General features: G+C 44.3%; 1 protein-coding gene across 1 annotated transcript; it reads left to right on the top strand.

Annotated features, from left to right (window-relative positions):
* Window positions 1-29,193: 29,193 nt before the first annotated feature.
* FASN (fatty acid synthase) lies at window positions 29,194-119,492 on the top strand. Its single transcript, XM_069752481.1, has 43 exons — window positions 29,194-29,365; window positions 47,226-47,359; window positions 47,643-47,795; window positions 51,974-52,147; window positions 52,269-52,469; window positions 56,246-56,368; window positions 57,767-57,882; window positions 60,329-60,463; window positions 61,368-61,827; window positions 63,178-63,365; window positions 63,724-63,913; window positions 64,214-64,308; window positions 64,413-64,547; window positions 65,455-65,658; window positions 65,973-66,088; window positions 66,403-66,578; window positions 66,711-66,902; window positions 71,669-71,749; window positions 74,168-74,353; window positions 74,488-74,667; window positions 75,961-76,164; window positions 76,499-76,812; window positions 78,323-78,712; window positions 78,870-79,034; window positions 79,118-79,236; window positions 84,420-84,556; window positions 84,959-85,162; window positions 85,556-85,706; window positions 85,798-85,976; window positions 87,267-87,386; window positions 88,094-88,216; window positions 88,308-88,531; window positions 90,153-90,342; window positions 90,436-90,587; window positions 99,449-99,540; window positions 104,057-104,208; window positions 104,427-104,672; window positions 105,703-105,891; window positions 108,132-108,356; window positions 109,195-109,415; window positions 115,666-115,764; window positions 115,849-116,100; window positions 118,007-119,492. Exons 2-43 carry the CDS (start codon window positions 47,233-47,235, stop codon window positions 118,142-118,144), a joined length of 7,518 nt encoding a protein of 2,505 aa, XP_069608582.1. The 5' UTR covers window positions 29,194-29,365; window positions 47,226-47,232; the 3' UTR covers window positions 118,145-119,492.
* The last annotated feature ends 24,687 nt before the right edge of the window (window positions 119,493-144,179 follow it).

Raw genomic sequence — 144,179 nt, 5'->3', positions numbered from 1 at the left:
TTCTCCAAGACCTATGAAGACCACTTGAAGCACCTGGCCGAGGTGTTTGAAGCTCTGTCCAATTTTGGCTTAAAGGTGAAACCGTCCAAATGCCATCTGCTAAAACCCAAAGTGCAGTACCTGGGCCATGTGGTGAGTGCCGAAGGAGTGGCCCCAGACCCTGACAAAGTCATGGTGATCAAGGACTGGCCGAAGCCCGGTAACCTCCATGAAGTCCGGCAATTCCTCGGGTTGGTGGGTTACTACCGGAGGTTTATTAAGGACTTCACCAAGAAGGCCGCGCCATTGCAAGACCTGTTGGTGGGCCAGTCCAAGAAACCCAAGGGCAAAAATGCCCCATTCGACTGGAACGAAGAACTGGAAGGATCGTTCACCTGCTTAAAGTCAGCGCTGACGGGAGAAGAGGTGCTGGCTTACCCTGAGTACGACCAGCCATTTGTATTGTATACGGATGCCAACACTGTGGGACTGGGAGCCGTGCTATCCCAAGTCCAGAAGGGTAAGGAGAGAGTAATCGCTTATGCCAGCAGGAAACTTCGCCCCACTGAAAGGAACCCTGACAACTACAGTTCCTTTAAGCTGGAGTTCCTCGACGTCGTTTGGGCCGTGACAGAGAGGTTCAAGCACTACCTGGCCTCCGCGAAATTCACTGTCTTCACGGATAATAACCCATTAACGCACTTGGACACAGCAAAACTCGGTGCCCTGGAGCAGCGGTGGATGGCCCGGTTGTCCAACTACGACTTCACCATCAAATACCGGGCAGGGCACAAGAATGCGAATGCCGATGCATTGTCATGCATGCCTCACTTGCCCAAAATGGAGGAAGACCCAGAAGCATTTGAAGAGGTGGAACTGCCCGCTTTCCATCGCTCCAAGGCATCTCAGTGTTCTCATCAGGTGGAGAATAGGCGCAAGAGTAAACAGAGCGCCCCGTTGAACCTCCTGCCCCATCATGGGTGGGCAGAGAACCAGGATGGTGACCCTGCGGTCCGTCGGGTGAAAGAGCTCCTGACGCAGGCAGGATTGCATCCCGGCCCGGATGATCCACCGGAGACATTACAGCTGTAGAAGGAGAGGAGCAAGCTGTTTATTCACGTTGGAAAGCTGTGCCGGAGAAACATCGACCCACGCACTCATGAATTGGTGTGGCAGATCGTGGTCCCAGGACAAGATGTGCCCATGGTCCTGGGGGCATACCACGATGGGACAGGACACTTCGGATGGAAGAAGCTGGAGAGGCTACTCCGTGGGAGGTTCTACTGGATTGGCATGAAGAAAGCCATTGAGAAGTGGTGTCGAGAGTGTGGCCCCTGTAGCCTACGCAGGAAGGATCGTGACAGCCAACGGGTGCCCTTGCAACCCATCGTCACCAAACGACCGCTCGAGTTGGTTGCGTTAGACCACGTGAAGTTAACGCCCAGCCGGTCAGGCTATACCTACGCTCTCACCATCGTGGACCACTACTCCAGATTCCTGGTAGTCGTGCCGGTCAAGGATCTAACGGCTAGGACAGCTGCCAAAACCTTCCAGCAGTACTTCTGTAGACCCCATGGGTACCCGGAGAAGGTACTAACCGATCAGGGGCCAGAATTTGAGGCGGAGGTGTTCCAGGAGTTCTGTGATCTGTACGGTGTAAGAAGATCAGAACCACGCTATACCATCCACAAACCAACGGGATGTGAGAAGATGAACCAGGTAGTGATCGACTTGCTGAAGACCTTACCTGTGGAGGAACGGAACTTGTGGCCCACAAAGTTGCCAGACCTGGTGGATATGTACAACCACATCCCAGTGAATTCCACCAAATTCACCCCAGCATATCTGATGCGAGGGAGGTCTAGTAAGTTACCTGTGGACCTGGACATGGGGGTCCTGACCCCCGAAGATATCTCGCCCGATGCGGATTGGGATATGGAGAGGCAGCAAAAGTACCGCAAAGTACAGGAATGTGTGGAAAGAAGCCTTGCCCAAGCCAGACAGAAACAAGAAAGGGACTACAACCAGCATGCCCCTGCGGCTCCCTTGTCCCCTGGAGAGCAAGTACTCAAACGGAAGAGGAGGCTACACAAGCTGGATGACCAATGGGAAGCGGAACCATATACCATTCTGCCATCTGATTTCGACAATACAAAGGTCTGTCTCATCAGCAAAGATGGAGGGGAAACCTCAACGGCAATATCCAGGGACCACCTTAAGATATGCCCTGATAAACTGAGAGATGAGGAAGCCGACCCTGGGACGACTCCGGCCGCGGAAGGAGAAAAGATGATACACACTGTTCTTGGTGACTTTCCCCAGTCTTGGACGCAAATAAATCAGGCCATCGTGGTACCTGTCCTGACGTTTCGCCAACTGACCCCGCCAGAACCAGATGTGGAGCCAGGTCATCCAGATCCGCCATCACAACAGACCTCACCAGAAGATGCCATGCCAACTGCTGAACCGGCAAGTCTTACCTCCGCTAATGGTGAATCTGCCATGCCCATCGGTAGTAGTAGCGGTTTTGAGAACGCCAACGTGCCAGTACTGCCCAGACTCACTAGGAGTGTAGCTAGAAGACAGTGCACTACACCAGCGATAGCAAACTTAGTGGGCCCTGTTAAGCCCATAACAGCCCCTGCACTGCGGAGGTCCACACGCAGCACCCAGAATCAGACTCCCCTTCGCTACAAAGCTTGGAGATACTAATGATAAGTGCTATTGTTTGTGTAAATATCTTTGTTACAAGTTTAAAAATGGACAACGGAGTAATGGACAGGGAATTGCTCCAAAAACTTCACAGGGGCCCCTTTGTTTACCCGGGGTCCCTGCTGCTTTAAAGTGGCACCCAACTGAACTGAGAGTCGTGAACTGTGTGTGACCAAACTTTTGTAACGTTCAAGCGTCTTCACCTCCCATAAAGGAAAGTACTGTTATGTTTATTTGTTCATAATGTTTCACAAATTTTATATGTTGTATGTCAACATGTATTGTTGTTCTTCTTCTTCCCAGTCCAAGAGTACTGGATTTAACCGGGGGGGAGTGCAGCGCCCCAGAGATCTGGTCGTTGCAGTATGACACTCTGCCGCTAAGGGGAGTGATGGTACGTCTGATGGCACTAAAGGAGTTCTGACCAGGTATCACAAACACACATGACACTTCACACTCGGCCACCAGGGGGAGTGGTTCTATCAAGTAGGCCACTCTTCACACTCTGGTAAAACTGGGGGTTGGACAGGAAGTTAGACAGAAAGAGCCCGGGAGAGTTCGGGAGAGGACCTGTCAGGGGTGGGATCCTGACAGCGGTCTAGAAAGAGAACAGATCGTTACGGAGCCGCGCCTGCACTACCTTGCGGTGGTATTCTAAGAAAGGACACAAAGCAAAGTTGATTGTGGAGAAGTGAGAAGCGGGATCACAGTGTAAAGGAGATAGAGCCAGTAGGAGTCGTGCCGTGAGACCGAGGCAACATCCTTCTGAGGAGCATAGCGGTGGCCGGAGCACCGAGAAAGTAAGAGACTTTACGCATTACTTCAACACGGCAGGACAGTTAATTATAGGTTGGCTGTCTCACCTAAATCACCTAAGCAGACAAAGGAGGCAACTGAGGGAGAGGGGCTTCTCTAGGGTCCCAGAATAACTCCAGGCCTACCCGTCATACGGGTGCGTCCTAACCATATCATCTGGGGGACGAAGAGAGAGAGAAAGAACAACGAACACAAACACAACAGTTGTGAGGACTATCCCGTGGTGCTCAGCAGGGAAGGACTACAACAGCCAGGCGCTAGTGGGTAGGCACTGATTTCCACCTGCAAAGGAAACTCTGGATGTGCCTTTGGACCGGCCGGTCTCAGCCAGCCCTGTTAGCAGTGCTCTGGATTGCGGATCCCAAAGCCTTCAGTAAAGAGGTAAAGAGACTGCAACCCTGTGTCCTTGTTATTCATCGCGCCTCGTACCACGCATCACACCATCACCTTTCATTGGGCGCCCCTTAGCAGGGTCACGGACCGGGTCTAGCCACCGTGACGACCCCAATACAGAGACTGAGGGGCCCGGTATCGAGAACTCGTGGCCCTGTGTCTGGGGGCGCTCCATAAGTAAGTCGTTAGTAATTTTGGTCAGGGCAGTCTCAGTGGAATGGTGGGGACGGAAGCCAGATTGTAGGTTGTCGAAGAGAGAGTTGGATGCAAAGTGATAGGAAAGTTCAGCATGGATGTGCTGCTCAATGAGTTTGGAAGCAAATGGGAGAAAAGATATGGGGCGATAGCTGAACATAGTGCTTGGGTCAAGGGATGGCTTTTTGAGGATAGGTGTGATTGTGGCATGTTTGAAGGCAGAGGGGAAGGTACCAGAAGTTAGTGAAAGGTTGAAGAGATGGGTTAGGGATGGGATTAGTGTGGTGGTGAGGTTGGGGAGGAGGTGGGATGGGATGGGGTCAAGTGCACATGTGGTGAGGTGTGATTTGGAGAGAAGATGAGCAAGCTCCCCTTCAGAGATTTTGGAGAGTGAAGTTATGGGGTTTGGGCATTGGTCTCTCATACAAAGGGGTTGTGGTGGTTGGACAACAAAGACTTGCCTTGTTTGGTCTATCTTATTTTTGAAGTGTGTGGCAAAGTCTTCAGCAACGATTAGGGAACTTGGAGGGGGCAGTGGTGGGCGGAGGAGGGAGTTAAAAGTGTTGAACAACTGTTTGGGGTTGTGGGATAAGGAAGATATGAGGGTTGTGAAGTAGGCCTGTTTAGCAGAGGTGAGAGCTGATTTGAATGCCAGTGTTGCTTGTTTGAGTGCAGTGAAATCATCTTGTGAATGCGTTTTCTTCCAACGCGGTTCTGCAATTCTGGATACTTGCCAAAGCTTTTTAGTGATGTTATTGTGCCAGGGTTGCCTATTGGTTCGTCGCACTCTGCTATGCATGACAGGGGCGACCGTGTCAATAGCTGATGCAAGAGTGGGATTGTAGAAAGCAGTGGCAGTGTCTGTGTCGTGGAGTGAGGATATAGAGGACAGTGGTAGGATAGAGTCAGAGAGTGTGTTGGTGTCTAGGTGTGCGAGGTTCCTGCGTGGGTGCGCATGGTGCTGGACATGGGTGACAGGTGAGGAGGACAGGGATGAGAAAGTGAGTAGATGGTGGTCAGATAGAGGGAGAGGGTTGTGAAGTTAGATAGGGAGCATAAACGGGTGAAGACCAGGTCTAAAGTATGTCCGTCTGTGTGGGTGGCTGAGGAGGACCACTGAGTAAGTCCAAAGGATGAAGTAAGGGACAGGAGTTTGGAGGCTGCTGACTGGTGGGTGTCAATGGGGATGTTAAAGTCACCCATGATGATGGTGGGAATGTCAGCAGACAGAAAGTGAAGGAGCCAGGTGGATAATTGGTCAATAAAGGCAGTGGTCGGGCCCGGAGGTCGGTATATGACGGCCACTTGGAGGTTGGAGGGAGAGTAGATACGGACAGAGATGTCTAGAAGGTGCACCTTCCTATTCTTATAGGTGCACCTATGGTACTTATATTGTAATAGGTGCAATATTACAGAATATAAGACAGAACATACTATGAACTAAACCCAGTTTCGTGAAAACATATAACAAAACTGGGTTTAGACTTAGCAGTACTGATACTGCAACTTTCAAAATATTCTTTATGTCAAAATCAGATCAATTCAAGATCTCCATTCCAAATGCGAGAAGGGAGATTGGAAAGTTATGCTCCATATTTTGAGTTGGAATGAAAACAATGAAATTAGCAAAGAAGTAAGAAGTATTGATGAGCGAGCGCGCTCTCCACTGCTCGATAGTCGATCAAGCATCAGGATGCTCGGGTACACTCATTTGTCGATTGAGTATTGTGGATGCTCGAGGGCCATGGTGGAGTTCCCACCCCGCATGTTTAACGCCTGTTGGACAGTCAATGAACATGCAGAGATTGCGCGCCATGCACGGTAACGCCGCAGCCATGTTGGATACTGACATTACTGTGATTGGCCAGCTGCATCCCGTCATGGGATCCTATATAAGACGCGGTGACGCGATGTTCGGGACACTGTCCTCAAGAAGCAGTTCAGGGAGAGTTGTTATAGGTGGGGAGAGCTTAGTTTATAGCAGGGATATAGTAATGGTTTAATAATATTGCTATAGGAGTACTTGTTTTTCTGCAGCATTAAAACAACAGTTGTTTTCAGGGCTAAATATTTTCTTTTCTGTAGTAAAACTGCTGATATCTGCATTCAGGGGAGAGAAAGTTTAGGATTAGAGGCATCTAGGCAGGGTTTAATATTGCTATTGCAGCACTTCAGTTCAGAGTGGCCTATCATGTTCACTAATCAAAGTCATGTTATGTTTGTGTGTGTGTAGCCCATTCACTATCTCCATCTATCCCCCACCCCCTGAAGATGGCTGGACCATCATTGTAAATACATCATTGTAAATACACACCTATACTTTGTATCTCCCCCCACGTCATTGTAGATTGTAAGCTCTCACGAGCAGGGTCGTCTTATTACGCTTTAATTATTGTATTGTTAACGTTGTTACTTATGACTTTTGTGTTTGAAACTGTTAAACTGTAAAGCGCTGCGGAATTTGTTGGCGCTATATAAATAAAGATTATTATTATTATTATTACTTGTGTACCACTGCGCCATTAAGACAACAACCCTTGTCACGGCTAAATATTTTTTTCCCTATTAATAACGGAAAGTTTGCAAGTATATATACCTAATTTAAAATGCGCAAGGCGTGCTGTGAGGGATGGAGAAGTGGATGTGCTGCTGATGACGCACGCAGAGGCCAAGGCTGTGGACAAGGTGAAACTGTACCTGCTGTGGAAACACAACAAACATGCTCATCCACAAGACCTAGCTGTCTGGCCCACTTTGCTGGGGGGTGCAGGGCACCACTCTTGCAGCCAGAACTGTGCAAACAGGTGGTTGGTGTAATGACAATTAATGCTTCCAGTATTTTTCTCAGCACCACCAGTCTTCCACATGGTCCAGTCTCACTAGCCAAGAGTCTAGACCACATAATCTTCACCCTGATCCTCCTTCCTCCCACTATAGTGATGCCCAGGAGACAAGTGATCCCACACTTGGACACTCTGAGGAGCTCTTCACATTTCCAATTATTGATTCTGGCCTCTCACCTTGCACGTTTCAAGAGGGACATATTTTTATGTTTTTTCACGCATAGTTTTATGTATATTTTTCAATAAAGAAAGATTAATTAATTTTTAAGGCAGAAAATATATCAGGTTTCCATTTAATATAGGAGGGGATAATAGGAAGCAATCTATATTTATATGTTCATAAATCTATATGAGTATGTATACATATTAAGAAAGTCTATTTATACAAGATTAACCATATGAATTACACCCATTTGATAATAGAGGATTTTAGGAATGTAACAGTGGGGCAGGAACATCAGATTAGATCTGTTCGGAGGACATCAGCACAATGTATCGATTGTAGCCAATTTGAGCAGCAAGGGAGGCGTGCATGGGTATAAATGGACAACGGCATTGTAGGAGCCATACCTTGTGGAAGAGGGACGGCTCCCTCGAAACGCGTTGGGCTTGGCCCCTACACACATCCGTCATACACGGACAGGTGACATCACTGCTTAGCCACGCCCCCCCGCTCACCACGCTATCCCACAGCGGCGCCATTGGCCGAGGCGAACCGCTGTGCCTGCCAGCGTTTTCATGGGGGTAGCTCTGCTTTGGGAGGACGCTCCCCAGCAGTTCAGTGAATTGGACATTGTGCAGCAAACGACTACACAAGTTGGATCATCCTCTACAGGACTACTTCATGCGCTTTTTTAATGTAAGTGTGCAGCGCCCCAGAGTCCTGGTCATTGCAGTAATGTCGTTCTTCCACCAGGGGGAGCGATGTTATGTCTGATGGCACCAAAGGAGTTCACCCTGCCAGGTATCACAGCCACACACACACTTCACACCCCGGCCACAAGGGGGAGCGAAAGGTTCTATCTATTAGGCCACTCCTCACACTTGGGTAAAACTGGGGGTTGGTTAGGAAGTGAGTCAGAAGCTGACTGGAGGGAGAAGGAGATAGTCAGACAGTTGGAGTCAGGAGGAGGAGAGGAGAGGAGCAGACTGGGCTCGGCCCAGGAAAGGGAAAGGAGGACACCCATGCGGCAGCCTCCTAAGAAAGGACAAGAAAAGAAGTGTGCCGTAGTGAGTGAGCACAGAAGTCATAGCAACAGGAGTAAAACACCAGTGGGAGACCAGCTAGAAGCAGGCTGCCTCCCTCTGAGCGCAGATCCGGTGGCCGGAACACCGAGGGAGTAATAGACTCTACGCTTTACTTCAGAGACCGGCAGGGCAGTCGATTCCAAGTTGGCTGTCTGACCTAAACACCTAAGCAGACAAGGTGGCAACGCGGAGGACGGGCGACACTAGGGTCCCCATAAAATAGCCTCAGGCCACCACTGTCATACGGGTTATGTCCTATCCATCTGGGGGACAGAGAGAGAGAAGTAACAAGAGTGAGGACCTTATGGTAGCTAATGCAAGTAGGGACCTACTACGTTACTGTGCGCAAGGGGAAGGCTACTGATTTCCACCTGGACAAGGGGACTCTGGAATTGCCATCAGACCGGCCAGACTCTGCCTACCCTGTCATCCGGCACCCTGGACTGTGGATGCTGAAGCCTTCAGAAAAGGTAAAGAGACTGCAACCATTGTGTCCTCGTTATTCACCGCGCCGTGCACCATCCACCATCACCATCTACACCTCTGGGAAGCCCTGGGGATATACTTCACCTGTGGGAAGGTATACCATCTAGCTGCCATTCCATCACCCCAGTGGACCCCTAAGCAGCGTCAGTCACCCTGACCGAATACCACAGGTGGCGTCACGAACATTACCATTATCTACGAACTCTGCCTTTTATTGGGCGCCCCTCATAGGGCCACGGTCTGGGTCGGGCCACCGTGACATCCCCGCTGAGGGAACAGAAGGACCCGGTACCCCATTGCCCTTACGTGGGGGCGATCCAAGTGCCTACACCAGAAATCACGCATAGCAGTCAGGCTGTTTTGGGCATCATCATTGTAGCTGTCATTGAGTGTGGCACCGGACTGGTTGGATGGATTGTCTGATAGGGCTCAAGATTCACCATCCCTATCCACAGCAGTCATGCTGCAATCTGCCTCTGAGCGCGGCAATCCTCTTTTATATTTGATTTATTCACTGCTTCTTAGGCAGACTCACACACTACATCTGCCAGATTGCCTGCCGCTGCAGTTCCAGGTTCATTGGGAGTAGCGTCATTTTGATTTGTTGATTCAGCAAATATTTTATTAATAATGTAAACTAAAAGCAATGTGTGTAGACCTAAAAATCAGGTAGACTATGCCTGAAGGAATATTAAAAGAGAATATGTTTTGTTAGTTAAAACAATTAAGGTGCATTAAAATAATAAGTAATAAAAAGCCCGTAAGGGACTTAATCAGGAAATTGAACTATATGCTTTTTAATATTTATACTTGGCAATGGAACTGTGCACAGTAAATATTACTGTAGTTATGTACGGTCTCCCTGTAAAGCGTGCCCACAAGCAGGTGCATACCATATATCCGCTTTTGAACACTCAAGATATGCATTGCATGCTATAACATGTGTTTCATACCCCTGTTCATTAAAGGCAGCTAAAAGAAATTTTTAGCATGAACGCAGGTCATTCCAATTAATTACAGGATCCGCTGCACATAGCACCCAATTAAGGAGCAGAGGCGACAGGTGGGCGATACTATATAAGGATGGGCTACAAAGGGGAGCCATAGCCCTGACGAAGACGGAACGTATCCTTCGAAACGCGTTGGACTAATCTGGCCCCTGCACGTGCCCGTCTATCAGCTGTGTGACGTCACAAATCTGTTTGACACGTCCCTCCGCACTCGGCGTTGCTTCTGAAGGCAGCGGTTCTCTGCGGCCTGCCAGGAGGACCCTTTTGGAGTGGAGGACTCTCCCGCATCACTCCCTGGTTTCTACGGCGCTCCATACCATCCTGAACCGGAAGGTCTGTTATCTACAACCCTGCAGTGCACCAACATTTCGTCCTAAAAAACGGACTCTGCACTTGTCATCATGAAAGCATTTCACCGCTACCAACAAACTAATTAAGTCTATAAGCTAATTAACAGCATTATTCCACTGTTCGTTCTGCTTTCATTATTAGAACAGTTAGGCACCCTCCAGCACAACTTCTGTACAATTGCAAATATTAGCTTGTAGCACCTGACACCACATACATCTACATGTAAGTAGGTCCTGGTTAGTCAGTTTCTCCATATTCCCAAGACTAAGGTTTATTCTTTAGCGCAGGTGATCCCTTCTTTATACTTCTTATTATTACATTTATAGGCAGGGTGGTACACAGACCCTATCACATCACCAGCAGCTCTTGCCACTTCTATGTATTCCCTTCTTCCTTCTTAGGTGAAGCGCCGGTGTCTATTTATTTGTATTCTGAATTACTAATTACCGATTGTTCACCTTTCTGGACCCACTCTACAAGGAAAACTTTTCGTGAAGCAGAGAGGGCTAGTAAAATGATGCAATACCAAAAGGCAGTAGTCGAACAATTAGGCCGGGGTCACACTTGCGAGTTCAATGTGAGAAACTCACGCGAGTCTCTTGCATCAATACCCAACACTGCCGCCGGCACTCGCGACAGGAGCGTTCAGCTGCATAGAAATACATGCAGCCACACACTCCGATCCCGAGTGCCAGCGCCAGTGGCGGGTATTGATGCAAGAGACTCGCGAGAGTTTCTCACATTGAACTCGCAAGTGTGACCCCGACCTTAGTAAAAAACTTCCCATCTGTCAAGGCTGGCGGCAGAGGTCATAGATCCTTGGGCAACCAAGGAGGAAAATGCTGACAGGCTGACTTATCAAAATGAACAAGGCCTGGATTGGCTCAGACTTCTCAACCCCACTGGATGAAAACAGCGGAACATAAAGCCAATTCAAATGTAGGTCATCATGCGGCCCTCACTCCAAATTTTTAGAGATTCATCATGTGTTATAGGCGACGGCAAAATATGGCGAGAAATGACCTTGTTACTCGAGTCGAGCCCGTCCGAGAGATCAACCTGCTCGATTCGAGTACTGATCACTCGAACATTTTAGTGCTAGATCATTACTAGTAAGAAGAAAGACAAGAGGTAGGTATATGACTATAGAACCAGGTGTACATTATTATAGAGGCATTGTGTGGCTCGTACATTATTACAGGGGCATTATATCTGTGGCAGGTACATTATTATAATGGCATCTGTGGCTGGCACTTTCATTTAAGGGTATCAGAGTCTGGTATTTTATTATAGTGGTATCTGTGCAAGTACAGTATTATAGAGGCATCTGTGACTGGTACTTTAATATAAGGGCTTCAGAGTCTGGTATTTTATTATAGTGGTATTTGTGATAAGTACAGTATTATAGAGGCATCTGTGACTGGTACTTTAATATTAGGGTTTCAGTGTCTGGTGCATTATTATAGTGGTATTTGTGATAGGTACATTATTATAGAGGGATCTGTGGCTGGCACTTTATTGTAGGGCAGATACATTTATATGGGGCATTCTTGTCCAGCAAAAAAAAGGGAAGAAGCCAGCACTGCTTATGGTCAGAACGCAATAACTGAAGTGCAATTGCACATAAATTCTAACTGTATTTCAAATATGAGACATTTAGCAAACAATTGATCAATTCTTTGAGCTACCCCGCCACTTCACGGCATTCTCATAATGGGGCAGTCCTAATCTACGTATTTTATTTACATTGTGCCATTATGGCCTCCTGAATGTATAAAGAGTATAAAAAAATAAAAAAAAGGACCACATTATATGCGAACTGTACCTGGAGCATTTTCAGAATCATTCCCTTGGTGCCAGGAAAGGAAAGCGCAGGAAAAGGCCGATCAGGTCCAGTGCGGACATTTCAGATCTGGCTTCCACAGTGCCAAACCCGCACCAAAGATGAAGGGTGAGACAGACTGAGACACAGGTGCACAATTAACTTAATTAATTAGCACAGTAGCCTATCAATCACAGTGAACACAGAAAGAATGGCGCACATAACCCAGCGTGCGCGGCAACAGTGGTGGTCAGCCACATACCAATGCAAAGCAAAAAAAAGGGAAGAAGCCAAAATGCTCCAGGTACAGTTCGCATGTAATGTGATCCTTTTTTTTTTTTTACTCTTTATACATTCAGGAGGCCATAATGGCACAACGTAAATAAAATACGTAGATTAGGACTGCCCCATTATGAGAATGCCGTGAAGTGGCGGGGTAGCTCAAAGAATTGATCAATTGTTTGCTAAATGTCTCATATTTGAAATACAGTTAGAATTTATGTGCAATTGCACTTCAGTTATTGCGTTCTGACCATAAGCAGTGCTGGCTTCTTCCCTTTTTATTCTTGTCCAGTACATTATTATAATGATATCTGTGTTGGCACTTTATCAGGGGTAGGAATACTTTATTATAATAGTATCTGTGGCTGGTTTTTAACATAGGGGTGTCAGTATCTGTTATATTATTATAGGGGCATCTGTGACTGGAATATTATTATAGGGGCATCTGTGGCTGGCACTATATTATAGGGGCATCTATGACTGGCACTTTATTATAGGGGCATTTGTGGCTGGCACTTTATTATAGGGGCATAAGTGGCTGGAACATTATTATAGGGGCATCTGTGGCTGGCACTTTATTATAGGGGCATCTGTGGCTGGCACTTTATTAGAGGGGCATCTGTGGCTGGCACTTTATTAGAGGGGCATCTGTGACTAGCACTTTATTATAGGGGCATCTGTGGCTGGTACTTTATTATAGGGGCATCTGTGGCTGGCACTTTATTAGAGGGGCATCTGTGACTAGCACTTTATTATAGGGGCATCTGTGGCTGGCACTTTATTATAGGGGCATCTGTGGCTGGCACTTTATTAGAAGGGCATCTGTGGCTGGCACTTTATTAGATGGGCATCTGTGGCTGGCACTTAATTATGGGGTAGGTACACATCACCATGGGGCATCTGTGTCAGCTCATGCAATGTGTACCGGGTGATTGGCCCTTAGGAGCAGACATTAGGGCCAGTTTCAGCTGGCACATGGAGCCATTCCAGGGTGTCATGGAGTGGCAGCTTTCGGGTCAGGGCTGCTGGCTCTGTCGCCATTGCTAGGAGGCTGTCTGTACATGTCCCTACTTAATTGTAAAGTGCTGTGGAAGATGTTGACGCTATATAAATAAAAATTATTATTATTATTATTATTGTTACTCGAGTCGAGCCCGTCCGAGAGTCCAACCTGCTTGATTCAAGTACTGATCACTCGAGCATTTTAGTGCTAAATCATCACTAGTAAGAAGAAAGGAAAGAGGTTGGTACAGTTAGGTCCATATATATTTGGACAGAGACAACATTTTTCTCATTTTGGTTATAGACATTACCACAATGAATTTTAAACAAAACAATTCAGATGCAGTTGAAGTTCAGACTTTCAGCTTTTATTTGAGGGAAAACACATTAAAATTGGATGAAGGGTTTAGGAGTTTCAGCTCCTTAACATATGCCACCCTGTTTTTAAAGGGATCAAAAGTATTTGGACAGATTCAATAATTGTAAATAAAATGTTAATTTTTAGTACTTGGTTGAAAACCCTTTGTTAGCAATGACTGCCTGAAGTCTTGAACTCATGGACATCACCAGACGCTGTGTTTCCTCCTTTTTGATACTCTGCCAGACCTTCACTGCGGTGGTTTTCAGTTGCTGTTTGTTTGTGGGCCTTTCTGTCTGAAGTTTAGTCTTTAACAAGTGAAATGCATGCTCAATTGGGTTGAGATCAGGTGACTGACTTGGCCATTCAATAATATTCCACTTCTTTGCTTTAATAAACTCCTGGGTTGCTTTGGCTTTATGTGTTGGGTCATTGTCCATCTGTAGTATAAAACGACGACCAATCATTTTTCCTGCATTTGGCTGGATCTGAGCGCTCAGTATGTCTCTGAATACCTCAGAATTCATTCGGCTGCTTCTGTCCTGTGTCACATCATCAATAAACACTAGTGACCCAGTGCCACTGGCAGCCATGCATGCCCAAGCCATCCCACTGCCTCCGCCGTGTTTTACAGATGATGTGGTATGCTTTGGATCATGAGCTGTACCACGCCTTTGCCATACTTTTCTCTTTCCATCATTCTGGTAGAGGTTGATCTTGGTTTCATCTGTCCAAAGAATGTTCTTCCAGAACTGTGCTGGCTTTTTCAGATGTTTTTTTAGCAAAGTCCAGTCTAGCCTCTTTATTCTTGATGCTTATGAGTGGCTGCACCGTGCAGTGAACCCTCTGTATTTATTTTCATGCAGTCTTCTCTTTATGGTAGATTTGGATATTGATACGCCGACCTCCTGGAAAGTGTTGTTCACTTGGTTGGCTGTTGTGAAGGGGTTTCTCTTCACCATGGAGATTATTCTGCGATCATCCACCACTGTTGTCTTCCGTGGGCGCCCAGGTCTTTTTGCATTGATGAGTTCACCAGTGCTTTCTTTCTTTCTCAGGATGTACCAAACTGTAGATTTTGCCACTCCTAATATTGTAGCAATTCCTCAGTTGGTTTTTTCTGCTTTCGCAGCTTAAGGAGGCTTGTTTCACCTGCATGGAGAGCTCCTTTGACCACATGTTTACTTCACAGCAAAACCTTCCAAATGCAAGCACCACACCTCAAATCAACTCCAGGCCTTTTATCTGCTTAATTGAGAATGACATAACGAAGTGATTAACCACACCTGTCCATGAAATAGCCTTGGAATCAATTGTCCAATTACTTTTGGTCCCTTTAAAAACAAGGTGGCACATGTTAAGGAGCTGAAACTCCTAAACCCTTCAACCAATTTTAATGTGGATACCCTCAAATGAAAGCTGAAAGTCTGAACTTCAACTGCATCTGAATTGTTTTGTTTAAAATGCATTGTGGTAATGTCTATAACCAAAATTAGAAAAATGTTGTCACTGTCCAAATATATATGGACCTAACTGTATATGACTATAGGACTAGGTGTACATTATTATAGAGGCATTGTGTGGCTCGTGCATTACATCAGTGGCAATTACATTATTATAATGGCATCTGTGGCTGGCACTTTCATTTAAGGGTATCAGAGTCTGGTATTTTATTATAATGGTATCTGTGGCAAGTACATTATTATAGAGGCATCTGTGACTGGTACTTTAATATAAGGGTTTCAGTGTCTGGTGCATTATTATAGTGGTATTTGTGATAGGTACATTATTATAGAGGGATCTGCTGCTGGCACTTTATTGTAGGGCAGATACATTTATACAGGGCATTCTTGTCCGGTACATTATTATAATGATATCTGTGGTTGGCACTTTATCAGGGGTAGGTATACTTTATTAAAATAGTATCTGTGGCTGGTTTTTAATATAGGGGTGTCAGTATCTGTTATATTTTTATAGGGGCATATGTGACTGGCACTTTATTATAGGGGCATCTGTGGCTGGAATATTATTATAGGGGCATCTGTGACTGGAATATTATTATAGGGGCATCTGTGACTGGCACTATATTATAGGGGCATCTATGCCTGGCACTTTATTATAGGGGCATTTGTGGCTGGAAGATTATTATAGCGACATCTGTGGCTGGCACTTTATTATAGGGGCATCTGTGGCTGCAAGATTATTATTATAGGGGCATCTGTAGCTGGCACTTTATTATAGGGGCATATGTGGCTGGAACATTATATTAGGGGAATATGTGGCTGACACTTTATTAGAGGGGCATCTGTGGCTGGCACTTCATTATAAGGGCATCTGTGGTTGGCACTTTATTAGAGGGGCATCTGTGGTTGGCACTTTATTATACGTCATCTGTGGCTGGCACTTTATTATAAGGGCATCTGTGGCTTGCACTTTATTTTAGGGGCATTTGTGGCTGGAACATTATTATTATAGGGGCATCTGTGCCTGGCACTTTATTATCGGGGCATCTGTGGCTGGAACATTATTATAGGGGCATCTGTTGCTGGCACTTTATTATAGGGGCATCTGTGGCTGGCACTTTATTATAGGGGCATCTGTGGCTTGCACTTTATTATAGGGGCATCTGTGGCTGGCACTTTATTAGAGGGGCATCTGTTGCTGGCTCTTTATTAGAGGGGCATCTGTGGTTGGCACTTTATTAGAGGGCCATCTGTGGCTGGCACTTTATTATAGGGGCATCTGTGGCTTGCACTTTGTTTTAGGGGCATCTGTGGCTGGAACATTATTATTATAGGGGCATCTGTGCCTTGCACTTTATTATAGGGGCATCTGTGGCAGGAACATTATTATAGGGGCATCTGTGCCTGGCACTTTATTATAAGGGCATCTGTGGCTGGAAGATTATTATTATAGGGGCATCTGGCACTTAATCATGGGGCAGATGTACATCATCATAGGGGCAACAGTAGCTGGCTCTTTATTATACGGGCATCTGTGGCTGGCACTTTATTAGAGGGGCATCTGTTGCTGGCACTTTATTAGAGGGGAATCTGGTTGGCACTTTATTATAGGGGCATCTGTGGCTGGCAGTTTATTATAGGGGCATCTGTGGCTGGCACTTTATTAGAGGGGCATCTGTGGCTGGCACTTTATTAGAGGGGCATCTGTGCCTCACACTTTATTTAGGGGCATCTGTGGCAGGAACATTATTATAGGGGTATCTGTGCCTGACACTTTATTTAGGGGCATCTGTGGCAGGAACATTATTATAGGGGTATCTGTGCCTGACACTTTATTTAGGGACATCTGTGGCTGGAACATTATTATAGCGGCATCTGTGGCTGGCACTTTATTATAGGGGCATTTGTGGCTGGAACATTATTATAGGGGCATCTGTGGCTGGCACTTTATTATAGGGGCATCTGTGGCTGCAAGATTATTATTATAGGGGCATCTGTGGCTGGCACTTTATTATAGGGGCATTTGTGGCTGGAACATTATTATAGGGGCATCTGTGGCTGGCACTTTATTATAGGGGCATCTGAGGCTGCAAGATTAATATTATAGGCGCATCTGTGGCTGGCACTTTATTATAGGGGCATTTGTGGCTGGAACATTATTATAGGGGCATCTGTGGCTGGCACTTTATTAGAGGGGCATCTGTGGCTGGCACTTTATTAGAGGGGCATCTGTTGCTGGCACTTTATTAGAGGGGAATCTGTGGTTGGCACTTTATTATAGGGGCATCTGTGGCTGGCACTTTATTAGAGGGGCATCTGTGGCTGGCACTTTATTAGAGGGGCATCTGTTGCTGGCACTTTATTAGAGGGGAATCTGTGGCTGGCACTTTATTATATGGGCATCTGTGGCTGGCACGTTATTAGAGGGGCATCTGTGGCTGGCACTTTATTAGAGGAGCATCTATGGTTGGCACTTTATTATAGGGGCATCTGTGGCTGGTGCTTTATTATAGGGGCATCTGTGGCTGGCACTTTATTAGAGGGGCATCTGTGGTTGGCACTTTATTATAGGAGCATCTGTGGCTGGCACTTTATTATAAGGGCATCTGTGGCTGGCACTTTATTAGAGGGGCATCTGTTGCTGGCACTTTGTTACAGGGGCATCTGTGGCTGGCACTTTATTATAGGGGCATCTGTGGCTTGCACTTTATTATAGGGGCATCTGTGGCTGGCGCTTTATTAGAGGGGTATCTGTTGCTGGCACTTTATTATAAGGGCATCTGTTGCTGGCACTTTATTAGAGGGGCATCTGTTGCTGGCACTTTATTATAGGGGCATCTGTGGCTGGCACTTTATTAGAGGGGTATCTGTTGCTGGCACTTTATTAGAGGGGCATCTGTGGCTGGCACTTTATTATAGGGGCATTTGTGGCTGGAACATTATTATAGAGGCATCTGTGGCTGGCACTTTATTAGAGGGGCATCTGTGGCTGGCACTTTATTAGAGGGGCATCTGTTGCTGGCACTTTATTAGAGGGGAATCTGTGGTTGGCACTTTATTATAGGGGCATCTGTGGCTGTCACTTTATTATAGGGGCATCTGTGCCTGGCACTTTATTGTAGGGGCATCTGTGGCTGGAAGATTATTATTATAGGGGCATCTGTGGCTGGCACTTTATTATAGGTGCATTTGTGGCTGGAACATTATTATAGGGGCATCTGTGGCTGGGACTTTATTGTAGGGGCATCTGTGGCTGCAAGATTATTATTATAGGGGCATCTGTGGCTGGGACTTTATTGTAGGGGCATCTGTGGCTGCAAGATTATTATTATAGGGGCATCTGTGGCTGGCACTTTATTATAGGGGCATTTGTGGCTGGAACATTATTATAGGGGCATCTGTGGATGGCACTTTATTATAGGGGCATCTGTGGCTGTCACTTTACTATAGGGGCATATGTGGCTTGCATTTTGTTTTAGGGGCATCTGTGGCTGGGACATTATTATAGGGGTATTTGTGCCTGACACTTTATTTAGGGGCATCTGTGGCAGGAACATTATTATAGGGGCATCTGTGCCTGGCACTTTATTGTAGGGGCATCTGTGGCTGGAAGATTATTATTATAGGGGCATCTGTGGCTGGCACATTATTATAGGTGCATTTGTGGCTGGAACATTATTATAGGGGCTGTTATGGCTGGCAATCAGGCAACACAGCGTGCAGTAATCAGCGCACATACAGAGATCTGGCAATAACCAAAAACAATAGGACAAGCTCTGAGACGTGGAATCTCTGTAGACTGCAGTACCTGATCTATCCTCGCACAACTATAAGCAGCAGTGGATTGCGCCTATAACTACCTATGCAACTCGGCACTGCCTGAGGAGCTGACTAGCCTGAAGATAGAAATACAAGCCTGACTTACCTCAGAGAAATACCCCAAAGGAATAGGCAGCCCCCCACATATAATGACTGTTAGCAAGATGAAAAGACAAACGTAGGAATGAAATAGATTCAGCAAAGTGAGGCCCGATATTCTAGACAGAGCGAGGATAGCAAAGAGAACTATGCAGTCTACAAAAAACCCTAAAACGAAAACCACGCAAAGGGGCAAAAAGACCCACCGTGCCGAACTAACAGCACGGCGGTGCACCCCTTTGCTTCTCAGAGCTTCCAGCAAAAGTTAATAGCAAGCTGGACAGAAAAAACAGAAAACAAACTAGAAGCACTTATCTAGCAGAGCAGCAGGCCCAAGGAAAGATGCAGTAGCTCAGATCCAACACTGGAACATTGACAAGGAGCAAGGAAGACAGACTCAGGTGGAGCTAAATAGCAAGGCAGCCAACGAGCTCACCAAAACACCTGAGGGAGGAAGCCCAGAGACTGCAATACCACTTGTGACCACAGAAGTGAACTCAGCCACAGAATTCACAACAGTACCCCCCCCTTGAGGAGGGGTCACCGAACCCTCACCAGAACCCCCAGGCCGACCAGGATGAGCCACATGAAAGGCACGAACAAGATCTGGGGCATGGACATCAGAGGCAAAAACCCAGGAATTATCTTCCTGAGCATAACCCTTCCATTTGACCAGATACTGGAGTTTCCGTCTAGAGACACGAGAATCCAAAATCTTCTCCACAATATACTCCAATTCCCCCTCCACCAAAACAGGGGCAGGAGGCTCCACAGATGGAACCATAGGTGCCACGTATCTCCTCAACAACGACCTATGGAATACATTATGTATGGAAAAGGAGTCTGGGAGGGTCAGACGAAAAGACACCGGATTGAGAATCTCAGAAATCCTATACGGACCAATAAAACGAGGTTTAAATTTAGGAGAGGAAACCTTCATAGGAATATGACGAGAAGATAACCAAACCAGATCCCCAACACGAAGTCGGGGTCCCACACGGCGTCTGCGATTAGCGAAAAGCTGAGCCTTCTCCTGGGACAAGGTCAAATTGTCCACTACCTGAGTCCAGATCTGCTGCAACCTGTCCACCACAGAATCCACACCAGGACAGTCCGAAGACTCAACCTGTCCTGAAGAGAAACGAGGATGGAACCCAGAATTGCAGAAAAATGGAGAGACCAAGGTAGCCGAGCTTGCCCGATTATTAAGGGCGAACTCAGCCAACGGCAAAAATGACACCCAATCATCCTGGTCAGCGGAAACAAAACATCTCAGATATGTTTCCAAGGTCTGATTGGTTCATTCGGTCTGGCCATTAGTCTGAGGATGGAAGGCCGAGGAGAAAGATAGGTCAATGCCCATCCTACCACAAAAGGCTCGCCAGAACCTCGAGACAAACTGGGAACCTCTGTCAGAAACAATATTCTCAGGAATGCCATGTAAACGAACCACATGCTGGAAGAACAAAGGCACCAAATCAGAGGAGGAAGGCAATTTAACCAAGGGCACCAGATGGACCATTTTAGAAAAGCGATCACAGACCACCCAAATGACCGACATGTTTTGAGAAACGGGAAGGTCAGAAATGAAATCCATCGAAATATGTGTCCAAGGCCTCTTCGGGACCGGCAAGGGCAAAAGCAACCCACTGGCACGTGAACAGCAGGGCTTAGCCCTAGCACAAATTCCACAGGACTGCACAAAAGCACGCACATCCCGTGACAGAGACGGCCACCAGAAGGATCTAGCAACCAACTCCCTGGTACCAAAGATTCCTGGATGACCGGCCAGCACCGAACAATGAAGTTCAGAGATAACTTTACTAGTCCACCTATCAGGGACGAACAGTTTCTCGGCCGGACAACGATCAGGTTTATTAGCCTGAAATTTCTGCAACACTCTCCGCAAATCAGGGGAGATGGCAGACACAATGACTCCTTCCTTGAGGATACTCGCCGGCTCAGATAACCCCGGAGAGTCGGGCACAAAACTCCTAGACAGAGCATCCGCCTTCACATTTTTAGAGCCCGGAAGGTATGAAATCACAAAATCAAAACGAGCAAAAAATAACGACCAACGGGCCTGTCTAGGATTCAAGCGCTTGGCAGACTCAAGATAAGTAAGGTTCTTATGATCAGTCAAAACCACCACGCGATGCTTAGCACCCTCAAGCCAATGACGCCACTCCTCGAATGCCCACTTCATGGCCAGCAACTCTCGGTTGCCCACATCATAATTACGCTCAGCAGCAGAAAATTTCCTGGAAAAGAAAGCACATGGTTTGAACACTGAGCAACCAGAACCTCTCTGTGACAAAACCGCCCCTGCACCAATCTCAGAAGCATCAACCTCGACCTGGAACGGAAGAGAAACATCAGGTTGACACAACACAGGGGCACAGCAAAAACGACGCTTCAACTCCTGAAAAGCTTCCACGGCAGCAGAAGACCAATTAACCAAATCAGCACCCTTCTTGGTCAAATCGGTCAATGGTCTGGCAATGCTAGAAAAATTACAGATGAAGCGACGATAAAAATTAGCAAAGCCCAGGAATTTCTGCAGACTTTTTAGAGATGTCGGCTGAGTCCAATCCTGGATGGCCTGAACCTTAACCGGATCCATCTCGATAGTAGAAGGGGAAAAGATGAACCCCAAAAATGAAACTTTCTGCACACCGAAGAGACACTTTGATCCCTTCACGAACAAGGAATTAGCACGCAGTACCTGGAAAACCATTCTGACTTGCTTCACATGAGACTCCCAATCATCTGAGAAGATCAAAATGTCATCCAAGTAAACAATCAAGAATTTATCCAGATACTCACGGAAAATGTCATGCATAAAAGACTGAAAAACAGATGGAGCATTGGCAAGTCCGAACGGCATCACCAGATACTCAAAATGACCCTCGGGCGTATTAAATGCCGTTTTCCATTCATCTCCCTGCCTGATTCTCACCAGATTATACGCACCACGAAGATCAATCTTAGTAAACCAACTAGCCCCCTTAATCCGAGCAAACAAGTCAGAAATCAATGGCAAGGGATACTGAAACTTAACAGTGATCTTATTAAGAAGGCGGTAATCAATACACGGTCTTAGCGAACCATCCTTCTTGGCTACAAAAAAGAACCCTGCTCCCAATGGTGACGACGATGGGCGAATATGTCCCTTCTCCAGGGACTCCTTCACATAACTGCGCATAGCGGTGTGTTCAGGTACGGACAAATTAAATAAACGACCCTTAGGGAATTTACTACCAGGAATCAAATCGATAGCACAATCACAATTCCTATGCGGAGGTAGGGCATCAGACTTGGACTCTTCAAATACATCCTGAAAGTCCGACAAGAACTCTGGGATGTCAGAAGGAATGGATGACGAAATAGACAAAAATGGAACATCACCATGTACTCCCTGACAACCCCAGCTGGTTACCGACATAGAGTTCCAATCCAATACTGGATTATGGGTTTGTAGCCATGGCAACCCCAACACGACCACATCATGCAAATTATGCAGTACCAGAAAGCGAATAACTTCCTGATGTGCAGGAGCCATGCACATGGTCAGCTGGGCCCAGTACTGAGGCTTATTCTTGGCCAAAGGTGTAGCATCAATTCCTCTCAACGGAATAGGACACCGCAAAGGCTCCAAGACAAATCCACAACGTTTAGCATAATCCAAATCCATCAGATTCAGGGCAGCGCCTGAATCCACAAACGCCATGACAGAATACGAAGACAAAGAGCACATTAAGGTAATGGACAAAAGGAATTTGGACTGTACAGTACCAATAACGGCAGAGCTATCGAACCGCCTAGTGCGTTTAGGACAATTAGAAATAGCATGAGTAGAATCACCACAATAGAAACACAGTCTGTTCAGACGTCTGTGTTCTTGCCGTTCTACTTTAGTCATAGTCCTGTCGCACTGCATAGGCCCAGGTTTACTCTCAGACAATACCGCCAGATGGTGCACAGATTTACGCTCGCGCAAGCGACGACCGATCTGAATGGCCAAGGACATAGACTCATTCAAACCAGCAGGCATAGGAAATCCCACCATTACATCCTTAAGAGCTTCAGAGAGACCCTTTCTGAACAAAGCTGCCAGCGCAGATTCATTCCACTGAGTGAGTACTGACCACTTTCTAAATTTCTGACAATATACTTCTACATCATCCTGACCCTGGAATAAAGCCAGCAGATTTTTCTCAGCCTGATCCACTGAATTAGGCTCATCGTAAAGCAATCCCAGCGCCTGGAAAAATGCATCAACATTACTCAATGCAGAATCTCCTGGTGCAAGAGAAAACGCCCAGTCCTGTGGGTCGCCGCGCAAAAAAGAAATAATAATCAAAACCTGTTGAATAGGATTACCAGAAGAATGAGGTTTCAAGGCCAAAAATAGCTTACAATTATTTCTGAAGCTCAGGAATTTAGTTCTGTCACCAAAAAACAAATCAGGAATCGGAATTCTTGGTTCTAGCATCGATTTCTGATCAATAGTATCTTGAATCTTTTGTACATTTACAAAGAGATTATCCATTGAGGAGCACAGAGCCTGAATATCCATGTCCACAGCTGTGTCCTGAAGCACTCTAATGTCTAGGGGAAAAAAAAGACTGAAGACAGAGCTAAGAAAAAAAAATGATGTCAGGATTTCTTTTTTCCCTCTATTGGGAATCATTGGTGAGGCTCCTTGTACTGTTATGGCTGGCAATCAGGCAACACAGCGTGCAGTAATCAGCGCACATACAGAGATCTGGCAATAACCAAAAACAATAGGACGAGCTCTGAGACGTGGAATCTCTGTAGACTGCAGTACCTGATCTATCCTCACACAACTATAAGCAGCAGTGGATTGCGCCTAACAACTACCTATGCAACTCGGCACTGCCTGAGGAGCTGACTAGCCTGAAGATAGAAATACAAGCCTGACTTACCTCAGAGAAATACCCCAAAGGAACAGGCAGCCCCCCACATATAATGACTGTTAGCAAGATGAAAAGACAAACGTAGGAATGAAATAGATTCAGCAAAGTGAGGCCCGATATTCTAGACAGAGCGAGGATAGCAAAGAGAACTATGCAGTCTACAAAAAACCCTAAAACGAAAACCACGCAAAGGGGCAAAAAGACCCACCGTGCCGAACTAACAGCACGGCGGTGCACCCCTTTGCTTCTCAGAGCTTCCAGCAAAAGTTAATAGCAAGCTGGACAGAAAAAAACAGAAAACAAACTAGAAGCACTTATCTAGCAGAGCAGCAGGCCCAAGGAAAGATGCAGTAGCTCAGATCCAACACTGGAACATTGACAAGGAGCAAGGAAGACAGACTCAGGTGGAGCTAAATAGCAAGGCAGCCAACGAGCTCACCAAAACACCTGAGGGAGGAAGCCCAGAGACTGCAATACCACTTGTGACCACAGAAGTGAACTCAGCCACAGAATTCACAACAAGGGGCATCTGTGCATGGCACTTTATTGTAGGGGCATCTGTGGCTGGAAGATTATTATTATAGGGGCATCTGTGGCTGGCACTTTATTATAGGTGCATTTGTGGCTGGAACATTATTATAGGGGCATCTGTGCATGGCACTTTATTGTAGGGGCATCTGTGGCTGGAAGATTATTATTATAGGGGCATCTGTGGCTGGCACTTTATTATAGGTGCATTTGTGGCTGGAACATTATTATAGGGGCATCTGTGGCTGGGACTTTATTGTAGGGGCATCTGTGGCTGCAAGATTATTATTATAGGGGCATCTGTGGCTGGGACTTTATTGTAGGGGCATCTGTGGCTGCAAGATTATTATTATAGGGGCATCTGTGGCTGGCACTTTATTATAGGGGCATTTGTGGCTGGAACATTATTATAGGGGCATCTGTGGATGGCACTTTATTATAGGGGCATCTGTGGCTGTCACTTTACTATAGGGTCATATGTGGCTTGCATTTTGTTTTAGGGGCATCTGTGGCTGGGACATTATTATAGGGGTATTTGTGCCTGACACTTTATTTAGGGGCATCTGTGGCAGGAACATTATTATAGGGGCATCTGTGCCTGGCACTTTATTGTAGGGGCATCTGTGGCTGGAAGATTATTATTATAGGGGCATCTGTGGCTGGCACTTTATTATAGGTGCATTTGTGGCTGGAACATTATTATAGGGGCATCTGTGGCTGGGACTTTATTGTAGGGGCATCTGTGGCTGCAAGATTATTATTATAGGGGCATCTGTGGCTGGCACTTTATTATAGGGGCATTTGTGGCTGGAACATTATTATAGAGGCATCTGTGGCTGGCACTTTATTAGAGGGGCATCTGTGGCTGGCACTTTATTAGAGGGGCATCTGTTGCTGGCACTTTATTAGAGGGGAATCTGTGGTTGGCACTTTATTATAGGGGCATCTGTGGCTGGCACTTTATTAGAGGGGCATCTGTGGCTGGCACTTTATTAGAGGGGCATCTGTTGCTGGCACTTTATTAGAGGGGAATCTGTGGCTGGCACTTTATTATATGGGCATCTGTGGCTGGCACGTTATTAGAGGGGCATCTGTGGCTGGCACTTTATTAGAGGAGCATCTATGGTTGGCACTTTATTATAGGGGCATCTGTGGCTGGTGCTTTATTATAGGGGCATCTGTGGCTGGCACTTTATTAGAGGGGCATCTGTGGTTGGCACTTTATTATAGGAGCATCTGTGGCTGGCACTTTATTATAAGGGCATCTGTGGCTGGCACTTTATTAGAGGGGCATCTGTTGCTGGCACTTTGTTACAGGGGCATCTGTGGCTGGCACTTTATTATAGGGGCATCTGTGGCTTGCACTTTATTATAGGGGCATCTGTGGCTGGCGCTTTATTAGAGGGGTATCTGTTGCTGGCACTTTATTATAAGGGCATCTGTTGCTGGCACTTTATTAGAGGGGCATCTGTTGCTGGCACTTTATTATAGGGGCATCTGTGGCTGGCACTTTATTAGAGGGGTATCTGTTGCTGGCACTTTATTAGAGGGGCATCTGTGGCTGGCACTTTATTATAGGGGTATTTGTGGCTGGAACATTATTATAGAGGCATCTGTGGCTGGCACTTTATTAGAGGGGCATCTGTGGCTGGCACTTTATTAGAGGGGCATCTGTTGCTGGCACTTTATTAGAGGGGAATCTGTGGTTGGCACTTTATTATAGGGGCATCTGTGGCTGTCACTTTATTATAGGGGCATCTGTGCCTGGCACTTTATTGTAGGGGCATCTGTGGCTGGAAGATTATTATTATAGGGGCATCTGTGGCTGGCACTTTATTATAGGTGCATTTGTGGCTGGAACATTATTATAGGGGCATCTGTGGCTGGGACTTTATTGTAGGGGCATCTGTGGCTGCAAGATTATTATTATAGGGGCATCTGTGGCTGGGACTTTATTGTAGGGGCATCTGTGGCTGCAAGATTATTATTATAGGGGCATCTGTGGCTGGCACTTTATTATAGGGGCATTTGTGGCTGGAACATTATTATAGGGGCATCTGTGGATGGCACTTTATTATAGGGGCATCTGTGGCTGTCACTTTACTATAGGGGCATATGTGGCTTGCATTTTGTTTTAGGGGCATCTGTGGCTGGGACATTATTATAGGGGTATTTGTGCCTGACACTTTATTTAGGGGCATCTGTGGCAGGAACATTATTATAGGGGCATCTGTGCCTGGCACTTTATTGTAGGGGCATCTGTGGCTGGAAGATTATTATTATAGGGGCATCTGTGGCTGGCACATTATTATAGGTGCATTTGTGGCTGGAACATTATTATAGGGGCATCTGTGCATGGCACTCTATTGTAGGGGCATCTGTGGCTGGAAGATTATTATTATAGGGGCATCTGTGGCTGGCACTTTATTATAGGTGCATTTGTGGCTGGAACATTATTATAGGGGCATCTGTGCATGGCACTTTATTGTAGGGGCATCTGTGGCTGGAAGATTATTATTATAGGGGCATTTGTGGCTGGCACTTTATTATAGGTGCATTTGTGGCTGGAACATTATTATAGGGGCATCTGTGGCTGGGACTTTATTGTAGGGGCATCTGTGGCTGCAAGATTATTATTATAGGGGCATCTGTGGCTGGGACTTTATTGTAGGGGCATCTGTAGCTGCAAGATTATTATTATAGGGGCATCTGTGGCTGGCACTTTATTATAGGGGCATTTGTGGCTGGAACATTATTATAGGGGCATCTGTGGATGGCACTTTATTATAGGGGCATCTGTGGCTGTCACTTTACTATAGGGGCATATGTGGCTTGCATTTTGTTTTAGGGGCATCTGTGGCTGGGACATTATTATAGGGGTATTTGTGCCTGACACTTTATTTAGGGGCATCTGTGGCAGGAACATTATTATAGGGGCATCTGTGCCTGGCACTTTATTGTAGGGGCATCTGTGGCTGGAAGATTATTATTATAGGGGCATCTGTGGCTGGCACATTATTATAGGTGCATTTGTGGCTGGAACATTATTATAGGGGCATCTGTGCATGGCACTTTATTGTAGGGGCATCTGTGGCTGGAAGATTATTATTATAGGGGCATCTGTGGCTGGCACTTTATTATAGGTGCATTTGTGGCTGGAACATTATTATAGGGGCATCTGTGCATGGCACTTTATTGTAGGGGCATCTGTGGCTGGAAGATTATTATTATAGGGGCATCTGTGGCTGGCACTTTATTATAGGTGCATTTGTGGCTGGAACATTATTATAGGGGCATCTGTAGCTGGGACTTTATTGTAGGGGCATCTGTGGCTGCAAGATTATTATTATAGGGGCATCTGTGGCTGGGACTTTATTGTAGGGGCATCTGTAGCTGCAAGATTATTATTATAGGGGCATCTGTGGCTGGCACTTTATTATAGGGGCATTTGTGGCTGGAACATTATTATAGGGGCATCTGGGGATGGCACTTTATTATAGGGGCATCTGTGGCTGTCACTTTACTATAGGGGCATATGTGGCTTGCATTTTGTTTTAGGGGCATCTGTGGCTGGGACATTATTATAGGGGTATTTGTGCCTGACACTTTATTTAGGGGCATCTGTGGCAGGAACATTATTATAGGGGCATCTGTGCCTGGCACTTTATTGTAGGGGCATCTGTGGCTGGAAGATTATTATTATAGGGGCATCTGTGGCTGGCACATTATTATAGGTGCATTTGTGGCTGGAACATTATTATAGGGGCATCTGTGCATGGCACTTTATTGTAGGGGCATCTGTGGCTGGAAGATTATTATTATAGGGGCATCTGTGGCTGGCACTTTATTATAGGTGCATTTGTGGCTGGAACATTATTATAGGGGCATCTGTGGCTGGGAGTTTATTGTAGGGGCATCTGTGGCTGCAAGATTATTATTATAGGGGCATCTGTGGCTGGCACTTTATTATAGGGGCATTTGTGGCTGGAACATTATTATAGAGGCATCTGTGGCTGGCACTTTATTAGAGGGGCATCTGTGGCTGGCACTTTATTAGAGGGGCATCTGTTGCTGGCACTTTATTAGAGGGGAATCTGTGGTTGGCACTTTATTATAGGGGCATCTGTGGCTGTCACTTTATTATAGGGGCATCTGTGCCTGGCACTTTATTGTAGGGGCATCTGTGGCTGGAAGATTATTATTATAGGGGCATCTGTGGCTGGCACTTTATTATAGGTGCATTTGTGGCTGGAACAGTATTGTAGGGGCATCTGTGGCTGCAAGATTATTATTATAGGGGCATCTGTGGCTGGCACTTTATTATAGGTGCATTTGTGGCTGGAACATTATTATAGGGGCATCTGTGCATGGCACTTTATTGTAGGGGCATCTGTGGCTGGAAGATTATTATTATAGGGGCATCTGTGGCTGGCACTCTATTATAGGTGCATTTGTGGCTGGAACATTATTATAGGTGCATTTGTGGCTGGAACATTATTATAGGGGCATCTGTGGCTGGCACTTAATCATGGGGTAGGTGCACATCGCCATGGGGCATCTGTGTCAGCTCATGCAATGTGATTGGCCCTTAGGAGCAGACGTTAGGGCCACTTTCAGCTGGCACATGGAGCCATTCCAGGGTGTCATGGAGTGGCAACGTTCGGGTCAGGGCTGCTGGCTCGGTCGGTATTGCACAGCACACAGGTCTCCCTCAGGTTCCTGCTCTCCCCCCTCTGCAGAGGTGGCACGTTTGGGGTGGGGATGGGGGGCTGAATCACCCCGGAGCCCGGCCTCCCCTCATTGGACGGCGGCGAGGAGAAGCTGTCAGCCCATGTGGCGTGGCCGGCGGAGGATGTCTGTCATTTAAATAGACGGTGCTGCTCGGAGAGAGACATCCCAGAGACTGCACCAGCAGGGAGGGGCACCGGGGAGACATCACCAGGGAGGAGACATCTGCTGCTGCATCACCTGCCCATTACCAGGGAGAGCTCAGCACAGACACAGCCGAGGAGGCAGCAGGTTAGTGCCCACAGTGCCAGATCTCGGACCCCAGAAGATGGAGCAGGGGGAGGGACAGCAGCTCTGGACGAGGCATAAATGTGCCATAATATCCTGGGAGGGATGGCATTGCCAGGATGCTGCTCTGCCATGCATGATACCCCCAGCATGGCATCCCTGGTAGGGCTGGTGAGTGGTGGTGGGGTCTTCACCTTCCAACACTAGATGACAAATGTGTTTTATACTAGACCAGGGGTGTAGATTATTTATTATTCTCCATATTATTATTTCTGTAAGATAATAATGAAATATTGTGTAGGAGGGTACACAGAAGGATGACAAGCCACATGTAGCTGCCATGGAGGCCCTAAGAGAAGAAGGCCCACGCTATGCCCACTATGGTGGGAATATCATCAGTGTCTATGGGATGTAAGATGTGCTCCTCGGGCGCGCACTGGTGTGTACTGGTATGGATCTATACGCATGGCACATAAGTCCTCATCCCCTTGGTAATGTAGGGCAGCCAGGATGGTGCGCCATGACTGATGCCCGCCGTGCTGTTTAATAATGGAGGAGTAGTAGCTGGATAATATGTAGTCAGTAGAAGCCACGTTGCTATAGTGGCCGGCTCTACGCTTTGTGGACACTTGCAGTGCCGTATGATTCTCCACTTTTATGTTCTAATTTGTCCTTAAAGTGGGACAGTCACCAGGTCTAAAGTGTCCAGACTTTGCTCTCATTTTATTCCCGCTACTCCCCTGGTTATACAATATTTTTTCTTTTATAAATCCGCCATATGGTTCCTGAGATGTGGGTCTGTTTATGTACTACTGATTTTTATACAAGGGGGTGTGGCTCACAGGATTCTCTGGGGGCGTGTCTCTAGGGTGCATTATTATCCTTTGGCAAAGACCATAAAAATCAACACTATCAACACTATATAAAAAGGCCAATTTTTCTCGAAGTATGAAAAAAATGGAGAACACTAAGGGGAGCAACAGTAATAAAATAAGGGCAAACAGGTGACGTTTAAAGCCCCTATATACACCAGTCGTCCGAAACCACCAACCTCAGCCCGATAGGCCAGCCATCTAATGTGGCAGATAGTTCACGTACCGTAGATCGTGGGGAATTAATATGAATGGAGGCAAATTCTGCAAATAGCGTTACCTGTTAAGTTTGAAGGCAAGACGAACACATTACTGTAGACTTTAGGAACCTGATTATTTTGACGCCAGATAATGAGAACTACATAAATATCAATAGGAAACACGAAAAGTTAGATGCCACCACCACCATCGAGGAACATTGTCATCTGGGCCTAGGATTTGCCTACCCTTGACTGAATCTATTTCTTCTTTAATATATTAGGCCGGATTCACACATTGACCTGTGGCTTTTTTTTAGGACAATAGCAAATTTCCCCTTAATAAGTTGCATCTTACAGGACATGGCCACAGATGAATTCACATATTCTGCTGGCTTCATAGTCAGTGAATGGTCCGCGATTGCCTAATCGTCCAAAAATCTCCTAGTCCCATCTCAGGCGCTTTATATATATATAGGCCGGTCTGAAAATTGTGGTCTGTAGGTGGACCCTGAAATGTGGACGTGTGAAGCTGGCGTCAGATGTGTTCATTCATACTTGTAATGGACAACTCATTTTCTCCAGGTGGTTCCCATTTAAGGGGTTCTCCTACAATAACTTTCAAACATGTCAAACATATATGTCCTAAGGAGAACCTCACTGATTTCCACAATGAAAGGTCTTGACATAGGAATATTGAGGCTATATTCACACTTAGCGGTTTTTACCGCGGAACCGCCGCGATTTTGATGCTGCGGGTCCGCAGCAGTTTCCATAGCGTTTACAGTAACATGTAAACCCTATGGAAACCGCAAACCGCTGTGCACATGCTGCGGGAAAAACCGTGCGGGAACGCAGCGGTTTACAACCCGCAGCATGTCACTTCTTTGTGCAGAATCACTGCGATTCTGCACCCATAGGAATGCATTGAACCGCTTACTTCCCGCATGGGGCTGTGCCCACGTTGCGGGAAGTAAGCGGATAATGTGCGGGTGGTACCCGGGGTGGAGGAGAGGAGACTCTCCTCCAGGCCCTGGGAACCATATTTGGGGTTAAAAAATAAAAAATCTGGTTATACTCACCCTCTGATGTCCGGAGCTCCTGGGCGCTGCACACGGCCGTCCGGTCAGAGTTGCTGTGCGACCAGGACCTGCGGTGACGTCGCGGTCACATGACCGTGACGTCACGAAGGGTCCTTCTCCCACAGCATCTTTGGAACCGGACCGCCGGGTGCAGCGCCCAGGAGATCCGGACATCAGAGGGTGAGTATAACCAATTTTTATTATTTTTAACATTACTATTGATGCTGCATATTGCTGCATATGCAGCATCAATAGTATAGGCGGAAACCCGCAGCGGAAAACGCGGAACAAACCGCGATAAATCTGCAGGGAGAACCGCAGTTGTTTTGCCCTGCAGATTTATCAAATCCGCTGCGGGAGAACCCGCAGGGACCCGACGCAAGGTGTGAACATAGCCTTAAGGTTGGCCATACCATTGGTGCAACCTGAGGTCCAAGATGTAAAGGTGCCCACTCCCACCTCCAACGCAACATGCAGCTTCTACCACAGTACCAATGTTCTTGCACAGGGGCCCTCATCAATCTGTGTCTGCCACTTGGTAGATTAATATTGGAATACCCTTTAAAATATTGAAACTGGTATGGGGTTAACCCTATCATGGACCACAGCAAACTGAATGAACGAATTCATACGATGCAATAAGGGAATCTCTTCATCTCCTTGATCAATCCGGGCTTCCACATAACAGGTCATCGTAGGGCACGATTAATCCCCTCGGAATCCTTCGTGGCATCAATGCTGGGCGCTTCACAGAGGAGGCATTTTCCGAGCGGACACGGAGAAGCATGCATGTGTTAAGATGGAGCTCAGCTTGGTAGACACAAAATGCCTTCCCCTTACAGTAGCTGCTCGAATGTAGCACGCTCCTGCATCCTGTAGAGTGGCATTCTGGTTCACAGCTAGGGGCGAACTAGGCCCCATGGCTGCCGGAGGAGGAAGGACCCCTCTGCTAATTTCACACAGCTTTGTGTTCATTTCGGAGGGGAGCAGCCCCTCCTGTCCCATATTACCCGTATTGGCGAACCTTCTCTGTAACACTATGACATAAAATATTGTAGGGTATAATATATAAATGACAAAGTCAGATAATATACAGTATAGATATATAGAGGTGCATAACTATAAAAGCTAATAAAGGCTAACAAATTGGATATTATTTTTTATACAAATCTTAATGTTATTCAATATTATCTCCATTTCTTTGGAAAGCTGCTTCATGATATATACAGCCGCCCTGGCCTAGATGTGAGGCTGTACATTAATCCTCCTTACCATAAATCCTCCTTACCATGCCGCTGTGAAGACAGCTATACATGTCATTAGGACAGTTCGGGGGGCTGTAATGGTTATCCTATTCTTCCTCACCAAGCTATCCCCCAGACCAGGGAGCATGGCAGTCTATAATTGATTTATTACCTATCGCTTATATATTCACACATTGAATGGAAATTTGCACTGAAGCTCCGTTCATTGTTTACAAATGGTCGTCACCGGTGGGTGGGAGTATCAGGTGTCTGACCCCCAACCATCTGATATTGATTATCCTCAGGATAGGTCATCAATATTATATGACTGGACAACCCCTTTAACTATAATTATTATTCCTATAATTAAAAAACAATGGCTTCCCACTGCACGGATAAGACCTCATAAATGTATTATGGTAGACATATTGCTCACTGATTCCTGTCAGTATGTGCCCCTCTACTGACCCTTGTCCTATATCAACCTACTGTAAGGACTGGGGCAAATCTTTTTGTATGTAGCTCCCATGGGGTGTTTGTGGGTGGTTGGGTACGCTAGTCCCGATTGTGTGAGAATTTTGTAGACTGAGGACCAGGCCTCAGATATCTCCCAGTCTATTTTTTGGAGACGTTTGACTGAATGTCTTACGAGCTTGGACTGTAGAGTAGGGACATGATCCAAATGTGTAGAATAAAGTGTATTATGGGGTCTCATTGTTTTCTGGGCTGTTGTCAGAGTTTGATACAAGGTCTGAGTAGATTGTTATGGTGCCCATACACGTTATATGGCTGTCGGGTGATGGCTATTTCCACTGTATCCCTCATACACATAAAAGCTCACCTCAGATGAGCGTTCATTATGGCTTTTAGTACAGCCTCATATCCATGTAATGGCTCACAACTTCTATGAGATGGGTATCGCTTCTATAAATTAAGAAGCACAAGGAGGCCTTCTACGTCCATTGATAACACCAGACAGTGGGTTACTTTATTTTTGAACTTTGTAGATAAAGACACTTTATCCCATTAGACTTCAGCTGACGAAATGGATGTAGCAATGCAGTTGTGTAACACATGTACTTATCATAACATGCACAGCTAGTAATGTTCCCTGAGGTATAGCTAGGGGCTTGGTTAAGGGGGGACGAAACTTCTCAGTGGGCCCCTGACCAGGTAACCCTGATTACAACTATGGTGGCGCACCCTAATAGTGGATGTAGGAGAACCTCATCAGATGACCGCACTGTTACTGAAAAAAAATCTTTATACAAAGATCAACTCTGATATTACCGCCATATAATGACCATATAGTAGTAGATACCAGTGCTGCAGAACATATAAGAGATTACAGTACAGTTATTGATGGAGACTTACAGCCGATGTTCTTTCCGATGGAGTCGTTCACTTTTCCTGTCTTTTCCATCTGGCCCAGACCAACATGACGACTTCTTCTAGCCAGAACTCGGCTGCCGAGATTACAACAAAGACACATCTGACCTCACACTTCAGGCACTATCCCCATCTATCCCATCCTGCTCAACCTCCTCATCCTGCTTATACCCCAATTCTGAGCCACTGCTGCCATATGTGTCCCTATTACTGCACCTCCTGTGTGGTACTCTGTGCCCTCTAATTTTCCTCCCACTGGAGCTCTAGATTCCTCTTTCATTGCACTTGTAAAGTATGATGTCAACAAAAGTCCTCACAAGCACTAAGATCCCCCTACAGTGAATTCCTCCACTGTACCCTCCACACACAGTATGATGACCCTACTGTACCCCACCCCTCAACTGCCACGGAATAATATGGTGTCCCCAACACAGTATGATCCTCCAACTGTGACCCCCACACAGCCCTCCATGCAGTATAATAGGCCTACATACAAAATCATTGTCCCACACCTCTCCACACTGTTTAATGGCCCCCACACAGCCCTCAACACAGTTTGATGGACACCACACAAACCTTCACACTATAATTGCTTGCATAAAGTTTAAAGGCTCCAACATAGCACTCCAAATATTTTAATAGCCCCACATAGTCCTCCATACAGCTTAATGCACCCCATAGTCCGTGCATCATAATGCACCCCATAGCCCATACAGCATAGTGTACCCCATAGTCCGAACAGCATATGCACCCCATAGTCCGTACAGAATAGTGCACTCCATAGTCCTAACAGCATAGTGCACCCCATGGTCTGTACAGCATAATGCACCCCATAGCCTATACACTACAATGCACCCTATAGTCCATACAGGGTAATGCATCCCATAGACCATATAGTATAAAACAAACCATAGCCCATACAGTATACTGTACCCCATAGTCCATACAGTATAATGTACCCCATAGTCCATACAGTGTAATGCACCCTATAGCCCATATAGTATAATGCACCACATAGACCATACAGTATAATGTACCCCTTAGCCCATAGAGTAAATTGAACCCCATAAACAATACAGTATAATGTTCCCCTTAGACCATATAGTATAATGCACCCCATAGTCCGTACAGCATTGTGCACCACATAGTCTGTACAGCATAGTGCACCCCATAGTCATTACAGCATAGTGCACCCCATAGTCTGTCTGTACAGCATAATGCACCCCATAGCCTATACACTATAATGGACCCTATAGTCCATACAGTATAATGCATGTCATAAACCATACAGTATAAAATAAACCATAGCCCATACAGTATAATGTACCCCATAGTCCATACAGTATAATGTACCCATAGTCCATACACTATAATGCACCCTATAGCCTATAGCGTAAATTGAACTCCATAAACCATACAGTATAATGTACCCCTTAGCCCATATAGTATAATGCACCTCATAGTCCATACAGCATAATGCACCCCATAGCCTATACACTATAATGCACCCTATAGTCCATACAGTATAATGCATCCTATAGACCATACAGCATAATCTACCCCTTAACCCATACAGTATAATTAACCCCATAGTCCATATAGTATAATGTACCCCATAGTCCATACAGTATAATGTACTCCTTAGCCCATATAGTATAATGCACCACATAAACCATACAGTATTATGCATCTCATAGCCCTCAATGAAGTTTTATGTCCACCACAATTTAAGAAAAAAAAAGCTTCAATAGTCACCTCTCCTCCTCCGATCTCGGCAGCTTGCCTTGTGAAGCATCATAGATATCAGTGTAGAGGACATAATGTAGTGACGTCAGACGCTGAGGAAGTATGATATGGAAGAAATTGTCACCTCCTCCGTCATTGCTGCCAGCCGTATCAGCAGATGCCGATACAGTTGAATTTGCGGGGTACAGTGCCGAGCCCCCGGGCAATGGGTCCCATAACGGCAGTGCAGAGAGATTGTTTCTCCCTGCTCTGCTGCAGACTTTGCCAATATACTTATTTGACCCCATTATATAAAACTATTATTTGAAGGTGGTCACTAGTGATGAGCGAACATGCTGGGATAAGGTGTTTGTCATGCCAAAATGGAGGCAAACGCATGCTTACGCCTCCGCATCATCTTACGCATGACACACAAAAAACATGCTGCATGTGTTGTGCCATGCTTTTGCGTTTTTTATGCGCATGGTGGAGTTGGTGACATAATTTCCTGGACATGCGCAGTCTAAAGCATGCATGCATATCGAACGCATGCGTACACATCTCCTTGTGTTCCAATGCGTTTCCATAGACAGTAATGTGTTTTTTTGACGCATTCATCCGCAAACGTACGCATGCACATGATTGCGCAATATTTGACGCCTCAAAAAATGCAACATGTTGCGTTCGCCGGACACCGCGAAACTACGCATGTGTATGCATCCGCATGCGAACGCATGCAAACGCGTGTCCCTGTGTACACTACACCATGTTAAATATATGTGCGCATGACGCCTGCGGATCTATGTGGATCATATGCTGCGCACAGAAAACGCTAATGTGAACCCGGCCTTAGCGGTTGCATCTTTTGGATTGCCTCTTTATTAGGCATTTCCTGCATGTGTTGCGACTGTACAACAGCCACGAGACATGCAGCCGCGGGGTCTCAAACATATTATTCGAGCACGCTGAAGTCACTCATTTAGCACTCGAGCATGCTCAGATAACACCTTATCCTAGCATGTTCGCTCATTACCAGTAGTCTCTAACCAGAGATCTGAAGCCTGGCCACAGAACATCAAAGAAAGGGAGAATCACATGAATTTTCTCATAAGTAATCATAATATTTGTTTAAAATTATGGATTTACAGACAGTGGAAGACAAATGTGAAAAATATTCGTCATTCTCTTCTTTATGTTTTGAATTGTTGTGGAGTATCTGATATCTTTTCTAATAATTAATTATTTTGAAATAATACAAGTAAGGGATGATTTACAGAAAGCATTAAAGGGAATCTGTCACCAGGTGTTTGCTACCCCATAGGCAGAAATCTGCAGGCTGAGTTATACAGAGCTCATGAATATGGAGGACTACATTGTAGCAGGTTTACTGGTATGATAATCTCATGCTGATACTGTGATTTTATCAAAACTTAAGCCAGCAGCCCAGTAAGTGACACATTGCTGGAATCGGGGTATCTGACCCCACATCATGGTAGGTGGTAAAAATCTGATGACAGATTCCCTTTATCATAGTAAGTGTACACAGTACATGTTATTGCCAAATTCATATGGTAGAGATTTACCCACTTCCACTAGGAATCTTTGCCAAGCATTGTATGAATGAAAGGCGTCCAGGGCAGGAGCGATTGTGTATTTCCGAGTATATGTCTCAGAGTTGTCTAGAGAAGGCAGATCTTCTTATACTCCAGGGGTGGCACTCTGGACACTTTTTTGTTTTTGTGCTTTTTGCTACTGCCTTTGGATCCTGAAACTTTACTATTACCTTCTACAGTGACTAAATGTGGGATATCATGTACGTCTGTGACCTCCTCTGTCCTAATTCATAGTAGTAGGTTACAATTAGTTACAAATACATATATTGTTCACTATAACAGTATATATAGAATTTTTGTCCCTTCATTATTTTTATCCTTTCCGATTTATTATGCATACTTTGAGCACCCCCTTTAATATCATAGGTTTCCTGATTTATATATAGCACGGGATATACTTTTATCCCTGTCCGATATAATTTTGGTAATTACTCTTCATTATATCCTCCAATTGTCCCTCCATTTTAATACTTTTCGCCCAAAACACACATTCCTTACCTCCTTTTTTCCTTCCCTTTCTAGTATTGTGCCTGCGTTCATAGCGGTGGACATGCCTGTGCACATGCGCTGTCTGTGTCCCAGCTTGCTCGCATCCAGCGTCTGCGTTGCCTAGCAGCGGCTCCTCCACTGCCGGGTTACGTGACGCTGGCGCTGTGTGCTTCCGGTGTCCTCCTGACAGCGTGTGCGCAGCCGTAGCCATTATCAACTTCTATCAGCGGTTTTTGTAAGTACGTATATACTCGAGTATAAGCCGACCCGAGTATAATCCGACCCCCCTAATTTTGCCACAAAAAACTGGGAAAACTTATTGACTCGGGTATAAGCCTAGGGTAGGAAAATGCAGCAGCTACCGGTGAATTTCAAAAATAAAAATAGATGCTCCATACCATTCATTATGGCCCCATAGATGCTCCACATAAAGCTGTGCCACGTATAATGCTCTGCACTGTTCATTATGGCCCCATAGATTATCCATATATAGCTGTGCCATATATAATGCTCTGCACTGTTCATTATGGCCCCATAGATGCTCCATATAAATCTGTGCCATATATAATGCTCTGCACTGTTCAGTATGGCCCCATAGATGCTCCATATAAAACTGTGCCCCATATATAATGCTCTGCACCGTTCATTATGGCCCCATAGATGCTCCATATAAAGCTGTGCCATATATAATGCTCTGCACCGTTCATTATGGCCCCATAGATGCTCCATATAAAGCTGTGCCATATACAATGCTCTGCACCGTTCATTATGGCCCCATAGATGCTCCATATAAAGCTGTGCCATATAGAATGCTCTGCACCGTTCATTATGGCCCAATAGATGCTCCTTATAAAGCTGTGCCATATATAATGCTCTGCACTGTTCATTATGGCCCCATAGATGCTCCACATAAAGCTGTGCCATATATAATGCTCTGCACCGTTCATTATGGCCCAATAGATGCTCCTTATAAAGCTGTGCCATATAGAATGCTCTGCACCGTTCATTATGGCCCCATAGATGCTCCATATAAAGCTGTGCCACATGTAATGCTCTGCACCGTTCATTATGGCCCCATAGATGCTCCATATAAAGCTGTGCCATATAGAATGCTCTGCACCGTTCATTATCGTCCCATAGATGCTCCATATAAATCTGTGCAATATAGAATGCTGCTGCTGCTGCAATATAAAAAAAATGACATACTCACCTTTCTTGCTTGCAGCTCCTCAGCGTCCCGTCTCGGCGTTTCTCCGCACTGACTGTTCAGGCAGAGGCACTAGGCACACTAGTACGTCAACACGCCCTCTGACCTGAACAGTCAGAGCAAGAGGACGCGGAAGACGGAGCGGCGCACGGCGGGTGGAACGTGGACAGGTAACTATGACATACTTAGGCTACGTTCACATTAGCGTTGTGCGGGGCAGCGTCGGCGACGCAATGCACAACGCATGCAAAAACGCATGCACAACGCAGCTTTTTGTGACGCATGCGTTCGCTTTTGCATGATTTTTGGCGCAGAAAAAACTGCATCATGCAGCGTCCTCTGTGCCCTGACAGTTGCGCCACAGTGACGCATGCGTCACAAAACGCAAGAGCAACGCATGTCCATGCACCCCCCATGTTAAATATAGGGGCGCATGATGCATGCGTCGCCGCAGCTGACCCCGACGCAACGATAATGAGAACGTAGCCTTACCTGCTCCCGGCATCCCTGGCTCCTTATCCCGGACAGCTGGTCTCCGGGTGCCGCAGCCTCTTCCTCTGTCAGCGGTCACCGTTACCGCTCATTAGAGGAATGAATATGCGGCTCCACCCCTATGGGAGTGGGGTCCATATTCATAACTTTAATGAGCGGTCCCACGTGACCGCTGAACAGGGGAAGAGCTGCGGCACCGAAGACCGTGGGACGGGCAGGGGGAGCGCCAGGACTAGGTGAGTATGCGACAGTCCTCTCACCCGCCGACCCCACCGCCGATCATGACTCGAGTATAAGCCGAGAGGGGCACTTTCAGCCCAAAAATTTGGGCTGAAAATCTTGGCTTATACTCGAGTATATACGGTATACAGTGGGGCAAAAAAGTATTTAGTCAGTCAGCAATAGTGCAAGTTCCACCACTTAAAAAGATGAGAGGCGTCTGTAATTTACATCATAGGTAGACCTCAACTATGGGAGACAAACTGAGAAAAAAAAATCCAGAAAATCACATTGTCTGTTTTTTTAACATCTTATTTGCATATTATGGCGGAAAATAAGTATTTGGTCAGAAACAAAATTTCATCTCAATACTTTGTAATATATCCTTTGTTGGCAATGACAGAGGTCAAACGTTTTCTGTAAGTCTTCACAAGGTTGCCACACACTGTTGTTGGTATGTTGGCCCATTCCTCCATGCAGATCTCCTCTAGAGCAGTGATGTTTTTGGCTTTTCGCTTGGCAACACAGACTTTCAACTCCCTCCAAAGGTTTTCTATAGGGTTGAGATCTGGAGACTGGCTAGGCCACTTCAGGACCTTGAAATGATTCTTACGAAGCCACTCCTTCGTTGCCCTGGCGGTGTGCTTTGGATCATTGTCATGTTGAAAGACCCAGCCACGTTTCATCTTCAATGCCCTTGCTGATGGAAGGAGGTTTGCACTCAAAATCTCACGATACATGGCCCCATTCATTCTTTCATGTACCCGGATCAGTCGTCCTGGCCCCTTTGCAGAGAAACAGCCCCAAAGCATGATGTTTCCACCACCATGCTTTACAGTAGGTATGGTGTTTGATGGATGCAACTCAGTATTCTTTTTCCTCCAAACACGACAAGTTGTGTTTCTACCAAACAGTTCCAGTTTGGTTTCATCAGACCATAGGACATTCTCCCAAAACTCCTCTGGATCATCCAAAGGCTCTCTAGCAAACTTCAGACGGGCCCGGACATGTACTGGCTTAAGCAGTGGGACACGTCTGGCACTGCAGGATCTGAGTCCATGGTGGCGTAGTGTGTTACTTATGGTAGGCTTTGTTACATTGGTCCCAGCTCTCTGCAGTTCATTCACTAGGTCCCCCCGCGTGGTTCTGGGATTTTTGCTCACCGTTCTTGTGATCATTCTGACCCCACGGGGTGGGATTTTGCGTGGAGCCCCAGATCGAGGGAGATTATCAGTGGTCTTGTATGTCTTCCATTTTCTAATTATTGCTCCCACTGTTGATTTCTTCACTCCAAGCTGGTTGGCTATTGCAGATTCAGTCTTCCCAGCCTGGTGCAGGGCTACAATTTTGTTTCTGGTGTCCTCTGACAGCTCTTTGGTCTTCACCATAGTGGAGTTTGGAGTCAGACTGTTTGAGGGTGTGCACAGGTATCTTTTTATACTGATAACAAGTTTAAACAGGTGCCATTACTACAGGTAATGAGTGGAGGAAAGAGGAGACTCTTAAAGAAGAAGTTACAGGTCTGTGAGAGCCAGAAATCTTGATTGTTTCTGACCAAATACTTATTTTCCACCATAATATGCAAATAAAATGTTAAAAAAACAGACAATGTGATTTTCTGGATTTTTTTTTCTCAGTTCGTCTCCCATAGTTGAGGTCTACCTATGATGTAAATTACAGACGCCTCTCATCTTTTTAAGTGGTGGAACTTGCACTATTGCTGACTGACTAAATACTTTTTTGCCCCACTGTATATACCCCTCCAGTTCTGATAGTACATCACCCCCAGACGAAGGAATATCCGAAATGCGCGTCGGGGTGCTCTGTACTTGGGCATACAGGACTGACAGGTATATATGTATTATATATCCCCAAATCTTTTTTTCTTCTTCTGGTGAGCATATACAATTTTGTGTGGCATATGTGGACCCAAATATATTGGCGTGGTTCCCCTTCTATTTAAACTCTTTTTGACACATTATCTTGCATTTCAGCACACGCACCTTGGTTCAATCAATTTTTGTGGCACATCGTTTACATTATATATAATCATTTATATATCTTTTTGCACATGCATTTTCGGCTTATCTTCTAATAATTATATTGATATACTAGATTGTGGCCCGATTCTAACGCATCGGGTATTCTAGGATATGCATGTCCCCGTAGTATATGGACAATGATGATTCCAGAATTCGCGGCAGACTGTGCCCGTCGCCGATTGGTCGAGGCAACCTTTATGACATCATCGTCGCCATGGCAACAATTATGACATCTACGTCGATACTGTGCTCGTTGCTGATTGGTCGAGGCCTGGCAGCCTCGACCAATCAGACGCGGGATGTCTACGTCCTTTATAACATCATCGTCGCTGTGCCCGTCGCTGATTGGTCGAGGCCTGGCTAGATTGTGGCCCGATTCTAACGCATCGGGTATTCTAGAATATGCATGTCCCCGTAGTATATGGACAATGATGGTCGAGGCAACCTTTATGACATCATCGTCTCCATGGCAACCATTATGACATCATCGTCGCTGTGCCCGTTGCTGATTGGTCGAGGCCTGGCGGCCTCGACCAATCAGAGACGCGGGATTTCTACGTCAATACTGTGCCCGTTGCTGATTGGTCGAGGCCTGGCGGCATCGACCAATCAGGGACGTGGGATTTCTACGTCAATACTGTGCCCGTTGCTGATTGGTCGAGGCCTGGCGGCATCGACCAATCAGAGACGCGGGATTTCTACGTCAATACTGTGCCCGTTGCTGATTGGTCGAGGCCTGGCGGCATCGACCAATCAGGGACGTGGGATTTCCAGGACAGACAGACAGAAAGACAGACAGACGGAAAAACCCTTAGACAATTATATATATAGACTAGATTGTGGCCCGATTCTAACGCATCGGGTATTCTAGGATATGCATGTCCCCGTAGTATATGGACAATGATGATTCCAGAATTCGCGGCAGACTGTGCCCGTCGCCGATTGGTCGAGGCAACCTTTATGACATCATCGTCGCCATGGCAACCATTATGACATCTACGTCGATACTGTGCCCGTTGCTGATTGGTCGAGGCCTGGCAGCCTCGACCAATCAGACGCGGGATGTCTACGTCCTTTATAACATCATCGTCGCTGTGCCCGTCGCTGATTGGTCGAGGCCTGGCTAGATTGTGGCCCGATTCTAACGCATCGGGTATTCTAGAATATGCATGTCCCCGTAGTATATGGACAATGATGGTCAAGGCAACCTTTATGACATCATCGTCGCCATGGCAACCATTATGACATCATCGTCGCTGTGCCCGTTGCTGATTGGTCGAGGCAACCTTTATGACATCATCGTCGCCATGACAACCATTATGACATCATCGTCGCTGTGCCCATCGCTGATTGGTCGAGGCAACCTTTATGACATCATTGTCGCCATGGCAACCATTATGACATCATCGTCGCTGTGCCCGTTGCTGATTGGTCGAGGCCTGGCGGCCTCGACCAATCAGAGACGCGGGAAGTCTACGTCCTTTATGACATCATCGTCGCTGTGCCCGTCGCTGATTGGTCGAGGCCTGGCGGCCTCGACCAATCAGAGGCGTGGGATTTCTACGTCGATACTGTGCCCGTCTCTGATTGGTCGAGGCCTGGCGGCCTCGACCAATCAGAGAGGCGGGATTTCCAGGACAGACAGAAAGACAGACAGACAGGCAGAAAGACAGACAGACGGAAAAACCCTTAGACAATTATATATATAGATTTTTTTTTAGCACACACACATATTTTTTAAATCTCTTGTCATTTAAACATGCGCATACACACAATTTTTTATGAAATGCACACCATTATGAAATTTTATTTTTAAAAAGATTGTGAGATTGTATAATTTATTTATATTGTATTTTATCCTATCTATCCCTCTATCTATATATTTTAATCTATAAATTCCCAAGTACATGCACTGTTGTGCCATTACTGCCATATAAATATAAAAATAATAAAGGCTTATATGTTTTATCATTCCCAATTTTTGTTATCGTGGCTTTCTTACATGATCATTAGTCTTGGGTGTCCATATGATGGTTTTTTGGTTTATACATTAGTTCCAAGTGGTCTGCCACTTTTTTCTTTTTTAGCAACAGGATCTTAATTAATTTTAAATTTTCATATTTATTCTATATTTAATTTTGTATAGAATCCTGATATTTTATATAATAGTTGCTATTACGTCCTTCTAATTCATAGTAGTAGGTTACAATTAGTTATAAATACATTGTAAATTGTGCAATCATGTAACGTGTGGTGTCATCTAGCGCTAATCTAAACTATACTGTATATAGCATCAAGGGTTATTGTAGGACAAGGGCATGTCCTGTATGTCACACATTGTGCTCTTAGCATTTATGACGAGACCTCTTGTTACACTACTCTATACACAGTAAAATGTGTGTATAAGGGTCTGTCTATTTTCCATTCTTCAAACTCATCAGCCCACAAGAAGAACGTGTCCATAGGCCCCATGCATGCGCCATATGCAAAGGGAGGTTCTTCTGTATCAGTATAGATTGTTGTTACTTTATAAGAAAGCACAGACTGCTGCACCCCCTACCTGGAGCGACACTTTTATCAAAATGTATACAACAGTGCGGTATGTGTTTTTTACAATAGGACTAAATGGTCAGTATGTCACTCTCTGCCGTCTGCCGTATCCGCCTAGACAGTCACGCTCGCGGGCCAGACCCTCACGTTCATCATCATTGACAGTGAGGGTGATCAATGAGTACAAAAGGCTGTCACTAGAGGTGGTGAGTTCTGCTTCAATAAAAGTCTTCAAACAGAGGCTGGACAGACATCTGTCTGGGATGGTTTAGTGACTCCTGCATTGAGCAGGGGGTTGGACACGATGACCCTGAAGTCCCTTGCAACTCTAATATTCTATGATCATTGTCTCATGTTCTTCTGCATGAATGGACAGAAATTCCCTTAGACACGTTCCAAAATCTTGTAGAAAAACTTCAGAGAAAAGTGGAAGCTGTTTTGCAACAAAAGGAGAAACAACTCCATAGTAATGCTGATAGACTTAGAATGGGATGTCATGGATGCTCCTGTAGACACCTGTCGTGACTTCCAACTCTAACATTCTATGATCGTTGTCTCATGTTCTTCTGGATGAATGGTCAGAAATTCCCACAGACACGTTCCAAAATCTTGTAGAAAGCCTTCGGAGAAAAGTGAAAGCTGTTTTGGAACAAAAGGAGAAACAACTCCATAGTAATGCTGATAGACTTAGAATGGGATGTCATGGATGCTCCTGTAGACACCTGTCGTGGCTTCCAACTCTAACATTCTATGATCGTTGTCTCATGTTCTTCTGGATGAATGGTCAGAAATTCCCACAGACACGTTCCAAAATCTTATAGAAAGCCTTCGGAGAAAAGTGGAAGCTGTTTTGGAACAAAAGGAGAAACAACTCCATAGTAATGCTGATAGACTACAGGAGCATCCATGACATCCCATTCTAAGTCTATCAGCATTACTATGGAGTTGTTTCTCCTTTTGTTCCAAAACAGCTTCCACTTTTCTCTGAAGGCTTTCTACAAGATTTTGGAACGTGTCTGTGGGAATTTCTGACCATTCATCCAGAAGAACATGAGACAACGATCATAGAATGTTAGAGTTGGAAGCCACGACAGGTGTATACAGGAGCATCCATGACATCCCATTCTAATACACCTGTCGTGGCTTCCAACTCTAACATTCTATGATCGTTGTCTCATGTTCTTCTGGATGAATGGTCAGAAATTCCCACAGACACGTTCCAAAATCTTGTAGAAAGCCTTCAGGGAAAAGTGGAAGCTGTTTTGGAACAAAAGGAGAAACAACTCCATAGTAATGCTGATAGACTTAGAATGGGATGTCATGGATGCTCCTGTAGACACCTGTCGTGGCTTCCAACTCTAACATTCTCTATCATTCTCTCCAACATGATCGTTGTCTCATGTTCTTCTGGATGAATGGACAGAAGTTCCCTTAGACACTTTCCAAAATCTTGTATAAAGCCTTAGGAGAAAAGTGGAAGCTGTTTTGGAACAAAAGGAGAAGCAACTCCATATTAATGCCGATAGGCTTAGAATGGGATGTCATGGATGCTCCTGTAGATACCTGCTATGGTCCCTATACATTTGTCCATATCATGTATTTTTATGTACACAAATGCTTTCAAGTCTAGTAGTAATATCATGTTTTCTCGACATTTCCTATGACACTTGTTCATTTCATGTATATTTTATGGACATTGAGTAGGTGGGTAATTAATCGCTTGGGCAACGGCTGCTGATGTCTGACGTATCAAGGTTGTCCGACCTATGATCCCTTCCTTTCTAAATCAGACAGTGCACCAACTAACTTCTATGTCCAAAGTGATATTTTTCATCGATCATGACACAATATTAATTGCACATACGTCTCATATTCCGGTCTGGATTATTCCATGAGTAAAAGTGACTTTACCATTTGGTCTTCTTCATAATAGCGCCCCGGCCCAAAATGGCTGAATTGTTCTATGTGATGATCTTACATCAGGACACCAACTGTTTTATTATTTTTTTCCTGTAAGTTAGTGGCATTATTTGTCATCTATATCGAACTGTTATGAGTTCATGTATGACAGGCACCATATAGGACTATTAATTGGGAAGTATTGTGTATGGGCTAGTAAGGGGACACCTTTGGCCCACAGGACCCTATAGACTGTGCTTTAACTCTTGGGATTTTCAATAAATAGCACACACTTAAAATCACATTATTCCTACAGCTCAATCATAGGGGTCTCACATACTAAACTAGTAAGTAGACAGGTCTGAGCTGCCATTCAAGGGATGTATTAGGTAGCAGAAAACATTAGCTGACAGGTAATTAAACCATGGACTAGGGATATTGGTGAAATGGGCAAATGGTAAACTCTAACACATGATGATCTGTGAACCAGAACTGTAGAAAAAAGAAATGCACCACACATCCATCAATCATACGTTGATCTAATTCCATTATGCAAAAATGTATAAAACTGAACATGAGGTTCTTATGGTATGAAGCCCACTGCCATGTCACGGCGAACCTCTTAGTGGGTTCCTAGCCTAAAAGGGCCCCAGTAGGGAGGCCAATATGGTGCCTCACAGCGCACATGCTAGGAGGCTGAGTCCCCATGGCTCCAGGACACACTGTCCCACAGGCACAAAGCCACAGCAACAATGGCCGCCACACAGCACCAACACCAAGGCAATGGATGTACCTCAGTTACCTAAATTCTACATCTCAATGTTGCCTTTTTTTCCCCCACAGAATAAATATGGAGGACATCGTGATAGCAGGAATAGCGGGAAGGCTCCCGGAATCGGACAATCTGCAGGAATTCTGGGAAAACTTAATAGGAGGAGTGGACATGGTAACAGAAGATGACAGAAGGTGGAAACCAGGTAAGTGATGATGTTGATGGCACTACTAAATGATAATGTTGGTGGCTCTGCTAACTATTAATGTCATTTGACTGCTAATGTCTGTGGCTGCACAACATAATAATGTCGGCGGCTGCACTATCTGATAATGTCTGTGTTGCTCTATTAAGTTGTAATGGAGAGCATGATGATTACGGGATGTGTGATCTATCTGTTAATAATGGTATCTGTTAATAATGGTGAAGAGAGGGTTTCATATTATTGTACTACATGTCAATACATAATTTTTATTGGCATGCTCTAGGACTGTATGGATTACCAACAAGAAATGGAAAACTCAAAGAAATTAATAAATTTGATGCCTCTTTTTTTGGAGTCCACCCTAAGCAAGCTCATACCATGGACCCTCAGTTACGCTTACTTTTAGAAATTTGCTATGAAGCCATAGTAGATGGAGGTAAGATCCAGGTTTCAACTTTATTTTCATTAGATTTCTTTCTTTCTGTATTTCAAACATTGGTGATTGATATCAATTCCTGTTCATTTATCGATGGTAATTATTGTCATACAGTTTGTGTTAAACACACGATACGGGCTTTCTGTAGTGATGAACTCTACAAAATAAAGTAGTTGGAGACCATGTTGAAATTCTTCATGTAGAACATGGATGTCAAACTCAAATACACAGAAGGCTAAAGTTAAAAGCTTGGACAAAGTCACTGGCCAACCTTGATATTTATATAGGGGTTGTCCTATGAACAAAGTACATTTTATTTAATAGATCTTAGAAGAAAATGTTAAAAAAATATAATATACCGTATATACTCGAGTATAAGCTGACCCGAGTATAAGCCGACCCCCCTAATTTTGCCACAAAAAACTGGGAAAACTTATTGACTCGAGTATAAGCCTAGGGTGGAAAATGCAGCAGCTACCGGTGAATTTCAAAAATAAAAATAGATCATTCTTGCCCCATAGCTGTGCCATATAGTGCTCTGCACCGTTCATATTTCCCCATAGCTGTGCCATATAGTGCTCTGCACCGTTCATATTTCCCCATAGCTGTGCCATATAGTGCTCTGCACCGTTCATTATTGCCCCATAGCTGCCATATAGTGCTCTGCACCGTTCATTATTGCCCCATAGCTGTGCCATATAGTGCTCTGCACCGTTCATTATTTCCCCATAGCTGTGCCATATAGTGCTCTGCACCGTTCAGATTTCCCCATAGCTGTGCCATATAGTACTCTGCACCGTTCATTATTGCCCCATAGCTGTGCCATATAGTGCTCTGCACCGTTCAGATTTCCCCATAGCTGTGCCATATAGTGCTCTGCACCGTTCATTATTGCCCCATAGTTGTGCCCTATAGCTCTGCACCGTTCATTATTGCCCCATAGCTCTGCCATATAGTGCTCTGCACCGTTCAGATTTTCCCCATAGCTGTGCCATATAGTGCTCTGCACCGTTCATTATTGCCCCATAGCTCTGCCACATAGTGCTCTGCACCGTTCATATTTCCCCATAGCTCTGCCATATAGTGCTCTGCACCGTTCATATTTCCCCATAGCTCTGCCCCATATAGTGCTCTGCACCGTTCATATTTCCCCATAGAGCTCCACATATATCTGTGCCATATAGTGCTCTGCACCGTTCATATTTCCCCATAGCTCTGCCATATAGTGCTCTGCACCTTTCATATTGTCCCATAGCTGTGCCCCATATAGTGCTCTGCACTGTTCATATTTCCCCATATCTGTGCCCCATATAGTGCTCTGCACTGTTCATATTGTCCCATAGCTGTGCCCCATATAGTGCTCTGCACTGTTCATATTGTCCCATATCTGTGCCCCATATAGTGCTCTGCACTGTTCATATTGTCCCATATCTGTGCCCCATATAGTCCTCTGCACTGTTCATATTGTCCCATATCTGTGCCCCATATAGTGCTCTGCACCGTTCAAATTTCCCCATATCTGTGCCCCATATAGTGCTCTGCACCGTTCATATTTCCCCATAGAGCTCCACATATATCTGTGCCATTGCTGCTGCTGCTGCTGCAATAAAAAAAAAAACACATACTCACCTCTCTTGCTTGCAGCTCCCAGCGTCCGGTCCCGGCGTCTTTCTGCTCTGACTGATTAGGCAGAGGGCGGCGCGCACACTATATGCGTCATCGCGCCCTCTGACCTGCACAGTCAGAGCAAGAGGACGCGAAGACAGAGCGGCGCCGGGAAGATGGAGCGGCGCCCGGCGGCTGGAACGCGGACAGGTGAATATTACATACTTACCTGGTCCCGGCGTCCGGCTCCCTCTGCCTGTCACAGCTGTCTTCGGTGCTGCAGCCTCTTCCTCTATCAGCGGTCACCGGCACCGCTGATTAGAGAAATGAATAGGCGGCTCCACCCCTATGGGAGGTGGAGCCGCTTATTCATTTCTCTAATGAGCGGTCCCACGTGACCGCTGAAGAGGGGAAGAGCTGTAGCACAGAAGACCGTGGGACGGCAGGGGGAGCGCCAGGATCGCTGGAAGCAGGTAAGTATGCCTCTGCGCCCTCACCCCCTCACCCGCCGACCCAGCCACCCACCTTGACTCGAGTATAAGCCGAGAGGGGCATTTTCAGCCCAAAAATTTGGGCTGAAAATCTCGGCTTATACTCGAGTATATACGGTACTAACGCATCGGGTGTTCTAGAATATGTATGTAGTATATAGCACAGCCCACGTACTATATTGCACAGCCACGTAGTATATTGCACAGCCATGTAGTATATAGCACAGCCCACGTAGTATGTAGCACAGCGACGTACTATATAACACAGCTCACGCAGTATATAACACAGCCCATGTAGTATATAACACAGCCGGCCGCGACCAATCAGCGACCCGGGATTTCCGTTACAGACAAACAGACGGAAGTACCCCTTAGACAATTATATATACAGATTATGTTAGCTCAGTGAAAAGCATATGGCCCAATGACCTAATTTAAATATGTAATAATAAAAGATAAAAAATCTTGAATAATAAAGATAATAAAGTCTGATGCAAAAAATAGAGCCCATAAACACAGTATGATACTCCCACAGTGAATTGCTCCACGGTAACTTCCACACTCATGGTATGATGACTCTACTGTACTCCCCTCTCTCAATCCACCCAACAAATAATGGTGACGCTATCACATTATGAACTATAATAGTACTATAATACCATCTATAATTCTCACACAGCCCTCCATACAGTATAATAGCCACAAACAGTGTTCCATACAGTTTAATGGGCCCCACATAGTCCTTCATAGAGTATAACAGGACCCTGCATTGCCTTTTATGCAGTATATTGGCCCCACAAAGTGTTCTATACAATATATTGGCCACAAAAAAAAGTACTCCTTACAGTATAATGGACCCACATAGTGCTCCATACAATATAATGTCCACAAAAAGTGCTCCATACAGTACAATGGCCCCAAATTGTGCTCCATACAGTATAATGACCCCACATTATGCTCCATACAGTATAATGGTCTCACATAGTCCTCCATAGATTATAATGGCCCTACATAGTGCTCCAAACAGTATAATGTGCCCCCATAGTGCTCAATACACTATAATGGGCACCACATAATGCTCCATACAGTATAATGTCCACAAAAAGTGCTCCATACAGTATTATGGCCCCACATTGTGCTCCATACAGTATAATTACCCAACATAGTGCTCCATACAATATAATGGCCTCATATAGTGCTACATATAGTATAATGGCCCCACATAGTGCTTCATGCAGTATAATGGCCCCACATAGTGCTCCATACAGTATAATTGGCTCACATAGTGCTCCATACAGTTTAATGGCCCCACATAGTACTTCATAAAGTATAATGATGACAAACAGTGCTCCATACAGTATAATGGCCCCACATAGTGCTCCATACAGATAATGGCCCCACATAGTGCTCCATACAGTATGGTGACCTCCAATTGTTCTCAATAAAGTATAATGGTCCCATATAGTGCTCCATACAGTATAAAGGGCCTCACATAGTGATCCATACAGTATAATAGGCCCCACCTTTAAAAAACATAAATACTCACCTCTGCCTGTTCCCCCACTGCTCTGGTCTCTTCAAGGTGTGTTCAGATCCTCCACACATCACGGTTCAGCGGGCGTGTTGTAATGACATCATCATGCCCACTGCGCTCAGATGTCAGAGGGGGGAATGATGGGAGAGGGAACATGAGTTGCAAGTGCGATGCTGGACGGGGTGGGCCAAATATTCTCATGGGACACACCCGGCGTCGCAGGCCAAACATACTCGCCCTGTGGGGCAGAGGTTGATATATGTGATGTAGAAGGAAAGGGCAGTTTAATGTGCGGCTATTCTATGACCCTTATTTGCTAAATTTGTAGAGATGGGGCCAATCTGAATTAGGCTGCACTTCCAGGACCAGTAGCAGCTGGTAAACCATCCCTAGTATTCTACTATCGCTGAGTCAATACTGTGTGCCAACGTTGGCTCAACAATGGATCTGAATGATGTCAGCTAGTACACAATTACACTATTTATTTTAACCCTAAAATTTTACTGGTAAAACTGCTTCATATTCTTACAGTACTTCTGTTCTTTCAGGTATGAACCCATCAGATCTACGTGGCACAAGCACAGGTGTCTGGATTGGTGTCAGTGGGTCTGAAGCAGGAGAGGCCTTCAGCCGGGATCCAGAAGAATTGCTTGGGTACAGCATGACTGGATGCCAACGCGCCATGTTTGCTAACCGCATATCATACTTCTTTGACTTTAAAGGTGGGGGTCAATTATATAGCGTGTGTACCATAGTATTGAAATATTTATATTTTTTATTTTTATTTTTTACAAATATTGGTTTTATTTCAGATTTCTTACACATATGTTTTACTTATCTCAGGTCCCAGTTTGGCTATAGACACTGCATGTTCATCCAGTTTATTGGCTTTAGAAAATGCATACAAGGCGATCTACCATGGCCAGTGCAATGCGGCAATCGTTGGTGGAGTCAATTTGCTGCTCAAACCCAACACATCAGTACAATTTATGAAACTGGGCATGCTGAGTCCGGATGGAACCTGCAAGTCTTTTGATGCCTCAGGTAAATGAATTGTGATTATCTCATTAGACTCGTAGTAAAGGAAGATCTACAGTTAGTCTTGTATACAAGAACCCCATTGCAGAAATATGGCCTCACTTTATGGCGTCCATAAATGGGACAATTTCAATGTTCTTTCATTCTTATTTGTACCACCCCAATTCCCAAACCAAAAATGGAATGATTTGGAAATCTCGTATAATCATATGATATTCACAACAGAACAGAGAACACAGATCAGAAGAATGTTAGACATTTTTCACTTCAAAAAATCAACTTGTTTAGAAATTGATGGCATCAACACCTCAAAAAGTTGTGATAGGACCGTATCTAAATTGTGTAGCCTCTCATTTCACACCAGCCTGTTAATGTCTGGGAAGTGAGGAGACCAATTGTTGGAGTTTTGGGAGAAAAATGTTGTCCCATACTTATCTGATATTGAATTCTCGCTTCTCGTCAGTCCTGGGTCTTCTTTATCGGATTTTCACTTTCATAATGCGCCAAATGTTTTCTGTTGGAGAAAGGTTTAGACTGTGGGCAGGGGCGTAACTACAACAGGTGCAGGGGTTGCAATCGCACCCGGGCCCTGGAGCCTAGGGGGCCCTAAAAGTCCCTTTGGCCTATAGAAAAAGACTTTTGCTATTAAAGATTTAAAATATTTGGGGGCCTTGTTGAGCTTTCGCATCGGGGCCCATGAGTTTCAAGTTACGCCACTGACTGTCGGGGACCGGTTCTTCTCCCGAACTCCTTTTCGATGTCATGCTCTTGTGATGGATACAGTATGTGGTTTAGCATTGTTTTCCTAAAATATACAAGGCCTTCTCTGAAATAGATGTGCGTATGTTGTTCTAAAACATCTATATGATGCTCAACATTGATAGAGCTTTAGTGGAGAAAGGTTGAACTTGATGGACCTAGGTCTATGTTCACCCTAAATAACTATATATGTAAGCTACCTAAGTCATAGCCGCTAATGGTCTGCACAGATAATGATTTCTGGAAGTGTTTTTTTAGCCCATGACATGATTTGCATGACAGATGCCTGTTTTTAATGACCGATGGTTCGTAGATCACAAGTGTCCACGAGTATCCAACGTTGACTGTCGGCCTTGTCCCTTGCGCACATGGACTTCTCCAGTCTCCATTATCTCTAAAACTTTTGATGATATAGATGGTGGACTATTCATAGTCTTTTCATTTTTACTTTGAGGAACGTTCTTTCTGAAGTTGTTCTATCAACTTCTAAACGAGGTAGTTTTTTTCAAATGAAATGGAAGGATGTGTAAGAGTCACCTTCTATGTTCTGTTTTCAGTCATGAAGAACATGTGGCTTAAAGAGATTTCCTAATCATTGAATTCTTGTTTTCTTTACATTTTGCACAGCGTCCATACTTTTTGGGAAATGGGGTTATACATCATATGTTGGACAAACCTAACTAGGATAAATGCCTGTTCTCTACAATGGAAGTCTTGTGTTAGAATTAGAGACAACAGAAAATGACATCTCTGCGTGGATATCTGAAGGATATTATTGAAACATTGGGCGCCATGTGCTTGAAGAACAACTAAACTTTCAATTTTTTTTCAAATAATTTTGTCCGGCTTGGAAAGTTGTGAAACTTTATAAATCACTTTATTAGGGGATTTGTCTTCATTCCTGCTAACAAATTGCTTGTAAGTGGCCACCACACCACTGTTTCTTCCTAATCTATTTGCCTGCCTTCAGCTACATTGGTATAATTTGGAGTACTGATGCTGGCAGTGAAAGGATCAACATTAAGGTGTTTTCTGAGCATGCTTGGGTGCTGACCAAGTGTCTTCGGCATGCTCAAAAAGTATGTTCAAGTCCCAGTGGCTGCATGTCTCATGGCTGTTCAACAGCCTGTATCTTAGGCAATCTCTGCATGTGTTGTGGCTGTCGAATAGCTCCGAAACATGCAGGAGCGGGGACTCCAACATATTATTCGAGCACGCCGAAGTCACTCGGTTAACACCGGAGCATGCTCAGATAACACCTTGCCTCAGCACGTTCGCTTATCTCTAGTCAACACCTTGGGCTACATGACCACATGTGTCGCATCACACGGAAATCGCAGCGACATTGCAACATTGGATGTAATGATTTCCTATAGTGTCGATTTCCTCTTTTTCCTAGAGTTGATGAGACACAAGTGCAGAGCTCATTCTTTCACTGCCATCATCTGTACTCCAAATACCGTATATACTCAAGTATAAGACGAGATTTTCAGCCCTTTTTTAGACTAAAAGTGCCCCTCTTGGCTTATACTCGAGACATTGTCCCAGGGGGTCGGCAGGGAGGTGGCAGGAGCGTCAGCTGTCACATCATATTCATCCCCTCCTGGCTTGGTCTCTGCACTTTCCTACTTTTCTGATGGTCTCTGGTGCCTGCAGCTCTTCCTATGTTTAGCGGTAACGTGGTACCCCTCATTTAAGTAATGAATATGGACGCCACTCCCATAGTCGGAGCGCATATTCATTACTTTAATGAGTGGTAACACGTGACCGCTGAAAACAGGAACAAGCTGCTGGCACGTGCCGGAGACCATCGGAGAAGCAGGGACTTGCAGAACGCGTCAATATGACAGGGGAGGGTGAGCCATGAGATATTCACCTGTCCCTGTTCCACCGCCGGGCTCGCCGGGCTCTGTCTTCCGCGTTCTCTAGCTGTGATGTTCAGGTCAGAGGGCGCGATGACGTGTTTAGTGTGCGCCCTCTGCATGAACAGTCACTGCAGAGACCCGGAAGACACAGCGGCTCGTGGCGGTGGAATGGGGACAGGTGAATATCGCAAGTGCCTGGGGCCTGAGCCAGTGGCGACACCCGCACAGGGCCCCCATAGCGCGCCGGTGTCCCCACCTGCTCAGGCACCCGGCACTCAGTACCCAGCGATGAGAGGTGAGTATGTCATTTCTTTTTTTTTTATCGCAGCAGCAGCATACAGGGCATATTTTTCCATGGAGCATCTTATGGGGCCATCAACCTTTATGGGGCATTATAAGTGGCATATTTTTCTATGGAGCATCTTATGAGGCCATCAACCTTTATGCAGTATTATATGGGGCATAGTATTCTATGGGGCCATCATTAACCTTTTATGCAGCATTATATGGGGCATATTTTACAAGCATCTTATGGGGCCATCATAAACTTTATGGAGCATTATATGGGGCATATTTTGTATGGAGCATCTTATGGGGCCATAATGAACTTTATGGAGCATTATATGGGGCTCCTGATTCATTATTGATATTCAAAAACACTTAACCTACTGATGCCTCAATTAATTTTACTTTTATTGGTCTATTTTTATTTTTGAAATTTACCAGTAGCTGCTGCATTTCCCACCCTAGGCTTATACTCGAGTCAATAACTTTTCCCAGTCTTTTGTGGCAAAATTAGGGGTCTCGGGTCGGCTTTTACTCGGGTATATTCGGTAAGTATGTTCTGAAATCAATGCAGCTAAATACCGGCAAATAGACTTGGGAAAATAAGGGGTTTGGAAGCAACTTAAATGCAATTATTTTTAAAGGAATGAAGACAAACTTCCTAATAACATGATTGTCAAAGTTTCATAACTTTTCATGCTGGCCCCCAAAAATAAAATTATTAAAGTGAGGAACAATGGGCTTGTCTATGACACTAAACATAGTACTTCAGAAGTTCGAGTTGGAACAAGTAGATGACAGCATAGCGGGATTAGGAGTCTCCTTGATGTCTTAACTGATGTCATTTGTGCTCGTTTTATGTCCCTAATTTAGGAAATGGCTATTGTCGTTCTGAAGCTGCTTGCGCTGTCCTGGTCACCAAGAAGGCTCTAGCAAGACGAGTCTATGCTACCATTGTAAACGCTGGGAGCAATACTGATGGCTATAAAGAGCAAGGTGTGTCTACATGGGGCAATGGTGTGTTCTGTGCCGTAGTATAGTGTCATCTAGATTCCTTCAAATCATCTTCACATGCCCTGATTTCCCTAGAAACAGGAGTCAGACTAAGCCGAGCTGCAGTGTGAAGCATGGGGGAAGGATTGCGCAGGAGCTAGACGTTGTGTGATGTCCACCTTGGACAATTATTTAGTGAGTTTTTGCTGCATTTTCTGCAGCATATCTGTACCTGCTAGGTATATTATTTTTTTGTTGCATTTTTTAGTGCATTTTTATTGCCGTTTCATGTCATGTTTTAAATAAGGATGCTGTGTTTTGCACACTTCCTGGTAATTGGCTTTAATACAACTTTATTGATAATCGTGTGCTGATTACTTGGGTTTTTAATGCGTTTCCACAGCAGAAGCACAATAAAAATGCATATACGTTTTTTTTACCTGTGGATTATAGATTTAAAACGCACCGCAGCTCAGTTTACACTGCGTAAAAAAAAATCAGTGGTCGTGAGATCTCTGAAAATCCCATCCATATGTAGGACGCTGTGCAGTGAAAATACGCAGTGTCAAAAACGCACCAAAAACGTATTGTGGGAACTTTGTCCCATATATAGCTGTGTCCTTGTACAAAGCTAAAAGATCTCCAAACAGCAGACACGGAAGAACCTAAGGAGCTGGTGAGTATCACCCATGCCATAGTGATGGGTGGAATTATTCATCTGGCCATTTGCTCATTAAGCTCCCCTCCACCATTCACATCTGTGGGGCAACACTGCAATGCCCAGCACAGCCTTTACTATGTAGATGACAAAAAGGTAGATGCGAAACATAAATATAAAAAAGGCTGAAGCACTCGCCACTGCCCCTTCAGAAAGCTAATAGGTTGGGGTGCCAAGAGTTGGACCCCTGGCGATACAATACTGATGGCTTATCCTAAGGATATTGTGACCTAAAAAACCTTGGGGTAGGTGATAAATGCAAGATTTGTGGTGGGCGATCCATACTATTGATAGACAGAGGGACCCTGAGCTCCGTATTCGACTGTTCATGTCAATTCCAAAGACTAAGAATTGAGCTCCCTGTTGCAGGCTCGAATTCCAGTCCACTCTATCTCTTCCTATACGTGACCTCAGTTTAGGCCAAGTCTCAGTAGTCAGACCCAACCAATCTATAAGGATAGGTTTATCTGGGACAGACATTTTTAAGTAGTGTATTTAGATACTGTGATACAAGACTAACCTTAATGTAGCCTAATTAATAGAAACCAAAACGGAAGGGGATAGCGGTATTAGTGTAAATGTACTCATTGTCGGTTGAAAGCCATTGGCTTCCACCTCATCTGTATTCTACAGAGTTGTCTTCTCAGGTTTGTTAAAAGACTCCACTGTGTTCCGTCCAACAGGAGTGACCTTCCCATCCGGTGAAGTGCAGCAGCAGTTGCTGAACGCTTTGTACCACGAGGCTGGAATCCAGGCCAGTGAGGTGGAATACGTGGAGGCCCACGGCACAGGCACTAAGGTAGTAGGACACAACTGTGCTGGCCTTGGGTAGTGGAGGGCTGGCATACGAAGAGCATTCTGGAAAGCCTTCTTCAGGATTGCCGCGTTTTACCAAAGATCTACTATGCAGGAGTGTAGACATCATGATTGTAGCTTCCATCGGGAAGAGGTCACCATTTGTACAGTATTTCAGAAGACACCCTTGCCATTTTCTCATTGCTGATCTTAAGGCCTCATTCAGACCTTCGGTTTATTTAGCTTGTGAGAAAAGTGGACTGTTTTTCATCCATGTGCAGAATCCAATCTTCATCCATTGTGTCCATTTTTACCATTAGTGTGGCATCCTGTTTTCTCAGAGACATAAAATAAAGAAAGATGTTCCAAGCCTCTATGCCTATAAAACACAAGACGGTGAATGGCATGAGTGCTATTTTTTTCTGAATGGGTACATGCCCTGTCTGTGAAAAGCTAAGATAAAACACATACACTAAAAAAGAACATGTGCTTGGCATCTTGTATGTAAAGTATATTGATTGTTTAGACCCCCTAGACTAGACCTCTTAAATAAATACACCTAAATACAAACTCCCTAAATAAATATGGGCTCCAGACCCTAAGAATCGATTTTTCCAAAGCGTTTGATACCGTGCCGCACAAGAGGTTGGTACACAAAATGAGAATGCTTGGTCTGGGGGAAATTGTGTGTAAATGGGTTAGTAACTGGCTTAGTGATAGAAAGCAGAGGGTGGTTATAAATGGTATAGTCTCTAACTGGGTCGCTGTGACCAGTGGGGTACCGCAGGGGTCAGTATTGGGACCTGTTCTCTTCAACATATTCATTAATGATCTGGTAGAAGGTTTACACAGTAAAATATCGATATTTGCAGATGATACAAAACTATGTAAAGCAGTTAATACGAGAGAAGATAGTATTCTGCTACAGATGGATCTGGATAAGTTGGAAACTTGGGCTGAAAGGTGGCAGATGAGGTTTAACAATGATAAATGTAAGGTTATACACATGGGAAGAAGGAATCAATGTCACCATTACACACTGAATGGGAAACCACTGGGTAAATCTGACAGGGAGAAGGACTTGGGGATCCTAGTTAATGATAAACTTACCTGGAGCAGCCAGTGCCAGGCAGCAGCTGCCAAGGCAAACAGGATCATGGGGTGCATTAAAAGAGGTCTGGATACACATGATGAGAGCATTATACTGCCTCTGTACAAATCCCTAGTTAGACCGCACATGGAGTACTGTGTCCAGTTTTGGGCACCGGTGCTCAGGAAGGATATAATGGAACTAGAGAGAGTACAAAGGAGGGCAACAAAATTAATAAAGGGGATGGGAGAACTACAATACCCAGATAGATTAGCGAAATTAGGATTATTTAGTCTAGAAAAAAGACGACTGAGGGGCGATCTAATAACCATGTATAAGTATATAAGGGGACAATACAAATATCTCGCTGAGGATCTGTTTATACCAAGGAAGGTGACGGGCACAAGGGGGCATTCTTTGCGTCTGGAGGAGAGAAGGTTTTTCCACCAACATAGAAGAGGATTCTTTACTGTTAGGGCAGTGAGAATCTGGAATTGCTTGCCTGAGGAGGTGGTGATGGCGAACTCAGTCGAGGGGTTCAAGAGAGGCCTGGATGTCTTCCTGGAGCAGAACAATATTGTATCATACAATTAGGTTCTGTAGAAGGACGTAGATCTGGGGATTTATTATGATGGAATATAGGCTGAACTGGATGGACAAATGTCTTTTTTCGGCCTTACTAACTATGTTACTATGTTACTAAATACAGACCCTCAAACAATTTACTCATAACTGCTCACATTCCCCTTTTCTGTGGCACTTTGGAATTCACCCACTGGATTGGGGAGCGGCATGTGTGATGGTCACGTGGCCATATCTCTGCAGGTTCATCTGCACATATTTGGGATTATTGCTCATTGTAGTTTTTTAATGATGTTGTTGCAATATGTTTCAATGTGGCGCCCTGGGCAACAACGTCCAAGACACGATAGAGACTATATTTGATATTTTCCAGAAATAATTTTTAATACGTTGATTTTCATTCCTAATTCCTTTAGACACAGTTGCAATTATTTTCATTTGACGTTACTCAATATGACACCCTCCTGCAATGTTCAAACATCTCACGTCACCTTCTCATATCTAGAAGACAAGCATGTACCAGTAGATGAAACTGAAAGGGAGAAGATACAGATTAGATATTAGAAAAAACTTTTTGACAGTGAGGGTGGTGAGTTCTCCTTCAATTGAAGTCTTCAAACAGAGGCTGGGAAGATATCTGTCTGAGAGGGTTTAGTGACTCCTGCATTGAGCAGGGGGCTGGACACGATGACCATGAGGTCCCTTCCAACTCCTACATTCTATGATTCTGTAGGTATACTACGCTTATTACATAGCTGCATAATCTTATTTCCTGCAGGTTGGAGATCCTCAAGAAGTAAATGGGATTGTGAGTGTTTTCTGCAAGTCAGAAAGACAACCATTGTTACTTGGATCCACCAAGTCAAATATGGGTCATCCAGAACCTGCCTCTGGTCTTGCTGCATTGTGTAAGGTGAGAAGGCAAACACATCTTGAAGGGGGGTGAAGGGGTTAAAACTGTGGTGGCTCAATCATGATATTAACCTTCTCTTATATGTAAGGGTCTTTCAAGTATTCCCTTGTTGTTATGTGCAACCATTAATAGTGTAGAAGAAGAAGCCGTTGGGAACTGCTACTCCCTCATTAATAGCCATACGGCAGAGTAATAGATCCCATTTATAGCATCTTGTATTCTGTCTGTGGATTATAAAACACAAGCTACATGGCTGTGGAAGCTCTGGGGATTTATTTACCCAGCTCCGCTCTATTTTCAGATTATTTTCAGATATACTGATAGAGGAACATGAAGGATTGTATGTCCTGTCCTACACTAAAAGGATTGAGAGAGACATTGAGTAGTAAGTGGAGGCCGAAGCCATCAGAGATACCTGTTGGCCACTCACCCACAACTCGGTCCTTAACTCAAGTAGACAGAAATATATTATTACATAGACTTGTTAACTCACCGAGATCCAGTGGGTTGTCCACGTGTGGACCCATGAAAATACAACAATAAGTTCTATTATATCTTTTCACCTCACTAAACCAGTTTGAAATCTCTTCTTTCAAATTTCTGCAAACACCAACTTGTCTGCTATAATAATCAATGACCTCACTCAGCTTTGTAGTTTCCGTGCAGATTATTTCCTGCTATTAGGTTAATATCTGCATCCACCGGTTTAACCATTACATATTTTATGACTGGCTTGTCCCCCAAGCCCCACCACCATCACCAATTAGTTATCCTTTATAGATCATCACGGAATCTAATTTTTCAATCCCACTAGCAGGACGCTCTATTGTAGGATACAAATGCACACGTATTATATAACTTATATAGTTTTATAACTTACTGTTTCAATTTTATGCCACAATAGGTGATTTTGTCTCTTGAACATGGTGTTTGGGTCCCAAATCTCCATTACAATAACCCAAACCAAGATATTCCTGCTTTGCAAGATGGAAGAATCCAAGTAGTGACTGAACCCATCCCTGTCAAAGGTGGTATTGTTGGCATCAACTCTTTTGGATTTGGTGGCTCCAATGTCCATGTGATCTTGAGACCAAACCAAAAAACAGCCTCTATCGCGGACTCCCTACCTCTTCCCCGCCTGGTTCAAATATGCGGAAGGACCCAAGAAGCCGTTGAGGCTCTTATAGAGAAAAGTCGAAAACTTGCCTCCGATGCCTCTTTTGTGAACCTGCTGAACAACATCTCTGGAATTCCCTCTTCATCCATGCCATACCGGGGGTACACACTGGTGGGGACAGAAAGTGACATAAAGGAAATCCAACAGACACAGGCATCGGGCAGACCTCTGTGGTACATTTGTTCAGGTGGGAATTGCTCTCCAACTTGGTTCTCTGCCATAAAGCTAATTTTCGGATCAATTCTTGGTATAAATTTTGGTTTATCCCAGTTCTGACTAAAATATCATCATGATATAGGTCAGTATCATTGACAGCTAATTCTAAGCCTAGTTGGAGTATGCCACAGCCTAAGGGTATGTGCACACGTATTCTTGGCCACTGCAGATTTTTCCGCAGCAGTTTTGATAAATCTGCAGGGCAAAAACGCTGCGTTTTTGCTGCAGATTTATCGCGGATTTACTGCGGTTTTCACTGCGGTTTTACAACTGCAGTTTTCCATAGGGGCAGCTGTAAAACCGCTGCGGAATCCGCAGAAAGAAGTGACATGCTACGGAATGTAAACCGCAGCGTTTCCGCGCATTTTTTTCCACAGCATGTGCACAGCGTTTTTGGTTTCCCATAGGTTTACATTGAACTGTAAACTCATGGGAAACTGCTGCGGATCCGCAGCAAAATCCGCATCGTGTGCACATACCCTTAGGCTCCTTTAGCGGCATCCATTATTTAGGAAACCGCAACCTACCTTTAAATTTCTATCTGATGAACTTCAGATCACGTAGACTCTTTCAAAGATGCATACAGCTAGCCCCATTTATATATATATATATATATATATATATATATATATACAGTATATATACAGTATATATATATATATAGATATATATATATTTTTTTTTTTAAAGGGATGTTGATGAAGAGAAATGTGGACAGATTGACGTAGAATCAGAAGGTGACACACTGCAATAAATTAAAGGGAATTTATCAGCAGGTTTTTGCTAGTTAGTCTGAGAGCAGCATATTGTAAGGGTAGAGAGCCTGATTTCAGGCATGTGTCACTTGCTCAGCAGTTTGCTGTAGGTTCATTAAAATCAGTGTTTTATCAGCAGGAGATTATCACTGCAGGACTTGTTGTCACGTGCAAGACAGTCCAGGTAATCTGTGTAGCCCCGCCCCACCACTGATTGGCAGCTTGCTGACAATGTACAGTGTACACAGGAGGCTGCCAATCAGTGGTGTGTATGGGATTAAACACAACTCAGCAGTATGACCATAGCTACATCTACAACAGGGATAACAGAGATTCTATTAGAATTGCACGGATCAGTCCGGTAAGTGATACATCACTGGAATCAGGCTCTCTCCCCCTACGCAAAGCTGCTCTCAGATTACATAGTATAAGCTGCTGACTGATTCCCTTTTATGGTGGCCTATCATACAGCTATCATGTTTAGCTTTAGGACTGACTGTAGGGTACCTGCATTGGACACCAAGAGTGCTTGTCCTGACATGATCCATGTTTTATGTGATATACAGGAATGGGAACACAGTGGAAAGGAATGGGCCACAGTCTCATGAACTTAGATATATTCCGGGAGTCCATTTTACGATCTGATGAAGCATTAAAAGGAACGGGATTGAAAGTCTCAGAACTCCTGCTGTACGCGGATGACAGCACATTCGAGGACACCATTCATGCCTTCGTTGGGCTCGCTGCCATTCAGGTAGGTTCTGTATATGGTACGCCATTCATTTCTCGAATATGATGATAATGGCATGTACACTGGGATATAATATACTGTAACACGTACAGTATGCACTTATCGAAAAAAAAAATATATATAATTGCACTGGTGGACACAGCCAGTAAAGGACTCCTGTACAGTAACAATATATGGGACCTTTGCAGCCCGAGGGCTCCTAGAAATGCAAAATTGCACTTGCCTTGGCGGTAGAAATGGGTCCCCTTACTTCTTGGGCCCAGGTTTCACCAATGATATGTCCACCCTTGTATAATGGCATGTTATACTTGGACCAGGATGATGCACCTGCAGTCATTAATAAGTGATTTCTCCTTCTCAGATTGCTCAGATCGACATGCTGAAAGCAATGAACCTGGAACCTGATGGCATTGTTGGCCACTCCGTCGGAGAGTTGGCTTGTGGGTATGCCGATAACTCACTTAGCCAGTCAGAAGCCATACTCGCTGCCTACTGGAGGGGACGGAGCATCAAAGAGGCCAGACTCCCCCCCGGTGGAATGGCTGCAGTAGGTACGCTGCACATCAACTAAGCTGATCTATTAGAAAGTGCTTAGTCTCCATGATATCATTCTGGGGTATCGTTTCTAAGAATGCTGCATTGTGGTCCCCCTGTTATTTGTCCTAGAAATGGACAACTTGATGTTCCGACATTCCCTATCAGGGAGGTGCATCATATGTAACATTAACAAGGGAGCACTAACAGAAGAACATCACAATACAGAGTTTAGGACATTGACTCTTGGTCTGAATTCTCCTTGAGTAAACCTGGTGATTATTAATGATAATAATTGGATTATTTTCTCCTGTCAGGGCTGACGTGGGAGGAATGTAAGGTCCAGTGTCCCCAGGGCGTGGTGCCGGCTTGCCATAACTCTGAGGATACAGTCACCATATCTGGCCCACAGGTAATGCGTCTGTCTCCATTCTCTCTATGCGTAGGTTTCCCTACAGCTCGAGACTCTTGAACTTCGCTATAGTATTTTTGGAAATGAAATCTCTCTTCTTTTAGGATTCTGTGCGAGACTTTGTTGCAAAACTCAAGAAAGATGGGGTGTTCGCCAAGGAAGTGCAGAGTGCAGGAGTAGCCTTTCACTCTTATTACATGGCATCCATTGCTCCATCCCTACTTAATGCCCTCAAGAAAGTAAGTCATCTGCTTAGTTCCTGTGTATTTAACAATTCCGGTGCCAAGGACCTCGTACCAAGGACCTCTGTCATTGGGATATAAGGGCTTCAATAACCTTTTCTGAGATGTCTAGCTAGCGAGCCGTACATCTGACTTGTAGTCAGCTCCATAGCATTATGTTATGATCAGGATTTTTCTGTCTTTACAACAGACGACGCAGAAATAAATAGCACAAGTGAACGTAAGAAAATTTGTGACATATCTTATTTAAAAAAAATGCCTTTCTCCCCATGTGGGTCACTTCTCACCCCAGCATCCTGGACTGATTCATTATTCTGAATTTACTGGTAACATTTGTCTTCAGAGATGAGAAGGATTATCAGTATACTGAAGGATCAGGTTACATGCTGCCTACAAAGGTCTATGGAGAACGAAGGGGAAAGGGGATGGAGCATCTGCAGGGTGAGATAGAGGCTTTATCCCACTCCAATGTTTTATCCCACTTCATTGCCGATTTCATAGCTACATTGCCCAGCACTGACCCTGAATGTGGGCTCCATGGCATAGGGGAGCAGGATCTCCTCTTCTGTGTGAGCAGTGTAGGAAAGACATCATGGCAGCTCAGTAGAATCGAGATGGGGCATGAAGAGGTGAAGACGCTATATACAAGTCATATAGTGGCCAGAAATGTCAGAAAGCGGTATTCTCTATGTATGCACACATGTCTGTTTTACGCCCAGCTTTATAAAGATAGAGCGGGTCATCCGTAGCATCAGGTGCCGCTCGGTAATCTAATAGTTCCATGCACATTTGGGTTTAGAAATGGAATATGATTGAGACAGTTTCTGGAAAGTGTACCGCAATCCTATATAATCCTCATTATATTGCTGTTTGAGCTCAGATTTGCTCTGATATTGCCCTTCAGGTCATTACGGTTCCCAAGCGGCGTTCTCCTCGTTGGATCAGCACGTCCATACCAGAGGCTCAGTGGCAAAGTGACCTTGCTCAGTTCTCATCAGCAGAATATCATGTTAATAATTTAGTCAGTCCGGTGTTATTCCAGGAAGGCTTGCAGAGCATCCCAGAAAATGCAATAGTAGTGGAGATCGCCCCCCATGCCCTTCTTCAGGTTGGTATAACCATTACCCTTTTTGGTATATGGTATGTATTTTTTTAGCACACTTTGACGTTTTTTTGAAGTGAAGCAGCTGCGATCCCTGGTGGCTCAGGTGCCACATTACACCTATATACACTGTACTACACAACTGAATGACTGTTTGGTTTTACACTGACATCTACTGGCAACTACATGGAACTGCAAAAATGAATTTCTGTTCTAACTTTTTCGTTTTTGCTTATGGCATTTTCTAAAACGATTCGCTGCTGATTGGCTGTATGTAATTGTAATGTTCATTCTATGAATTATAGTAATTTCTACCCCAGGCAATCCTAAGGAGGAGTCTAAAGTCAACCAACACAATCCTCCCACTAATGAAAAAAGGACATAGTAACAATCTGGAATTTTTCCTTACAAACATTGGGAAAGTCTATTTGAATGGGTAAGAAATGTTTGCTTTATTTTGTATTGTAATTTTGATATTTTTGGTCAGTAGTAAAAATTTAATTTGAGTTCCTTGTCCCTGTACTGGTGATCACATCAAAATGCCTTCCCCTGTCTCGTTACAGAGTTTAATCAACACTCTTGCCCACCCACGGTGTTTTCTGTCCCTTTTTGTGCAAAGCACATTGATCCTTAGGGCCATATTTCGTACTTGGTCCCCATAGCAGAGCCAGGGTACACCCTATATACAGCTATGTGCTTTCTTATGTTTTATCTGTGATAAATCTCATTATTTCTGCTTCTTCTATGCAGAATCAATGTCCACTGTAATAACATGTACCCGCCAGTTGAGTATCCGGTCCCTGCTGGAACACCCCTGATCTCCCCTCTCATCCAGTGGGATCACAACCAGACGTGGGATGTTCCCAAGCCTGAAGACTTCCCTGCTGGTTCGGGGGGGTCTACATCTTCTACGGTCTATAACATAGGTAAACTGCTCAGCTGTGTATATTAATACCATTATATACTGGTTTTAGAAGGCATTTAGAAAATTAAGCCCACAGAAACTGTTCCGTTGTATTTCTGCTCTCACTATTGCTTTTCTATTACCTCTGTTTCAGATATGAGCCCAGATTCTCCAGATATTTTTATGAGTGGACATTGTATCGATGGTCGTGTCCTGTACCCAGCGACCGGCTATTTAGTGCTAGCATGGAGGACACTTGCCAGATCCTCGGGTGTAGTCATGGAGCAGACACCTGTTCTATTCGAAGATGTTACGATTCACAGAGCAACAATTCTCCCCAAAACAGGTGACTACTACGTGGCATGCCATGTCACCGTCCATGGCAGGTCGTCCCATCATGGACATTTATGGATCCAGATTTCTCTTGAGAAGAGACACTGTCAGTCAGGGGTGGATTAAGGGTAGCCAGGGCCCCGGGCGGTTCACACACTGTGTGCCCCCCCGGTCATGTGACGGGGGTCATGTGACGGGGGTCATGAGACGGGGGTCATGAGATGGGGGTCATGATATACCCGAACCAGATTATTCCAGAAAAATGGCCGGGCCCTACTCTGCTGTAACCTATTAAATATTTGTTAAAATCTGCAATACAATTTAGGTATATCTTGACCAATAATATCACATACAAGGAACAAATACCACAGCACCATGACCAGACCACAAATTACAACCACAGTGATCGAATAATATCACATACAAGGAACAAATAACACCGCACCATGTCAAGACCACATATTACCACTTGGTGACCAAATAGCACATACAAGGGACAAATACCACAACACCATTTCCAGACCACATATTACCACCACATAGTGACTGAATACTACAATACTGATCAGTAATGAAAAAAAACAAAAAACACAATACTATCACCATAAGTGCCAGTATTCACAGGAGATCTGTAATTAGTATGCAGTGTCTGTGTAGAGGTAATACAGAGATCACTGGTGGTATTATACACAGGAGCTCTGTGTATAATGTATAGGTAATACAGTGATCACTGGTGACATTGTACACAGGACCTTTGTATATAGTATACAGTGTATAGTGTCAGTGTATAGGTAACACTGACTCACCAGTGACGTCTCTAGGTGAAGTCCTTCATCTTCATCCAGCACAGACCGCCATCATTTCTTTCAGCCAGGACTCGTTTCTGCAGGAAATAACACAGTTATCTCGAGCTCCGCTTGCAGAACACATTACTTAATTTTTCACAACTTCTACATTACACCACATGAAGATAAAAAGGCGATATAGTGTCACTCTGCACAGTAACAGGACCGCCCCCCCATTTAGAACAGTATACTCAAAAAATAAAATAAATACATCACTGCAGTAATAATATCCCTTAATTAGCCCCTATGGTAGTAATATTCCCCACCCTGGCCCCGTTTATCTCATTCCTGGCTCCAGCCATATGTTCTCCCATCCTGCACTCATGAGTATCCATTCTACACCATATGATCTCCCCATCCTGCCCCATCTGTCTCCATCGTATCCATCCTGCCCCATGATCCAATCCTGCCCCATGTCTCCAATCATGCCCCGTGTCTACATTCTGCCCATGCCTCCAGTCCTGCCCCCAGTGTGTCCAGCATATTACCCCCAGTGTGTCCAGCATATTACCCCCAGTGTCTCCAACAATCTGCCCCAGTATGTCCAGCATATTGCCCCCAGACAGTGTGTCCAGCAATCTGCCCCAGTGTGTCCAGCATATTACCACCAGTGTGTCCAGCAATCTGGCCCAGTGTCTCCAGCATTTCCCCAGTGTGTCCAGCAATCATCTGCCCCAGTGTTTCCAGCATTGTCCCTGTATGTCCAGCAATCATCTGCCCCAGTGTCTCCAGCAATCTGCCCCACTGTCTCCAGCATTGCCCCCCAGTGTGTCCTCCAGCAATCTGCCCCAGTCTCCAGCATTGCCCCACTGTCTCCAGCATTGCCCCACTGTCTCCAGCATTGCCCCACTGTCTCCAGCATTGCCCCCAGTGTGTCCTCCAATCTGCCCCAGTGTCTCCAGCATTGCCCCCCAGTGTGTCCTCCAATCTGCCCCACTGTCTCCAGCATTGCCCCCAGTGTGTCCTCCAATCGGCCCCAGTGTCTCCAGCATTGCCCTTAGTGTGTCCTCCAATCTGCCCCAGTGTCTCCAGCATTGCCCCCAGTGTGTCCTCCAATCTGCCCCAGTGTCTCAAGCATTGCCCTTAGTGTGTCCTCCAATCTGCCCCACTGTCTCCAGCATTGCCCCCAGTGTCCTCCAATCTGCCCCACTGTCTCCAGCATTGCCCCCAGTGTGTCCTCCAATCTGCCCCACTGTCTCCAGCATTGCCCCCAGTGTGTCCTCCAATCTGCCCCAGTGTCTCCAGCATTTCCCCCCAGTGTGTCCTCCAATCTGCCCCACTGTCTCCAGCATTGCCCCCAGTGTGTCCTCCAATCTGCCCCAGTGTCTCCAGCATTGCCCTTAGTGTGTCCTCCAATCTGCCCCAGTGTCTCCAGCATTGCCCCCAGTGTTTCCTCCAATCTGCCCCACTGTCTCCAGCATTGCCCCCAGTGTGTCCTCCAATCTGCCCCAGTGTCTCCAGCATTGCCCCCCAGTGTCCTCCAATCTGCCCCACTGTCTCCAGCATTGCCCCCAGTGTGTCCTCCAATCTGCCCCAGTGTCTCCAGCATTGCCCTTAGTGTGTCCTCCAATCTGCCCCACTGTCTCCAGCATTGCCCCCAGTGTGTCCTCCAGCATTGCCCCCCAGTGTGTCCTCCAGCATTGCCCCCCAGTGTGTCCTCCAGCATTGCCCCCGTGTCTCCAGCATTGCCCTTAGTGTGTCCTCCAATCTGCCCCAGTGTCTCCAGCATTGCCCCCCAGTGTGTCCTCCAATCTGCCCCAGTGTCTCCAGCATTGCCCCCCAGTGTGTCCTCCAATCTGCCCCAGTGTGTCCTCCAGCATTGCCCCCTAGTGTCCTCCAGCATTGCCCCCCAGTGTGTCCTCCAGCATTGCCCCACAGTGTGTCCTCCAGCATTGCCCCCCAGTGTGTCCTCCAGCATTGCCTCCAGTGTGTCCTCCAGCATTGCCCCCCAGTGTGTCCTCCAGCATTGCCCCCCAGTGTGTCCTCCAGCATTGCCCCCCAGTGTCTCCAGCATTGCCCTTAGTGTGTCCTCCAATCTGCCCCACTGTCTCCAGCATTGCCCCCCAGTGTGTCCTCCAATCTGCCCCAGTGTCTCCAGCATTGCCCCCCAGTGTGTCCTCCAGCATTGCCCCCCAGTGTGTCCTCCAGCATTGCCCCCCAGTGTGTCCACCAATAACTGATCCAAAAAAAAAACCAAAAAAAAAAACAAGCAGTCTCCTCACCTGTCCACGCACCAGGCGGCGAGCTCCCTGCAGCAGCGCACACTCGCCGGCGACTGACAATGACGTCAGACGCCGGCGACGTGTGCGCTGCGGCCGACTTCAGCTGCCAGCCTCCAATTGGCTGGCGGCTGTTGTTGTTAACTATTGACGTGCGGGCGCGCGCCCGCACGTCAATAGGAAACCGCCGCAGCGCCGGAAGGGGCCCGGTGAGCAGATGAGAAGGGGCCCGATGCGGGCCCCCTCTCTCTGCCCACCGGGTCCGGGGGCACACAAACGCCGCCCGGCGGGCAGTCACAGACGATTAGCGGAGGGTCAATCTGTGCGGTAGCCCAGGGCCCCCCCAGACCACTGGGCCCTGGGCTACCGCCCATATTGACCCTCTGATAATCCGCCCATGCTGTCAGTTATGGAGAAGTGGTCACACATCCACAGTTCTCTCCATGTATTTCTGTGGGAGCTCCAAAAATTAGTACTGCATTGTTCCAATATCTATAGGAAATGATGGTAGTTTTATAGAACTGGTCTCTATTGTAAAATGGTCGCACCTTCTTCTTGGAAGTTTCTTATCTGTTTCTAAGAAAGTGAGGTGGCATCTAGCATGGCTTCCAATCTTAATAGAAAAATCTAATTGAATGGACAAAACCCCTAAGAAAAAGATCAGTGGATAAGGAACACATGGCTGCGGTTGAGTCTTTGTACGTGTTCCAAATTTAGTCTTGATGCACAAAGTCATAGTTTGGATTTTCCTGACCCAGAACAGAGTCAGTTTAATGTCTTAAGGTACCTTCACACATAACGATATTGTTAACGATATCGTTGCTATTTGTGACGTAGCAACGATATCGTTAATGAAATCGTTATGTGTGACAGCGACCAACGATCAGGCCCCTGCTGGGAGATCGTTGGTCGCTGAATAAAGTCCAGAACTTTATTTCGTCGCTGGACTCCCTGGAGACATCGCTGGATCGGCGTGTGTGACACCGATCCAGCGATGTCTTCACTGGTAACCAGGGTAAACATCGGGTAACTAAGCGCAGGGCCGCGCTTAGTAACCCGATGTTTACCCTGGTTACCATGCTAAAAGTAAAAAAAAACAAACACTAGATACTTACCTACCGCTGTCTGTCCTCCAGCACTGTGCTCTGCACCCCTCCTGTACTGGCTGTGAGCCGGAAAGCAGAGCGGTGACGTCACCGCTCTGCTTTCCGGCTCACAGACAGTACAGGAGGAGAGCAGAGAAGCAGAGCGCAGCGCTGGAGGACAGACAGCTGTAGGTAAGTATGTACTGTTTGTTTTTTTTTTACTTTTAGCATGGTAACCAGGGTAAACATCGGGTTACTAAGCGCGGCCCTGCGCCTAGTTACCCGATGTTTACCCTGGTTACCGGCATCGTTGGTCGCTGGAGAGCGGTCTGTGTGACAGCTCTCCAGCGACCAAACAGCGACGCTGCAGCGATCCGGATCGTTGTCGGTATCGCTGCAGCGTCGCTAAATGTGAAGGGGCCTTTAGTCCTATATGTGAATATCTTGGCCACAGCGGGGTGTCTTATTGTGATCCCCTTTCTCTGTATTTAGGCCTTATATCCCACCATCACCCCCTAATTACACTTATGCTGGCAGCAGCTACTCGGATGCTCAGATTATTGATGCATGACATATAAATAATGGAATTTCTTGTATATTTTAGCACATTTTCTTTCTTTGTGTCTAAAGGAGTTGTCCAACTGGAGGTTCGTCTGATGCCGGGATCGAAACGGTTTGAAGTCTCCGAGAACGGCAATCTGGCAGCTAGTGGTAGGTTTACTGGTCACGCCAAAAATCTGTGACAAAATTGAAATAAAATTTCATATTATATCTTGTGAGATGGTGAATGTACAAGTGGCCCATATGCATACTGGGTTCTAGAAAGTATAGCTCTCATCCAGGAAAAACGGGGTGAGGAGTCTTGGAAGGCTGGATATCCCTGGTAAAGTGATATTTGCTAAGAGCGACTTTGGTTATTCTTGTTTCTTGGCCTGGCTTTGTCTATAGTCCTCAGTCAGTTGAGGCGCTGGGTTGATTCATTGCTGGGTGTAGTGTGTTCACTTTAGGCCTGATTCTGCTGAAAATTGTTTGTTTTTCATAAAGAAAAAAGCAAGGGATTTTCATTTGTATGTCATCTGTATGTCCATTTTATACAGCCATTTGATTTAATAAAAACATTCCCATGAACTACCGCATTGAATAGCATTGGTCAGTGTGTCAGTTTTGCATATGGACAGCATACAGACTAGTTATAGACGTTCTCCTGAATGACCACTCAGGCTAGATTCACCCATCCATTTGTCATGGTCCGAGCATGGATTGCAAAGCATGGGTCTCCTGACCCCAGCTCAGCAGCTTGAGGCTAGAGAGTTTGGGTAAGGAGACCAGGGACCAGTCCTTGACACACGGATGTGTAAATCTACCTTAAGTTGTAGAAGCACTGAAAGGACAGAAGATGTCTGATCAATAGATTCTGTGACTGAGGACTTCTAGTCTCCAGTTGGTTCTATTGGTGTGAGGCAGCACACTACCTCGTTATCATTCCTTTTTTAGTGGTTGGTAATAGGTCACCCGTATACTTATTTTATAGTTATTTTATTATTTATTTTTTTGTTCCTGGATGTAAAGACTTCAGGCCCATCCATTGTTGCATTTACTCCTGTTTTTTTGTGTCGAGCTTTTAGTGTTTTTTACGTCTCTTTTTTATTGTATCCACTTTGAAGTCACTACTTTTCTCTCCTGTTTTTTCTTAGTTTTTTTTTTTATTTGCCTCTATGGACGGAGTTTGGCATTTCCAAATTATTTCACCTTATTCATCATTTGCGACTTTTCGAAAAGTTGTAATAGGTGTCACATATGTACTCCAGACTCCCCTTGGAGTGATTTTATGTCCGGCAGATATTTTAGCACAAAATTTGCCCCATTTTTGGGAGTTTGAGTCACAATACAAGTGAAAGACAAAAATACAGATTTTTTTTTATTTTGCATAAAATTGAAAAACCTACGTACCATTTTGATGAATTTGGAGTTAAAAAAAGACTACCAAAGGACTAAAGTAGAAAAGAGACTTAAAAAAAAGTGTATTCCATAATGTATATATTACAAATACAGAATTGTGAATCCATTATACTACGTTGTGTATATGCCCTCAAAGACATAAGACCCGCGTTCATCATGGTCTTTGCGCCTTTTTTCTGGAGTAAAAATTTGTTTTATTAGTGACTGTTATGTTTGCACCTTATTCATTTTTTCCAGATAACTTTCCTTGCTTTTGTTTGACATTGTGGACATAGTTTTCTTCATCCAACTCTTTTAGATTAATTCATCTTTTGCGACTTTTCAATTTGTACTCCAGTACCTTAATCTAAATTTATTTCTGCGCAGTTGAAGACTAACGTGAAACATGTTCGAAGACTTATGCGACTTTTTGCTCTAAAAAGGCGCAAAAAAAGATAAAAGTCAGAAAAAAAGAATGTTTGATCTTGAGCAAAATTCATCAACCCAATTTTAAAGAATTTGGAGCGAAAAATGGCAACGAGTCCCAGATATTTCATATAGTAGGAATAGATTAATTGGATAGGAATTGTTGTAATTGCAGTTACTCAATATAAGGCTGCCGTCACACTAGCAGTATTTGGTCAGTATTTTACCTCAGTATTTGTAAGCCAAAGCCAGGAGTGGAACAATTAGAGGAAAAGTATAACAGAAACATATGCACCACTTCTGCATTTATCACCCACTCCTGGTTTTGGCTTACAAATACTGAGGTAAAATACTGACCAAATACTGCTAGTGTGACGGCAGCCTTAGCGAACGTGCTGAGGTGTAATCTGAACATGCTAACCGAGTGACTTCGGAGTGCTCGAATAATATGTTGGAGTCCCCACGGCTGCATGTCTCAGGGCTGTTTGGCAGCCACAACACATGCAGGGATTGCCTAACAAACAGGTAATCCGAGACATGAAGCCGCGGGGACTCGAACATAGTATTCGAGCAGGCCGAAGTCACTTGGTTAGTACCCGAGCAAGCTCAGATAACACCTTATCCCAGCACGTTTGCTCATCGCTATTCGATATGCCTCCATGTTATAACAACTGTATATTAGTACATTTTTATTAAAAAAAACAACGATATACTGGTGAAGAAGTAGTGATAGCCATGAAACACTTCATAATTTTTTATTTTCAGGGAAAATTTCTGTCATGGAAGAAAATAATGTGAGTGACTTCCAGAAACAGCTAAGAGATACTCTGATGGAAAACAAAGAGACAGAGGATTTCTTGTTGTCAGGCAACGATGTGTATAAAGAGTTAAGGCTGCGAGGGTACGACTATGGACCCACCTTCCAAGGGATTATTGAGTCCAATAGCAAGGGTGAGTGATTGGCAGGGCTGGTTTTACCATTCAGCACAGTAGAAAGCAGTTACCTGACCATAGCGTCTTCTGCGTCAGTGAAATAACATTGTTTTTATGTTTTCGGTTGTTTTCATGTAATTTGTTGGCTATAGGTAACCAGGGGAAGTTGCTGTGGAATGATAATTGGGTGACCTTTTTGGACACAATGCTGCAGATGCTGGTTTTAGGGATAAGTGGACGCAGCCTCCGCTTACCCACAAGGATCCAATCTGTTTCCATTGACCCAGCAACACATGAGGAACGTGTATCCTTATGTTCAGATGACAAAAAAGGTATAATACATATTTTTTATGTCTATAGATATAATATCAGTTATCAGAATAACAATTTTTCCAGCTGTCCATTTGAAGGAGCACATGGTATTGGGGAATGAGTGGCCGCAACAAGACTCCCCACTGATCACCAATATTATTGACCCATGGCAATCTGTTTCATTTTATGGAGGGGTGTTCCACATGGAACAAAACTTTGAAAAGGATATTCCAGCCAGGAGCATTTATCAGTATGCTTGGCTGAGATTTACCACTCTGCTGCATCTGTGAGTGCCATGGACTTGGAATGATGCGCCAAGATGCATGCTCAGACGCCGTTCACTTCGGACTTGTCCTAGCTACAGCATTTTGGGAAATAGAGGTTAAGAGAAAGGACCCCCAACAACAAAACATCACCTGTCCAGTGAAAAGATGATAAATATTTCTGATTGAAATACCTCTCTAATAAAAAAAATCAATACTGGCAACATAGTTTTGGCCCCATGTCCATTCTTCTGATGGGTGGTATTTCTGTAGCACTTCAGTGATTTATATTATGTTATTGTGGTAAAACATTCCATGTCTTCTTAATCGGTCTCTACTCTAAAAAAACCCCAAATCAAATACATCTTGATCAAAGCAATACAGAATGCTAGCTGACTGTAGTGTCAGTTCACAGAGCATATTCAATTCTATGAGATGTGGAGGTAGGAAGGGTGAGGAGCTAACAGCACAGGGAAAAACTAGGTGGCAAACTCAGATCATGCTGCAAGTTCCAGCAGATTTGTTTTACTTCAAAGCTGGATTGACAGCTACACTGCTCAATGATGCTGAATAATGTCCTCCCAGCTACAGGGTCCAGCAGCTTTATTTTACCTCCAAATTTGGATTCACAGCTATACTGCTCAGTGATGCTGAATAATGTCCTCCATGCAGCTGCTGCTTCGGTTTGTGTGCTCAGATAAAAAAAAAAGTATGGGAATCCATCTGAAGTATGGGACTCAATATCAGCTAGTCTCCACTCACTACGTCAGATATACTGAAAATGGAAGCTATAGCCTACAGAGGAGAAAATTGGTGAAACATACAGGATATAAGTCATATAAAAGCCAGAAATAATGTTATTCTTCTTGCACAGATACATAAATGCTTATTCTGAGAAGTTACCTGAAATAACAGATACACTTTAGGAAAATTATAAGTTGACCCATAAATGTGAATTAACCAGAATAGCATACAGTAAAGAAATATAAAATTCTATAAAAGTCATAGATATAAGCATCAGCTTAACACCGTATATTCCTATTATTTCAGCTCTTCGTGTTAGTGTCCACAAATGCCTAGAAAAAATTACATCTGGAGGGGTGCAGATATCTGGTCTCCATGCCACCACTGCTCCACGTCGCCAACAGCAGCAAACGCCACCTACCCTGGAGAACTTTGTCTTTACCCCTTACATTGAAGAAAATTGTCTACGAGATAACAATGACCTATATTCTCTTCTAGAGCAATGCACAGGTACTGATTTTTACAGTTATCTTTATTATTAAAGTCTATAGTTTTTTTATACTTATTTAGAAGTTTGTAAACTATATTTTATATGTCAGAATGTCCAACAGATCTAGTAAATCGTTCACCATAGGTCATCACTTGCTGACATGTTGGTAACTGGGTTTCCAATAATATGAGGTCAGAGAGCGTTGAGCCCCAACAATATGCTGAATGAAGGGCCCTTGCCCACACATGCTTCATGGGTCCAACTCATTCAGGACATCATCAGGTGTATTAACATTCCTGACCCCAACACGTCACGTTGGCTGTGAATCTAAAGTGTCATCTGGTTCCCTTGCAGATAAGATTTGTGAACTAGAGTCAAAGGTGGCCCAGCATGGACTACAACTCAACATTCCCAGAGTCAAAAGAGCCCACAGGAATAAAAAACTAAGCACTTCCCCAGACCATGGTCTCCTGCATGTCCTCACCGAGATCTGTAATCTTGAGTTAAATGGCAACTTGCATTCTGAACTGGAAGAAACTCTGACCCAGAAGAACAATCAGCTCCAAGATGATCCTCTCCTGAACGGGTTGCTAACGTCACCTTATCTGAAAACATGTCTGGATACAGTTCTAGAGAACAGTAATCCCCATAAAATGAAGATTATTGAAGTAAGTTTTTTCAATATTTTAGATGGATAATACATGGGTTCATAATTAAACATCATACAGATGATATTTAGCAGTTTATTCAGCAGGGCATACGGGGAATTTGAGTCCCCAAAGCTGAGAAAAAGTCATCAGTATTTCAAGTGCATCTCCGGATGGGCAACAAAACAAAAGGTCACCATCTGTACAGTGCAGTAAGGCAATCTGTGTGCAAAGCTTCTTACAATTAAATGACAATGATAGATCAGGCTTTGTTCACAAGGTGTTGTGGTAGGTTTTGTGCTAAGGCCTCCTTTAACACATTCATCACTCATAGGCTAGTCCTACATGCTAAATATAGGGGTGTCATTTCTGTCTACTAGTAAGGATGGTCATTATAGTTATACTTTGGCTTTTAATTCACCAGTGTTTTCAAGATCTCTGTTTGATGTCTTGTGAATGGAAACATTAATTGTTTTTTACATTTTGTGACTTAAAACCCTACTTAATTTGCTCACTCAGATGCACAACCTAAAGAAGTATTCCCAAGTTGGAAGCTATTCCCTATCTACAGGATTGGTGATAACTTCCCAATTTCTGGGGGTCAAGCCCTTGGAACCTCACTGATCACAAGAAGAAGAGCCCCATGTGAATGGAGCTGGGGTAAATCTTGTTCACTGCCACTCCATTAATTCTTAATGTGATAGCCGGAGACAGCTAAACGCTGCTCTTGGCTCGTCTTCGGCACTCCCATGAGAATAAATGGAGGTGCAGTGCACATGATCAACCACTTAAGAACCCTGGTTTATGGGATTGATGGAGGCCCAGTGGTTGGATCCTCCAGTCAAGTTATTCCCTAACTTACAGACAGGGTATAACGTGTAAACTTGAGAATACCCAGTATATGTGAGCCTTTTTCTATCCTGTGATTGCCCAACATTTCATTATAAGAAGGACATGATGTGAATTGGTTTATAGCCACCGAGTGTAAGTTGCTGACAGCAAACCAAGATTGTGACAAATTCTGAGACTATGGAACATAAAAGTTTATTACAAAGAGGCATAACTTTGTTTATCTAGTAGAGTTGAACAACTAAATTTGCAGGAACATGGTCCATTGGCTACATCAGTGGCAGCTGGACCAGAGCACTGCAGACCTCCTACTATCTGCAGCATCCCGGGTCCCCTCTTCTAATTAGTAGGCTGCTCCTATATTTTGCATTTGTGTTGTGTCGCAGCCTCAGGACATTTCAGGGTCTATTAATCAGAAGATGCCCAGGTAGTAGAAAATTCACAGTGCTCTGGTTTGGTGGCCACAGACTACTGTCAGAACTCCTGGACCTGTATATTTTTTTCCCAACTCTATTATCTGGTGGATTGGCTTTATATAGAGCTTGCAGCTTGAGACCATTTCTGTACGAAAAGAACAAGAATGCAGGGCAATAGTAGGTGATCTATATTAATACCTATTTCTAGGAGTTACACACAGTACGTAACTTATCCATGTTAGTTTTTATTTCTTTTTTCTCCATAGACCCTAACAGGAAAAGGGAATTTGTCTTCTTACGTGCTGAATGTGCTGAACACCCAACCAATGCTGCAGATAGACTACATCGCCACTGACCGGACTCTGGACGTCCTTTCTACAGTAGAGGACAATCTAAAAGAATCTGGAGTTTCCATAGAGCAATGGGACCCTTATACTAGTCCACCTAGTGGTGTAACTGGTGCTGATCTGTTGGTGTGCAATAGCTCGGCACATCTCCTACGGGATCCTAGACAAGTTCTGCCCAATATGGCAGCGGCTGTGAAAGAAGGAGGATTCATTTTACTTCATACACTTCTAAAAGGAGGTATCTTAGGAGAGACCATTGCCTTCCTGAGGACCCAAAATCTCCAGCAGAAAGATGGTCTCCTTTCCCAGGTATGATGGTTCTATACGTCAGTGTACTATGAGCATTGAGCCGGCTTTAATTCCGGTAATTTAGTGATAAATCCATGTGCACTCTATGCCTCTAACCTTTATACATATGGTGCAGTATACATACTCTGAACTGTCTGAAATGTCTTCACTTTGCCAGGCAGAATGGGAGAAGCTGATTGACAGTGCCCACATGGACGTGGTTGCCATGAAGAAGTCCTTCTACAACTCAGTCATTTTCTTATGTCATCGACGTACCCCAGAGAGGAAAGCGGCTCTCCTCTCGGTTGAAGACATGGACTGTCCGTGGGTGGAATCACTGAAGGTGCCGCATTTTAAATGAACAGTTCATTTACTCGTGATGTCTAAATATCTATATTCTTCATCATCATCTGTTCTATATGATAGGAAGCTATGGCCAATACATCGGATCACCGAATTTGGCTAACAGCCCTGAATGAACCAAATTCTGGTATTGTTGGAATGGTAAACTGCCTGCGCCAGGAGCCAGGAGGAAACAGAATAAGGTATGGCAGACGTCATGGGATGGTTACATGGGCAAGATTCAGGTTTTGTCTGGCAATCTGTATTAATGAATGGATTTTTAGATCTGTAAGGTGTAGCAAAATTAAGAAACAATATGTCCTCAAATCCATCACCTTTACATAACAAAAACACTAACAATGTACATATACAGTATGTATAGGTATATGAGATGACTTGTTGTCATGACTTTTTAAAGTGATATTCCCTTTTTCCCTTTTTTAATATTATAGCATATCTCTAAAATATGGCTTAACATTGATCAGTTGCGGACAATCTCTGAGGATTGTGCAGAAAGAGAAACTCATTCTGCAGCCCTCTTATTCTAATACTATGGGGAGCTCTGTACTCAGACCCTAACTGATCAGCAAGTGATCCTAACAATATGGTTCCCATCTAATCGTTCAGAGACTCCTTATAAAGAGGGCCTGCCACTAAGTCACTGCTTCCTTGAGTATTCGAGGCTTCGTCAAAATCTGTCATATGGTTCCAGAGATATGGGCCTTTTTAGGTTGTTCTAATTTTTATGGTCTTTACCAAGGGTGTAGTACTCTCAGGATCCTCTGGGGGCGTGTTTTAGGCTACTGTGCATTATTACCCTGTGAGCACTGCCCATTTGGTAAAGACTATAAAAATTAACGCTAAATTAAAAAGCACATATCTCTGGAATGATTTTGTGGGGATTTTAAGGGAAAAAATTGGAATACTCAGAGGAGCATCAATAATAACCTAAGAGCAAAAACTGCCCAATTTTGACTTGTTGACAGGTTTTCTCTAAAGTGCCCCTGTCAGCAGGATTGTGCACAGTGACCTACAGACAGTGTCAGGTCGGCGTCGTTATACTGATTACAATGATACCTGGGTTGATTAAATCTGTCTGGTGGTTGTTGTGTAATCTGTATTTGTAGTTTTCAGTTAATCATATGCTTGTGCTTCGGAGCGGCCTGTGTGGGGGGTCTTCATGTGGTGTTCTGCTTACGTATTCATCTGTATGGCTTATGACAGGTCACTGATCCCTCTCACTGACCTGCCCCCTATTTTACACACTGCATATACTATTGTGGGGCTACAGGAAAAAAATTCAACTTCATCAGAATGATGGCGGCGCCTGTGCTGCACCGTGATACAATGGCTAATATGCCTATATGCATTTATGCTTTATTCCTATACTATCGTGGGGTAATAAAATAGACATATCTTCATCAAAATGGCAGCGCAGTAGCACCTATCACATTCTGATTTTTTATGGTCTTTACAAGGAGGTAGTGCTCTCAGGATTCTCTGGGTACGTGTTTTAGGCTGCTCTGCATTATTACCCTGTGAGCACCAAAAGATGCTACTGCGCAAGAATCGCCGCTGGCGCCATTTTGCTGGAGGAAAAACTTTGGCTTCATCAAAATGGCGCCAGCAGGGGTGCCTGCACAGTAGCATCTAATGGAACGCGCAGGCACCGGCGCCATTTTTCGAAAGAAAAAAATAAATTTGGCTCCATCAAAATAGCATCTGTCGGCAATAGATGCTACTTTGCATGCACCGCCGGCGACATTTTGATGGAGCCAATTTTTTTTTTCTCAAGCAAAATGGCAACAGCTCAGGCGCAGTAGCATCTATCGGAACGCAATAGATGGTACTGGGCAGCTTTATTTTTTTTGCTCCATCAAAATAGCATCTATCAGCGATAGATGCTGCTGTGCAGGCAAAATTTTTTTCTCCAGCAAAATGGCACTGGCGGTGTTGCTTATGCAGTACAATGTATCGGACCACGATAGATGCTGCTGCGCAGGCAGCACCGCCGCCATATATTTTATTACCCCACGATAGTATAGGAATAAAGCATAAATGCCTATAGGCATATTAGTCATTGTCTCATGCTACACCGCAGGTGTTACTGCCTGCACCAAGTTGAATATTATTTTTTAACCCCACTGTAGTATATGCAGTGTGTAAAATAGGGGGCAGGTCAGTGAGGGATCAGTGACCTGTCATAAGTCCATAAGGATGAATATGTAATCAGAGCACCACATGAAGACCCCCTACAGGCCGCCCTGGGGTACAAGCATATCATTAACTCAAAACTGAAAATAAGGATTAAACAACAACCACAAGACGGATTTCATCACCCAGGTATCCTTGTAGTCAGTATAACGGCGCCGACCTGACACTGTCTGTAGGTTACTGAGCACAATCCTGCTGTCAGGATCGGTTTAAATATATCAATATAGAAGTACTAGCTATTGAACCCATTCTACGCCCGGGTGGCGAGCATTTATATTGGTATATCTCCATCCTGTCATGTGCTGCTCCATCCTGCGTCCCCATCCTGTCATGTGCTGCTCCATCCTGCGTCCCCATCCTGTCATGTGCTGCTCCATCCTGCGTCCCCATCCTGTCATGAGCTGCTCCATCCTGCGCCCCCATTCTGTCATCTGCTGCTCCATCCTGCGACCCCATACTGTCATGTGCTGCTCCCATCCTGCACCCCCACACTGTCATGTGCTGCTCCCATCCTGCGCCCCCATTCTGACATGCGCTGCTCCCATCCTGCGCCTCCATTCTGTCATGTGCTGCTCCCATCCTGCGCCCCTATTCTGACATGCGCTGCTCCCATCCTGCGCCCCCATTCTGTCATGTGCTGCTCCCATCCTGCGCCCCCATCCTGTCATGTGCTGCTCCCATCCTGCGCCCCTGTTCTGTCATGTGCTGCACCCATCCTGCGCCCCCATTCTGTCATGTGCTGCTCCCATCCTGCACCCCCATTCTGACATGTGCTGCTCCCATCCTGCGCCTCCATTCTGACATGAGCTGCACCCATCCTGCGCCTCCATTCTGACATGTGCTGCTCCCATCCTGCGCCCCCATCCTGTCATGTGCTGCTCCCATCCTGCACCCCCGTTCTGTCATGTGCTGCCCTATTCTGCCATGTGCTGCTCTGTTGTGAATTCTGTGGCAGAGCTCCCTCCTGTGGTCATAAGTGGTACTTCGGCTGATTCTCTCTGTGAGCTTCCGTTGGTGGAGGAAAGTGGTACTGCGGCTTCTGAGTTTCCTTCCTCAGGTGATGTGGTGAAGTCGTTAGGTGCTGCTCTATTTAACTCCACCTAGTGCTTTGATCTTGGCCTCCAGTCTATGTTCTAGTATTGGACCTGTTTCCTCCCGGATCGTTCCTGTGGCCTGCTGCTCTGCATAGCTGGGTTCCGCTTTTGCTTTTTGTTTGCTGGTTTTTTCTGTCTAGCTTGCTTATTTGTTTTCTCGTGCTTGCTGGAAGCTCTGGGACGCAGAGGGTGTACCTCCGTGCCGTTAGTTCGGTACGGAGGGTCTTTTTGCCCCCTTTGCGTGGTTGTTTGTGGGGTTTTGTGTTGACCGCGGAGTTGCCTTTCCTGTCCTCGCTCTGTTCGGAGGGTCGGGCCTCACTTTGCTAGATCTGTTTCATCTCTGCGTTTGTCTTTTCATCTTGGCTCACAGTCGTTGCGTGTGGGGGCTGCCTTTTCCTTTGGGGTGTTTCTCTGAGGCAGGGTGGGCTTATTTTCTGTCTTCGGGCTGGCTGGTTTCTCGGGCTGTGCCGAGTTGCATAGGGAGCGTTGGGCGCAATCCACGGCTGCCTCTAGTGTGGTTGGAGGGCATTGGGGATTGCGGTCAGCGGAGTTTCCACGTCTCAGAGCTCGTTCTATGTTTTTGGGTTATTGTCAGGTCACTGTATGTGCTCTGACTCCTATGTCCATTGTGATACTGAATTACCAGATTATAACACTGCTCCCATCCTGCGCCCCCGTTCTGTCATGTGCTGCTCCCATCCTGCGCTCCCGTTCTGTCATGTGCTCCCATCCTGCGCCACCGTCTGTAATTTGCTGCTCCCATCCATATGCCCCCTTCACTGCTCCATAAAGGTTTATGGCCCCCATAAGATGCTCCTTAGTATATGCCCCATACACTGCTCCATAAAGGTTGATGGCCCCCATAAGATGCTCCATAGTTTATGCCCCGTACACTGCTCCATAAAGGTTGATGGCCCCTATAAGATGCTCCATAGTTTATGCCCCGTACACTGCTCCATAAAGGTTTATGGCCCCCATAAGATGCTCCATAGTATATGCCCCGTACACTGCTCCATAAAGGTTTATGGCCCCCATAAGATGCTCCATAGTATATGGCCCGTATGCTGCTCCATAAAGGTTTATGGCCCCATAAGATGCTCCATACTATATGCCCCGTATGCTGCTCCATAAAGGTTTATGGCCCCCATAAGATGCTCCATAGTATATGCCCCGTATGCTGCTCCATAAAGGTTTATGGCCCCCCATAAGATCCTCCATAGTATATGCCCCATATGCTGCTCCATAAAGGTTTATGGCCCCCATAAGATGCTCCATACTATATGCCCCGTATGCTGCTCCATAAAGGTTTATAGCCCCCATAAGATGCTCCATAGAATATGCCCCGTTCACTGCTCCATAAAGGTTTATGGCCCCCATAAGATGCTCCATAGTATTATATGCCCCGTATGCTGCTGCGATATATATATATATATATATATATAAAAAAATAACATACTCACCTATCGTCGCTGGGGGCCGAGTGCTGGGGGGCCTGAGCAGGCGGGTACACCGGCGTGCTGTGGGGGTCATGTGCCAGTATAGCCGCTAGCTCAGGCCCCCGACACTTGCTATATTCACCTGTCTGTCCGGTTCCAGCGCTGCGTGCCGCTTCTTCCGGGTCCTCTGGCTGTGACTGTTCAGTCAGAGGGTGGCACGCATTAAGCGCGTCATCGCGCCCTCGGAACTGTGAACGTCACAGGCAGAGGACCCGGGAGACGGAGCCGCACGCAGCGCTGGAACGGGACAGACAGGTGAATATAGCTTATACTTACCCTCCTGGCGCGTCCCTGCCTCTCCGTTGGAGATCGCGGCGTGCGGTCAGTGTTTACACATACCGCGATCTCCTGAGAGCGTCACTCTGTGGGATCCAGACTGCGCTTGCGCTTGCGCAGTCTATAAAGGCTTGGGACAGAGTGACGCTCCCAGCCTTATATTATAGATTCTGTCTCTCTAGTGCCACCTATAGGTTGTTACATTTCTCTGTGTGTTGGCAGCAAGAAATTGTAATTACTGGAGCGAAATACTGTAATTCTTAAGGTCGCTGCATGCAGAACTACATATTGACATTTTATTTCTAGGTGTATCTTTAACTCTGATGTGAATTCACATAAAGTGTCTGAAAAAGAGATCCTGCAGCGGCAGAGGCAAGATCTAGCAATGAATGTCTACCGGGATGGAAGGTGGGGCGCCTTTCGACACACACCCTTTCAGAAAGGTGAGTATATGACTATTTCTGAGAAGAATGTCAGCATTTATGTACAGTATGTATGCATTTAAGTAGGATAAGTATCATACGGTATCTGCCATGTGCCTGTCCCGTAGATCTTTTTGTTCACGTAGAAGTCATAGATAACGCATTACCCTGGGATAAACTGGTTAATATCTGAATATATCCAGCTTGAAATATTTGGTAAAGGCCTAATAGGGGCACTTTTTGGGACTAAAGGACCTGGATCTTCAGTGGAGTCTTGAACACCAGCTCAGCTTCAGGGAACCAGAAAAATTATTATTATTAACGCTACCACTTTGGAACGTAAAATACAGTTGTAGAATTAAATGATAATTTGTGTGTAATTTCCAAAGCAATAATATTTTGTATTATTTTTTTTTCCTATAGGACAAGCACAGGATGAAACAGCCTATGCTTTTGTGAACGTGCTGACCCGTGGAGATCTCTCCACCCTACGCTGGATTGCATCTCCTCTACGCCACTTCCACCCTCCCAATCCCAATGTGAAACTGTGTCAGGTGTACTATTCATCGCTCAACTTCCGTGACATCATGTTGGCAACTGGGAAGCTGCCCCCTGATGCCATACCTGGTATGAAACATTTCCATTATGTAGCTCATTAGAGTAGCTTGTGTAGAGCATTGCCACATATACAACTTCTAGGGTCTTCGTACATGGTGCTAGGGTCCACTTTGGAAACTTGGTCTGACTGATAGCAAGTCATCTATAGTCTGGTAGTCACCTTGGCCAGACGTAAAAGTCTAAAATTAAGAAGTTCTCATCTCTTTCCATCAATGGAAGGGTGATAACTAATTTTGGCTTCAATACCTAGGAGCTGGGATAGAAATTTATGTTAGAACCAAGTAATAATTTTGGAGCAAGTTTTCGTTATAGATATTTCATTTGGAAAATTCATTACTGGTCATATAAAGGGCATTAGGTGAGTATTGGAACACACTTGACAATTTTGCTGTTTGTTTTTAGGAGATGTAGCTCTACAGCAGTGCATGCTGGGAATGGAGTTTTCAGGACGTGACCCCGCAGGTAACAGGGTCATGGGACTTCTTCCAGCTAAAGGCCTTGCCACTGTTGTGGATGCCGATCAACGCTTCTTGTGGAATGTACCTGAAGATTGGTAAGTTCTCAATCTTGTCGAAATGAGTTGCTGAGTATTGAGTTGTAATTATTGTGTGTTCACAGTTATATTCTGTTCTTTCCGTTCGTAGGTCTTTGGCTGACGCTGCCTCGGTTCCTGTGGTCTATGCCACAGCATACTATGCCCTGATTGTGCGTGGACGGATGAGGAAGGGTGAGAGCGTTCTTATCCACTCTGGATCTGGTGGCGTTGGGCAGGCAGCAATCGCCATTTCTCTTAGCATGGGTTGCCGTGTCTTCACAACAGTAGGTAGGTTGTTCTGAAAAATGTGTGTGATTTTTATTCCATTCCTTGATATCAAACTTAGAACTCTTGTTGGACTTGGTAAAAGATCTGATCATGGCTGTTTCTATCTACAGTGATTGTTTTTTTTTTTAATTCTATGCAGCATACATTTTGGGGGACTAACTGCTTTTATTATAATATCACATTTTGGTATGCATCTTGTTAAATCCACCCCATCAGAAATGTAAACTTATAGCTGACTTCTATTCTCTGTGATGTCTTAATGCACTTTTTAGAACCAAAAAAGGAGCACTAAGACTACATGCACAATGCATCTGTATATTTACTCTACAACATACAAAGACAGCTTTTCCAAACATACAATCATGGACAAAAGTGTTGGCACCCTTGAAATTGTTCCAGACATAATTTCACAAACAAACCCCCAAAATGGGTCGGACAAATTTGTTGGCACCATTCCAAAATTGTGGGTAAGCAACTGTGTTTCAAGCTTGTGATGCTCATTCAAACTCACTTGTGGCAAGTAACAGGTTTGGGCATTATGAAAATTACACCTGAAACCAGATAAAAAGGGGAAAAGTTGACTCAATATTTACATTGTGTGTCTGTGTGTGCCACACTAAGCATAGAGAACAGAAAGAGGAGAAGAGAACTGTCTGAGGACTTGAGAACAAAAGTTGTTGAACAATATCCACAATCTCAAGGTTACAAGTTCATCTCCAGAGATCTTGATGTTCCTTTGTTTACAGCGCGCAACATAGTCTAGAAGTTTACAACCCATGCACTGTAGCTAATCTTCCTAGACATTACCATGCATTACTGGGGCCACTGTCGGGCTTATACCTTCTGAGTGTATGCCCACGATAGTGGACACAGACGCAGTGTGTACCTAACCTACCAAGCTCCCAGTGACTTTTTTTAGTGGGAAAAAAGACACTTTTTTTAAGTGAGTGGTTCATGGTGAGTGTAGCATAACATCTTGTTACTCTGGGGCGTTACAGTTAGAGAATAAACTATAGAAAATCCTTAGTTGAACAGGACTTTCTGAAGGTAAAGCAAAGTATCTGACAATCATACACAACTTTTTATGTTGATTTAGAAATTCAGAACTTATTAGATTAGTAAATCCCACTAGTTTTACCGTGTCACAATTCCTGTTCCCATCCATAAGCTGAAAGAACTGGCTGACAACCCATATAAAAACCATAATGGCAAATTCAGTGTCTTAGGATCAAGATTTAGCTAAGAACTGTACAGAAACATTGAGCTGGAATATTAATATGTATTGCTTAGGATCTTCAGAAAAGCAGCAATACCTCCAGAGCAGATTCCCACAACTTGATGCCAGCTGTTTTGCGAATTCCCGAAATACGTCTTTTGAACAACATGTTCTCACTATTACGGGAGGGAAAGGTGAGTGAAAGCTAAGGATTTATTCTTAGTTAAAGGCTTTTTTTCCAGGCAAAAGGGTTTAACAATGCTTTATTAATCCACACAAATGAAGAAATTTCATAATTTACTTGCTGTTAAAATTCTGCTCTAATTCTAAGCTGTCACGTAGTGATGTGACTTCCATCTCCTTACTTCCTTTTGCAGTCTGTTCAAAGCAGAGAGCACTTTGATTTCTTGCCAGTGCTTTGTATGGTGATGTCATGGGGGACATGGCCTGTGATCCCCGACAACTTTACAATGACTGGGGTTGTGTACAGGGGGTGAGGGTGAAGGTGAAAAGTTGGAGCATTGGTAGGAAGGAGAAATTGTGTGCAGCAATTTATTCATCTTGAGACTGGAGTCTCAGAGTGGTACATTGCAGGTGGAGTTCTGGTGGGCATTGAAAATGGGAGTTTGTGAGCTGTGAGACAGATACAGCTCTGCCTTTTCAGAAACGTAGTCTAGAGCCATAGAGGTAGAGCTTACAGAAAGTTTGGGAAGTAAACACTAACAAATCACTCAGATGGCTGCATGGAGCTGAAAAGAAGTTGTAAAACAAAAATTAAGTTAACTGGTGGGTTTGGGAGTTTATTACAAGGACAAACATATATTTTTTTGTGACTCGAAAAATCCTAGAAGTAGAATGATCCAAACACCAGCAAACTATTGTGTTTTTCACTTCACTGTAGGAGTGGACCTCATTCTCAACTCATTGGCAGAGGAAAAATTGCAAGCTAGTCTCCGCTGTCTGGCCCGCCATGGACGCTTTTTGGAAATAGGCAAATATGATCTGTCAAACAATACGCCATTAGGTAAGTTTAACTAAATATTAATCTAAGAAGTTTCCATCTTAAGATCATCGCTCATTTTCTATGACAAACACGTCTTGATGGTGTCATATAGGAATGTCTCTTTTCCTGAAAAATGTGGCATTCCACGGAATCCTGCTTGATGCCCTTTTTGAAGAAGGAAACAAAGAATGGGAAGATGTGTCCAATCTTCTGAAGTCTGGAATTAGAAATGGAGTGGTGAAGCCATTAAAATGCACCATCTTCACTCGGGATGAGGTGGAGCCAGCCTTTAGGTTCATGGCACAAGGAAAGCACATCGGCAAAGTCCTTATAAAGGTCAGAGAAATTCACTATGCCCTAAAATGTTAGACAGCATTTACATCACAGTTGCTACAAAAATGTTGGTGGGACAGAATTGTAATCTGAATGGATTTATTTGTTATGAACGTAAACACACTCAAAGGTAACGGAAAAAGGGAAGACTAGAAAGACCCTAGCCGCACAACTGAAAAACATCACCTTTGACCTAAAAGGCCTTTGAGGGGTTTCTCATACTTTCTGAGGAACCAGAGGGGAGGCCTCAACACACTGCCAACAAGATTAGAGATAAGTGTGAAGGAAGATATGAAAACCCAGGGTGAGAAAATTAAAACACGTTCATATAGGGTTGAGAGTGGAAGCTAAAGAGAGCAAAAAGTAAACTGAAAAAGTATAACGTCCCAGAAACCTAAAGAGGTGAAAGGAAGAGGTACTGGGAAGGAAAACAAACAGTCACTGCAGGAATTCAGCTGGTGTTTACCAAGCAAGGTAAACTCCTTAGGCCGGGGTCACACTGGCGTATTGCATCCGATGCGAGAGCATCGGATGCGATATGCTAATGACCCTCGGCTCCTCGCAGCAGAGCAGGAGCCGAGTGTCATGCGTCTGTGCTCCGATTCTCTCGCACAGGGAGGATCGGAGCACAGCTGCGGAGGAGGCGGAGAAATGAATTTCTCCATCTCCTCCATTGCTGGGGTCCGCTTATAGCGCACATCTCTCGGATGATATCCGAGTGGTGTGCGCTGTCCCACTCGCACCCATAGGTTTATATGGGTGCGAGTGAGCCGAGAGTTTTCCTCGGTCCGTAACAATCGCAGCATGCTGTGAGTGTCTCGGACCGAGGAAAACGGCCGAGAAAAAGTCGGCTGCTGGGAGCTGCCCCATATGGTAGCATTGGTCCGAGTGCAATGCGATTTTTTATCGCATTGCACTCGGCCGTATTACGGTCTAGTGTGACCCCGGCCTTAGCTGAAGGGTTGGAACTCCTAAACACAAGTCTACCTAAAGGTATAGACAGCAAGGAAGTGCAGTGAAGGGTGAACATATAAAACCCAACCCAGAATATCATAGGGGAGACCAAAATGGCAAGATGGAATACACTTTGAGAGAAGCAAACCAAGAAGGGGAAACAAAGACAATTGGAACCATTAGTATTTGGACAGGGAAGAAAAGGCAACAATTCTTCTCTAAATTGACAATGTTAAAAGTTTTTTCCTCTCGGTAAACTTCTGTCCACAGGCACAGTTAGGTGTAAAAAACTAAAGCAAACTTTTTTTTTTTAGCCAAACTATGCCTGTGGATAGAAGTTTCCTGAAAGAGGAAAAGTCCTTTAATACTTTAACGTTCTAACCAGATTTATTTGGCCTGAAATCCACCTTTGGCCCCACTAATGGTTTAGGCTACTGTTCCAACCTTCTCTGTGATTTTCACTACATCCCTGCCCGTTAAGATTGATAGCAGCTTAAAAATAAAAAGTTCATCTGGAAGTCAGGATAACAGTAAGGGAAAGCACAATTATACATTAGCAATAAGAAAAGAAAGGTTGTAGCTGCTACAAAATCCCGAAAAGAAGGGCTTCTGGAGATATATACCTTTTATTGAATACATTTGGTATCTGTTGTATATTTTTCATATGTAGGTGCGTGAAGAGGGGTCAGCTTATGACTCTGAAACGTTCCTTCCCGCAATCCCTCGAACATCTTTCCCACCAACAAAGTCCTACATCATTACTGGAGGACTTGGGGGCTTCGGCTTGGAGTTGGCTCAGTGGTTAATTGAGAGAGGTGCCAGGAACCTCATTTTAACGTCTCGATCTGGCATAAGGAATGGTAATGTACAGTCACAAAATTTTCCAAAGAACGATAATTAGTAAAAAGCTGGAATGATACATCAGAGTTCTGACCATTTGCTTATATTTGTAGGTTATCAGGCCAAACAAGTCCAGAGCTGGAAGGAAGCCGGAATTACTGTGATCGTTTCAACCAAAGATGCCGGTTCTATAGGGGGAGCGCGTCAGTTGATAGATGCCGCATCACAGTTAGGACCAGTGGGCGGAATCTTTAACCTTGCCATGGTGAGTTCTGGAAAGATACTAACTCATCAAGGTCAAATAATCAACTCCTATTACTACTCCATTATTATTTTTATATACCAAGCCACTTGCCTGGACAACCCTTTTAAGTATTTTCTGCAACCCACAAAAATGTTAGAATGGAAATATTACATGTTTCCTTTTATGATATTGACATTCATATTGACATTTGATCTGAATGAAAAACATTTGATCTACAAATAGTTATTAAAAAATATGTAAAACTGTATATTTTTGTGCATTATTGTGATGTCCTCAAGGCTCTTGAGGGAAATGTGTACAGAGGAAAATTTTCTGTGGAGCTGTGATGACAGCTTTTGGTTTCCCTTATCCATGTGCCTTCTCGCTATTCTAAGAATGTCGTTAGACAATTAATATTATGCTTGAACTAAAGGGGTTTTCTGGGCAAAAAGAAGAGTTCTCCAGAAGCTTGGAGGTGTAGAAAATGACAAACTGAGTAACACTCACCTACATTCGCTGGACCTAGATGGGTGGTAGTAGGTGAGTGTCACTTAGATTGTAAGGCCATGTTCACACGATCCTTTTTTTCATGCGGAATTGCCGCGATTTTCCCGCTGCGGGTCCGCAGCTGTTTTCCATGCAGGGTACATTACATTGTACCCTATGGAAAACAGGAACTGCTGTGCCCACAATGCGGAAAATAAAAAAAAAAACCGCGCTGAATAGCTGCGGGAAAAAAGAAGTACCATGTCACTTCTTTTTTCGGAGCCGCAGCGGTTCTGCACCCATTGACCTCCATTGTGAGATCAAACCCGCAGTAAAACCCGCAGATGAAAAAAATATCTGCGGGTTTTACTGCGGTTTGTGGTGCCGAACCGCTGCACCAGGAAGTGCGGGGAAGTGGGCGGAAGTGCGTGGGCGGAGTGTGGCTGCCCCCCCGTGCTCTGATCCCGCCCCCCCGTGCTCCAATCCCACCGCCCCGTGCTCCGATGCCTCCCCCCAGTGCTCCGATGCCCCCCCCCCCCCGTGCCCTAATCTCCCCCCCTTATACTTACCTGGCGTCCCGGTGTCCGTCCGGCCGTCTTCTCCCTGGGCGCCGCCATCTTGAAAAATGGCGGGCGCATGCGCAGTGCGCCCGCCGAATCTGCCGGCCGGCAGATTCGTTCCAAAGTGCATTTTGATCACTGAGATATAACCTATCTCAGTGATCAAAATAAAAAAAAATAGTAAATGACACCCCCCCCCCCTTTGTCACCCCCATAGGTAGGGACAATAAAAAAATAAAGAATTTTTTTTTTTTTTTCCACTAAGGTTAGAATAGGGTTAGGGGTAGGGTTAGGGTTAGGGGTAGGGTTAGGGGTAGGGGTAGGGTTAGGGGTAGGGTTAGGGGTAGGGGTAGGGTTAGGGGTAGGGTTAGGGGTAGGGTTAGGGGTAGGGTTAGGGTTAGGGGTACGGTTAGGGGTAGGGTTAGGGTATTTTCAGCCATTTTAACTGCATAGAAAACTGCATAAAAAAAAGGATCAAAAAACGCATCAAAAAAGGACAAAAAAAGGACCTGCGTTTTCTGCCAAGAGCTGCAGTTTTTTAAAAAACAGTCCTGAAAAAAAAAGGATGGAAATCAGGAACGTGTGAACATACCCTAATTTATTAAAGGGAATCTGTCAGCAGCTTTTTGCCATGTAATCTGAGAGCAGTATGATGTAGGGGAGGGGAGCCTTATTCCAGTGATGTGTGTAGTTTTGATAAAATCTCTGTTGCAGATGTTGTAGTGGTGTAAATGCTGAGCTGTGCATAACTCCACCCACACCCCTGATTGGCAGATTTTTGTGTATACAGTGCATTGTCAGCAAGCTTCCAATCAGTAAAGTGGGTGTGGTTACACAGATTAGCCTGACTGGTCTGCACTAGAGACCTAGTCCTGTAGTGATAATCTACTCCTGATAAAACACTGATTGTATTGAAATTATAACACACAGCCTAGTAAGTTACACATCCCTGGAATCAGGGTCTCCTGTTGTGAATTCTGTGGCTGAATTCACTTCTGTGGTCACAAGTGGTATTGCAGTCTCTGGGCTTCCTCCCTCAGGTGTTTTGGTGAGCTCGTTGGCTGCCTTGCTATTTAGCTCCACCTGAGTCTGTCTTCCTTGCTCCTTGTCAATGTTCCAGTGTTGGATCTGAGCTACTGCATCTTTCCTTGGGCCTGCTGCTCTGCTAGATAAGTGCTTCTAGTTTGTTTTCTGTTTTTTTCTGTCCAGCTTGCTATTAACTTTTGCTGGAAGCTCTGAGAAGCAAAGGAGTGCACCGCCGTGCTGTTAGTTCGGCACGGTGGGTCTTTTTGCCCCTTTGCGTGGTTTTCGTTTTAGGGTTTTTTGTAGACTGCATAGTTCTCTTTGCTATCCTCGCTCTGTCTAGAATATCGGGCCTCACTTTGCTGAATCTATTTCATTCCTACGTTTGTCTTTTCATCTTGCTAACAGTCATTATATGTGGGGGGCTGCCTATTCCTTTAGGGTATTTCTCTGAGGTAAGTCAGGCTTGTATTTCTATCTTCAGGCTAGTCAGCTCCTCAGGCAGTGCCGAGTTGCATAGGTAGTGATAGGCGCAATCCACTGCTGCTTATAGTTGTGTGAGGATAGATCAGGTACTGCAGTCTACAGAGATTCCACGTCTCAGAGCTCGTCCTATTGTTTTTGGTTATTGCCAGATCTCTGTATGTGCGCTGATTACTGCACGCTGTGTTGCCTGATTGCCAGCCATAACAGTACAAGGAGCCACACCAATGATTCCCAATAGAGGGAAAAAAGAAATCCTGACAGCATTTTTTTTTCTTAGCTCTGTCTTCAGTCTTTTTTTTCCCCTAGACATTAGAGTGCTTCAGGACACAGCTGTGGACATGGATATTCAGGCTCTGTGCTCCTCAATGGATAATCTCGTTGTAAATGTACAAAAGATTCAAGATACTATTGATCAGAAATCGATGCTAGAACCAAGAATTCCGATTCCTGATTTGTTTTTTGGTGACAGAACTAAGTTCCTGAGCTTCAGAAATAATTGTAAGCTATTTTTGGCCTTGAAACCTCATTCTTCTGGTAATCCTATTCAACAGGTTTTGATTATTATTTCTTTTTTGCGCGGCGACCCACAGGACTGGGCGTTTTCTCTTGCACCAGGAGATTCTGCATTGAGTAATGTTGATGCATTTTTCCAGGCGCTGGGATTGCTTTACGATGAGCCTAATTCAGTGGATCAGGCTGAGAAAAATCTGCTGGCTTTATGCCAGGGTCAGGATGATGTAGAAGTATATTGTCAGAAATTTAGGAAGTGGTCAGTACTCACTCTGTGGAATGAATCTGCACTAGCGGCTTTGTTCAGAAAGGGTCTCTCTGAAGCTCTTAAGGATGTAATGGTGGGATTTCCTATGCCTGCTGGTTTGAATGAGTCTATGTCCTTGGCCATTCAGATCGGTCGTCGCTTGCGCGAGCGTAAATCTGTGCACCATCTGGCGGTATTGTCTGAGAGTAAACCTGAGCCTATGCAGTGCGACAGGACTATGACTAAAGTAGAACGGCAAGAACACAGACGTCTGAACAGACTGTGTTTCTATTGTGGTGATTCTACTCATGCTATTTCTAATTGTCCTAAACGCACTAGGCGGTTCGATAGCTCTGCCGTTATTGGTACTGTACAGTCCAAATTCCTTTTGTCCATTACCTTAATGTGCTCTTTGTCATCGTATTCTGTCATGGCGTTTGTGGATTCAGGCGCTGCCCTGAATCTGATGGATTTGGATTATGCTAAACGTTGTGGATTTTTCTTGGAGCCTTTGCGGTGTCCTATTCCGTTGAGAGGAATTGATGCTACACCTTTGGCCAAGAATAAGCCTCAGTACTGGGCCCAGCTGACCATGTGCATTGCTCCTGCACATCAGGAAGTTATTCGCTTTCTGGTACTGCATAATTTGCATGATGTGGTCGTGTTGGGGTTGCCATGGCTACAAACCCATAATCCAGTATTGGATTGGAACTCTATGTCGGTAACCAGCTGGGGTTGTCAGGGAGTACATGGTGATGTTTCATTTTTGTCTATTTCGTCATCCATTCCTTCTGACATCCCAGAGTTCTTGTCGGACTTTCAGGATGTATTTGAAGAGTCCAAGTCTGATGCCCTACCTCCGCATAGGAATTGTGATTGTGCTATCGATTTGATTCCTGGTAGTAAATTCCCTAAGGGTCGTTTATTTAATTTGTCCGTACCTGAACACACCGCTATGCGCAGTTATGTGAAGGAGTCCCTGGAGAAGGGACATATTCGCCCATCGTCGTCACCATTGGGAGCAGGGTTCTTTTTTGTAGCCAAGAAGGATGGTTCGCTAAGACCGTGTATTGATTACCGCCTTCTTAATAAGATCACTGTTAAGTTTCAGTATCCCTTGCCATTGATTTCTGACTTGTTTGCTCGGATTAAGGGGGCTAGTTGGTTTACTAAGATTGATCTTCGTGGTGCGTATAATCTGGTGAGAATCAGGCAGGGAGATGAATGGAAAACGGCATTTAATACGCCCGAGGGTCATTTTGAGTATCTGGTGATGCCGTTCGGACTTGCCAATGCTCCATCTGTTTTTCAGTCTTTTATGCATGACATTTTCCGTGAGTATCTGGATAAATTCTTGATTGTTTACTTGGATGACATTTTGATCTTCTCAGATGATTGGGAGTCTCATGTGAAGCAAGTCAGAATGGTTTTCCAGGTACTGCGTGCTAATTCCTTGTTCGTGAAGGGATCAAAGTGTCTCTTCGGTGTGCAGAAAGTTTCATTTTTGGGGTTCATCTTTTCCCCTTCTACTATCGAGATGGATCCGGTTAAGGTTCAGGCCATCCAGGATTGGACTCAGCCGACATCTCTAAAAAGTCTGCAGAAATTCCTGGGCTTTGCTAATTTTTATCGTCGCTTCATCTGTAATTTTTCTAGCATTGCCAGACCATTGACCGATTTGACCAAGAAGGGTGCTGATTTGGTTAATTGGTCTTCTGCTGCCGTGGAAGCTTTTCAGGAGTTGAAGCGTCGTTTTTGCTGTGCCCCTGTGTTGTGTCAACCTGATGTTTCTCTTCCGTTCCAGGTCGAGGTTGATGCTTCTGAGATTGGTGCAGGGGCGGTTTTGTCACAGAGAGGTTCTGGTTGCTCAGTGTTCAAACCATGTGCTTTCTTTTCTAGGAAATTTTCTGCTGCTGAGCGTAATTATGATGTGGGCAACCGAGAGTTGCTGGCCATGAAGTGGGCATTCGAGGAGTGGCGTCATTGGCTTGAGGGTGCTAAGCATCGCGTGGTGGTTTTGACTGATCATAAGAACCTTACTTATCTTGAGTCTGCCAAGCGCTTGAATCCTAGACAGGCCCGTTGGTCGTTATTTTTTGCTCGTTTTGATTTTGTGATTTCATACCTTCCGGGCTCTAAAAATGTGAAGGCGGATGCTCTGTCTAGGAGTTTTGTGCCCGACTCTCCGGGGTTATCTGAGCCGGCGAGTATCCTCAAGGAAGGAGTCATTGTGTCTGCCATCTCCCCTGATTTGCGGAGAGTGTTGCAGAAATTTCAGGCTAATAAACCTGATCGTTGTCCGGCCGAGAAACTGTTCGTCCCTGATAGGTGGACTAGTAAAGTTATCTCTGAACTTCATTGTTCGGTGCTGGCCGGTCATCCAGGAATCTTTGGTACCAGGGAGTTGGTTGCTAGATCCTTCTGGTGGCCATCTCTGTCGCGGGATGTGCGTGCTTTTGTGCAGTCCTGTGGAATTTGTGCTAGGGCTAAGCCCTGCTGTTCACGTGCCAGTGGGTTGCTTTTGCCCTTGCCGGTCCCGAAGAGGCCTTGGACACATATTTCGATTGATTTCATTTCTGACCTTCCCGTTTCTCAAAAAATGTCGGTCATTTGGGTGGTCTGTGATCGCTTTTCTAAAATGGTCCATCTGGTGCCCTTGGTTAAATTGCCTTCCTCCTCTGATTTGGTGCCTTTGTTCTTCCAGCATGTGGTTCGTTTACATGGCATTCCTGAGAATATTGTTTCTGACAGAGGTTCCCAGTTTGTCTCGAGGTTCTGGCGAGCCTTTTGTGGTAGGATGGGCATTGACCTATCTTTCTCCTCGGCCTTCCATCCTCAGACTAATGGCCAGACCGAACGAACCAATCAGACCTTGGAAACATATCTGAGATGTTTTGTTTCCGCTGACCAGGATGATTGGGTGTCATTTTTGCCGTTGGCTGAGTTCGCCCTTAATAATCGGGCCAGCTCGGCTACCTTGGTCTCTCCATTTTTCTGCAATTCTGGGTTCCATCCTCGTTTCTCTTCAGGACAGGTTGAGTCTTCGGACTGTCCTGGTGTGGATTCTGTGGTGGACAGGTTGCAGCAGATCTGGACTCAGGTAGTGGACAATTTGACCTTGTCCCAGGAGAAGGCTCAGCTTTTCGCTAATCGCAGACGCCGTGTGGGACCCCGACTTCGTGTTGGGGATCTGGTTTGGTTATCTTCTCGTCATATTCCTATGAAGGTTTCCTCTCCTAAATTTAAACCTCGTTTTATTGGTCCGTATAGGATTTCTGAGATTCTCAATCCGGTGTCTTTTCGTCTGATCCTCCCAGACTCCTTTTCCATACATAATGTATTCCATAGGTCGTTGTTGAGGAGATACGTGGCACCTATGGTTCCATCTGTGGAGCCTCCTGCCCCTGTTTTGGTGGAGGGGGAATTGGAGTATATTGTGGAGAAGATTTTGGATTCTCGTGTCTCTAGACGGAAACTCCAGTATCTGGTCAAATGGAAGGCTTATGCTCAGGAAGATAATTCCTGGGTTTTTGCCTCTGATGTCCATGCCCCAGATCTTGTTCGTGCCTTTCATGTGGCTCATCCTGGTCGGCCTGGGGGTTCTGGTGAGGGTTCGGTGACCCCTCCTCAAGGGGGGGGGTACTGTTGTGAATTCTGTGGCTGAATTCACTTCTGTGGTCACAAGTGGTATTGCAGTCTCTGGGCTTCCTCCCTCAGGTGTTTTGGTGAGCTCGTTGGCTGCCTTGCTATTTAGCTCCACCTGAGTCTGTCTTCCTTGCTCCTTGTCAATGTTCCAGTGTTGGATCTGAGCTACTGCATCTTTCCTTGGGCCTGCTGCTCTGCTAGATAAGTGCTTCTAGTTTGTTTTCTGTTTTTCCTGTCCAGCTTGCTATTAACTTTTGCTGGAAGCTCTGAGAAGCAAAGGAGTGCACCGCCGTGCTGTTAGTTCGGCACGGTGGGTCTTTTTGCCCCTTTGCGTGGTTTTCGTTTTAGGGTTTTTTGTAGACTGCATAGTTCTCTTTGCTATCCTCGCTCTGTCTAGAATATCGGGCCTCACTTTGCTGAATCTATTTCATTCCTACGTTTGTCTTTTCATCTTGCTAACAGTCATTATATGTGGGGGGCTGCCTATTCCTTTGGGGTATTTCTCTGAGGTAAGTCAGGCTTGTATTTCTATCTTCAGGCTAGTCAGCTCCTCAGGCAGTGCCGAGTTGCATAGGTAGTGATAGGCGCAATCCACTGCTGCTTATAGTTGTGTGAGGATAGATCAGGTACTGCAGTCTACAGAGATTCCACGTCTCAGAGCTCGTCCTATTGTTTTTGGTTATTGCCAGATCTCTGTATGTGCGCTGATTACTGCACGCTGTGTTGCCTGATTGCCAGCCATAACAGTCTCCGCCCCTACATCATGCTGCTCTCAGATTAAATAGCAAAAACCTGTTGACAGATTTCCTTTAACACCCACAAGGACCCAGGAGAGTTTTCTCTTTGCCCAGACAACCCCGCTAAAGTGGGGAAACAAAACTGTAGCTGGCATGATGTCTTCATGTTGTTATATGGATATAGCAGTGCAGAGATACAAAGATGTCAGATTTGAGGATCCTCTAGTGCTGTTTCTCAGCCTCTCCAGGACGAACGATGCAATGATGCGCCTCTCTTAGCTGTAACATAATTAGTCCTTACATTCTCTGTAGAGATCAGCACAGGTTTGATGAACACTTATACTCCGGCAGAATACTTGTGTGACTTTGTACATTGTACAGTCTAAAGATGGAAAATCACATTATCACTTTGTAAATGGAAAACTGTTTAGTAGTCTGCAAGGGCAGGGGGTACCAAATTGCCAAAGTCAAAGTATTTAGTTACAGGCCTAGGACAGAAAACTGAATCTTTGGCCATGGAGAAATGAAGCCTATTATAAAGGCTTCCATAGACATTAAAGGGAACCTGTCACCCCGAAAATCGCGGGTGAGGTAAGCCCACCGGCATCAGGGGCTTATCTACAGCATTCTGTAATGCTGTAGATAAGCCCCCGATGTTACCTGAAAAAGGAGAAAAAGACGTTAGATTATACTCACCCAGGGGCGGTCCCGCTGCTGGTCAGGTCAGATGGGCGTCTCCGGTCCGCTGTGGCGCCTCCTATCTTTTTCCATGACGTCCTCTTCTGATCTTCAGAGGATAGTAGTGTTGAGGGCAGAGGATAGTACTGCAGTGCGCAGGCGCCGGAAAGAGGCCCGGCGCCTGCGCACTGCAGTACTTTGTCTGCCCTCAACAGGGCAGAGCAAAGTACGCCTGCGCCGGAGCCGTGGCTGAAGATCAGAAGAGGACGTCATGGAAAGAAGATAGGAGGCGCCGCAGCGGACCGGAGACGCCCATCTGACCAGACCGCAGCGGGACCTCCCCTGGGTGAGTATAATCTAACGTCTTTTTCTCCTTTTTCAGGTAACATCGGGGGCTTATCTACAGCATTACAGAATTTTTCCCTTTAAAGGGAACCTGTTACCAGAAAAGAAATGCTACTAACCTGCAGATATAGGGTTAATTTAAATATCTATTTCCCTTTTGGACAGATTCTCAAAGATGCCATGATTGAAAACCTATCCACAAAACTGTTTCAGGAGGTGAACAAACCAAAGTATGATGGTACTCTTAACCTGGACAGGTGAGTATATTACTGCCCTGCGGGCATTCTGGTTGTGCCCATCCTTTCCTTGTCTATTGCCCTCTATACATTATTTTGATAATAGTCACATAGAGCTGCGTGCAAAACATTTAGGCATGTGTGGAAAAAACGTTACAAAGTAAAAAGGTGCTCAGCAGGAAGGTTGTTCCAAACATCTTGGAGAACTAACCACAGATCTTCTGTGGATGAAGGCTGGTGCAAATCCCACAGCTAATCCCACACAGACTTCTTCTTCTTTACGCTGAAGATAGTTCTTAATGACATTGGCTGCATACTTAAAGTCATTGTTCTGCTGCAGGATAAATTTGAAGCCAATCAGATGCCTCCCTGATGGTATTGCATCTACTAAATAATTGTAAAAGGGTAACTTCCGTCTGTCTGTCTTTCTGTCTGTCTATCACGGATAGTCATTGGTCGCGGCCTCTGTCTGTTATGGAAATCCAAGTCGCTGATTGGTCGTGGCAAAACAGCCACGACCAATCAGCGACGGGCACAGTCCGGAAGAAAATGGCCGCTCCTTACTCCCCGCAGTCAGTGCCCGGGGCCAGCATACTCCCCCCCGGTCACCGCTCACACAGGGCTAATGCTGGCGGTAACAGACTGCGTTATGCCGCGGGTAACGCACTCCGTAACCGCCGCTATTAACCCTGTGTGACCAAGTTTTTACTATTGATGCTGCCTATGCGGCATCAATAGTAAAAAGATGTAATGTTAAAAATAATAAAAAACCAAAAATCCTGCTATACACACCCTCCGTTGTTCGACGAGCCGCACGCGCCTGCCGCCATCTTCCGTTCCCGGCGATGCATTGCGAAATTACCCCGAAGACTTAGCGGTCTCGCGAGGCCGCTAAGTCATCTGGATAATTTCGCAATGCATCCTGGGAACGGAAGATGGCGGCAGCCGCGCGCGTATCGCCGGAGCTTCGGTGGATCCCAGGGGGTGAGTATATAACTATTTTTTATTTTAATTATTTTTTTAACAGGGATATGGTGCCCACACTGCTGTATACTACGTGGGCTGTGTTAGATACCGCGTGGCTGCTATATACTACATGGGCAGTGTTATATACTATGTGGGCTGTGTTATGTACTGCGTGGGCTGTGCTATATATTACGTGGCCACTGTTATATACTGCGTGGGCTGTGCTATATATTACGTGGCCAGTGTTATATACTGCGTGGCCTGTGTTATACTGTATATTATATGGCCAGTGTTATATACTGCGTGGCCTGTGTTATATACTACGTCGCCTGTGTTATATACTGCGTGGCTGCTATGTACTGCGTGGGCTGTGTTATATAGTACGTGGCTGTGTTATATACTGCGTGGCCACTGTTATATATTGCGTGGCCTGTAATAACGCATCGGGTTTTCTACAATATGTATGTATATAGCAGCCACATAGTATATACTGTAGCACAGGCCACGTAGTATTTGTCTGCTATATATTACATGGCTCCTATATACTACGTGGCCTGTGCTATATACTATGTGGCTGCTATATACATACATAAATACATATTCTAGAATACCTGATGTGTTAGAATCGGGCCACCATCTAGTGATAGATAAGTATCTGTATTTATTTCTCAGTATTAAGGACACTATTACTCATGACGAAATCATCAACTCCCTTTGCTGAGTGCAGTCCAGGCAACTTCCACCATACTTCACTGATGCCTACAGACCCTCCTTATTGTACCGATCTCCAGGCTTTCAGTGAACAAGTTGTCTTCTGTTATAGCCAAATATTTCCAATTTTGACTCTGTAGTCCAGAGTACCCGCTGTCATATTTTACATAAATACAGAGGACGAAATAAGTATTGAACGAACACTTCACCAATTTTTTAAGTAAATATATTTCTCATGGTGCTATTGACATGAAATTCTCAAAAGATGTGGGTAGCAACCCATCCATTCCACACAGGCAAAGAATTCAAACCACAGATGTCCAGAAATATATTTACTTAGAAAATTGGTGTCGTGTTCAATACTTATTTCACCCGCTATATATATTTGATAATACCAGGATATAAGATTGTGTTGGATCTAGTACTCCACAAATAAGTCCATTCATGGCTTTTTGGCTGCAATTCTTCCATGAAGACTACTTCTGGTCATCTGGTCAGAGTTCTCCGACCAGTCAAAGTGTATAGCAGGTTGCTACCAATTCTGAGATGATGGCATTGCTGCACATCTTCCCATTTCAAAGGGAAGTAAGCATGCTGTGTCTTTCATCTGCTGCACTAAGTTTTCTTAGCCAACCACAGCGTCTATGGTCCTCAACGTTCATTTATTGGTGCTTCTTCAAAAGAGCTTGAATAGCACATTGAATGCCAGTCTGCTTTGAAATCTTTGCCTAGAAGAGACCTTACGGATGCAGTATAACTGCAATGTTTCTTATTGCTGTGCTCAGTCTTACCATGGTGTTTGACCTGTAACATGACAATGTCTTCCATAACCTCACCTTTGTGGAACAGTTTGGCTGTTTCTCACCCAATTTTAAGCCCCATACACAGCTGTTTCTGTTTCAGGTAATACATATGTGCTTCATTCTACATATGAAAATGATAAACATTATCACCCGTTTAGTACAATTGGTTACTCACATACGGTATATCACAAAAGTATACCCCTCTGTTTTGTAACTATTTTATTATATCTTTTCATGGGACAACACTGAAGATATGGCACTTTAATATAATGTAAAGTAGTCAGTGTACAGTGTAAATTTTGTGTGCCTTCTAATTAACACACAGCCATTAATGTCTAAATCGTTGGCAACAAAACTGAGTACAGCCCCCCAAGTGAAAATGGCCAAATTGTGCCCAAAGTGTCAATATTTTGTGTGGCCACCATTATTTTCACGCGCTGCCTTAACTCTCTTGGGCATGGAGTTCACTAGACCTTCACAGGTTGCCACTAGAATCCTCTTGCACTCCTCCATGATGACATCACGAAGCTGGTGGATTTTAGAAACTTTGCATTCCTCCACCTTCCATTTGAGGATGCCCCATGTAAACTCAAGAGGGTTTAGATCTGGAGACACACTTGGCCATTCCAGCACCTTTACTCTCAGTTTTTTTAGTAAGGCAGTGGTCGTTTTGGAGGTGTGTATGGGGCCGTTCTCATATTGGAATACTGCCCCGCGGCCCAGTTTCCAGAGGGAGGGGATCATGCTCTGCTTCAGTATGTCACAGTACATGTTGACATTCATGGTTGTCTCAGTGAACTGTAGCTCCCCCACAGCCAGCAGCACTCATGCAGCCCTAAACCATGACACTCCCACCACCATGCTTGACTGTAGGCAAGATACACTTGTCTTTATGCTCCTCACCTGGGTGCTGCCACACATGCTTGGCACCATCTGAACTAAATATGTTATCTTGGTCTCATTAGACCACAGGACATGGTTGTAGTAGTCCATGTCCTTAGTCTGCTTGTCTTCAGCAAACTGTTTGTGGGCTTTCTTGTCATTCATGTTTAGAAGAGGATTCCTTCTGGGAAGTCAGCCAAGCAGACCAATTTGATGTAGTGTGTGGCGTATGGTCTGAGGACTGACAGGCTGACCACCCACTCCTTTAACCTCTGCAGCAATGCTGGCAGCACTCATACGTCTATTTTGAAAACACAATCTCTGGATATAACGCTGAGCACAGGCACTAAATTTCTTTGGTTGACTATGGCGAGGCCAGTTCTGCGTGGAACCTGTCTTATTAAACTGGTATGGTGCTGCAGCTCAGTGTCAAAGTGTTGGCAATCTTCTTATAGCCTAGGCCACATTTATGTAAAGCACCAATTCTTTTTTTCAGATCCTCAGAGGGTTCTTTGCCGTGAGAAGCCATGTTGAAACTCCAGTGACCAGCTGTACACTGACTACTTTACATTGTATGAAAGCATCACATCTTCAGTGATGTCCCATGAAAAGATATAATAAAATATTTACAAAAATATGAGGGGTGTACTCACTTTTGAGATATATTGTACCTGACTATAAGGCTAGGGACCCACCACCGTATTTTCCCTTAACCGAGAGAGTCAGACTGGTTATGCTAATCATACTCTGATCAGAGTTTGATCACGGTATGATTCGAATCTCTCGAATGTGGGAAAGAAATTGATCTTCATTTTGTCAGTCCGTGAAAATCGCACCCGACTGACTCAGTACGAGGAAAAAAATCGGACATGAATAACATTGGTCCGAGTGTGAGCTGATGTTTTGTCTGATCGCACTCTGACCGAAAATACGGTCAACTTCTCGAACAATTGATGCTTTGACGCTGTTTTGAAGGCAAAGAGTGGTCACACCAAATATTAATTTGATTTAGATTTCTCTTTTGTTCCTTCGCTTTGCATTTTTTTATTGATAAAGATGAACTATTAACGCTTCTGTTTTGAAAGTATTCTTACTTTGCGGCATTTTTGACTGTATAGATCTATGCAGGTATATAAACCGCAGATTGATATAAGGTCCCGATTGTCATTTCGCAGGGTCAGCAGAGAGAAGTGTCCTGAGCTGGATCATTTTGTCATATTTTCCTCAGTGAGTTGCGGGAGAGGAAATGCCGGGCAAAGTAACTACGGATTTGCAAACTCAACAATGGAGCGTATTTGTGAAAAGCGACGTCAGGATTATCTGCCAGGTATAAAACATACCGAAATGTAACCACTGGATGGCATGTGATCCTATGGAATACAGGTGGATCCTAGCTTGGGCAGTTCCATAACTTACTGCAAAAATGCCTTTCTATTACCGTAATTATTTTGAGTAAAAAATGCTGAAATATATTGATACTTTTATTGTTTAGTCACCTGATATATATTTTTTTTTTTTTTTAAACCTGTATAATTGTCTCCCCAGGTTTGGCTGTGCAGTGGGGAGCTATTGGTGATGTGGGTGTCGTGCTGGAGACCATGGGAAGTAATGACACAGTAATTGGTGGCACATTACCGCAAAGGATCAGTTCCTGTCTCGAGGTTCTTGATCAGTTCCTTAATCAGCCTCATCCTGTAATGTCCAGTTTTGTCTTAGCTGAGAAGACCATCTCTGTGAAAACCAAAGGAGCTGGAAAACAAGATTTGGTGGAGGCTGTAGCTCACATTTTAGGTAAGAAGAACATTTGAGAAAGTAATTCAGTGGCCAAGGCTTCCTATTTAAACAAAAATCATCCTTGGTATTGGAAATCTTACTCTTAATATGAAGAATAATACATGATTTGTATTAATATTGTGGACAACATTAGTTGTACGTTTAGTTATTTACCCGAAATCCAGTTAAATCATAAATCACATTGGTGATGAATTTTGTCCTAATTCCTCATTTGCGTTTTTTTTAAGCCACTTTAATTTTTATTTTTGTCTTGTGGTATTTGTTGCGATCTTTCCACCAAAAGCTTCAAATCGGCACTTGTGATTCATGAATTTTGCACAAATGGTCTTTATTTTTTGTCTTTTTAATCTTTTCTTGCACCTTTTTAGAGCAAAAAGTCATATTCTGAAACAATTTCATGAAATTTTTGAAAAAAATTTCTGGCGTACAAAAAAAATCACTCCTGTCGGTTAAGGAGTACATTTGTGTAAAAATGTTGCCACTTATTAAAGAGTCACAATTGATGAATCAGTCTAAGCATCTGAAAAAGCCATGTTGATCTAAAAGTCAGAAAATTAATGGAACGGATCTTTTGATGAATTTCTCGTAAATCAAAAAGTCACTAATTGAGAATTATTTATGCCAAAGAATGAGTGAAAATGCAGTGATGAATTTTGAGCCCATTTGAGCTCAAATCATCCCCGATTTGTAGGTGGGCTGGAGGGGCTCCTTAGAGAACATCATTTCATTTCACTTATTGGAAATCTCTGGCATAACACTCAATACAGATCATTATTGATCCAAATGGTTTATTCGTTAGTTTTTAGGATATGCCATAAATGCCCGATAGATGTGGCTCCAATGGCTAGGACAGAACCCTGTTGTCTGGATAGATATGGTTTCCATTTCCAGCTGTGGTGCCTACATCAATTCAATATTTCTGACTTAAACTCTCAATATCCCATAAATGGCTTAGATGCGATAACCTCTTTGAGAGTTTTAGGTTGAGACGATTGATGTTCTGAGTTTGCTCTGTTTTTTTTCCTAGGTGTCCGAGACGTGACCAGCTTGAATCCTGACACCACACTGGCCGATTTAGGGCTAGATTCCCTCATGGGTGTAGAAGTGCGACAGACGCTGGAACGTGATTATGATATTGTCATGGCAATGCGAGAAGTTAGACAGCTAACAATTAACAAATTGCGGGAGCTTTCTTCCAAGCCAGGACATAATGAAGGTAGGATATTTACAGATCGCCGAAGTAATAAATGAGTTCCCAGCATTTTCTTTACTATTCGACATCAAAGACTTTTATTTCCTAAACCAATATACCATTTTCTGTGGGCCAAATGGTTTTTAGCCTCAGGTTTGGCATAGATAGATTAAACGTGAGGATTATTTAGTATATCTAAGACTCTCTCATTATACATTCTTGGCCATATTCAGGTCACCTAAGGCTACATTCCCACAATGAGTATTTGCACTGCGTATTTTCGAAAAAAAGTGCAAGTAGCCTATTTTACAGAAAATCTGCAACATCAAAAACTGTTCAAAAAAGACATTGCCTAATAATAGAAAAAAATCTAGCAGGTCAAAAATGGCCAGAAAAGGTAGACTTATTAGGGAATTTATTTAATTTGACCAGATATATACAAATCAATGGGTGACTAGTCGAGGGTGCGCATGCACAAGGAAGCAGCGATGACTGAGGACACAGACAAAAGTGACTGCAAGCTCTGAAAATCTCATGTCTGGCTGTGTCCTACATCACCGCTGCCTTCACTACACGTGTCCAGTGCGCTGATTGATGATTGGGTTCATATACCCGGCTTCAGTGCACACTGTCAAGGTGGCAGAGATTTACAAACAGCCAGCAGTCACCGACTCTTGCAAATCATGTTACTGACGCCTACAGGAAAGTGATATCATGACTAGTCTGGGGGAAGAAAACGCACCCTACTAGCCACCACTGATCTGCATATACCTGGCCAAATTAAATAAACATTTTTTCAGGAAATTGATTAAACAGAAAGCAAAAGAAAGGGGCTTGTTGCAAGCAGTACAAAGAGTGGGATAAAGACATGAGGTCCTTTTGTGGGACATGGGGAAGCTGTCAGATTCCCTTTAAAGGGAACCTGTCACCCCCAAAATCGAAGGTGAGCTAAGCCCACTGGCATCAGGGGCTTATCTACAGCATTCTGTAATGCTGTAGATAAGCCCCCGATGTATCCTGAAAGATGAGAAAAAGAGGTTAGATTATACTCACCCAGGGGCGGTCCCACTGCGGTCTGGTCTGATGGGCTTCGCGGTCCGGGGCCTCCCATGTTCTTACGATGACGTCCTCTTCTTGTCTTCACACTGCGGCTCCGGCGCAGGCGTAGTTTGTCTGCCCTGTTGAGGGCAGAGCAAAGTACTGCAGTGCGCAGGTGCCAGGCCTCTCTGACCTTTCCCAGCGCCTGCGCACTGCAGTACTTTGCTCTGCCCTCAACAGGGCAGACAAACTACGCCTGCGCCGGAGCCGCAGTGTGAAGACAAGAAGAGGACGTCATCGTAAGAACATGGGAGGCCCCGGACCGCGACGCCCATCAGACCAGACCGCAGTGGGACCGCCCCTGGGTGAGTATAATCTAACCTCTTTTTCTCATCTTTTAGGATACATCGGGGGCTTATCTACAGCATTCCAGAATGCTGTAGTTAAGCCCCTGATGCTGGTGCGCTTAGCTCACCATCGATTTTGGAGGTGACAGGTTCCCTTTAAAAGGTTTAAAGTGATGGCGTAACTTGAGTTTGCATCCGAGTGCAGTCTGATGTTTTTTTCCACGGACCCATAGACTTGCATTGTCAATTTTGATAGAACACTTGATCAAAATCAGACATCATCAAGTGGTTCGAGGAAAAAATCGGACATGTTCACAGCCTCAGAGAATAATATAGGTACAAGTGCTGTGCGTGAAAACCATGGATAGCATTTGTCCTATATAATCGATCATGTGTGTGAGCCCGTAACAAGAGAAACATTTCGTCCAGTTTCTATCCCTAATGAAATCATTGCACCTATTCATAACATTCTTAAAAATGTGGCCGGGAAGTTGTTTGTAAGAAAAGTTATCACTTCAACATGTCTTTGTGGACCATCCCTTAAAATTTATATATGGGAGTCTCACTAGTTTGCCATGTCCAAAGGCAGAACTTGAAGTTCCAGGCCCCCAATACAAATTCTGTAATATGGCTTCCAACTGTTGATAATTACCGTATCGACCACCATCACATGAGAAGGTTTATGCCAATAGACCAGTGGGAAATACAGTAGCCAGTGGGGAGGAGTCGTACTAGTCAAGAATATACAGGGTTAGTGGGAGTAGGTGAAGTAGGAGAAACCAGTGAATTAAATAAAAACAAAAAGTAGTGAAAGTTGAACAAGTATGGACAGGTTCTTTGTTTTATAGAACCTATTATTGGCAACCATTATCTTTTTAGAGTCAAAGCCTTCTCAGAAAACCTCTGCACAACCAGATCTCAGCTTCCTGGATCTTAATAATCTCCTGGTGAATCCCAATGCTTCCACTATCGCTAAGCTGAACGATGTACAAAGTATGGAACATCATCTCTTCCTGGTGCACCCCATTGAAGGGTCTATCGCCGCATTCCAGAATCTGGCTGCAAAGCTCAACATCTCCTGCTATGGACTGCAGTGTACAAAAGGTAAGTTAGGTGGTTGCTTTACTACTTCAGTCATATCATCCCGAATATACTCTGGTCAAGAGACAACGAGGGAACTCATCAAAGCTGTTTCAGAGGATTTCTAGCTTTGCACAGTTGCCCTTTTTTTTACCAAACTCAAGGTTGCTCAAAAAATGTGACTTTTGACGTTTTCACGCCATTCTCGCCTCAGCTCCTACTAAGTGAGCAGTGCTGTGGCGGGACGGGGGCCTGACGTGGCGTGGTGATCGCCACTCGTCAAATTCATACAAGCAGTGACGTTCATGACACCACAAATGTTACTCCAGCAGGATTGGTGCTGAGGTGCACACAGAGGCAAATGAATCCTAAAGAACCAGTTGCATCTGCTCCAACACGCCTCCTCCTGAGAGTCGCCTGTCTTGATGAATCGGGGTCAATATGTAATGTAATTTCATGTATTACAATGGATCTTGCTTAGACCACTAAATCCACCATATATTTTATTAATCTTCTATACATTGTGGCTTAGATAGAGCTGACAGACTCTTCTGATCCCAGTTACATATTCCTCCTAGGAGTAAGGAAAGAGACAGTGAGGATTCCCATGGAAGATTCACGTAGACTGCCACTGGAGAGCAGGAGGATGTGCCAGCTCTACGTGGCCAAACAATGGTGCTATAAAGATCTAGTGGGTGTTTATAACTTTTTGGGGGACCACATCACTATTTATCATATAGTCAGACATTGTACGATTAGTTTATTCTTTGCTAGTATTTTGATCATTGTTGTTGAAATATTCAATTTTTTTGTTCCGAAATGAACAATGTGAACTATATATATATATTATTTTACATTTTAGCCGCTCCCTTGGACAGCATTCAGAACCTGGCAGCCTACTACATTCAGTGTATCAAGCAGGTGCAGCCAGAAGGGCCCTACTGGATAGCTGGCTACTCATTTGGCGCCTGTGTAGCCTTTGAGATATGCTCCCAGCTGCAGGCTCAGCGGGCCGCCACACATGCCCCCGACAGCTTGTTCCTATTCGATGGGTCACATTCATACGTTGCTGCCTATACGCAGGTAACGCTCCTTACATCCATTCATTTACTTCACCTTGCAAAGAGACTTTCTGTGTGAATAAGGTAGTATTAGGCTGTGTTAACAGGCAGTTTTTTCAGGTGTTCAAAAGTACCAGTTTTTCAAACAGAAACCACTTCAGTAAACTGTCCATCTTTTGGGAGTTTTTTCATTTCCTGAAGCATTTTCTGAAGTGGTTTTGAAGACGTTTGGAGGTGTTTTTTCTCTGTCGCCTTTCATTGGGGGACACAGGAACCATGGGTGTATGCTGCTGCCACTAGGAGGCTGACACTATGCAAATAAAAAAAGTTAGCTCCTCCTCTGCAGTATACACCCTACCGACAGGAAGTAGGATATTCAGTTTAGCTTAGTGTCAGTAGGAGGTGGACACGGGTCTTTCATTAGACCCTTATCTACCTCAATGTGCGTCGTTTTTCTTTCAGGTTTTCTGGAGGGATACAGGGTGAACAGTCACACCTGTAATCCCACATTATGGACTATGAGTACGGCGTGTACTGCCACCCCGTATCCTCATAGAGCCCTCAGCAGAGCCATGATCCTGGCACACAAGCGTGCTCAGAAGTCCGGTCCTGCCTCCGTCCCCCACCCACTCGCCCACCAGAGCCTGTCGGTTGGAGGAGACGAGGACGTCCACCAGCAAGTTCAGGACGTCTTTTTCTGCATCCGGAATAATGAGGTATATTTCCTTTCCTCAGGTTTTTTTCCGGAAGAAGATATACAGATGAAGAAGGTGAGTATTTAGAAGGTGTCCCATCTATCTCCTTCAGGACCTTTAAGTTAGGGATTCCCTTTAGGGAGGTGGGGGGCCTTTTCCTAGGGGAAATGCCAGGTTTTTCAGCAGCTCTTTTCCCCTGCTCAGGCCTCCTTAACTCCCCCCAAACCCCCCCCCCCCCCCCTCCAGTCTCAATGCGGGCTCCGTCGCTATTTGAGGGGCTACCTTTTTCAGTGGTACAGGCGAGTTGTTCGCCACCGCCATGGCTTATTCGCCTCCTTCTCCCCTCAATCTGGCGGTCGCCGGCGTCTAACCTAGGAGGCCTACGCCGGCGCGACTGCCGCCGGTTTTCTAATCTAGGCCCCGGCTTCGGGCCTACTCCGGCGCGACGGCCGCCGGGTTCCAATTTAGGCCCCGGCTTCTTAGGCCTACTTCGGCGCGGCGGTCGCCGGTTTCTAATTTAGGCCCCGGCCTCTCGGGCCTACTCTGGCGCAGTAACTCCGCCCCCCATTTGCTCTCCTTCGGGCGGGCTTTCTCCCGCCCGTATCTTCTTCCTGCAGGGCGTCTAGCTCCGCCCCCCATAGCAGTGCCCGCAACTGGCGCCATATTGGTTTCCCTGGTGTGTGCGCTTGTCTCCGCCCACTTCTTCCCAGCCACCGCTCTACAGCCGGCGCCATCTTCCTGCCCCAGGCTTGCGCTGTCGGCTCCATCTCCTCTTCCGTTTTTAATAGCGGGCCTTTTGCCCTCTCTTTCCTGGTGCAGCATCCAGCCCGTCTTATGGTCCCTCAGGCGTCGCCAGGGATCGTCGCATCCAGCGGTGCATCTGTCTGCAGGACCTGCTCCTCTACAGCCTGGAAGCTACAGGACATCTGCTGTGAGTATCCCTACACAGCAGACTGACACTTCCCTCTGCCTCCGTCCCCTAACCCTCGGGCACTATGTCTAATTCTAAGGCAGAACTCTCCCGTCCTCCTGCCTTTTCTGCTATTTTGGTCCATCACATTGTATGTTCGCCCTACATTTGCAGATTTACCTCCCTCTGTCGGGACTGCGACGGCTCCGCGGAGCCTACCGCCCTGGACACCCCTGCTGTCCGAGAGAGTGAGTCCCCTATCCCAGCGTGCGTCTCCTCTCTGTCCCAATCCCTGCGATCTCACCCAAGTGTCTCAGACCCTAGTGTCTGCGCCGGATAGGTTGCCCATCACATCTTCTGCTGTGGCTAGCGGATCACAGGAGGCTCTGTCCGAGTCTACTAAGATTGGCCGCAAAGGATCTAGACAGGAACGCGAAGCGTTCTCGGATGCACCTTCGGAAGATGTGTTGAAGCTGGATTCTAACCAAATCGCTAGCAGGGATATGGTTCAGAACCTCATTGCTGCAGTTAACCAAGCCTGTAGCATCAAAGATTCCGCTACGGAACCCGCAGATCAGGCGGTTTCGTTTAGACGGTCCAAACCACCTTCCAAAGTTTCTGAGTTTGAGGAGCTGGTGGCCAGAGAAAGAGAGAATCCGGACAGACGCTTTCAAAGAGGACAGCGCCTCGGCGTGTTATATCCTTTTCCCCAGAGCACCGCTAACTGGACAGTTTCTCCTCCGTGGGCCCGCCAGTCTCCAGACTACACAGTCCGGCCCCCCTTTCCTGGTGCAGCACGTTCGAAGGAATCTAATGGTAGACATTTAGAATCCTTGGCGAGGTCAGCCTTCAAAGCGTCTGCGTCCACTCTTCGCCCGGCCTTTGCCTCCTCATGGGTTTCAAAGTCTGTGGCCAAATGAGCAAAGCAACTCCGTCAAGGCACTCTGACTGGGCCTAACCAGATCAGCTAGTGGGGCTTGCCAACCGGATTTCTCATGTGATCGAGTATTTGGTCTCTGCTTCCCTGGATGCCGCATCTCGTGCAGCTCAGACATCCAGCAATGTCGTGGCCATCCGCCTGACAGTTTGGCTTAAGGCCTGGCAAGCGGATCTGTGTTCTATGAAGGCACTTACCACCTTGCCCTTTCAGGGATCACGTCTTTTGGTCCCAGACCTCTTCCTCTACAGCAGAGGTCGCAAGCGCGCCAGGATAGGAAGAAGTTTTCCTTTAGGTCCACTTCTTCCTGGCTCTCCGGCTATTCCCAAGGAAGATCCACCAGGTCTACACCTGGAAGATGTACCTCGGCATGATTCTCCCTGGAATCCCGGCGCATCTCCCAAGCTAGGAGGTTGCCTTCCTCTCTTCAAAGACGTTTGGCTTATGGCGATGGAGGATGCATGGGTCAGGGAAGCGATATTCTCAGGATACAAAATTAATTTCGCTTCTCAGCCCTGGGATCGTTTCTTTGAATCTCGCCCTCCAAAGACCCGACCTTGTTTTCGGGTTTCTTTGCAGCCATCGCCTCTCTCCTCAGCGCGGAGGTAATCGTTCCCGTTCCAGAAAGAGAAGGATTCACAGGCTTCTACTCGAACCAATCCCGGTTCTTAAGTTACTAAATAAAAGGGTCCATCTGCGAACTTCGGAATGGAATCCCTTCGTTCAGTAATCACTTCCATTTCGGCATAGGAGCTTCTGTACTCCATAGACGTTCTGGACGCCTAATTTCATGTCCCTATATCCCCAGGACATCACAGATTCCTGCACTTTGCAGTACATCAGGAGCATTCCCAATTGGTCGCCCTGCTTTACGGTCTCGCAACCGCTCCCAGGGTTTTCACAAAGATCGCGGTGGCGCTGATAGGCATCTTGAGAGTCAGGGGAATGGTACTTTTCCGTGACTCAACGACATCCTCATCAAGGCTCCGTCCTTTTCTCAGGTTCATGAGAGCCCGTCCATTGTCCTCCACACTCTAGCCCATTTCAGGTGGCTTGTCAACAGGAAGAAATCCTGTCTTGTTCCCTACCAGCACCTTGTCTTTCTGGGCATGCTCTTCGACACTTGTCAGACCAAAGTCTTCCTCCCCGAAGATAAGAGATCCATCCCTCGTCGGGACGTACGCTGGCTCCAGGTCCTCTGCTTCTCTCCTTTCGATCGGCCATGAAGGTTCTGGGGAGCATGGCGGCAACATTGGTAGCGATTTTCCTTCGCCCAATTTCACTCTCTACCTCTTCAGCAGGCCATTCCGTCTCACTGGGACAGGTCTGTCTTCTCTCTGGATCGTCCGATCCTACTCTCTTACCAGGTCAAGCGGTCCCTCATCTGGTGGCTGACATTACCTCTCATCCCCCAGGGCAGGTCTTTCCTTCCAATTCTCTGGCGGGTGGTGATGATGGACGCCAGCCTGCTCGGCTGGGGCGCGGTGTTTCGCCACCTGTCTGTTCAGGGTCATTGGTTGGCGTAGGAGTCTTCTCTACCGATCAACGTCCTCGAGTTTCGGGCCATCCTCCCTCCCTTCGTCTCTGGGAAAGGATTCTCAGTGGTCTTCCTATCCGAATCCAGCGGACAATACCACGGCGGTGGCATATGTCAACCTTCTAGGGGGGACTCGGAGCTCCTTGGCAGAGGTATCCAAGATCCTCCTCTGGGCAGAGGCAATGGTTCCGGTGATATCCGCGGTGCATATTCCCGGCGTGGACAATTGTGCCGCCGGCTTCCTCAGCCACGAGGGTCTCGCGGCAGGGGAATGGCCCTGGCATCTGTAGATTTTCCATCAGATTAGTCTTCGATGGGGGACAGGTACAGGAATGTTCCTCGGTTCATCTCCAGGTCTCGCGACCCCCCTCGCAGGTGGCGTCGGCGCTCTGGCCATTCCTTGGTTGCAGTCCGTGCTGCCCTATCTATTCCCACTCCTGCCCTTACTTCCCAAGCTGTTGGTAAAGTTCAAAGCGGAAGGGGTGCCGGTTTTCTGATTGCCCGGACTGGCCCAGGAGAGCTTGGCTTGCAGGGACCGTCAATCTCCTCGTGGACGCTTCTTGGCGCCTTCCGGACAGGCCCGACCTGCTGTCTCGGTACGATTTGCCACCCGAATTCTCGGTCGCACAGTTTAACGGCGTGGCTGTTCATACCGCAGTTCTAAGAACGTCCGGCCTTTCGGACCGGGTGATTCACACCATGATCCAGGCTAGGAAGCCTTTGCCTTCCAGGATTTATTTTCGTACCTGGAAGACTTATTTCCAGTGGTGCGAGTCCAACTGCATTTTACATAGGTCCCTTTCCTTGCCTTCCATTTTGGTTTTCCTTCGGGCAGGTCTGGACTCGGGCCTTGCGTTTAGTTCTCTGAAGGGCCAGGTTTCTGCCGGATTCTCTTTTCGTCATTCCTGATGGCACGCGCAGAGGCCTGCCGGTTTCCAAGGCGACTATTGCTCGCTGGTTCAGAACGGCAATTTTGTAGGCCTACCGGGTCAAGTACAGAGTGCCCCCTCTGGGGATAAAGTCTCACCCGACCTGGGCAGTCTGTGACTCCTGGGTGGTGCACCACAGGGCTTCCGCCCTATGGCTCTGCAAAGCGGCAACCTGGTCTTCCATCCACACGTTCGCCTACACTTTGGCGGTTGCCAGCCAAGGCAGAAGGATCCTGCAGGCGGCAGTGTTGAGTCTTTTGACCTGATGGAAGGCTGTTTTTTCCCACCCCAGGGACTGCTTTGGGATGTCCCATGGTTCCTGTGTCCCCCAATGAAAGGCGATAGAGAAAACAGGATTTTTGGTTGCTTACCGTAAAATCTGTTTCTCGGAGCCTTCATTGGGGGACACAGCACCCTCCCAAGTTGAACAGCTCTGTTTATTGTGTTATACTGTTTACGTTTGAGTTTCTTGGAACACTCTGAGTGTTTGAAACTGTTAAACTGTAAGGCGCTGCGGAATTTGTTGGCGCGCTATAAATAAAGATTATTTTAATTATATTATTATTATTTATTTTACATGTTGCTTCTCCTACTGCTTTCTCACTAACTGAATATCCTACTTCCTGTCGGTAGGGTGTATACTGCAGAGGAGGAGCTAACTTTTTTTATTTGCATAGTGTCAGCCTCCTAGTGGCAGCAGCATACACCCATGGTTCCTGTGTCCCCCAATGAAGGCTCCGAGAAACAGATTTTACGGTAAGCAACCAAAAATCCTGTTTTTCCTGAATTGTTTTCTGCAGCCTTAATGGTGTATTAACAATAAATGTATTAAAGTCTCCCAATCCAAATTGACATCTTCATAGGCATATATGATGGTATAAGTATGGGTCGCAAACGTGCGTTCAGTCTGTTCTTTGCGGTCCATATGCTGTCTGTGAAATACGGCTGTCTGAACCTTGCCATGGTCTGACACTGATCATGAACTGGGAGAAGGAACCGCAGCAACGCTGCATGGTACATCTTCACTGCTCGTTCATAGGACCAGAACAGAGCAGAAGAGGGGTTGTGACTGCTCTGAAACAGATGAAAAATTAGTTTTTTGCACAAGCGCTCTGGACATTATTAACTGTAGATTTTTGTTAGTGGAGACACTTGGTTTATAGCTTGGTTTGTGGGATAATCCGTCGTTAGGTTCAGCCTGAGTGCCTAGTAATAGTGTCATCTTCATTTCTTGACTGATGGAATGTCCTTCTTTGTTTTCAAGCGCTATCGTGCCAAACTAACACCGGGAAGTGATGCTGAGGCAGAAACTGAGGCTCTGTGCGCATTCATCCAGCAGTTCACCGGCACTGAATATAATAAGGTAAATGTTGCCCACATATGACCTAGTAGGCTGCCTCGTATCCAGAAAAATACTGATATAATAGCTTACCCTGCCTTCCCACAGCTGCTGGAAACCCTCCTGCCCCACAAGGACTTAACGGCCAGAGTCAGTGCCGCCGTGGATCTAATAACACAGAGTCACAAGTCCATCAACCATGACTCCCTCCACTTTGCAGCGTCCTCCTTCTACTACAAGCTGAAAGCTGCCGACCAGTATGTCCCAGGCAATAAGTATCATGGAAACATTACTCTGCTGAGGGCAAAGACAAGAAATGAATATGGAGAGGTGCTGGGGGCAGACTACAAACTATCTGAGGTAGGTGGACACTTGTGAACCATTATCTTTGTGTCTGCAATATTTTCTTTTACACAAGGACCAATGAAGGTGGCGTAAGGTTTGCAGGACAGAGACAATAGAATTGTAGAGCACATTCCCTGAGTTTAGAAAATAAATCTACATGAGAAGTTAAAGAGGGTCTGTCAAAAATAAAAATGACATTGTTACCTTACTAAAAATCCCCGTGCTCCCCGGAATCTGACTCTGTTTTCCGTTTTTTATTTTGTTCCTCCATTGCAGAAATATGCCCTTTTTTTACTGCTGGCACCCAATATGCTAATTCCCGTCTTGATGTCCAAGAGAGCATGTCAGAGTTTTCTTTGGGGGGGTGTCGTCTAGTCCTCCCACCTCTATGACGCCGCCCAAACACCGCTCGGCAGCATCTAAAACAGTTTGAACATCACGATCTCACCTCACTGTTCTCGATATGATTTGCCTGTGTGCAGGCAGGAAAGTCTTCCTACATTGGATCTCACAAGAAGAGAGTCATCTCTTGAGATCCCGCCTGTTCTACCATCTCAAATGCTGCTAAATGGTGTTTGGACAGCGTCATAGAGGGGAAATGCCTTCACAACACGCCCCCTGAGAAGTCTTCTGACGCGCCCTCTTGGACCAAATGCCAGAAATTAGGATACTGGGTGCCAAAATGAGTAAATGGTATATCTCAACAACAGAGGGAGAAGTTCAAAAATGGAAATCAGAGGCAGATTCAGGGGAACATTGGGATTTTGACCAGGAAACGTACTTTTTTTTTTTTTTAGATGTGGCAGGTCCTCTATTAAGGGGTAGTCCAGGATTATAATAATGATGACCCAGAGTGATTTGCAAAATTAAGATTATTTAGTCTAGAAAAAAAAGACGACTGAGGGGCGATCTAATAACCATGTATAAGTTTATAAGGGGACAATACAAATATCTCTCCGAGGATCTGTTTATACCAAGGAAGGTGACGGTCACAAGGGGGCATTCTTTGCGTCTGGAGGAGAGAAGGTTTTTCCACCAACATAGAAGAGGATTCTTTACTGTTAGAGCAGTGAGAATCTGGAATTCCTTGCCTGAGGAGGTGGTGATGGCGAACTCAGTCGAGGGGTTCAAGAGAGGCCTGGATGTCTTCCTGGAGCATAACAATATTGTATCATACAATTATTAGGTTTTGTAGAAGGACGTAGATGTGGGGATTTATTATGATGGAATATAGGCTGAACTGGATGGACAAATGTCTTTTTTCGGCCTTGCTAACTATGTTACTATGTTATGTTACTATGACCCATTCTTATGATTGGTCATCAATATCAGAATGGTGGGGATCTCACTCCCAACACCCCTACTTATCAGCTGTTACCAGGTCCCGCAGCCACCAGAAGCACACACTGTTCAGAGGCGGAACAGCACAGCTCCATACACCGAGGCCGTTCTTATGTACTGCAACTCCGCCCCCATTGAGTGAATGCTATATATTTATACCATTGCTAAGCATTTGTATATATGCCATATGAACTGAAAAATGGTGTTCAGAATATACTCTTTTATTGTCGCCCACACGTTCTATTCAAATAGAAAATAGCATTCCATCTTAATTAAAAAAGCTGCATAACACTGCATTATTTATAAGTGCTCCCTTGTGCTATTTCTGGTTCCCATAAGTGTAACATACTGTGTGCATATGGCAGCATTATTCTACAGCACATTCAGCTATTTCTTACCTAGCTTAAAATAGAAGTCCTAGTCTCTTGCGACATTCACCCTTGCCGATGCAGATTAGCTTATTCTTTAACCAGGTGTCTTCTTGGAGTTGGGCTATGGAAATAGTTGGCGATGCAGCTTAATGTCAGATTGTTTTACCTTCTGAATCTGGATATAAATTCTTTTTTTCCTTTTCCATTAGGTGTGTGATGGCAAGGTGTCCGTTCATGTCATAGAAGGAGATCATCGAACATTTCTGGAAGGATCTGGCATTGATTCTATCATCAACATCATCCACAGTTCACTAGCTGAACCTCGCACCAGCGTCCGTGAGGGTTAAATTAGTGAAGCCCGTCATCTCCTTGTTGGATTTCTCTAGATCCTGCTTACAAGGAGAAAGGGCATCATTTAGCACACTGGACTGGGCATATGGTCACTTTCACATCAGCACAGAACCCCATGTGAGGCAGTGCCATAATGGTACCTCTAGTGGGAAGTAACCCTGGGTCACTCACCGTTCATGTCCATCACTACTTCTCCTGCTCTATGGGTACCAAACACAACAAAATAGTCCATGCCTTCTTCATAGAGTAGGGTTAGAGCTCATTTTGTAGCATGTTGTTCTTATCAGTATTCCAAAGGTGAAACGTTAGCACTTAGAATACCCTGCACACCACTTTTGAATGACTAGTTCTCGCCCTCTGAGGCATCTCCATGCCTGTGACGAGCCGTGCTAGTCTTATAATGACATAGGTCTTCGTACAGTGGAGTCCCTGTCAGTCTTATTGTTTGTGGTTGTGTATTTTTGTATTTTTTTTTTTATTTTAATGTTCCGTAATTTATTGTATCTCTTATAGTTCTTCGGGTCACTCACTCATTGGAGAATGCAGTCAACTCTATCTAGAATTATTTTTGTGGGGTCAAATCTTCAAGTCTAATTGTTAACTTGACATATTACCGAGGAGAAATTTTTGGGTAAAAAGCATAAATCATAAAATGCTATACAGTAAGAAGCAGTCATGCACAAGGGTTGCCTGCTGATACATACTAAATATTTTAGCACCATGCGTTAATTGTGTTCTAAGTGATGGCACTTAGGTTACATTTATATTGCTTTTGGATGGTTTAACCTTCATATGAGGGGCCAACAATATGTAATGCTTGGAGATATTGCAGTACTCTGTCACGAGAGGTTGCAATCATGCATGTAATGGTCCAATGACTTGTAAACTCGAGGGAGTCTAAGGCATGAGGGTTGTGCATCTTCTAGTGGGGGAGTGATCCTGTCACCTGCTCCTCAAGCAGGTCTATCTACTCTGGAATTTTCCTTGATGGAAATGAGAAGTTCTGCTGCACCTATGACACAGTTGAGAGGTGGACGCAGGTTTAATGTTCTCCCAGGTGAAGGCTCAGGACCTAAAGCTGTATTAAGGATTGATTCCTCGCAGATCTCAAGGAAATGCTGGGCCTTTCACTGTCGGTATAGACGCCTGCTGACATCCTTCCTCTGTTGACCGCAGCAGAATAACTTTAATGTAGGTCTATATTTTAGTAACAAGAAATAATAGTGACGGTTTCTTTTTTCATACATTATTTTTTTTCTCTTTCCTGGTAAATATTGCAGCTTTACAATAGTCTTGTGTATGTTGCACTTTCCTGTTATTAATAAAGAAGAAATAATGTTTAAACTCGTCATGTTTTTGTCCTTTTTAAGGGGATTTATGCTTATATGTCATTATTTGGAGTAATTAAAGGCATTGTGTCATCAGAAAATGACCTATTGTTTAAAGCAGTTTTTTGGGTTGCATGTATTATTTAAATAAAATGTATTTTTTTTATTTTATAATCTTAATTAAATAAACAAAACAAGTACCGGTAATCTTGCAATTTTCTTACTGGCCACTGGAGCTATTTTAGACATACACCTCCTATCTTTTGACGAAGAGTTTACAGCAGGCTCCTTATCATCAGAGGTAATGACAGGTAAATACTTTATACACAACTGATAACACAGGATCCACTTTTCACAATAGGTGATGTGACCGCTGCCCCTGCTCCCTCTCCCTCCTACACAATGACCTCTGTGCTGGTTCTTCTGACACTTCAATACAAAACATAGGGTCAGGGACTTTTCATTATCGCTATGTGCATGTGTTGTTTTGTGAAGTTTGAGTCTAAAGGTACCGTCACACTTAGCGACGCTGCAGCGATACCGACAACGATCCGGATCGCTGCAGCGTCGCTGTTTGGTCGCTGGAGAGCTGTCACACAGACAGCTCTCCAGCGACCAACGATCCCGAGGTCCCCGGTAACCAGGGTAAACATCGGGTAACTAAGCGCAGGGCCGCGCTTAGTAACCCGCTGTTTACCCTGGTTACCAGCGTAAAAAAACAAACAGTACATACTTACATTCAGCTGTCTGTCCCTTGCCGTCTGGTTCCTGCACTGACTGCTGGCCGTAAAGTGAAAGTGAAAGCACAGCACAGCGGTGAGTCACCCGATGTTTACCCTGGTTACCAGTGAAGACATCGCTGAATCGGTGTCACACACGCCGATTCAGCGATGTCTACGGGGAGTCCAGCGACGAAATAAAGTTCTGGACTTTCTTCCCCGACCAGCGATCTCCCAGCAGGGGCCTGATCGCTGCTGCCTGTCACACTGGACGATATCGCTAGCGAGGACGCTGCAACGTCACGGATCGCTAGCGATATCGTCTAGTGTGACAGTACCTTTAAAAAGCTCCAATAGCCAGTGTGAAAATGGCAAGATTTCTGTTTTATATTTTAATAAAGATTATGTAATGGGGAGAAAAAATTACGAAACATTTTTTAGAAATAAAACCTGAATAAAACAACAGATTATTTTTTTATGACATATTCCCTTTAAAATGCAGAAACAGGATAGTTGCATGGTAAAATGTTTTCTGATTGTAGCTATCACTGGGGGAGCAGATTACATCCAGATGTATACAGCTAGTATTACTTTCAGTGAGAGCTGAATAAATTGGAATAAAGTGAGCTCCCCATAAAGTTGGCAGCATACACCCAGAAATGTATTATGTAATTAGAATACTACCGTTACAAACACTTACTATAAAATCAATCAGCATCTAATGTTGGACATGAAATAGTAATTTAAAAAACTGACCGTCACATCCAAACTTAAACTAAGTGTGAACAGGTGCTAACCTAGAGTCACAAACTCATAAACACACAAACAAAAAAGGCAGGACTCTGTAGTGCCATAGCATGCAAATATGAAAATTGAATTGCATTACTGCACTAAAAATATGAAAAATTGAGAAAGCTTAGCGCATAAATTGGCCAATTCATGTGTACCTGGAAGCCACGGTAAGGCGTTTCTCTTTTCCAGTTTCCAATTTTTCATATTTCTAGTGCAGTAATGCAATTCAGTTTTCATATTTCATATTTGCTATGGTGCTACAGAGTGCTGCCTTTTTTATTTGAATGTATATGAGTTGGTGACTCTAGGTTCAGCACCTGTTCACACTTAGTCTATGTTTGGCTGTGACGGTCAGTTTTTTTACATTTGTATTCATTAGCCTTCTGACTGAGCACTCCACCTTTTAGCCACAGGTGTTTTAATTACAGCGGCGTGCCTAGTACGCATATACTAAATGCCTTCAGCTTATTGCTCAGAGGCATTTACCGTAGTATAATGTAGTACACCAGCAAGATGGCTCCCAGCCAATGGCTAGGAGGCATCTTGTATAAAAGACTCCCTCTCCTCTAAGGAGTCACCAAGCAATTTAGTGAATTATTAGTTGTGTGAGGTCCCCTGGTCCCGGTGCAGCCAGAGCCTGAACTTTATCCTCTGGTCCTGTGTGGCCAGTCCTGTATCCGTTGTCCCCTGATCTCAGTGTGGCCAGTGTCTGAACCTCGTCCCCTGTTCCCGGAGTGGCCATTGCCTGAACCTTGTCACGTGGTCCCAAAGCCGCCAGTGCCTGAACCTTGTCCCCTGGTCACGGAGCGGCAAGTGATGGAACCTTGTCCCCTGGTCTCGGAGCGGCCAGTGCCCGAACCTTGTCCCCTGATCCTGGAGCGGCCAGAGCCAGAACCTTGTTCCTTGGTCCCGAGGTTGCCAGTTCTTGAATATTATCCCTTGGTCCTGGTATGGCCAGTCATGTATCAAAAGTCCCTTGGTGTAAGGTGTACTCCTAGTGAGTTGTGAGGTTCCCTGGTGCCAATTCGACCAGAGCCTGAACTTTATCCTCTGGTCCTGGGGTGGCCAGTCCTGTATCCATAGTTCTTTGGTCCCGGTGTAGTCACTGCTTGGACAATGCCCCCCCTGGTCCTGGTGCGGCCAGCGCCAGAACCTCATCCCATGTTCCCAGAGTGGCCAGATCCTGAACCTTGTCCCCTGAATCTGGAGCGGCAAGAGCCTGAACCTTATTGCCTGGTCGCGGAGCGGCCAGAGCCTGAGCCTTATTCCCTGGTCCCGGAGTGGCCAGTTCCTGAACATAATTCCTTGGTCCTGGTGTGGCCAGTTCTGTATCTAAAGTCCCTTGGTCCAGTGCATGAACATTATCCCGTGGCCCATGAGTGGCCAAACCCTGATCCAGTATCCTAGACCGGTGTGTCTGAACTAAGCCGTAAATCAGAGTCAGCGTATGTGACCCCGGGATCAGCAGCTGCAGTATCGGATTCCGCCCAGGAGTGGTACCTGGCAGCTACCTGCTGCACAAGCCTGACCTCACCACTAGAGGCTCCAGTGAACACCAAGATAGCTGCTTATTTACACCCCTTCCTGCGTAGGCTTGGCCTTGTGGCACAGTGGGTCTACAAATTCACATGTGCCATGGTTGGGCATAACAAATAAAAACATCAGCTCGCCACACAAAAAAAAACACAGCTCCAACAAAGAAACATTTAAAAAGTTACCGGTCCTAAAAAATTTGTCATTACTTAAAGAAAACTATAAAACTTTGGTATTGCCATAATTATTCCGACTGGAAAAGCAATTTTGGAATTGCATTTTTTTTCCATTTCTTTTGCCATTTTAGTAAGATAAAATGCACGGTGTTCTGCAAAAGCTCTCATATAGCAATTTTGTCAGAAAAATAAAAAAGTTATGGCTCTTGGAAGAAGGAGAAGGAAAAACAAAAGGGTATAAAAAAAAATTGGCTATGGCAGAAAGAGTAATGTTATGCATTTTTCATTTCCATTTTGCTCAGCCTATAAGTGAGGACAACTTACAAAGTGGCTCCAGTGCCCAACTGGTTGGACTGCCCAATTTTTACTCCACAAATTAACAATATTATACAATGGGGATATATTTAGCCGCTGACATTTGAGTATTTCCTCTACTTTGGACTGAGTTAGGTTTTACAATGAACTACTCATAACCTGCATGACTCCATTTGTACATGTACTGTATGTAGAGAACAGGAACTGATTTACTTAGGAGATGTTCACACTGATTGTTTATATCAAACTTCGCAGCAAATAAAATCTGTCACTTTTTACTTGTGAGCTTCCGACTGCTTCAAAGAAAGCAAGACAGATGTGTCATAAAAAGGATATAAAAATATAACCTGAAGAACTGCCTTAAATAAAACCCAAGGGAATGGCATATTGTGCTTTCAACAGAAGCAGAAATGTTTCATTCATGCGTAATGTCCTTAAGAAGATTTTTTTTTGCTACTTAAATTCTTATTACGTTTTACTTAGTTTAACACCTAAAGTTCATGATTTTTTCAAATGTTAATCTATTAAGAAAATGGGAAAGGGAAATTAAGGATTCCGATGTGAGCAGGAAAATCTTGACACAATTAGACTGTATTAATGTACAAGCAGCACTTCAGACTGCTTTTATTGTGGGCTGGATGTCAGAGCTTATGCATAGGACATATCACCTCTGACCCTCTCTTGTAAGGCTCTTAAAAAACATTGCTTTCTGCAACTGTACAGTATAATGATTACTCCTGGGATAATTGATACATCTAATGATTACTCATGGCATAACCCATACATCTAATGATTACTCATGACATAACCCATACATACAGTATAATGATTATTCATGGCATAACTGATACATCTAATGATTACTCATGGCATAACTGATGCATCTAATGATTACTCATGGCATAACTGATACAATATAATACAACTGTATAATGATTACTCCTGGCATAAATGATGCATTTAATGATTACTCATGGCATAACCAATACATCTAATGATTACTCATGGCATAACCGATACATCTTTTGACATCTTTCACTCCCTCCTCTGGCCGAAAGCACAAGCCCCTATCACAGACATTTGTGCTGATGACCTGGGTTCCACTTTATAGAGAAAATAGATAATATGCGTCAGGAAATCCACTCCCAGCCACCAAGTGCAGTGACTCCCATCCCTCCCTGCATTTTCCCTGGCTCACTCTCCACATTTGATCCCATCACAGAAAAAGAAGTCTCCAGGCTCCTCTCTTCTCGTCCGACTACATGCACTACAGACCCCATTGCCTCACATCTCCAGTCTCTCTCTCCAGTCATCACTACTCACCTAACTACAATCTTTAATCTCTCACTCTCCTCTGACATTTTCCCATCCTCCTTCAAACACTATTATGACTCCATTATTAAAGAAACCTGCCTCGACCCATCCTGCACAAACAACTACAGACCGGTCTCCAATCTCCCCTTCATCTCTAAACTCTACTCCCGTCTTACCTGTTACCTCTCCACTCATTCCCTCCTAGACCCTTCACAGTCCGGCTCCCGCCCCTACATTTGACAGAAACTGCACTCATCAAAGTGACCAATGACCTTCTGAGAGCAAAGTGTAACGGTTACCACGCTCTGCACATTCTTCTTGACCTTTCAGCAGCTTTCGACACTATTGGCCACCATCTCCTACTCTCTAGGCTCCAGTCAGTAGGTCACAGAGAAAGAAGCAGAGATTATTTCCTGCTCAGGCCTCCAGAACAAATGCACTGGCAGGGTACAGCGGACCCGATTAATGATGGCAGAAACACAGGTGCAACAATACCAATGAAACAACCACTTTCAATCTAGTGTTGGCTGTTTGGTATTTAAATGCACAAAAAGATAACAGTCTGTATCTGGCATTATTCACACAGGCAATGCCAGTGCATTTGTTCTGGAGGCCTGAGCAGGTAATCATCTCTGCTTGTTTCTCTGTGACTTTTTTTTTAAATTTTGGGAGGATTTTTTTAAGTCCTCTTTTTGTGTCGGTGCTCCAGTCACTAGGCATTAAGGACACTGCTCTCTCCTGGTTCTCCTCCTATCTTTCTGACCGCTCCTTCAGTGTTCTGTTCTCTGGCTCCACTTCATCTCCTCTTCCTCTCACTGTCGGGGTACCTCAGGGCTCAGTCCTCGGCCCCCCTTCTCTTCTCTCTCTACACGGCCCCAATTGGACAGACCATCAGCAGATTTGGCTTTCAGTACCATCTTTCTGGTGATGACACACAACTATACACATCATCCCCGGGCCTTACCCCCGATGTACTACAGAACGCCAGTGACTGTCCGCAGTCTCCAACATCATGTTTGCCCTATATCTGAAACTCAACCTCTCCAAAACTGAACTTCTCCTGCCGTCTACTAACTAGAGATGAGCAGTGTTCGAGTCAAACTGTTCGCCAATCTCAAATTCGAGCTGTTTTGGGCGGTGTTCGTCGAACTCAAACAATTTGCTTAAAATTCGGCTGTTCGAGTTTCTGTTCGATAACTGTTCGTTCACCAAAAGCCTAACTTGATTTGCACATTAAAACTGTTTATCATAGTTAATAGACTGTTTCAGTGTATAGTGGGCGGGGGCAGGGTATAGATCTGTGCTGAAATAACGCCGATCTCCATTTTTTTTTCTTTCCCGCATTTACAGTGGGGCGGTGCAGTCTCTCAGCCTATTGGCAGTGCACACACACACAGCAATGTGCATGTGATGCACACAAGCAAGGGCATGTGTCATTGGCTGTGTATGTCACATGTCCTTGCCCTATAAGAACCAGCCATTTGCCCCGTCGCCACCATTTCCTCACTACTGCAGCTTAGTGTTAGACGGCACCGCTGCTGCTGTGGCCGCTATACAAAGAGTGTTTTTTTGGAGCAAATTTTCAGAGTGATAGGTTTAGGGAGTCGGTAGGAGTCGGGACTAGTTGTAATAGCAGCCCTTTTCAGGGTAGGTTACAGCAGTTCATAGCACTGTTTGCCAGGCAGGTCTGTGCCAGTGCTGTGCAAGTGTTTGTCACAGCATTTGGTGTAATCTAGCTCAGCCTATCCTTTTGGGCTAGTAGCATTGTCTGATAGTCATCTGAGTAGCCCGCCTGTGAAACTAACTACACCCCCTGTGTATCTAAATTTTTACAGCATCTAATCCAGTAAATAGTTTTTGGCCTAGGAGCAGTGTCTGCACGCCTGTGTATCTAAATTTTTACTGCATCTAACCCAATAAATAGTTTTGGGAATAGGAGCAGTGTCTGCACGTCAGCAGAGTATCACGCCTGTGAAACTAACTACACCGCCTGTGTATCTAAATTTTTACTGCATCTAACCCAGTAAATAGTTTTGGGCCTAGGAGCAGTGTCTGCACGCCTGTGTATCTACATTTTTACTGCATCTAACCCAGTAAATAGTTTTGGGACTAGGAGCAGTGCAGGTGTACCAAGTGGAGCCGCGTGTGTGTGTACGAAGTGAACCGAGCTTCCATTAGGTTCTTATGCTCACATGGCTTCATTTCATAGCCTTTTTTGAGCTGGTATTGTGGCTTCACCCACTAACATCCCATAGGCTATTATTGCCCTTGCAGATCTTTATTTTTGACTACAAGTGACCACCCATCAGGTTGTATGTCTATCTTTTTCCCAGTGTTGCTATACATCCTACATTTGGGATTTCTTCTCTCTTCCCCCCTCTTATCTATGGAGTTTATTATTGTGGGATTACATTCCCACCTAAGATAACACATTGGGGATATGGTATTGAGGACACACAATTATATGTCCTCTATATTAGGGCAGAGGCATTCACTGGCATACTGTAGATAACGGTTATCCCTCTGTATGTCATCTGAGGCGTATTGTATCTATCAATTATATTGTGGTGGTCATATTATTACTATCTTGATGTTTTGTGGGTTGTTATCAGCACATGTCTTGCTACATGTAGTCGCATGGTGGGCTACATTGATGATGTGCTTCTTATTTGGCAAGGCACTCAAGAGGACTTGCACTCTTTCTTTGATTTTCTGAATGATAATGAATTGAATATAAAACTTAACTATCAGAGTAGTAGTCAGCATATAGAATTTCTGGATATTTCCACTCAAGTTGATCATATGGGAAACATTCAGACTGATTTGTTTCGGGAAAAAACTGCAGCAAATACTGTATTGCATGCCACTTCTCAACATCCAAGGCATTTACTAAGAAATATTCCAACTGGACAATTCCTTAGGGCTAGGAGGATTTGCTCTAACGATTCTTTTTTTTAAAAAAACAGGCTGGAGATCTTTACACAAGATTTGAAGAATGAGGATATGGTAAAAGAACACTTTGTCAAGTCTACACAAGGGCTCGCATGAGCAATCGCTGTGACCTTTTGAAGAACAAACCCAAGAGTACCAAGACCTTTGATTCTAAGGTACGATGCATTTTGGATTTCAAGTCACGTAGCGATGAAATGTATGAAATACTGCAAAAACATTGGTCTATTTTGTCACTCGACAAGACCCTGTCTGGCTTAGTCGGTAATACCCCCGCTGTGACATACAGAAGAGCTCGTAATTTACGTGACCATTTGGTACACAGCTATCACAAGGGAGATACAGCAAAATTTATTTTTGGGTTTAAAGGTCCAGCCTGGGGTTGTTCCCCTTGCGGAAAATGTGTTGCCTGTAAAAATGTTATTAGAGCCAAGGATTTTGTCAATGCAGATGCAAGTAAGAAATACACCATCACATATAATATCAATTGCACTACAAAATCTGTCATCTACCATGCCACCTGCCCATGTGGCCTTATATATATTGGTATGACAACCAGAGAATTCAGAAGACGAATTCGTGAGCATGTACTGGACATTGAAGGCGCTAAAAACATTGATGATATTCCTTTTTTTTTAAACCCATTCCGCGACATTTCAAGGAGATACACAAGTGTGATCCTACTGAATTGTACTTTAAGGGCATCAATAGGGTATTTGTTGGACCACGTAGTGAGAATTGGAAGCGCCTTTTGGCACAAAAGGAAACAAAATGGATCTTTAGATAAAATACTATTTTCCCTCATGGATTGAATGACCACAATAGTTTCCAACCGTTTTTATAATTGGCATCCTTTGTAGCCCAGTAATATATGCTCTTTCTTATCAATTCCTCGTAAAATGTTTCTATTGAATAAAATATTTTAATGTTTGTTTTTATTCCTTTTTATTTTTGTTGAGCTGGTTTTTGTTAGTCGTTGGTCAATTTATTTAATGGCCGTATATGTGTTTTTAATTTTTTGTTTTGTTTTCTTTATCTATTTAGAAATTGGTCCTGATTGCATATGTGCTACCTCTAATCTAGAATGACGTCTTTTGAAGCACTTGCCACTTATATATATATATATATACATATATATATAGAAAAAAAATTAGAACAGCATCATGTTACCAAATTTGTAGTGCAAAGCTCTCCAAACCAATACTCCAATGGCTCCAACAATATGCAAAAAAATGAAAACAGCACAAAAAAAAATGATAGAAAATTTATAGCAAATATCTACTTTTAATTAGAAAGATATATCCCTTATGGAAAATGATGTTCCTTCTTTTTCTCGTCATAATACTCTGCTAATATCTTAATAAATATATGGATGGCACTCACTTGTCTCTATATGTGTCTGTTTTGCAATATTATGATGGTAATATGATATGGTCTAAACTTTTAAGGGTATACGAGGATGGTAGTGATTGTATATCTCCTATCCTTTTTGTGTCCCTATTTTGACCTACGATACCCATTTAATTGGAAAATATCCGTGTATTTTTTATGGATTTGTGTCCTGACAATTATGCTAATATGGCACATTAAACATTGTGGGTGCATCCAAATATATAGCAGACAGCGCTCGTTCTAGCCAAATAAAATTATATTGTGTTCTCTAGTACTTTTAGGAGACCTATGAGGCTAGCGTCTAATTAAAAGTAGATATTTGCTATAAATTGCAGAGTTTGTGTATGTATTCGCTTGGAAATAAGGATATCCCCTTTTCCAAGATGGCGCTGATGTCTTCAGAGCACTAGTGCGCAGGCGCTGACCATAATGCTATGTGTCTCAGGTCAGAAGCCATAGACATGCGCAGTGACTCCAGGAAGACGCCGAGAATTGAATACATGTGGCGATATGCCTGTGTGTTCTTTGTCTATTTATATATTAGATTGGGACATCTGTTTAGTTTTAATTGTCTATTAACATATTTAAGAGATATTCACTATGCACTTCATGTGATTTATATTGTTTCAGGATATATTTATATATCTATGAACACAGACACTGATGCACTTTATTGGAATATGAAGTACACAGGCACTGATGTCTAAAATATGATTATTGTTTTAATGATGATTAATAGAGAACATGTGTATTAGCTATATATACCCACTTCATTTGTATGTTCACTGCTTGAAAAAGGATTGGAAATCCAAAACGTTGCCACGCCGTCCAGGCATTAAAGCCCACTTTTTCTATCATTTTTTTTGTGCTGTTTTCCTTTTTTTGCATACATATATATATATATATATATATATATATATATATATATATATATATACATATATATATATATATATATATATATATGGACTCTGATATTAGGGATTAAAATATATATATTTCTTCACTTATTTATAATATATATTATTGTCTTACATTAATGATTGTATTTATTCATATACATTTTATTATGATACACGATTTATCCATATCACTTGACTGTCTTAGTATTAATTAATTGGTTTCTGTATCTAGTAATCTCTTAGGCTACTTTCACACTAGCGTCATTCGACGCACGTCACAATGCGTCGTTTTGAAGAAAAAAACGCATCCTGCAAAGTTGCCTGCAGGATGCGTTTTTTCTCCATAGACTTTCATTAGCGATGCATTGCGATGGATTGCCCACATGTTGCATCCGTCGTGCGATGGATGCAACGTGTTTTTGCAGTCCGTCGGGACAAAAAACGTTGCTTGCAACATTTTTTTGTCCGTCGGGTCCGCTTTTTCCGAACGCGCATGCGCGGTCTGAACTCCGACCCGGCGTTACCTTTGTAACCTTGCTGCCGCCTGTTTCAGTATATCGTGCCGCCCGTAGGTTTTATCTACTTCCTTTTAGTTTTTACATGGTTTCCTCTTTTCCTTTTGTAATGCCACTATTTTTATGACAACGGCACAACCATTGCCCCTCCCATTAGCGCATGCGCTTTTGACAATCTTCTTTTCTATCATCTAATTGGCCATTTGCAATATAAAAAGGTACCGTACCAGCGTCTATCCACCCCTGGACGAAGCATTTCATTGCGAAACGCGCGTCGGGTATGGTAGACGCATGGATTCTCTTCAGTTGAATTGGTAATGAATGTTTAAAGTTCTTTATTTTCGCATGTATTTCACATTGATTTGATAGACTTTGCAGGACCCCCATAGGCCCCTATATGTATTTGTATGCTTAAATTATTTTTGCATACATAGGCTTACTGGATTGGTGTGCCCTGCTTTATTGAATCCAAGTCTCTTTGCATCATATACGGCATTATGCTGACTTATATTATGTTTATTTGCGAGTAGTTAATTTTCATTATCTGGCACAGCCTTTTTTAATTTGATTGTCAATACATTAATTGTTTCCAGGCGTATCCACCTCCTTTTTCCTGTTTATGTGGTCCTCACCTGTTATTTCTACTGATTTTTATGACCAATCTTTGGTCCTTTTTTATTGTTTTTTTTGTGATAATAAAATATTGGTTTTATCAATGGTAACTCTTGTGTGGAGCCTTCTTCTATAGGTGTGTACATGTATGCATTTACAATCTTGATCTGCTTGGATTAATTACCTTTGAGTGCTTGACATTGTCTGAATTATTAGCCATCTGACCACTCCAGCACTATTCTCTCATGGCCCAGTTGGCCTGGTTTCCCAGGGTTTGGGTGCATTGGTCATGTAATATGTGTTTTTAATGGTTTTTATTATTGTCCTGTTTTGAGGTGTAATAAAGGTTTTTCTTACATTTTACTACGCTGTGGATGTGCATACCATTATTAGTCTAGTATTTTTTCTCCTTTTCATGTCCATAATTATCACATACTAGGTATGGCACTCCATTTTGCTATATTTATTGATATATTTGTGATAGTGGTGCACCCCTTATCCTATTTACGGAAAAGAAAAACTTTTCCAGAATCAGAGGAGCAGCAGCAATTGGAGGAGGTACTTCATTTAAATTAAAATATAAAGGTCCTCTTTAAATGAATGACACTGCTATATGTTACAGAACATTCATAAGGTCATTCTGATCTCATTATATTCAGTGCAGATCATGTTGGCGCCAGCTGGGAGTTTATTATGCCAAGATGGAAAATGGCAAGTTATTTAAAGTCGATTCCATGAAAATTATGTTTTATGCGGTTTAACGAATTTACACAAGATTAACATTTAAGCAAAGATAATTTGAATGCAATTTATGTATTGCAGTATACACCTCACTCAGAGTAAGGCCGGCGTCACACACAGCGTAAAACAATACGGTCCGTATATTACGGCCGTAATACGCTGAAAAGTCCCGAAAAAAGTGGTCCGTAGCTCCTCCGTAGGCAGGGTGTGTCAGCGTTTTTTGCGCATGGCATCCTCCGTATGTAATCCGTATGGCATCCGTACTGCGTGGTTTTCTCGCAGGCTAGCAAAACCAACATACCGCTATAGAAGTGATCCATGTGTCCCAAAAAGAAAAGAATATATATATATATATATATATATATATATATATATATATATAGATATATAGATATATATATGTGTGTGTCAGTAGACACATATATTAGAGAGAAAAGCCGGTAATTCAGTGCGGTGTACAGTAAAATCACACTGACAGCTTACAGTCCAATAGGTAGAATAAATGTGTACACATAGAATAGGTATATATATATATATATATGTCAGTGAGACACATATATGTATATATATTAATATTTATTCCAGCGCTATACAGCTTGAAAGCCGGTAATTCCAATACCGGCTTTTTCTTTCTCCTTCCTAAAACCCGACATGATTTGAGACATGGTTTACATACAGTAAACCATGTCTTCTCTCCATTTTTTTTGCAGATTCCACACTACTAATGTCAGTAGTGTGTATCTGCAAAATTTGGCCGTTCTAGCTCTTAAAATAAAGGGTTAAATGGCGGAAAAAATTGGCGTGGGCTCCCGCGCAATTTTCTCCGCCAGAGTAGTAAAGCCAGTGACTGAGGGCAGATATTAATAGCCTGGAGAGGGTCCACGGTTATTGGCCCCCCCCTGGCTAAAAATATCTGCCCCCAGCCACCCCAGAAAAGGCACATCTGGAAGATGCGCCTATTCTGGCACTTGGCCACTCTCTTCCCATTCCCGTGTAGCGGTGGGATATGGGGTAATGAAGGGTTAATGCCACCTTGCTATTGTAAGGTGACATTAAGCCTAATTAATAATGGAGAGGCGTCAATTATCCTGGCTTTCTAGGTAATTTCCCACGATCTATGAACAGCCAGCAGAGGGCGCCTCACCGCAAATAAAGCTAAATATAGATCCTTGATCTATTTTTAGCCTCATTCCCTGGGGTTTTGCAGCGAGGAGCAGCCTGCATTAGCACAGCTCCTTGCTGCAAAATGTTTTAACCCCTTCAGAAGGATTTACATCGTTGGACGTTACAGATCTGCGGAGGGTAAGTATATTGTTGGTTTATTATGTTTTTTTACTCACAGAACGAGGGTCTTCAGTGACTGGATTGGGCGTTGAATAAAATACTGCAACAACCATTGTTTTTATTTCATTAAAATAATTTTAAATAATGTGTTTGTGTTTTATTTAACCCTTCACTACAATTGGATTAATAATGGATAGGTGTCATAATTGACGCCTCTCCATTATTAATTAGGCTTAATGTCACCTTACAATAGCAAGGTGGCATTAACCCTTCATTACCCCATATCCCACCGCTACACGGGAATGGGAAGAGAGTGGCCAAGTGCCAGAATAGGCGCATCTTCCAGATGTGCCTTTTCTGGGGTGGCTGGGGGCAGATATTTTTAGCCAGGGGGGGGCCAATAACCGTGGACCCTCTCCAGGCTATTAATATCTGCCCTCAGTCACTGGCTTTACTACTCTGGCGGAGAAAATTGCGCGGGAGCCCACGCCAATTTTTTCCGCCATTTAACCCTTTATTTTAAGAGCTAGAACGGCCAAATTTTGCAGATACACACTACTGACATTAGTAGTGTGGAATCTGCAAAAAAAATGGAGAGAAGACATGGTTTACTGTATGTAAACCATGTCTCAAATCATGTCGGGTTTTAGGAAGGAGAAAGAAAAAGCCGGTATTGGAATTACCGGCTTTCAAGCTGTATAGCGCTGGAATAAATATTAATATATATACATATATGTGTCTCACTGACATATATATATATATATACCTATTCTATGTGTACACATTTATTCTACCTATTGGACTGTAAGCTGTCAGTGTGATTTTACTGTACACCGCACTGAATTGCCGGCTTTTCTCTCTAACAGCGCTGCGTATTTCTCGCAAGTCACACTGCTTGTCCGTGTGTAATCCGTATTTTTCACGCTTCCATAGACTTTCATTGGCGTATTTCTTGCGCAGTACGGTGACAAACGCAGCATGCTGCGATTTTGTACGGCCGTAGAAAGCCGTATAATACTGATCAGTAAAATACGGCAAATAGGAGCAGGGGCATAGAGAATAATTGTGCCGTATTTTTTGCGAGTTTTACGGACGTAGATTCTGCGCTCTTACGTCCGTAAAACTCGCAAGTGTGACGCCGGCCTAACAGACAATTGCCTAGGTGGGAAAACACGATTTTAAACACCTTTAAATTAGATGAGAGTCTCCGAATTAAATCGTTATTCCCCAAATCACAATATGGTCTTCTAATAAAGTACATACAGTGATGGCCGAAAGTGTTTCACCCTTGAAATTGTTCCAGAAAATGAAGTATTTCTCTGAGAAAATTATGGCAATTACACATGTTTATTTCATCTGTGTGTATGGGAAAAAAAAAATAAAGGAAAAAAGGCAAATTGGACATAATTTCACACAAAACCCCAAAAATGGGTTTGACAGAATTGTTGGCACCTTTCCAACATTATGGGTAAAGAACTTTGTCTCAAGCATGTGAGGCTCCTTTACACTCACCTGTGGCCGGTAACAGGTGTGGGCAATATGAAAATCACACCTAAAACAAGATAACAAAGAGAGAAGTTGACTCAATATTTGCATTGTGTGTCTGTGTGTGCCACACTAAGCATGGAAAACAGAAAGAGCAGAAGAACTGCGTTTAGTTAAACCATCATTTATGAACTGTCTAAGGACTTTAGATTATCTACCTATTGCAAAGAAAAATTTATGAAAGGTTGCAATGCAGGATAGTTCGATTGGTGGATAAGCAGCCGCAATCAAGTTCCAAAGAAATTCAAGCTGTTTTGCAGGCTCAGCGCGAACTATCAGTCGACATTTGAATTAAATTAAACACTATGGCAGGAGACCCAGGAGGACCCCTCTGCATACACAGAGATACATAAAAAAGCTAGACTGCAGTTTGTCAAAATGTACATAAGCCAAAATCCTCCTGGGAAAGCATCTTGTGAACAGATGAGACTAAGATAAAGCTTTTTGGTAAAGCACATCATTCTACTGTTTCCTGGAAACAGAAAGAAGCCTTCAAAGAAAAGAACACAGTACTTACAAAGAAATATAGCGGAGGTTCAAAGATGTTATGTGGTTGTTTTGCTGCCTGTGGCACTGGCTGCCTTGACTGTGTACAAGGCATCATGAAATCTGAAGATTTCCAAAGGATTTTGGTTTGCAATGTAGTGCCCAGTGTCAGAAAGCTGTGTTTGCGTCCTAGGTCAAGGACCTTTCAACAGGACAGTGACCCCAAACATACTTCAATAAGCACCCAGAAATGTGGGGAGAAGACACTCTTCAAATATGAGAGTTTTGGGGCAGTTTGCAAAAGAAAAGCTGTCCAAAGTCCAGTTGAGAGGTGTAGGAAGCTTGTTGATGGTTATAGGAAGCGATTGAAAACAGTTATTTATTCCAAAGGGTATGTAACCAAATATTAAGTTGAGGGTGCCAACAATTTTGTCTGGTCCATTTTTTAGGGTTTTATGAAAAATTACGTCTAATTTACTTTTTTTTCTCTATTTCTTTGGGTTGTTCCAATACACACAAAGGAAATAAACATATGTATAACGAAACATGTGTAATTGCAATAATTTTCTGAGAGAAATACTTAATCTTCTGGAACAATTTCAAGGGTGCCAACACCTTTGTACATGACTGTATATAGTTATTCATATACAGTGGTCAGCATTGCAACCTTGCAGTGCTGGTCCTGGTTTCAAATCCAACCAAGGACAACATCTGTAAGAAGTTTGTATGTTCTCTGGTTGTTTAAGTGGGTTTTCTTCAGATACTACGCTTTCCTCCCACAATCCAAAGACATACTGAAAGGGAATTCAGATTGTGAGCTCCAATGGGGACAGTGCCGATAATGGCTGTAAAGCGCTGTGTAATTACGCTACATACAGTGGGGGAAATAAGTATTTCATCCCTTGCTGATTTTGTAAGCTTTCCCACTGACAAAGACATGAACAGTCTATGATTTTAAGGGTAGGTTTATTTTAACATTGAGAGATAGAATATCAAATATAAAATCCAGAAAATCACATTGTATAAATTCTATAAATGTATTTGCATTTTGCAGTGAGAAAAAAGTATTTGGTCCCTCTGGCAAACAAGACTTAATAGTTGGTGGCAAAACCCTTGCTGGAAAGCACAGCAGACGTTTCTTGTAGTTGATGATGAGGATTGGGCACATGTCAGGAAGAATTTTGGTCCACTCCTCTTTGCAGATCATCTCTGAATCATTAAGATTTTGAGGCTGTCGCTTGGCAACTCGGAGCTTCAACTCCCTCCATAGGTTTTCTATGGGATTAAGGTCTGGGGACTGGCTAGGCCACTCTATGACCTTAATGTGCTTCATTTTGAGCCACTCCTTTGTTGCCTTGGCTGTATGCTTTGGGTCATTGTCTTGCTGGAAGACCCAGCCACAACCCATTTTTAATGTCTTGGAGGAGGAAAGGAGTTTGTCATTCAGGATTTTATGGTACATGGCTCCGTCCATTCTCCCATTGATGCTGTGAAGTAGTCCTGTGCCCTTAGCAGAGAAACACCCACAAAACATAATGTTTCCACCTCCATGCTTGACAGTGGGGATGGTGTTCTTTGGGTCATAGGCTGCATTTTTCTTCCTCCAAACACGGCGAGTTGAGTTAATGCCAAAGAGCTAAATTTTTATCTCATCTGACCAGAGCACCTTCTCCCAATTACTCACATAATCATCCAGGTGTTCATTGGCAAACTTCAGACAGGCCTGCACATGTGCCTTCTTGAGCAGGGGGACCTTGCGGGCACTGCAGGATTTTAAACCTTTATGGCGTAATGTGTTACCAATGGTTTTCTTGGTGACTGTGGTCCCAGTTGCCTTGAAATCATTAACAAATTCCCCCATGTAGTTTTAGGCAGATCTCTCACCTTACTCATGATCAAGGATACTCCACGAGGTGAGATTTTGCATGGTGCCCCAGATCGATGTCAATTAGCAGTCATTTTGTATTTCTTCCATTTTCTTACGATTGCACCAACAGTTGTCTCCTTCTCACCCAGCATCTTACATATGGTTTTGTAGCCCATTCCAGCTTTGTGCAGGTCTATGATCTTGTCCCTGACATCCTTAGAAAGCTCTTTGGTCTTGCCCATGTTGTACAGGTTAGAGTCTGACTGATTAATTGAGTCTGTGGACAGGAGTCTTTTATAAAGGTGACTATGTAAGACAGCTGTCTTTAATGCAGCTAACGAGTTGATTAAGAGTGTCTAACGGTCTGTAGGAGCCAGAACTCTTAATGGTTGGTAGGGGATCAAATACTTATTTCTCACTGCAAAATGCAAATATATTTATATAATTTATAGAATGTGATTTTCTGGATTTTATTCTTGATATTCTATCTCTCAATGTAAAATTAACCTACATAATTATAGACTGTTCATGTCTTTGTCAGTTGGCAAACTTACGAAATCAGCAAGGGATCAAATACTTATTTCCCCCACTGTAAGTGAGGAAAATAAATAGATAAATAAATACAATATGGCTCTGAATCATCATTTGAATTTTTTTAAGTCACTTTCCTTTTTTGTGTTATGGTATTAGTCGCTAGTTGTTTTTGGTGCCAAATTCATCGAAATCGTGGGCACAATTCATGCATTTGTTGGAAAGTAAAAAAAATGGGCTTTGTTCTTATCTTGAACTATGTTTGTGCCAAAAGTTGCAAAAATGGCATTGGCGTCCTTGAAAACAGAGGAGTGACTGGAGTTAAATTGCACCAAATTTTGTAACATTTTAAAAAGATGAGTCAGGCTAAAATATCTGGAATTACTAGACTCCGCCCACAAAGATGAAAACAAACAGGTGAGCACCTATAATAATCTTTATTTTTAATAATAATCTTTATTTTTATATAGCGCTAACATATTCCGCAGCGCTGTACAGTTTGCACACATTATCATCACTGTCCCCGATGGTGCTCACAATCTAAATTCCCTATCAGTATGTCTTTGTAATGTGGGAGGAAACCGGAGTGCCCGGAGGAAACCCACGCAAACACGGAGAGAACATACAAACTCTTTGCAGATGTTGTCCTTGGTGGGGTTTGAACCCAGGACTCCAGCGCTGCAAGGCTGCTGTGCTAACCACTGCGCCACCGTGCCGCCCGAAATTAACCCATTACTTGCCAAATTAAAATTTTGACAAGTACGGATTTTTCAGAAAAGGGCGTCCCAATATTCAATTAAAAATCACAATGACATGATTTCCTATTTTGAAAACATTCATTTTACAAACACAACACAAAAAATTGGACCTAATTATAAAAATTATAAAATCTTAGATGCTAGAAGCTCAAGATTAGGCATCCCAAAAAAAAAGGATATTGGTAGATAATGGGTTAATGAATTGGTTAAAAATAAAAAAGTGAAAAAAAAAAGATAAAAAACAGGTGCACAGACAATGACGAATCAAGGCCAGACTATTGTAACTCTCTACTAATCGGTCTCCCTCTTACCAAACTCTCCCCGCTCCAATCTGTCCTGAATGCTGCTGCCAGGATCATATTCCTCACCAACCGTTACACCGATGCCTCTACCCTGTGCCAGTCATTACACTGGCTACCCATCCACTCCAGAATCCAGTACAAAACTACTACCCTCATCCACAAAGCACTCCATGGCTCAGCACCACCCTACATCTCCTCTCTGGTCTCAGTCTACCACCCTACCCGTGCCCTCCGCTCCGCTGATGACCTCAGGTTAGCATCCTCAATAATCAGAACCTCCCACTCCCGTCTCCAAGACTTTACACGTGCTGCGCCGATTCTTTGGAATGCACTACCTAGGATAATACGATTAATCCCCAATCCCCACAATTTTAAGCGTGCCCTAAAAACTCATTTGTTCAGACTGGCCTACCGCCTCAATGCATTAACCTAACGATCCCTGTGTGGCCTATATTAAAAAAAAAAAAAAAAAAAAAAATTAATTAACTGGTTCATGCAGCTTTACATGAACACCCAAGCCTTACACTATGGCTGGTCCGAATAACTATAGCAATTGTTACCATCCACCTCTCGTGTCTCCCCTTTTCCTCATAGTTTGTAAGCTTACGAGCAGGGCCCTCACTCCTCTTGGTATCTGTTTTGAACTGTATTTCTGTTATGCTGTAATGTCTATTGTATGTACAAGTCCCCTCTATAATTTGTAAAGCGCTGCGGAATATGTTGGCGCTATATAAATAAAAATTATTATTATTATTATTATAAGGCCAATGTGTCAGCACGCTTTGGTTACTGAACATATGAATTTCACTTTTGCTGAAATGGTAAAAATGTAAGTTACTTAGGGTGTTTTGATCAAAGAGGCAAAGGTCATCCATCCATGTCAAGATGTACCTACTGTAATTATGGATGGACCCTATCACTAATGTCCTCCCTTTCCACGTGCCAAGCCAGGCATCATCTGAATGGGGAAGTTAAAGGAAACCAGGCACACAGCTTACAATTAATTCCCTGTCAGGGAAAGATATGTATGTAAGGGTGCTGAGTAGTGATGAGCGAGTATGCTCGTTACTCAAGTTTCTCTGAGCATATTCGGGTGGACTCCGAGTATTTTGGCATGCTCGGAGATTTAGTTTTTGTCGACGCAGCTACATAATTTGTGACTGCTAAACAGCTTGAATGCATGTGGGGATTGCCTGTTTGGTAGGCAATCCCCTCCTGTCCTAATCAAGTGCACCACCACATTATGGGTGTCAGGTCCGAGCATTCCTACATGAACAGTTTCCTGGAAAGCAGATTGGTCATCGTGGGCCAGTTGAATGGCCACCAAGGTCTCCCGATCTGACCCCCTTAGACTTTTATCTTTGGGGTCATCTGAAGGCAATTGTCTATGCTGTGAAGATACGAGATGTGCAGCATCTGAAACAATGGATACTGGAAGCCTGTGCTAGCATTTGTTCTGCGGTGTTGCTATCAGTGTGTCAAGAGTGGGAGAAGAGGGTTACATTGACAATCCAACACAATGGGCAGCACTTTGAAAACATTTTATAAGTGGTCACAAACTTGTAAATAACTCATGAAAGAATAAAGTTGAGTTAAAACCAAGCACACCATTGTATTTCTTGTGAAATTCTCAATAGGTTTGATGTGTCACATAACCCTCTTCCCATTGGAAAAAATAACTTTGGATCCAAAATGGCCGACTTCAAAATGGCCGCCATGGTCACCACCCATCTTGAAAAGTTTTCCCCCTCTCATATACTAATGTGCCACAAACAGGAAGTTGATATCGCCAACCATTCCCATTTTATTTAGGTGGATCTATATAAATAGCCCACCCTGTACTTAATTAGGACACAAGTGTGCTCGGATAACACCTTATCCAAGCATGCTTGCTTTTCACTAGTTAGCACAAATCACCCACTGAAGGCTCCATTTACCCTGGAACATAGAAAGGTGAAATACTTGAGATACGACCATACTGATTGGCTAGACCTTGTTGTGGTGGGATTACCTTTATGATTTTTTTATCAAAACACTTTCAACAAAGTGCCCTATGTTATTTATATGTACTATTACTATTTGTTTTATTACTACGGGGTTTTTGCTCATTGTTTTTTTTAACAATATTTTTTATTAATTTTTAACATCTATAATTATACAATAGGGCAGCACGATGGCTCAGTGGTTGGCACCAGGGACAACATCTGCAAGGGGTTTGTATATTCTCCCCGTGATTTTGTGGGTTTCCTCCGGGTTCTCCGGTTTCCTCCCACTTTCGAAAGACATACTGATACCCAATTTAGATTGTGAGCCCCATCGGGGACAGTGATGATAATGTGTGCAAAAACTGTAAAGCGCTGCGGAATAAGTTGGCGCTATATATAATAAAGAGATTATACAATAAAATTATATACACTTAGTTTACAAACTCTCAAATTTAGTTTCCTTTTTTCCATTTTCAAAATAAAAGGATCACAAGCAGGGTAATTGAAAAAAAAAGAAAAAAAAAACAACATATAATTCCCCAACTACCCTCCCTCTGATACACTATTTCTATTTCCGGGGTTCACTTCTATCCTATCATTATCTTGACCAAAGTAAGCCTCGAATGTTGCACTTAATCATTTAGGGTATGTGCACACGCTGCGGAACGGTGTGTGGATTTTTCCGTACTGTTTTTGGTAAATCCGCAGGTAAACCGAACTGCGGATTTACCACGGAATTACCACAGATTTACCACGTTTTTGTGCGGATTCCACCTGTGGTTTTACACCCGCAGATTCCTATTGAGGAGCAGGTGTAAACCACTGCGGAATCCGCACAAAGAATTATAAACTGCTGCGTTTCCGCACATTTTTTTCCACAGCATGTGGATTTTGTTTTCCATAGGTTTACATGGTACTGTACACCTCATGGAAAACTGCTGCAGATCTGCAGCATCAAATCCGCTGCGGATCCGCAGCCAAATCCACAGCGTGTGCACATAGCCTTAGTCTCTATACAATGTTCTGTTAGCACTAAAAAGCAAAGCCACAAAAAGAGGACTAAAAATCCTCCAAAAATTAAAAAAAAAACACAGCAGAAAAAATGTCACCAATGTTTACGTGCCCAGGTCTCCAAACAAATGCACTATCAGGATGTAGTGGACCCATGTAGTTAAGATGGCCGCAACACAGGTGCAGAAATACCTATGAGACAACCACTCATGGCCTACCAATCCATGGAGGGGGTGGCCGCTTGGCATATTAATGCACAATAGAGGCTTGTATGCGGCACTGTTCACATATAGGTGATGCACAGCATCCAGGTTAGCAACCTATTAGTGACGTCCATACTATTCAATCAGACGAGCTGCCCAGTGCTATCCAAACGCATCCCATGTGAACAGACACCACAGTTTACAGACGAAATGGGCCCGGCTGTACCCTGAAAAATAAAGTGCAGAAAATACACATAAAAATATGTGAGTTATTAGTCGATATTTTGGCCAAGATATGCAAACTCGCAACCCGCAACAAGGGTCCTCATTCTTAAGAGTCCTAACACTAAAAAGCAAAGCCTCAAAAAGAGGACTAAAAATCCTCCAAAAATATAAAAATACACAGCAGAAAAAAGGCAGCAATGTTTACCTGCCCAAGTGCCCAGGTCTCCAAACTTCACTCAAAAGTTCTTCCGTACTACCTTCCACCCTACTAGGATTTTTTCCCTAATTTCCTCTCCCTCTATTTGCCTGTCCCATCACCTAAATACTTATACTGTTTCTAGTTCCCCCAGAATTTCTTTGAAACCTCTGTATAACGTAGATATACTATGTTTGCCTGTTCAGTCCAATAATAGAGTATCTATTTAGTTTCTTTTCGTTGTTTTTATCCTAAGTTTTGCCTGTTAATGGCCACAGTGTGAATGTGCACCTACACATTGCACTTATACCAACCATTTTGCTGCACCATTTCTTCGGTTTCTTTTTACTCTCTACATATAGGGTGTGCCCCCCTTTTTAGGTCTGTGTATGTTGTCTATATAGCTCTCCAAGGGCAGGTGAAAAACAGTCAGACCTGTGTCCTGCACTGCCTCCATCTACTAAGGCCTTCTGGTACATAGAGAGGTAAAGTACTAGAGATAGGACTGTCCCGATTGAGTACACCTTGTCATGGTGGGATTGCTTTCACTCTTTTTTTTATCACAATAGTGCGTCAAGTGTTTGGGTTCAAACCCTTGAGCCTGTGCTTTGTGCTTAGCATCTCTATCCGTTGAAGCACAGCAGATACCCCATTTCTTCAGGTGTTTATTGTCTGTTATCCTTACTTTAGTCTTTTTAGGTTAACAGGTGTTTTCATTTATTCATTTTTCTGCCCAATCATCTTTTGGGTGTGGCTATATATATTTTCCCCCTGCTGGTATTTCTTGGCTGGTGATAGTCTCTTTTGGATGTCCACCATATTGCCGAAGTGTAAGCTAGTCACGGAAGGACTAGCAGCTAGGGTTTATCACTTTGCCATTTGTTATTTACAATGCACCTATCTTCTGTTCCATTGTAGGAAGTAGGCTGCACATTTTCTTAAAGCATGAACTTATGAACTTAATCCCTTATTTTGTAATTAATGGTTTGTTTTACTCACTTGTGAATCTCCTTCTTTTTCAGCACACTTTCCGTTCTGTAGGTAATTTACACTCTGCTTTGCCCTCCGTTTTTTAGGAGGAATGGGAAGTGCTTGACCGCCTTTCAGACAGCATGGTATGAGTTGCCATTGTCTTGTCTGTGGTTAGGGCTATCTCACTGATGCAGGAACCACTCAGGACTGCAGGGTCAGGATCTATAGTCTGTACAGGAATCGGCAGGTGCAGCTGCAGATTTTTTGTGTGCTACCTATTTTTCTCCAGTGAGTTGTTCAATCATAACATTTTCACCAGCCCACTCCATTTTCTGTGTGCTGAGAAGCCTTCATGGATGCTTTGCTGGGGACATTCTGAATGCTCAATTGCGGTCCTTGTCTTTGGAGGTGGAAGACATCAAGCATCCATAACAGCATGCGTTATCTGCCATTACTCAGGTACTTCTCTATCCAAAATAATCTTCTGAGCATAAGGTAAATTTATCGGATTATTTCTACGGGGACCAAAGTAAGTTTTGCATCTTTCTTTCTTAATGCAAGTTGTATTTTTGTCTCCATCCTGCATCATCCAGAGGAGAGAGTCAACGCGTCGGTATTGTTCTGTTATTGCTTCGTGTAGATGCTCAGGTTGGGGCATTTTTTTTGCCTGAAGATTCGCCACTATTTTCCTCAGTTGATGATCTTTTCACTGCATTGGGGCTCAGTTATAACAACCCTGATAAATTTTCTGTTGCTGAATCAGTGATCCACAGGTGGGTTCAGGGAAATCGTAAAGTGGAAGACTACTGCTCTCAATTTAGACACTGGGCAATGGGGACCTCTCGAATGACCCAGCTCCCCGCAGTCAATTCTTCCACGGTCTTTCTAGCCAGATACGAGATATCATGGTTTACAGTCCCTCCCCAATGTACCTGGATGAGTCCATGTCATTGGCAGTGCATTTGGACAGACATCTTAGGGATAAGAACACATTTGAGGGTGTTTCCATGACTTCTCCCTCTCATCCTATTGAGGCAGGAGAACCAATGCAAATTGGGGCCTGCAGAGAATCAAAGGAGGGAGTTGAAGTTAGAATACCTGCTCATTTCAGTCTATACTGTGGTCGAACGGCTCATGCAATGATTCAGTGTTTCAGATAAAATAATGAATTTCTGAAAGAGAATGAAAAAGAATCATTTATATGTAAGGACACTGATTCTAAAGTTTTGAAGTTATATCTCATGCATACTACTGGTTGTTTTTTGCAAGTGTCTTTAGTTACCAAATCCGGAGTTATATTTACCTCTGCATTTGTTGACTCAGGTATCACCTTAGATCTCATTGGGAGTGATTTTGCTATCGAGTGAAGGTTCACAGT

This window comes from Ranitomeya imitator, chromosome 2, assembly GCF_032444005.1.
Source record: "Ranitomeya imitator isolate aRanImi1 chromosome 2, aRanImi1.pri, whole genome shotgun sequence".
In the NCBI taxonomy this organism is placed as follows: Eukaryota; Metazoa; Chordata; class Amphibia; order Anura; family Dendrobatidae; genus Ranitomeya; species Ranitomeya imitator.
This window is presented reverse-complemented; position numbering and strand designations above follow the sequence as displayed.

Excerpts from the sequence above, each read along its gene's own strand:
- FASN (XM_069752481.1), top strand. The coding sequence starts at position 47,233 with ATGGAGGACATCGTGATAGCAGGAATAGCGGGAAGGCTCCCGGAATCG. Across the intron at positions 105,892-108,131 it reads CAAGCCAGGACATAATGAAG|AGTCAAAGCCTTCTCAGAAA; the intron begins GTAGGATATTTA and ends TTATCTTTTTAG. Across the intron at positions 108,357-109,194 it reads TGGACTGCAGTGTACAAAAG|CCGCTCCCTTGGACAGCATT; the intron begins GTAAGTTAGGTG and ends TTTACATTTTAG.